This window comes from Myripristis murdjan, chromosome 1 (genome assembly GCF_902150065.1).
Source record: "Myripristis murdjan chromosome 1, fMyrMur1.1, whole genome shotgun sequence".
NCBI lineage: Eukaryota > Metazoa > Chordata > Actinopteri > Holocentriformes > Holocentridae > Myripristis > Myripristis murdjan.
Window position 1 is genome coordinate 30551359 of NC_043980.1, and position 139824 is coordinate 30691182.

Consider the following 139824-nt stretch of genomic DNA (forward strand, 5'->3'; position numbering starts at 1 on the left):
CATAATCATCTGCTGTGTGGACAACATATTCAGACTGCATTTCAGTTTCAAAGATCTGTTTGAATCAGCTCTAAATAATATATTCTTGAATGGGATGTACTGTGTGAGTAATGTTTTTTTTTATTTTAGTCTTTTTTTTTCTCTCTCTTTTTTTTTTTTTTTTAAATTGAAAACAGTTCTTAGTTGTGGACTCTTCATAATTTCTCGGACAACATGTAAACGATTTTCTAAATCAGTAATAAATGTTATTTTCTCTACCAGCCTACGCCATTGGGATTGGATGAAACTCTAAGTGTACGGACCAATCAGGTGATCCGATATTGCAGGGTCAGTGTCTTTTTCGTTTACTATGCACATGCGCAGTTCATTCCGAAAATGGCGGCCGTACAAGGTGGTCTGATTGATACGGAGGAAGAGAAAGACATCAAAACAGAACCAGCGAACGACGGCTGTGGAAATAATAATAATAATAATACCGCAAACGACGGAAGACTGCTCAATGCATCCCCGGGGAGTATTTCTTCAGGTGGAAGTAACAAACCTGCAACGGGAGCGCTAGAGGACCAGCAGACGCTTCTTGCAGTCTTGCAGTTCCTCAAGAAAAACAATCTATCCGAGTCCGTCGAGATTTTGCGCCGTGAAGCGGGCTTGTCGGAGGACACAGAAGACTCAAAGGGACTCGATTCTTCCGGAGCAGGCTCGGGTGGTGCTGCGGGAAATGTCGACTCGGAAAGCGGGGATGCAAACTCTCTTCTCAGCCGAGTGTCGGTCTCATCCTCCGCCGTTTCTGCAAGCGCGGTTCAGGCACCATCCAAAGGTCCCAACCGTCCTCGACTACAACTCTTTATTTTTACATCTTTACTAACAACTGACCCACTTTATCTCAGTGAAGCCATTTTAGCTCTCGTTGTTGATGTATGTTTTTTTCTAGCTACAAACTAGCTAACCAATAACAGGAGTAAGAGACTCAAGACTCTTTGGCGCTAGCTAGAACTCGTCTCTCATTCATGGATTTGATTTGAAGTTTGCCTTCATTCCTTGGCGAGACGTCAGGACCAAAGAGCTAACCGTAATTTAAAAGAACAAAATGTGGTTTTGGTGGCTTCTTGGTGTATTCCCTTTCTTACTAACGTCGCATGGGCTTTGTTTACTCGTCCAGCAGGAGCCGGAGAGGACCAGCCGGACGTCAACGTGGTGTTGTCGGCTTACAGCCAGCAGGGGGACCCGGCTCTGTACGACGTTTACTACAGCAGCCTCAAGAAGTTCATAGAGAGTGTCCTGGACTGCCACAGGGCTGAGCTGTCTCAGGTCTTCTACCCGCTGTTTGTCCACATGTACCTGGAGCTGGTCTACAACAACCACGAAAATGAGGCCAAGGCTTTCTTTGAAAAGTGAGGCTCACTGACATGATAACAACATCGCTTAAGTGTGTCAGAGTTTGTTGGGAGCTCTGCTGAAAGCACAGTTGTAATTAGCTGGGTGATATATTGATACTATATCAATACTATGATATGAGACTAGGTGTTGACTGAGATTGTGGATATTGTAATGTCATGGTATGACAGGTTGTCTTTTCATGGTTTAAAATGCTGCATTACAGGAAAGGGATGCAATTTTCTGAGCCTGTCAGACTTGTGGCTGCTCTGTTACTTGTCTCTACCTGCTGCTAATGTTTGTTTATCAAAACCCTCTTGGGCATAGCAATTCTATTGAAGCATAGTCATCCATGCAGCATTGTAACTATTGATACAGAGGTAGTTGTGAAATTTGATTAGGTCCATCTAGCTCAGCCCTACTTGTAACAGGGACTTTTAGGATTGGCAGAATTAAATCTGTCACTCTTCATGGCCCTACCTCTTTTCTATCTCCAACACAGATTCAGCGGGGACCAGGAGTGCTACTATGAGGATGACCTACGTGTCCTGTCAGGTATGACCAAGAAAGAGCACATGAGGGGCAACGAGACCTTGCTGGACTTCCGCACCAGCAAGTTTGTCCTGCGCATCTCCCGTGACTCTTACCAGCTGCTGAAGAGGCACCTACAGGAGCGCCAGAACAACCAAATCTGGAATATTATCCAGGAGCATCTTTACATTGACATCTTCGATGGCATGCCACGTAGCAAGAGCCAGATCGATGCCATGTCGGGCAGCTTGGCTGGTGAGGCCAAGCGAGAGGCCAACAAGGCCAAGGTAGGTTGTTGTTGCACACACAATGAGGTTCATGCCTACTTTGTCTCTCCATGCTTTTTCAAAAGCCTTGTGTAACCATGATTTTGACTTGACACTCTGCATCACGTGACTGATCAAAGTCTGTATGTGTCATTTAAATTTTAAGTAAGATAATTTCATTGTCATTCAACCTGTGTATCTGATGTAGGTTTTCTATGGGCTGCTGAAAGAACCGGAGATCGAGGTGCCTCTTGATGATGAAGACGAGGAGGCAGAGAATGAGGAGGGTAAACCTAAGAAGAAGAAACCCAAGAAGGACAGCATGGGCTCTAAGAGCAAGAAGCAGGATCCCAATGCACCTTCGCAGAACAGGTGAGTGTTTTTCACATAGAAGTATCTCTGCTTGCTTGGTGCAGGTCTTCTATATATTTAAACTGACTTTGCAAGGTTACAGCAATTTGTGCAATTAAAGTATGGTATTGTACATTTATTAAACCCAGTATAATGTCTTGTAACTTTTCTCCACTGGGTTGTCATTCATTTCGTATTGCAAGTAACTTACTTTCTGATGCAGACTTCTACATTTGGAATTCCAAATTTTACTGCATGAAAAAAATGCACTATTGCCTCAGATATTAACTTCATGCGTATGTTGTGAAATAAAACCTTTCATTCAAGAGCACCGAGGACTGTTACACATATTTGATGGTCAGTGAGAGTGAACTATTTAGGCATACAATCTTGTCAGAAGCCTCCTAATGGCATCATCCTCACCACTCAGATTTTTGTGCGTGCCAGAAGGATAAGCATCTACATGTGTTCATGTTGATAGGACACTGTATCAATTTCTGTTATTTGTTTTCAAGCTTGAAAGACAGCTTTAACAGCAACAGGCCTAGCAGGTAACAGATGGCATTATTGTGTCCTGTTGTTCAGAATACCTCTTCCAGAACTAAAGGACTCAGACAAGTTAGACAAGATCATGTACATGAAGGAGGCCACTAAGAGGATTCGCCTGGGACCAGACACTCTGCCCTCCATCTGCTTCTACTCCTTTCTTAATGCGTATCAGGTAAAACTGTGATCCAGCATCACTCACCCCATCTTTAACATGCTTACTCATATAAATTACATTGGAATTAAAGAAAGTGGCACTTTGTTTCAGTATGTATTTAGACATTATACCTGCATGAATTGTGCTTAAAACTGCCACCAACAGAACCTCTGAACGTTGGGATTAATTTAACTGTTTAAGAGGTCACCTTTTTAAAGTATGCTATTGCTATACTTCAGACATACAACTAGTGATTTTAAATACTCTAATTTAAAAGTACTGCTAACTTGTCTGCATGCTAGACTGTTGGTAAGAATGTCTTTTTTTTCTTTTCTTTTTTTTTTTTTTAATTTATTTATTTTACAAAATGGATACTTTGGGATTTTTGTTTCAAGCAAATATCAACCAGCAGCCATTTTCAGATATTTTCACCTCTGCCCTACAGGGTCTGACGGCTGTGGACGTCACAGACGACTCCAGCCTGATTGCAGGTGGTTTTGCCGACTCCACGGTACGGGTGTGGAGTGTCACACCGAAAAAGCTCCGCAAGGTTAAATCTGCAGCAGGTAAAGTAATACAACAGTGACTGCCGACTCACTTCATAGTTCACCTTAGTTTTGCAATGATGTCTTTGTTCATATTTGTAGAAAATGGTCATCCAGAGCCATACATTAAAGGTATTCTTTTTGTTTCTTCCTTTTGCCACCTTTCCCTCCTCTCAATAAAGACTTGAGTCTGATTGACAAAGAGTCTGACGATGTGCTTGAGAGAATCATGGATGAGAAGACAGCCAGTGAGTCTAAGATCCTCTATGGACACAGCGGCCCAGTGTACGGCATCAGCTTCAGCCCGGACAGGTAGAACAGCTTTGCTGCTCACCAAACAGTTGTTAAACAAATCACATGCTTGGTCTAGAATTTAATTGATTGTATAAAGCTCTGTTTACTGGCATTATTGTAATTTTTTGGTTGAGAATGTAGTTCTAGCCCAAGCACACTATTTTTCCCTGTACTTTTTGTATGTGACTAGGATCCAAAATGTCATCAGTTTAACAATGAATGAAGGTTTTCCTTTTTTGTTAGATCATATAAAGACAGTCACTGAAACAATCAGTAATGTATGAACATATGCATGAATTTGTAGTTTGTTTGTTTTTTTGACTAGCTGTCTTTTGTCTCGCAGAAACTACCTCTTATCAAGTTCTGAAGATGGTACAGTGAGGCTGTGGAGTCTTCAAACCTTTACATGTCTGGTGGGCTACAAAGGCCACAACTACCCAGTGTGGGACACCCAGTTCTCACCGTACGGATACTACTTTGTCTCTGGGGGACATGATCGAGTGGCTCGGTAAGAAACTGAAAGCCTTAGTTGAAATTTAGTGTGTAACACAGTATTTGTACTGTTGGGCTTGGGTATTATGTATACTTACAGTGTACTGCTTATCTGCAGGGAATATTTTAACATGCAACATTGTTTACATGTGACTTTCATTGGTGTCTTCTGCCCTTCCAACAGTCTGTGGGCAACTGATCACTATCAGCCTTTACGGATGTTTTCCGGTCACCTGGCTGACATCACGTGCACCCGCTTCCACCCCAACTCCAACTATGTGGCCACAGGCTCATCTGACCGCACCATCCGCCTCTGGGATGTCCTGAATGGGAACTGCGTTCGCATCTTCACTGGTCACAAGGTCAGACAGGTCACCTGAGCAGCTCCCCATTCTGAGGCATCCCGTTCAGTCTGTCCTGTGACTCTTTCGTCAACTCTGCAGTCGACCCATTTTGTTACTCCTCCCTGCAGCATGTTATTAGCTTCCTATAATGTGAGGCGTGAGGCGACTAGGTCTGGACTCTGTCACATGGTTCTCACAAAACTATTTTAATACTTGTTATTAATAGAACAAAGATTACAATTTATTAGAACCGATTAAATTGAGTACATTTCTTACATCACCGTTTGTTTTCTTGGTACAATATGGAGAAATTCTGGTCATTTGTAAGATATGCTACTTTATTGAATTTTTTTTTGTTGCAACATTAGCCTCACAGCGTATTGCCAGAGTTGACGTACAAGATTCATGCCCTCATACTGGAATACAGCTAGTGGCATCAAGCCTGTTGCAGGGAGACAACATCTGAGTCTGTGTTTGCACTCTTGTCTCCTAGGGTCCTATTCATGCCCTCGCTTTCTCTCCTAATGGAAAATTCCTGGCATCAGGAGCTACTGATGGCAGAGTTCTCCTGTGGGACATCGGTCATGGTCTGATGATTGGAGAGTTGAAAGGCCACACTGATACCATTTATTCCCTCAAGTTCAGCAGGGATGGAGAGATCCTTGCCTCTGGTAGGTGGACCACACTATATAACATTTTAGACTAGATAAAGTTGTTAAGACTGAATGTTGAAATTTGAAAAGCTAAATTGTTGATATCAGTGACTTATTTCCTTGTATTACAGTTAATGTGCAATGGAATTTCTGTGATTAAAGCTGTAGCAACTAATTCATGCTCCCATCTGTCAACCACTAATTATTTGAGCATTTTATTTTGTAGGTTCCATGGACAATACAGTTCGTCTCTGGGATGCAATGAAAGCTTTTGACGATTTGGAGACCGATGACTTCACTGCAGCTACAGGGCACATTCATCTACCAGAGAACTCCCAGGAGCTTCTACTAGGCACCTACATGTCCAAGTCCACACCTGTCGTACACCTTCACTTCACCCGTAGGAACCTACTGCTCGCTGCTGGGGCCTACAATCCATAGACACTCCTGAAATTTAGTATTCTACCAAGACTTGAAATGAAGAGATGTCTGGTCCTTGAGTGCCACAGGCCCCTTTTGAGAATTATGGAAAAACAGAATTGAAAATGAAACCTGCATCGTCAAACTCACGGTTTGCTGAGCATGTAGCTGTAAATGAAGGTTAATTTTAAGTAAGCAAACTTCTGACATGGCTTTGTTTAAAGGATGCAGCCCCTAAAGCAAAGTCACATTGCAGAAATCCCCCTGCCTAAGAGTGCCATTTCTAATGATAGACTCAGTTTTCAAGTCACTGCCATGAGCACAGCTTTGCTCACAAAATATGGCTGTTTCTGTATCATAGTATTTTATACTGGTGTATGCTGTAAATAAAACTCTGTTTTCTATGTTTTGGGAATAAATCTTTATTAACATGAGAACACCACAAATGGTCACATTTTACAAGCACAACTGTCTTGGTCACCCCCTGCTATATAATAAATGGTCATCAAAGGGAACACCTGTAAGGAGACAAAAAGGGACATGCAAATCTTCCAAAATTAAAATGCAAGCCTGAGGCACATCTGCCAAAGTGGAATGGGTTTTAAAAATGTTTAACGAGAAAAGGCTGAATACGTACTCAATCACTTTGCCGTGACAGCTGCTTGTTTCTTGGGTTTCAATTTAAAGAAGAGGGCAATGGCTAGTATGCTCGCATATGTGGCCAAAACACACTGTTGAAACAAAGAACACGATGAGAGCTTGATGCAGACAAGATGGTCATTATCACAGGAATTCAGAGATCCTAGGACAATAATTCAATTGTCCATTTAAGGAAAATGATGAATACAACTGGAAACAGCCAATGACCGAGACCACTGGGGGAGTGTACAGTGCTCACTTACATTTCTCCTTCCTGTGATTGTGTATGAATTGAAGTATCTGGCCATCCCAGTGAACTGGTGCTGAGACCCGGCATCGTGTCCTCCCATGATGGATTGGAAATGGTCCTGAAACCAGAAGAAGCTCATTCAGCCATTCATATTTCTGGAGCAGTTATATGACGGTGTATCGGGATAACTGCGGCAGAATCAAATAGCCAAAACTCTTGCACACTGGGACCACTGCACTGTGACAAACCCACCACACAACATTTAAGTATTTTGAAATTATAATTGCACTGTTACATAAACCACCTTGTAGCTTTAGTGGCTGGTGGCAGGCCACTTCTGCCCTAACTGTAGCGTGTCACTTCACGGTACTATACGGCATTATCACTGCAGTATTCATTCACTGACAAATTCACAGTGATACCTGTTCAGAGTCACCTCTATCTGTATAAAATTGAAGCTACGTCTAGGTATGCTCGCAGGGATCTGTGCAGCTTGCAAGGCGGCACTCTTCACTTGGCTAACATTAGCTTGCTAAGTTAGCATGCTAACCACGGATAGCTAGCTGTAATTTCGTGACCAAATTTCCGAGAACATTTTCAGAGAGTTTGTTTTGATGGCTTTTACGAAACATTGTCAAACCGCTAGTATAAGTTGGATAACTAATTTCTTTCTCAGTGTGGTATGTCTTACCTTTGACACACGACCCTTGTGTGGACAGAGTGAGACAAGTGCCCTTCAACAGAGGCCGCAGAACTAAAATTTAACAGGAAATCCCTCCTGCTACCGGGGAGCCAACACAAATCAACGTGTATAGACCGAAGTCATGTCACTCAAAGTCAGGGCCGGCCTTTGTGCAAACTCTGGTCGCTGATTGGCTTCAAATAACGTCAATCATTTAGAGTTCATTCTGATTGGACAACTACTAGACCGTCCCTGTGAGTGTGTCTTCCGGTCTGGAGATATGGCGTGCTGATGGTCAACATGTGAGTTTGGAAATCTAAATCCCGGCCATTAAGCTAGTATAAGAATGCTTTTGGTAGCAGTTTTGTACGCGGATTCAAGTAGTTACATAAAAGGAAGTTCGAATATATTTCTGTCAGAGTTTACCATTTATCTGCTTGGCTATTTGTGTGTGTTTGTGTAGCTTGGATGTTAGAGCACGTTAACGTTAGATGTCTGAGTGTTAAAGTAGATCCATGCTTGTTATTAGCTGCATCAGAAAGGGTATTTATGAGTTAGCTGTGTTGTTTGGGTTTCAAATGATGTATCCTCTGACAGTGTGAGTCGTTCGTCCAGAGACATCACCAAACATGACATCAACTGATGAAGACTTCCCTCGAGGAGGGACACTCAGTAAGCCTGCTGAGAGTACGCCAGCGGTGCAGCGGCCGGAGGTGGACAACCTGTTCCAGGTACAGCTGAGCTCTGTCTCTCTCTCCACCGCCAGATCTCCCCACTGTGTACAGGACATATCAATGCTTCACTGGAGGCTCATTGTTGTCTGAATTCAGCTGCTGTCCTGTGGAGTTCATCTGTTGTTGCTTGGCCTCATTCTGTTCAGCTCACTTCTCAGTGTTTTAAATTATATGATGCAGTCTGTTTCCTAATTGTTCTGTAGATCAACAATATAATTCTGAACTTTCTTTTTCAGTCAAATGAAGCAACGGAAACCAAGAAAAGAAAGGGAGCATCAAAAGATGACAGCAAGAAATTAAAGAAGCAAAAGACAGGCAAAGAAAAAGAGGATGGTCTGACACTCAATGCAGCAGCCAAATGTGTCGAAATTCTGCATATCAAGGTAATGTATTAGGTGTGACATCACAGCACAGGCAGTATGCCTCGGTGAACGTGATGGCGCTCACTTGCACTGACCCCCACTCATTTTTGCTGCCATTTATGATCTTCCGCCTTTCCCTCGCTTAGTTTTCGCCTTAAATGAACTCAACCTTGGCTGTTCAGAACAACTTTTGAATTTGTTTTTGTGTGTGGTTCTTCTCAGAATTTGAAGGAGGGCATGCTGATGCTGGGCTGTGTGAAGGAGATCACAGACTTTGAGGTGACAGTCAGCCTCCCTTGTGGTATGCAGGGCTTCCTCAGCATCAAGAACATCTCTGACTCCTACACCAAGCTGCTCAGTGAGCAACTGGATGCTGAGGACACAGAGGTAGGATCAGTTCTCTGGAGGGTGGAAAAATGGTTGCAGGCTTTATACTCATCTCAAATTTGAGTGCTTGTTACTACACTTGATTACATGGCTACATATTGCTTAAATAGTAATGTTTAGATACTTTGTAATATATCTTAGAGGTAAATCTTGCGCTTTCCACCACACAGGAGATCTGTTCGCTGCCACACCTGTTTTTCCCCGGCATGGTGTTCAGGTGTGTGGTGGCCAGGCTGGATATAGCCAGGGGAGGCTCTGTTAGCATCCAGCTGTCAGTCAATCCCAAGCTGGTCAACAAGGCTCTTACATCAGGCTCTGTGAAAGCGGGCATGGTGAGTGAATAAAGAGAGTCCTCAATTACTGAAACAGTCATTTTCAGCTATCCATGCATTCATGTACCTTTTTAAAGTCTTTGGTTTCACTGAAATATACAATTTCTGTGGTATTAAGTGATACCTGGGTGTTTGCTATGATTATGCCTCATCAGGGTTGATTATTATGCACCCCCTTTGTTGTGTTGATTTAGGTCTTGAGTGGCTGTGTGGAGAGTGTGGAGGACCACGGCTATATGGTTGACATTGGCATCAGTGGAAGCAAAGCCTTCCTGCCTAAGAAAGCAGTAAAAGACAAACACAACATTCCTGAAGGTATGACAAAGATATTTGATTGGCATTTCACATCACTTTTCATTTCCTTTTAATCATTTTAATAATCAAGAATCGATTGATACCAGATCCCCAAGTGATATGTGGATCTTTACCTAAGATGGACATATCTTTATAAACTCTGAAACGGTCCTCTTGGCATTTACCAGAAACAGCTGCATCATTTCATGTGTGCCATCTTCTTGGACGGCACACACGATTCCATGTTGCCAGTCAATATCAAACCAGTAGTTATGAATTGGATCAGAAGTTAAAGGTCACATTAAGGGTAATTGTGTCATTGTTGTTATGCTTCCAGAGCTGAAGGTGGGTCAGTATGTGACGTCTCAAGTGGAAGAGGTGAAGAATGATGGGCGGGTGGTCCGCCTCTCTGTCAACCCCTCGGCCCTTGCCCAGGCCTATGCCGAATCGCAGCAGGGCTGGAACCTCACCAACCTGCTGCCGGGGCTTCTGGTCAAAGCCAAGATCAAAAAGGTAGGGAGAATTTTTACTTTATGTTTTTTAGTTTACAGTAGTAACAATACATCTGCTCTGTGCGGTTATTCTGTTGAATGCTATCCAGCGGGCAAAGCTGAATTCTATTTTTTTTTTTTTTTTTTTTTTAAATGGTCAGCAGCTTACATGGTCTAACACTGTCCTTTTTGTTTGAGCTCAGCAGCAACTTCTATTTCAGTGCAGTTTGATTGTGATGAAGCTGTGGTGTGTTGCAGGTGACCAAACACGGTCTGATCCTGGACTTCCTGTCCTCCTTCAGCGGCCAGGTGGACTTCCTCCACATGGAGCCCGAGCAGGCTTCCAGCTACACCGAGGGAGACGAAGTATGTTATCAGCCCTCCTCTCACACAGTTTGTTATTTCTCATTTAGTATATAGCAGAGATGGGCGCATGCTTAAAGCTATGTCAAGGTGTAAAATCTTAGATGAAAGCGATAAATCATCTGCATTTCTCATACACCACTTAGTAATTACGGTGTGCCATGGAAACAGGTCCTGATCTTACAGAGTAAACTTGGCAGCCTAAGCCTCCTTGTCGTCATTCTGTCCAGGTGCGGGCCTGTGTGCTGTATGTGGACCCGTCCACCCGTCTGGTGGGCTTGTCCCTGCGCAGCTACCTCATTCAGCCCGGGACGAGGGTCGACACCGTCCCTGCTGGTGGTGACCGCATCGGCGAGGTGGTCCAGGGCTGCAAGGTGACAACTATGCACCACATGTCCGGAGCCATGCTGCAGCTGCCCGACAACTCGATGGCCTTCATACATGTGAGTCTGGGTTTTGTTGGTCTGGTGCTTCCTCCAGCACAAACTTGTCTTTACATGGCTTTGTATCTCCATAGGCACACTCTCTTGTCTTTGGGCAGTGATCAACAGGGTTGTTTTTACTGCAGTGTGAAAGAAACGTTCTCTAAATAGTCTGGATAGGAAATCTTACTGTAGGTCTAATGTCTCTGATTTCTCCTTCTCACAGAGGAACCACCTAAAGGAGCCTAATACGCCGTCCAATGATAACCAAGTGCTGGCCAAGCCCGAGCACACCTGCAGGGTCCTTGACTTTAGCCCCATGGACCAGATCCATTTTGTCAGCCTTCGCATGTATGTGGCACAGCATATATGTACAGTATATGTGTTACCCTGCATTAAGCGGTGAACCCTGTGTACATGGAGTCCATTTCATATAATTGTGTTTTTTTTTTTTTTTTTTTTTTTTTTGTCTCTTACAGGAGTATGATTGAGAAACTCTTCTATAGATATCATGATCTACATGCTGGCCAGATTGTGGAGGTAAGAGCCAAAAGATCTCCTCTGATCCCAAGTCCCTGTTTGCACACATTATTTAAAGTAATTTTTTTATTTGAAGGCTGATTTTTTTTTTTTTATTAATTTTTTTTTTAAAGAACTAGAAAACTTCTCCTTTGGGGTCTGTTTCATTTTTTTGAAAGTTTAAAGGACTTGATCCTTCAGGAAAGATGCTATGTGACGTCAAGACATTACTCACAAATTTGGCTTAAATTTCCTCCTCATAGTGGCTTTGTGGTGTTTTAGCTGGTGTGGATGAGATGGTTCTCCAGTGTTGTGGCCACAGTTTGGCTTTTAGACTGATAAGAGAGGTGTGCTTTCCCATAAAAATCACACTGGAACAAATAATGACAAAAATCACTTGCATTGAAAGGTTCCACTGTCAGTTTAATTTGATTTTCTTTCTATCTGACCTCACCTTGATGCATTCATCAGGAGATTTTTAGTAGAGCTTCATGTGCAAAGATATATTGTGTATTTTGGAATTGCACCTTCCAGATCACAGTTCTACATTTGCAGGGTTGCACAATTAATTGTACACAATTAATTGTGCAGTGGAATGTGAGTTTGCACAATTAATAATCACATAATGATGGCACATTGGCAATATTCAGACATTAGATTTCATTTCGAAAGCTTGCTACATTAATACTTAACCCTAAATGCAATCCAGCAAGCATGTTGGTTTAAATTGGTATAAAGGTGTGAAGAAAAATACTGACCCAGGACTCCTGCAGTCGCATGTGTAAATATATAAATTCCCTCTCACTGTGCTCCTCTCTTCTGTAACTTTCCCATTATACATGCCAAACATTTTTCTCTCACTCTGTCTGCCTCATGCTCTGTTTCTCACCTCCGCCTCTCCCCTCCCAGGGCACAGTGTCAGTCCTGCTGGATCACGGCATGATGGTGCATCTGTCTGACCACATTAAAGGCCTGGTGCCCAGGACCCACCTGTCCGACATCATCCTCAAGAACCCAGAGAAGAAGTACACAGAGGGCATGAAGGTCAAATGTCGGGTCAGTTCAGCTCTCAGCTCGTGTCTTATAGTCCCTCCACAGAGAAGACCACTGACAGTTCAGTGCTGAGAGACATCTGATCTGCAGTGTCTGCTCCACTGTGGTGCCTGTGAACTCTGCTCAAACAGATTTGTTCAGTATTATACATTCTTATATATGGCTGTTTTTCATTTTTACAGTACATGTGTGTTATTTCAGGTGCTGTCGGTCGATGTGGAGAGGAAGAGGCTAGCCCTGACCAGGAAGAAGGCCCTGGTGGAATCCACCCTGCCCTTGTTCCTCAGCTATGCCGATGCACGGCGTGGGCGCGTGTCCCACGGCTACATCGTCAGCATCAGGGAATTTGGCTGCTTTGTTCGTTTCTACAACGACGTCAGGGGCCTCGTACCTGTCAGCGAGCTCAGCTCCGAGCCCATCATCAACCCCAAGGAAGTCTTCTATGTCGGGCAGGTGAGGCGATAAAAGAGCACCAGGCTGAAGACAGATTTGTAAAGACCTGTTTTTGTTCTTCAGCTTGCCCTTGCTCATACTGAAAGAAGAAATTTGGGTCATTGTAAATAAGCTTTGTATTTACCAAGTTGCCAAGTGTCTGTTAACGAATAGTAATTGGTTTACATTTGGTGAGCTGGTTGTTGCTGTTGCTTGTGTAGGTGGTAAAGGCTAAAGTTCTCCAGTGTGACCCAGAGAAGGAGAAGATGACACTGTCTTTGAGGGCTGCAGTGGAGGGAGACCCTGAGGCACCACCCAAACCCCAGTTTGACTGCGTGGTGGGCCAGGTGAGAGGAGACCCATTTTTAGCCTTATGTTTATCTATTTTATGTCCTCTGTTCCCTCCTCCTCCTGTGTGTTACGCACACTGTTCTAGGTAAGAACCGCACAATACAGTGCGTCTCACCATACATGGGTCATGATGTGATTTGTATCAGGATGCACTGCAGTGTTTGACTTAACAGAATGCAGTTTTCATGATTCAGAAAACTGCATCTGTTTACTGTAATGCAGCCTTTACAACCAGGAAATAACATCACCTATGCCAGATCACAATATTATAACAATATTACACAATATTAAAATATCCAAAATCTTATATGACATCTACTATTATATAACAATATCAATAAAAGATCGATATATTGCCCAGCCTGGGAATTAATTGAACATGTATATGCAATGTAAAGTATAGAACTTAAAATACAACTTATTGCATAACAAAAACGTATAACATGATAATTTGGGTGACATACTGACTCCAAGTAATTCACTTCAATCTGTTAAAACAGAATTAGCACATTGTACCAAAATGAAGTGCGTACGTGATACAGTATCAACTCTCAAGAGGCTAGAGAATCAATACAGTCAGGTGAAAAATAATATTGTTTTTCTTAGCTGTATGTTTTTTTTTTTTTTCACAGTTCCAAACTGTACATATCAATATATTGATCTTTTGATCTCAACATTTTACTAATGATCAAATCACTGAGCATGCTGTGTTTGGGTGTGATCTAGAAGCTGGAAGTCAAGGTGGTGAAGAAGGCAGTCAGCATTCTGGAGGTGGCCATCCTGCCCGCCGACGCCCGCGCCGTACTACCCACCATGCACCTCTCCGACCACATGTCCAACTGCCCTCTGCTGTGGGAGAGCCTGCAGGAGGGAGACACCATCTCCAACCTCGTGTGCATCAGCAAGAACAAACAGATCATCGTATCCTTTTTAAAAAAAAATGTTTATAGATTTTGTGTGCGTACTGTAGAGTCCCACCTGAAAATTTAACCTCCTCAGACGCTGCAGTTGAAATGTTTTGAGGGTTTAGTTGACTTACATCTATATCTAGCTGCTATATCTAATAACCGTTCATTTTTAATTACATTGTTAAAACACAACTTTTTTTGGCTCACCTGCAAAGGGCAAACAAACTAAAAAAAATACTTGTCAAAATAGTTTTCATTGAAAATAATTTTATGCTTTGCCTTAAATGTTACTGTTATTGTATAGGTGTTGTTCACTTTCCTAGTAGTACTACTGTGTGTTTCCCTTAGCTGCATCTATTTTCAAAGACTCTGACCAAGAAGCCCACGGTGAAATGGTCGCTGGAGGAAGGAGTGGTTGCTAAGGACTTCTCTGACATCACAGTTGGCATGCAGCTGATTGGCTGGATCAAGAACATGATGTCCTACGGTGTCTTCGTAGAGTTTCCTTACGGCCTTGTTGGTCTCGCACCCAAATCGGTGAGCGCATGCCTCTTAGTGTTTTAGACAAAAAGTGTACGAAACAGTCTGTTTTATAATTGTTCTGTAGATCGATGGTATTATAAAGAATTTTCCTCTTGAGTCAAATGAAGCAGCAGAAACCAAGAAAAGAAAGCGGTCTTGGTGATGAAGTGGTTAAATGGTCTGACATTTTCAGTAGTTGCCTTCACTTTTTCACATGATGTAGCACACACACCTGTTAGCCATGATTTCTTACTTTTTCCTACTAAAATTCTTTATCCTCCTTGTCTGGCAGGCCATGACTGACAAGTTCCTCAGCGATGCCACGACTGCGTTCCAGCTGGGCCAGACAGTGATCGCTAAGGTCACCAACCTGGACGAGGAGAAGCAGCGTTTTCTCGTCACACTGAAAGTGTCGGAGGTCATGAACCCAGAGGGCGACGCCGAGACCAGACTCATCAGAGGGCTGCAGGAGAGGAGAGCTGTGGCTGAAATGTTGACTAGTAGAGGTACACAAACGTTTGTCTTAAATAGAATCTGACAAGCAAATGTAATAAAAGTGATTCAGTAATAGTTGAGGATGAAATGTGGCTCTGGTGTCTTAATGTCTCGCCGTCTGTGTCTCCGTGCTCAGATGGCTCTGATCTTCGGCAGCAGTTAGCCACACTGTCTGTCGGCCAGAAGCTGAAGCTGACCATGGATCAGATGAAGGACAGCAGTGCCATCTTCAGGTCTGATGACCTCGACGGAGCCACCATACTGGCCACCGAGCACCACGTCACGGGTAGATATTTAATCTGAAAATCAGTAAATGTCTGGAAAGTTAGATAACAACCTTCTCCATCTCACCCATGCAGGCACTCCCATAAGTGTATGCCGGTATCAGGTTTTCATGCTATAATTATGATAACAAAAACTGCTTACTTAGTGTTGAAGTAAAAGAAGTTACGCATGTTTTGCAATGAAAACACATGCTTATTTAAAATTAAATACTGTAGGTCTTTGCTTAAAATTACAGTCTTCACACAGTAGATTAATTATTAATACTCAATCTGAAAGAAGGATCAATGTGGTTGCAAGAATATACATATACACAAGTATTTTCTTGATTTTCTTAAAACCGGTCAGTGGCCCACCCTACACTAATGAAGACTGAAATTTACCATCTAGTAAAATCACTTTTCAGCAAGAGCAGCTACTTTATCTTGATCTTTGTCACAGACAGCATGTCAGACTCACATCACATCGTGTTGAGTTATTATAACGCGTCACCTTCATGTCTACAGGTGTCACCTTGACCCCAGGACAGAAAGTGAGCGCAGTCATCCTCCATGTTGACATCATGGCCTCTCAAGTCCACGTGTCCGTGCTCTCCAAGCTCATGGGGAAGAAGAAATCCGTAAGTGTGACTCACCACAGTGATGAGGAGCTTCAAAACTATGGCTCTTTTACCACAGAATTTGAATGGAGGTCCACATCTCTTCAAGAGGCTTTACAGAAAAAGCCAAAGCAGATCAAATGGTCTCAGTACTTTTATTAATTTCTGCTCTTAGAGTACAGCCAGTGTGACACACTGCCCTACTCGCTTGCTTTGTCACCATAGCAACTAACCATTATCACCATTTTATTCTGTGCCAGCCAAATTTCCCATTATTTACTGGTTGGGTTTTTTCTACAACACTTTTATTCACTCTGCAACAGTTGCAGTTTCCTTCTCTCTCATCGTTTAACAATCTGATCATCAGCATTCATGTAGTTATCGAGCTTTTAAATCCTCATGTTTTGGTGTGTGCGTTCACAGTTAAACGAAGAGTCCAAGTACACAGCGATGGTGCAGCACGTCGACAGAGAATTTGCCGTCGTCTCCCTGGAGGAAACGGCACAGCTGACTGTGATCCAAACCACCCGCCACCTCAACGACACGTGCATCTTCGAGTCAGACAAGCTGAAGCCAGGAGTGCGTCTGAGCGTCACGGTGCTGCGTCCCAGCTGTCAGGAGATGGAAGGGCTCCCCCTGGTGTCGTGGGAGCGCGCCGCACCGAGACGCCAGCACACGCTCTCGGAAAGTCACGCAGCGTCCAAGGGTCGCCGTTTTGGTGAAATCGTCACGGGTAAGGTGCGGACGGTGAAGCCCACGTGTGTGCTGGTGGCGCTCGAGGACGGAATCACAGGCAGCGTGCACGTGTCCGAGGTGGCAGAGAACGTGCGCCTGGGCTCCTTCCCTACGTCTCTGGTGAAAGTGGGCAGCGTGGTCACTGCCAGGGTCATTGGAGGACAAGAGTACACCAGTCACAGGTGAATACTGTTGCTTTTTAAACTTGAAAAGGTTTCTTCAGACCCAAATCCAACCTTTTGATTTGAGACAAAGTGTGACACCTGTTGCAGTTTTCAGTGTTTTCATGTCATCTTGACTGCATTCTTAATCATAAAACACCTGTTAGACTGTAAAATATAAATGATCATTTTGTGTGAAGGGTTGTTGAGTTGCTTGAACTTAACACAAATCTCAGTTGACTATTTTTATTTTTTTCAGATTCTTGCCCTTTTCCCATCCCAATTTCAAATACACAATCCCTGAGCTATCACTTCTACCCAGGTGAGTATTCTGACTGCATGGTGTTGTGCTTTTATTGCTTGTATTTTTCTGTTTTTTCCATAAGTCTCTGTCTCTTCTTACAGCAAGCTGGACAAGAGTGTGGAATTCAAACCAGACACGGAGAAAGAAAAATTGAAAAGCTACAAGGTTGGGGAAGAAATCACATGCTTTGTATCAAAGGTAAGTTTCAGCAAAGCAGTTGCTTGTGGGTTTTTGTCTTCTTTACCAGTTTTCCCTCAACTTCTTGAGGAAAAACTGAAAAACAAGATCATTTTAAAAGGAACAGAAAACAAAAGTTTTGGATTATTGGAATATTAACCCCCAATCTACACTCTAGTTGTTTACTGTGTGTTTATGCTTCTGTCCACAGTATAATCCAAACAGGAAGTCTTTGGAGGTCACCACTGATCCTTGTATATCAGGGACTGTTGACCTTCTGGCCATGATCACTGATCCTAAAGTAAGTTGGATGCTGCACATATGCGAAGTTGGCCTTGCTCTAATTCTGCGTAAATTTGCATGATGATTTAGTATTTATTGGAGGAGCACAGGCCAACATTTCTTCCAGTGTGGCTTGTTAGCACACTGGGCTGGTGCCATCTGGCAAAGACAGCTCATAACAATACGAGGCAAAGGTTGCTATAGCTCAAGAGAAAAAATTAAAGAACATAGTCGATGAAGCAACACTTTGACCGGCTGTCATTTGAAATGTGTTTGTTCTCAGGATGCCAGCCACCCTGAGAAGCTGTACAAGCTGGGCCAGGTGGTCAGTGCGAAAGTGGTCGAGGTGAACCTCAATCCTCAGCGCTTTGTTGTATCTCTCAACGGTAAGACTGGAACTTGGACTTAAGGGTTGGCATGTGGCCTGACAGTATTTTTAGTCAACATTATAATGCACAATATATATCTCTATATGTTGACATCTTCTCTAAAACACATCATATATGCTCCCATGTAATCCTTTGATGCATACAGTCACATCAATATGGTGACTCTAGTATGGCCAAAATCTAGTATGGCCAAAATCAAATGTCATGATATTTTTGAGCTAATATATTGATATTGTGACAATTTTGTGGGAATGACTAATGGTGCATTTTCAGAATATTTACACAATTAGATTATTGATAAATAATCAAAAGCAATTCCTATATGATAACTTATTGGGTAAAGGCAAATGTTAGAACAGCAGTAACAGTCAGGTAAGATCATATATTCACTTTCACTTTATGGTAATGAGGCTTTTAAAACCAGGAAAAGACAAAACCTATGTCGTATCACCATATTATGATATCCAAAATCCCAGACAATATCTGGTCTCACATCATGATATTGATATAATACTAATATATTGCCCAGGTCTACTTGGACTTTGTTAATTTCACTATGCCATCAGGAGACTTTAAACTAACCACTGTCCACTTCACTGACCTTGTAGCCTTTCGGCATGCTTTTTCTTGTTGTTGAATGTCTCACTCTCTGTCTTTCTCAGCATATTAACTACTTATTCTTCAACAGATGTAAAACAGAAAGTTATTGTTTTGTTGTTCCGCTTGTTATTCAGGCATCCACAAGCTGGAAAAGGGCGGTGTTACTTTGGGGATGGTGACTAATGTTCAGCCACACGTTGGCCTGGTGATGAAACTTCCCTTTGGGGCCACGGGAACTGTTGCTATCACGGATCTGGCTGATGCCTATCGGCCAAACCCCCTGGGGGCGTACAGCAAGGACCAGCTGGTCAGGTCAGTAGGTGCGGCTGCACGAAAGGCCAGGGCAAACCAAGCTTGGTTCATGGCTCAAGAAATTTCTCACCTTCAAAAAAGTTGTGGAAAGTGAGAATCCTTCAAAGTTGTAAATGTTGTACTGTGTGCAGTTTGAACTGGGTTCAGACCGATCTATCAGGCCTGATATTGGACTTTTATTGAAATCTGATATTTAGCCTGTTAGTGTAGTCCTCCTTCCATATAATGAAATTTTTTGATTACATATCATTGTGTAATTACTGGCTAATACACTGCATCTATGATAAGACAGTAACCTGAAGTGAATCTAATGTGACGTGTTGATCAGGCTCCTATGTAAGTACAAACATGTCCAGGATTTCAGTGGAGTTTCAGTTTGTCCTGTTCACATGGAGTATGTTTTAGAGTGGTTTACTCAAAATTTGGTGCATTTTTTTCCTTGGGCATCATTAATTTGGAAGGGCGAGAAATATAGTAACAAAATAAAAAACACCTGGACCCATCATAATGCAGGTCTCAACCCTCTTAAGATTTTTTTGTGCATTTTTGCTTTGCTGGACAATGCTAAGGACAGCAACTATAGTGCAGAGGGAGGGGATGTCATGCAGCAAAGGGCCTGGGCTGGAATCAAGCCCAGCCCCGTTGATGAGGACTAATGTTATCGGCATGTGGTGCATGCTCTACCAGCCGCCCCATCACAGCCTTTTTCTGAGTGAACTATGGAGTCGTCAGTAGATGTCAATGTTTGGAAAAGCCTAGCATAACCAAATGAACCAAAGGCTAACAGCAGTCTCAGTTGATGCTCACATTCAACAACTAATGTCTTAATTCAATGAACACCAAAGCAGGTGTATTATCTCAAAGAGCACAGGCGAGTCAGTCATACTCAGCTAAAGTTGCAGGGATGTGGATCAGATTTATTTTGATCCCTCATAACTGCTGACAAAAGCCTTGTGAGTCTGTATGACTTCTAAATACAAGCCCTGGCTCTTACGTACATAGGCAGTGTAAATCTAAATGAGTCAAATATTGAACGGTTTGTTGAAAGTTGCAACAAACAGTAGGTGTGATTTCACCTGAGTGTCATGGTTTTAAATGCTGTTTCAGATGATTTTTGCAGCCTACCAAGACTAAAATTCTGGGGGAATGTCAACACAGATTATCTGCATTCGGCAGCTTCAATCCAGAAAGATTGCTATCAGTAGCTGCTTTCAGAGTCCACTTGGTTATGTTGATTGAAAAGTGTCGATTATAACTTTGTTGGTTTCTACCTCCTCTATTTTTCTCCTAGGTGTTACCTTCTGGAGAGTGAAAACAACATGTGGAAATTGTCTCTTCGGCCATCGAGGTATGATTTTTTTTTTTTTTTAACCAATTCAGTATGTTTTATTAAATCCTGCATGACTGTATTTTGGTCCATTTAAATTCACCCTGTGGTTTCCGTGCTCTTCCAGGCTGAACCCAGAGAAGGCCAAGCCAGCGAAGGACCCAGAGGTGTTGTCCGTAACGGAGCTGAAGGCAGGCCAGATCATCAGAGGCTACATCAAGTCTGTGGGAGAGCATGGTGTTTTTATCAGGTAATACAACCAAACGAAGGTATAATGCAGAAGGCAAATACAAATGAAAGGGGAGTAACTTTCTTTTACATCAGCCTGGACCAAAAATATTATGTATGCCATGCTTGTATTCATATTTTAATACTTGAAGGGGTTTTCTGCCAGATGTAGTTGAAAACGTAGGGGTTTTTTTTTTTGGGTCAGGATGAGGAAGCTGGCACTCTCGCAGCTCACATGTGATGGATAATCCGGTGACCCGTGTTTATCTTGTTTTCTTCCAGCTTGTCTAAGAACATCACAGGGAGAGCCCAGCTCCAGCAGGCCACCAAGTATTTTGTGTCCAGCTACACTGTCCTCGCTCAGCACCTGCCTGCTGGCACCCTGCTCACCACCAAGATCCTCCGGTAAAAAAAAAAAAAAAAAAAAAAACAGTCAGCATTTCATACGGTTAAATTCTCCTCTTACTATTCAGCTCAAAGATCTTAATGTCTGACTGATACATGTAACATTTCTCAGATCACTCCATTATTTTTCTTATTTTGGGATTTTCTAACCTTTAGATGTTGTGATATGACTTAAGTGTTGTCTTGGTTTTAAAGGCTGCATTACAGTGAAGGGATGCAGTTTTCTCAACATAATAGGCTCTTCTAACTCTATTATCTGTTATTTGCCTCTACCTGCTTGGTCATCTATATCAGAAATCTTGTGGATGTTAATGTCTTATCAAAGCACCAGTAGTCATCCCCACAGTCGTGTCGCAGTATTGATATTGCAGTATTTGGTGCGAGGTATTGTAAGCGACTTTGCACTTTGCCAGCCCCAGATGGCTGTCTGCTTTTTTATTTCTCATCCAGAAATCACATATCATGTTGTCAGGAAACTGTACACTCCTCAGATATAAATCTTGTCTTCGTTATGGCTGGAAGAGGTACAAAGGGTTGGGCGAAAAAATAGTTTGGCAGCAGTTTCAGCCATCTGTGGCGAATGTAGCACACTGCTGGGTAGGAGCAGCTTTTATAGTTCACTCTTAAGTGTCAATGTATTGCCTGGTGGGCGCTAAGAAGGTTTCTCTCCAGAGAATTTCATTTGGCCATCTCAATTATGCTGATAATATGGGTGTATTTTGTCAGAAATCATCCCCAGTGCAGCTTTTAAATTATTTGTGGATGTGAAATTGTCATCTGGCCATTGTCTCTCCTTTCTTTTGGTCGTTCTTGCTCTGCAACTGTCTGTTTTTTCGTATTCCTCTCCTCAGTATTGACCAGGAAGAGAAGCTGGTTGACCTCTCCCTGCTCTCTGAGGCCACTGGGAAGCCCGATGTGCTCCCAGAATCCCTTGGTCTGAAGTTGCGACTGATTGGAAAGGAGAAGGAGAAACACGACCGTAAGAAGAAGAAGAAACGCAAGCTGTCCAAGCAGGTAACGCAACATCTGTCATGTTCTTTTGCCATGCCATATTCTTGGATCCATCTTTCTTCCATTCTGTGTTTTCTTAAAATTGCCTTCCTTCCTTCCCAACTCCCTTCCTTCCTTCCTTCCTTCCTTCGATCTCAGTTTGATCGGTCTCACTGATGTCTATCTTGTGCTTCATTTAATATTTATTGGTACTTCTTTTTACCAGGAAGAGGCAGACGAAGTCCCAAAGAAGAAAAAGAAAACCAAGAAGGCAAAGACTGAGGACAGTGACAGCGGGGTGGAGGTGTTCTTCAGGGAAGAGGCGGATGACGAAGACAAAGAAGATCCCAAAGCTAAGCCTGCAAAAGTAAGCATGCTCACTGTCTGTCACAAATTCCCCATCCATTCCTCTCTCCGATTTGACATGGCATTCACAAGGGAATCTGCGTACGGAGCAAAGAATTTCAAATCATATTCAGATTGTAACCTCAGCAATTCAATTTCCAGAAGGCAAAGCCCAGCGCTGCAGCTCCATCCAGGCTGCAGGTGTCCGCAGGTTTCTCCTGGGACGCTGGACTGAGCTCCCTGAAGCCGGCAGCTGCAGCCCAGGAGGCCGAGTCCAGTGACGGGGAAGACCAGGAGGACAGCAGCAAGGTGAGGAGACATACAAGTTTATTCTACTTGTAGTAATTTACTTAAGTACCAGACTTGCAGCTTAAAACTTCCCTCTGCTACTATTCAATTAATTTAGTCAGTTAATTCATTAGTAAACTGACAAAAACAGATTCTAATTTTCATAATTGATTGATAATTGTCAACAAATATTAAGTAAAAATCCAAAATATTAACTTGGCTAAGATTTACTTAGATTGTTCCTATCATTATAAATTGATGTTTTAGGGGGTTTGGCTGCTGATCAGACTAAGGAAGCAATTTGAAGATGTCACTTTGCTATCGCCTGCTTGCTTCCCATTAGCAATTGTCATTATTTTTGACATTTTATAGAATAAATGTTTAATCAATTAATTGAAAAATAATTGACAATGAAAATAGTTTAGTTTCCGTCTTTGTTCTTGCTAAGTCTGTCGTATATTCCTGACTTTTTTTTCCTCTTTCCTTCTCCTCTGTTTATCCTGACTTGACTTCTTTCCACCCTGTCCTCCTCTCGCGCCCACACACTCTCTCTCTCCTCACCCAGAGCCAAAAGAAGTCTCGCCATGAGCTGGAACTGGAGAAGAAGGCGGAGGAGAAAGCCCTGGTTCAGCGGGAGGCTGAGCTGATGGACCCGAACCTGCGGCCCCAGGACAGCGCCGCCTTCGAGCGCCTGCTGCTGGCCTCGCCCAACAGCTCGCTGCTTTGGCTGCAGTACATGGCCCACCACCTGCAGGCCACCCAGATCGAGCAGGCGCGCGCCGTGGCTGAGAGGGCCCTCAAAACCATCTCCTTCAGGTGACTGACTGAGAAAACCCTTTACAGATTGGTTTATTTAACCTGTGGTCATTTTAACAGGTCAGTTCCATGAAGATTTTCAGCCTGTCTTTTATAAAACATGCACAGTATCAGAATCATGATTCAATATTATAATAATATTTTGAGCAAAAGCTAAATGACAAAAAAAAAAAATAACCCACAATAGGCGAAATCCACAAAGTAGTCAGCTTTATTTTTTACAATTACTATAGATGTTTTAAGGCTGTAAAACCCCTCACTACACACTTTATACACTTTTCTCAGACAGGCATTAACATTTTCTCACTTTTCTCTCTTGTTTAAACACTCTCAAAGTTCAAATCTTCATAGAAAAATAAGTCCAGTATTATAGAATGAACGCGTTCTGTACTGTACAGGAGACACGGCACGGAGGATATTGATTGACAACAGTCTACAGTCCCTTAGCCAATCAGGACGCAGAACACAATGCGCTGTTAAAAAAAAAAAAAAAAAAAAAAGCATGCAAAATTGCCCAAAAAAAAAAAAAATCTGTGAAACTGCGAGGCCGCGAAAGGTGAACCGCGTTATAGCGAGGGACAACTGTATGGTCCTTTCAGTCCATCTTCTAATACCTGAAAAGCTTTATTTTGTTGAGGAAGGTTGTTTTGTGTATGTGTGTTGTGTTATGGTGATAGATGAACACCATTTGTGAAACTCCCTCCTGTGTTTTTTTTTGCCAGGGAGGAACAGGAGAAGCTGAACGTGTGGGTGGCCCTGCTGAACCTGGAGAACATGTACGGCACGGAGGAGAGCCTGAAGAAGGTGTTTGAGCGGGCGCTGCAGTTCTGTGAGCCCATGCCAGTCTACCAGCAGCTGGCAGACATGTACGCCAAGTCCAACAAGACCAAGGTACCCCCCCCTCTGTGTGTTTCATGCTGCAGTCGCCTGGACTTCCTTTGAGCCTGACCTGAGCTCTTTTGGTGAAGCTGTTAGGGATTACATGTCTTCTGACGGTTACAGTGGTTAACACTATATCCTGTAGCTTCTAATGTGTGTGTGTGTGTGTGTGTTCAGGAAGCAGAGGGCCTGTACAAGACGATGGTGAAACGCTTCCGCCAAAATAAGGCGGTGTGGCTGAGTTATGGGACCTTCCTGCTCCAGCAAGGCCAGAGCGATGCTGCCAGCGCTCTCCTGCAGAGGGCGCTCAAGAGCCTGCCCTCCAAAGAGAGTAAGGAGCCTCACCTCCACATAGCGTCCACAGACATCCACTACAGTCCAATATAACTCTAATAATACCTGTTGCATCATTTTTCGGCGTCCAACAGGTGTCACACTGTCAAAATAAAACCTCTCTACTATGTCAAGAGTCAGGCACATTCTTACTTAATGGAATAATCCGCCTCTAAAATACTTGTAAGACTGTTAAAAATAAGCTCTTTGCTGTTATTTCTTTTCCATTCTGGGGTTGATTTGTAGTTTAGTTGTATGTATTTTTATTCCTGTGCACATCTTGAGAAATGTAGATGATGTAATGCCACACCAAGATGTTCCTATCTCCATGTGACACTGAGAGAGAGTTGAACTCTGCAAGAGCAGTCAGTTTTGCAGCAATCTAAAACATCAGTGGAAGATATCAGGTTTAGTAAGAGCAGTGCAGTGCAGGTGCTAACGAGGGGTGCAGTCACATCCCAGTGTTCACAAACCAGTTTGCTAGCTATTTTTGTTTTGTTTTTCTTGCCTGTGTACTCCGCTTTGATTCAAAGCAACAAGCACACGCCCCCTCTCTGGGGCTTGTTAAAAGTCATCATGGGAAATGTGGAAAATCACCACCTGAAGCAGAGAGCAGAGGGAAAGTGGGTGCATCAGAAAAGTCAGTGACTAAACGTCATCACGAAACAACTCCTGGAATACACTGAGCATCACAAACTGATGTACAGTGGCTGTGGAAAATATTCAGATCCTGGTAGAGGTATAGCTAATAAGACTGAAAGCTGTAATTGCGGCTCTACAGTACTGAAGAAAGGCTCTGAATGTGTTATACAGAAGAGAAATTTCTTTTTCCCCCTTTTTAAATTTAAATTTCTACGGGTGTGGCTGTGTGCTGTAATCATGAGGTTGATGGGTGAATAAGAAAGAATCCATTTAAAATTAAGTCTATTGCACAGTGTGGGAAAAAAATGAAAGAGTCTGAATAATTTATGAATCCACTGTATCATGGTGTAGGAGTGTCCAAGAGTGGATTTTTTTTTTTTTTCTTTTGCAAGACCTTTGGAAGTGAATGACTTCATGACACCTGATTCTTATCACTGTGTTTCAGTTAACGAAAATTGTCAGCCTTAATTCTAAGACCTTATTAATATATGCATTTCATATCAGTTTTTAACGTCCGGCTGTGTTTATCCACGTTTTAACTTTATATGTGTGTTGTCCATCTTCGTTTCCCAGGTGTGGATGTGATCGCCAAGTTCGCTCAGCTGGAGTTCCGTTACGGCGATGCAGAGAAAGGCCGCTCCATGTTCGACAAAGTCCTGACGAGCTACCCAAAGCGCACAGACCTGTGGTCCGTCTTCATCGACCTCATGGTCAAACATGGATCACAGAAGGAAATCAGGTGAGCAAAAGCTGTGCTTCGCTGAAACCTTTCTCTCTCTCTCTCTCTCTCTATTCCATTTTCACGTCATGTTTTCACCGCTGTTCAGCTTTTGAAAACCCGCACCTCCTAATCTTTGCTGTAAACTGACGCCAGTGTTGACTTTTGCGAGCTGGCAAGTGTATATAGACTAATGCAGTGCCAATATTAGTGTTGTAATCGGTTATCCCCACACCCTTCGGTAACGTCCTGTTTCCTGCAGGGCTTTGTTTGACCGCGTGATCCACCTGAGCGTGGCAGCAAAGAAGATCAAGTTCTTCTTCAAACGTTACCTGGAGTATGAGAAGAGGCACGGCACACCGGAAAGCATCCAGGCGGTCAAGGACAAGGCTTTGGAGTTTGTGGAAGCTAAGGGGACTGAAGCAGCCTGCTAGAGACCAACATGTGTGTGTGTGTGAGTGAGTGTGTGTGTAGCTGGTTATCCGCGGATGCACCTAGCAGATCTGCTGTAAAACTATCAGCTGCTTTGTTGTGAATTAGCTGACGTTATCATTGTTAACCTTCTGACCCTGAACCTGGCTGCTGTAATATAATATTGTAACAGCAAACGTGTGTAAGGCCATTTAAAGTTGGTTGTAACCCTTTTGTAACGTTAAAACAATCAAAGATATGTGACATTTCCTCAGTTTAGATTTTAATGCATTTTTTATGAGAATAAAAACTGTAAGCTCTGAACAGAATAATGCATGTTGTCACCATTAGTTTCTATTTTTTTGTATGGCTGGGTAAAGGCTCCTTACAACACTGTGTGAGCATATTGTATGTACCATTTGGTTGTATTAAAATGGTAGCCATACCTTTTATTTTGACGGGCTCATGAATAGATCCACGACCATCACAATACATTACATGACATTTTATTTAAAAGCAACAAATACAAAATAACAATATATAGGGACACGTTTACATACAATACATACAGGCAAGACTAGCTTTCTATCAGTCTCTTTTTAAAAAGGGAAGGGCCTGGGACACAGTCGGTAACAATATGGTCTACTTCGATCAGAATTGCGTTTTCAATCCTGCTGGTCTTTGTTTCGGCCAAAGTCTCTGGCTACCTCTAACTGCTCTAGCGGCTCTCCTATATTGGCAGTATTGAAGATGTGTGTGTGGCACAAGGTTATAGGGTGACTGACATGGGTTGTGCTGGCTGTATTGGTAACACCCCTGAGATAATAGAGGTACCCACACTGATCCTGTTGTCTGATGTCCTTCCTCGGTTGTGTTATTTGTGATTGGCTGTCTCTGGCAGTGCTGTGCCAGTCGTCCAATGACAGTGGCAATGATACTCCAATACTCTAAAGTGGCTGCTTTTCCTATCATGTATTTTTTTCTGTGAATAGTGCAATATGGAAGTACTGTAGGAACATTTTTTTTTTGTTATGAAAAGGTCCTATCTATCCACCCTTTCCCTGACTGATCTAACCAAATCATTTTGGTGCTGTCAATATGTGTTTCCCCACCCGGGCATATTGCTCAGCGGTCAGCAGCAAGGTGGCAACTTTAGGTCACAATCAACCCTTTTTTTGTGAAATGTCTTTAAGATGACCGCTGTCCATCATCCCTATTGTATTTAATGTGTGTACTTTCTATAGGGGGAGCACTGTTTCCTCTCTTCCCCAGTTCCCTCACACCTCTTCGGGGTCCATGGGACCCTCGGCCCCCTGGGGATTGTCTGTCTGGAGCCGGAGGATGGGCTTGTTACACATGGGACACACACTGCGGATCTCCAGCCACTTGAGCAGGCACCTGAGAGGACACACACGAGACCTGTCAGCCCAGCAACAGTCTGGCTTGCCAGCAGCATCTCAACACACCTCTGTTTCTGTTTGCTTATAATGGGATGAGGATGGCCTTAGCAGTTAGGATGCAGTTAGCAAATCCCACAAAAAGACCACTTAATGTTACACTGGATTAACATTAAGTGGCTTCATAGAAAGTCATGCATCTCTAAATGTTTGAGCATGGAATTAAAAAAAAAAAATCCACACAGGTGTATTTCATTAGCCTTTTTTTGTGACAAAATGTGCTACAGAGCTTCCTCTGCCTGATAAATTTTCGGGGCAGAGCCGATACACATTAACTGTGTGCTTAAAATAAAAGGAGAAGGTGTGGACGTCATGAAAAATGCATGATCATTAACCAATGTGAAATATTTTACATTACGCTGGGTGGCTGCATGGCCTCGTACTCCTCAGTCACTCTTAATTAAAAGTGCCAGTGCAGATGTAGTAAATTGTTATAATTTGTCTGAATCAGATGTGCATATAATTTAGAATGTGTTTTTTTTTTTTACTCTGTTTTCTGAAGTGTTACTACTACGAAGGTACAGGAGGAACAACACAATACTCCTTTTGAACAGAAATTCAGACAACTTTTAAAACACAATTCCAGCCCGCGGTCACACATAAGTTGTGTTCGTTTTCCGTTTCAACACTCACTTCTTGTGAAATGCATGTGAGCATGGACAAACTCCTAGTTCATCTCTGGTCCTGAACTCTTCCAGGCACACGGCACAAGTTTGCTGCAGGAACACAAACACAATGAGGGTAGTTACACGGTTTACATGCATGCGGTTCACTTTGTTTTCCATATTTATTCAACAGCGGGGCCTCGTGACAGCCAAGCATATTGACACCACTTACAGGGGAAAATGGGATGTTAAATTAACAGTTTAATTTGGCCGAGACACAAAACAGACACTCACACTGTATAGCTAATGTTTAGAAATAGTGCTTTTATCCTAATTGGGTACCCCAGTCAAAGTTTGATCATCTGTTAGCTACAATCTGCACTACCACTAAATTGGAAGTCATGAAAACCATAATTCCCCCAAATACTGCTACAAGAAGACACATGAACAATGATATAGTTGCACCATCACATCATTAGCAACTGGTTAAAAAAAAAAAAAAAAAAAAAAAAACCTTGGAGTTAGATAAAAGATACATTTTCACTACCACCTATTTATTGTGGGACTTCACCATGTACTGGTAATGAGCGCAGTTCTTCCTGGATTTGTATAAATTCTCTCTAGACGTACACTGCCGAGCAAGCTCTCTTATAGGCATTTTTTTCAAGCTGCGTTTGAGTTTTTTCAGGATATCTCCAATATGCATGTGTGCATATGCATGCCTGATAATCACAACATGAGGGGGGAGAATGATTGAGTCATCCCCCCTCATGCTATGTTCAATAAATCATCTGAGCTGGCATGCAAACAGTGGGCGACATCAGAGGTGTTTGTCGCCATACCGTTGCCATGGTTTAACATGTGCAGTCAGCTCGGGCTGCATGTAAAAACATTTCCATAAAGAGAGACACTTACTCCCAGAAGGCTCAACTTCTTGCTTGCTCCCTTCAGCACCACCTATAGCGGGAGGAAGAAGGGGAGAGGAAGATGTTGGTGTGTGTGTGAGAGCATGTGGCAGCACTACTATATGTTGGCAGTGAAGCTGGATCTAACATGAGCTGGGTGCGATTTTCTTATATGAATGTGGCTTACGTCTGTTTGCAAGAGTGGCGACTATTTTGTGTCTTATGTTCTCGTTAAAAAAAAATAGGTCAGATTATGCATTCAGACAGGCATTGTGTTGACAGTAAGGAAAGTAGCAGCTGGAGAGCAGGCTCCCCTGGGGTGGAAAACATTTAGACAGTCAACTGTCACCACACCATGCTCACACCCTGGTACCTGCATGCTGTATCAAACCTGTTTTTTTTTTTATTATTATTATACACTGCAGTCTGATTATTAATGCACATGAAAAATCAGGCTGATAACAGAATCTGAGTGTAGGTAATGGCACATATAGATTAAGGGCCACCCTGGCAACAAGGTCATCTATAAAGAGTGGTGTTAAGTTTCACAGTTGACGACAACCGCGCGAAATGCTAGAGCAGTATTTTTACCCCTGTGTCAGGAGCTGGTGTTACATGTGCACCTATAGTGACAGATACTGCAGTGACATACCTCGTTGTAGCTGAACTGCTCCCTCGCTCCTTGCTGTTTCAACCTGATAGATAGATAGATAGATAGATAGATAGATAGATAGATAGATAGATAGGTAGATAGATAGGTAGATAGATAGATAGATACATAAATAGACAGATAGATACATAAATAGATACATAGATACAATCTGGGACTACAGTAAAAAATAGCAAAATTAGGTATAGATCAATAGAAAGAGCATATTTTGCCCAATATATATATAAGATAACACAGTCTGGTCAGCCTGGTGGTCACCTTAAAAGCAGGCATGTTGTTTTTGCTCTTCCTCCACCTAATCAGCCTCCCTGATTGGTGACAGTTGCCTCATGATTGGTGCTTCCCCCTTAAATTGCCTAAAAAAAACCCTGGTACATCACCTAATCCATCTTCTTCTACTTCCTACTTTTCCTGCATTTCACCCCTTTTCTTCACATACATTCACCTCTTCTCAATCCAAGTCTCCACAACAATCACCCAGTTCGGTCCCCACCCAGGTGTCCCCCCCTCCACCTACCTGAACAGGTAGCAACAGAAGATGAGGCTGAGCATGAAGACGAAGAGGCCAATGCCCAGCACGATCACGTACACATTGAGCGGGAGGTGATAGATGTCAGACGTCATGCTGCAGTACTGTTCAGAGCGCTGGAAACCCAAACCACACAGGCATCCTGTTGAAAAGCATTTGGAGATACAGAGGGCACAATTCTCAGTTGTTTACAGGGATGTGTATTTGAGAAAAGCAAGAGTTGTCACTTTTTTTTGTACATCATAGGAACAAAAGTACAAAAGACGAGTTTATAAGAATGTTAAACAAATCATCTTCGCTCTAAACATCTTTATGAGGTTGAATTTTTTTGAGCACAAAGTCCATATAAGGTCTCTCAGTAGAGTTTGACTGATGAACTGAACTCTATAGCCTCCCTCACAACTTCTCATAAGATGATTTTTTTTTCCAAAATAGAAAGCAGCTGCAAAAATTTGTTTGAGTTTTCCAACTTCATCAGTTATTGTTAACACTGTAATCACCTTTCTTGCAAGCAACTCTCAAGATCTATAGTTAGCGCTGGCAGTGCAGGTCTGCCTTGGCAGCGGACGCCTTGGGCTTTGCGTGCTAAATTGGAGAGAAATTACACTGTGCAGTTTATAGAGCAGCAGTTAAACTCTTGATTTCTGTGAAATCCTTTTTCCTTGTTCAAGGAAATTTGCAGGTAATAAAAGAAATAGCTATATCAAGCGTAAAAGTGAAGTGATTGAGGAATCATGGCAGAAAAGTATGAGTCAGTGCAGCATCAAGTGGACCTGGAACCTGCAGCCCCATCACAGGCCTGCCGAACCACCGGAGGAGCACAGAAGACCACTGAGTCACGGGGTGCCTCCAGATACAAAACAAAACATTTAAGTAGTAGTGGCAGGACGACGGGCCCACAAAGCTCCTACGGTGCATGACATTGGCTCATGCTCTGCACAATCGTGGAGCTTTGTTGACAGGCAAATATTTGGTGAGGAGGTTAGCTTAATGGCTGGCATTTGGCTGCAGGCCTGTCCAGAGAGCTGTGACTGAGGCTGCGTAGGACTGCGTGTTAATTGGCTGTGAACAAGACAAACATGGAGGACAGACAGCACTTCTGCCACACCACCATCTGTTTCCCAGGCCCTATAGAGGTGGGGGTACGGTGTGTGTGTGTGTGTGTGTGTGTGTGAGAGAGAGAGAGAGAGAGAGAGAGGGCATTGGGGGATGGAGGTGTAGGAGCCTCTAGTGTCTCTCTGCATGTCTTGACAGAAATTAATGTTTGTGTGTGTGTGTGTGTGTGCGTGCGCGTGCATGTGTGTGTGTGTGTGTGTGTGTGTGTGTGTGTGTGTGTGTTGGGGGTTGGGGTGCTCGTACAGTCTTCAGAAAGAGCTCTGGGGACCAAAGCACCATTTGGTGAGACAATGGCAGAGGAAGCCCCACTTCCAATAGGGCCACATGTGCTCTTATTAATTTGCACAGAGGATGCTCTTTGCCAGCCTCTAAATGTCCATGTGTCTCTCTTTAGAGTGAATGAATGGCTACAGCTTGCGCCCTGTGGGGGGTATGAGTTGGATAATTTGACGTGCCTGGGGAGGTCGGGGGGGTGGAGGTGGTGGTGGGGGGGATTGTAAAGGAGATTGGAGAGAAGACCTAGGACAGCATATTCTCTGCTGTGAGAAGAAATACAAAGAGGCAATTATGGATGCAGTGTGGGATCATTAGCAGCCACACAGAGTGATAATATAGCATAAAGTGAGGAATGAAATAGAAGGATCTTAAGTAAGTGTTGTAGTTCGAGCACACAATCAAACGTGACCGTGGATTTTCAGCTCCTTTTATTTTAGGCTCCGCTTCACCATCTTCAAAACATAAACTGAGGCCTCCTCTTTAGTGGTTTGCCATTTCCCAAGCAAATCCATTCCCCAGATCCTGTTAGCAAGCAGCTAGCTACTCACTAGCTGAATACAACAGTTAGTTATGAGATACACGCTATTAAATGTGTGTAGGCTACCACCCTTGTGCATTTGGCAGACAGTGGAGAAATCCACTTACCGTTACACCATTGGAATGGTTGCATGAAATTTGACTCCCAGAGCAGCAGCAGTAAATTCAGAGCCTGTCAAGAGAAGGCTGAGCCTGGAGCAGAGCCAAGCTCGTGGGCCGCGGCTCCGGAGACTGGATCTGCTGGAGCTCCAAGCTTTGAGTCAGTCACCACAGCTGGAACGCTCTTTTGTTGGGTGTGTGTAGCTCACAAGTTCCTTGAACAAACACCATTAAGATTTTCAGATTTGCTCAGATTCCACAAATCCTTGGGAGGTTTGCAAGTTTTGTTGGCTCAGCAGTCTGCGCTGCCCAGCATTCCCAAATCTGGATTAACCCTGCGAGTTAAGATTTGGAGATTTGGGACTGGGGTTTGGACCGGGATTGAAGACCTCATGTGCTCCTGGATCGCTGCAAAAATGATGTCATCAGAGTAGACACAGACAAGAGTGGAGGAGACACAAAGAAATCTTGTTCAGTGGGACTGATTGTTTTGTTTGTCAGCTGCCTCAGTCTATGTGTCAATGTCAGATGTCATTCAGGACCTGGGCTATTATCAAAAGCTGAATCGCAGTCACCACTTCATAAACAACACAGGCCTCTCAGTGACAAGAAATGATTACCTTCTCAGTGTGAAAGGCCTCCTTTGACTTCACTTTGCATCTGCAGTGTCTTCCCCACATCAGCGTCAGTGACATCCACAATCCAAAATGACAGTCCTTGTCCAATGAAGGTAATTTGCTGGCATTAGTCTATGCTTTGTCCTCCTCCCAAAGCTGCTTTTTAACAGAGGATTTTCTCAAGCCTCATCCCTCTTTCCTCTCCTCTGTAGTCCCCTCCTCCAATCCTCTGATCTTCTAGGGGGTATTCCTCCTCAGTGGAAGCCAAAGACGTGCTCCCCTCAAAACCAAAACAAAGTGAGCGCAGCTCCATGCAGTCAAATAGTCCTCTAGCTGGGTTTGGTATTTTGCTGGTGTGTGTGTGTTTGTTTGTGTGTGTGTGTGTGTATGTCAGTCAGTACATGTGTGTATGCAGGGGGGATCCTACTCTCCCTCTAACCATCTGCTCCTTCAATTGAGAAAAATCTGAGACAAAGGCAGTGTGTGTGTGTGTGTGTATGTGTGTGTGTGTGTGTGTGTGTACGAGTGCGTCGTATTCAGTCTCTCCCACCTCCAGCTGGCTTTGTCATGGCAGGCTTCCCTCTTCCTCTTTCAATCCATAATGGTGTCCAGAGTGCCTGCTTTGCCTATTGCTGTCTCTGTGCTGCCTGCCTGCCTCCCCTGCTCTGCTCTGGGTTTGTAAACAGATCTCTGCTCATGTGACCAGCCGTTTTGCCTCGCAACTCTCCTCTCCCTCAGCCCTCCCTCGCTGCCTCTGTCCTCCAATCTCTAGGCAGAAGGAAGGCAGAATGAGCCAGACACTGACGAATAGGGCGTCTGCAAGCATGCTGGTGCGTGTGTGTGTCTATATGCGCGTGCCTCTGTGCGTGTGTGTGAGAGGGAGACTGAAAGAGAGAGGGAGAGAGAGAGGGAGAGACTTGCAGCAAAGTCAAGGGTGGCCCAGGTCAGTAACATGTGCACGGCCCCTGTCCTGACAACCAAAACAAAGCCAGTTGCGTGAGGAGGAGGCCAGCAAAACAAGAGAGAGGATGACCTCCCACTCAACCCCCTCCCTCCCTCTCACACACACATTCTTAGCAAGAGCAAACCCTGATTATTTTTCAGATTTGCTTTGTTTGATCTGCATATAAATGTTGTGTCACTATTGTGTGGTGGAGGAGCAAGACAGAGCCAGCAGGGACAGAGGGGAGATCTCACCGCAGATAGAGACAGAGAGGAGACAGAAGGGGTAGCAAGCTATGGACACACACATGCACACACACAAATATATTAGCAAAGGAGTGAGGGCAGATCAACACAGTGAGAGAAAATCACAGCCTAGACAAAGACACTGCACATCCACCCCCACACCAGTGGCCCTGGCCGCCAATTCGCTCAGGGAGAGAACAGCTGCTGGGCTACTGGGCGAGCTGTGAGTTGGTCAAGGGGAGCGCTGCTCCGCTAATCCTCAAGGGAGGGGAGGGAGAGGCTTCCATGGGATCCATGCTGTTTTTTTTATTGACCCCCCCTCCCCTGCTTTAATAATGGCATTACTGCTGAATACTTAGGAACAGCTGGAGTGACTGCACAGATGTATAAGCAAAAATACACAGTGCACCGCACGCGTTGCTGGATGTTTACAGGACTGACAGTCCACGATGTGTCAATCGCGAGTGGCTCTGAGCTGTGCTGTCACAGCTGATATGTCAAGGATGGCTGTTTTGGTAAAAGTACGCCCTCCTGTGATATACTGTGAAAATACTACTACAGGAACAACTTCCTAAAAACACACATGTATACTCAGTAGTCGAGTTGTAAAAAAAAAAAAATCAGGGGGGATGGTCAATTTTTTTTCACTTGATGAGAAGTGAGGATGGCAGTTTTACAGGGGGGATGATTTTGACCGTTTTTATTTCAGAGGGGATGCCATCCCCCCTCATCCCCCCTCAGCTCGAGTACTGTGTGTACTGCATGTATGCATTTAGGCATTCATGGAAACTGGAAGACACAGAGGTTTGACTGAGGATGAAAGAATCTGTTGTGAGCCATATGAGGTGGAGAAGGAAATTAATTGTGTTCTATACTGTCCTTGATATTATGATTTACAACAAATATTGTTTAAATTTAGATTTAATAGGTGTTCAGAATGGAGCTTTAATTGAATAAGTCATACTCTTGCGTTTGCTGAATATCTTCTAAAGCATGGGATGGAAGGAGAAAAGCAAAATAGGATAGATAAATCTCTCAGACTCTGTTCTATTTGGACTGCTGACAATAGTTTCATGAACTGGATCAAATATACAGTGTCTGGCACCACTGGGTGCAGATGTGGATTTTGTTTTGCTTGGATTTGTGTATTCATGTGATTCGGGGGCTGGGTGTTTATGTTTATATTTGTACATTTGTTGTTTGTTGTTCCATTGTGGAATATCTCTTAAAACACTATCCATAGGAGGTGTATGTTTATGTTGATGTTTAGATGGTATTTATGTCCATGTCTGGATGATATTGGTTGGATATTGTATTGTGCTGTGAATTAACAGTGGGTCAAAACACCAGAATGTTACGTTTTTTCATTATTTAATGTGTCGGCATAATTCCATGAGGGATGGGTCATGTAAATGATCACACACGGAAATAAAATATTCATTCATCCATTCATTCGTTAGTATTCACCTGTAATGAATATTCTGTTAAAGAGGCCCAAAGTTGAATTTCACCTGTGAAACACTTTGAGAGTGGGAATTTAGCACAAGAGGTAGAGAGAGATGCAAATGTTGACCTTGTTTTCTCTGTGCCATGTAAATCGGTATGGTTGCGAATGCCTTTTCACAGTCCTGTTTGCATACGACATAGATATACCTGATGGAACATGCAGCCCAGTAACATTATGGGAATCAGTGCAACACAATACTGTCAGGACATGCACACAGACATACTCACAAAATATAATAAATTGATGTTATACAAAGGGGTGTCAATGGAAAATGACAATTTTGAACAGGTTGTTGGATAAGTACAGTATCACACTGATGGCATTGTTAACATGGAAAGGTGCAGATGCCAAGATTGTCTGTTTACAACAGGCAAAGGTCTTTTCTTAAGTCCATTTAATGTTTAACTAAGTAGGTTTTGTCTGAAATGTGGCAATAAAACAAGGACGTGTCAGCAGCCAATGGGGTAGTTTTTTGGTATTTTGCACATAACTATGACCCATATTATAAAGTTTTGTTTTGTGTCCTGGGACAAACTTCCACTTAAGAAACGCGTTAACATTTTTCACCATCATTTATCAGCTGGAAATCTCCAGAGTGTTGGGACTTATGTGCCAGTACCAGTGTGGTGGTTGTGTTGTCCCGACTTGAACCCACACACTGTTTTCATATGACTGCCTGTTTAGTCCTGGTGGTAGATATACTTTAATGAATGATTCAGGGCTTTCTACTCCTTTGGTGTTTAACAAAGTAGCACCAGTGTTGCAACAATAGTCAAGACAAAAGTTTTGTACCACACCCATCAAGAGCGATATGATTGATGTTTTGCATTTGATCCCCTTCCATGTACATCGTACTGTAGTACAGCCAGAAAAATCATTAGTACATGTTGATATAGCTGAGAAAACTTCTGGCATCAGTAGGAAATATCTTCAAGATTACGCAAAAAATCCGGTTGCTCTGACTTACTACTTGTAGAAAAAAACATGACTTTAATGACTGAAAACCATTGATATTTCATAGACACTTTTTTGGCTGTTGTATTGTTGGCTGCTAAGCAACCAGCTAAATGATACCATCAGTCGAGCTACAAATTGTGGTGTGTTCTGCTGTATATTAGTCACAAAAAAAAAAAAAAAAAAAATGCATCAAAGCGAAAATGACACTCAAGTTGGTTACATCATTGCATTTCTAATTAACTTTTATCTAATATTGACCTAAAATTCTTCAGCAAAAGAAACAATTTAACTTCCTAAAACTGTGATGGCCAATAGCCAACGGAAATCTTTCCTCCCCTTTTCCCTTTGAAATGTTCAAACCTTACTGTAATACACTGCCCACTCCTTCTTCTCCATGTCATGGGTGTGGCCCTTCACAAAGCCGTTTGGCCCTCCATTGACCTCTTTTTTCAGTCCATTATTGTCTTCACCATTTGATTGGTCCTTTCGCAGAGCCAGAGGAGGCTTACAGGTGTGCCAGTTCCACAAGACTTTATTCATATCATCCTGGGCTCTTATACCAAGCAGCTTGTCCTCGTCACTTCTCCTGTCCTCCTCATCATCGCTGTCATCTGCGGAGCGATGGCGGTGGAAGCTGCGCATCTCCCCACTGACGTTCTCAAAGTATTGGTGGATGCAAACCTTAGCAAAGCTCTTGGCGTGCTCCTTGCAGGTCTCATCAAACATCTTGCGCTCAATGTCGATGTAGTGTGACCAGTACTTGGTCTTGAGGAAGGCGGCCTGACTGAAGCACGGTCGAATAGCTCGAATCATGAATGCCGTGAAGGTCATCATGAGCAAGACCATCCATCCACATGCCTGCAAAATAGAAATAAGTATGAATAACTGGCTTGTCCTCACAATATTATAATGAAGTCAGTGAATGTGCAATAAAAATGGAGGGATGTTTTCTTCATGACCTTGATTTAAGGGTATAATTAAGATTTAATTTTCCTGTCTAATCTTGAGTCCTTTCAGCCTATCTAAAAAAGTGCACTAGTCTTCTGTTTTTTTTTTTGTTTTGTTTTGTTTTTGTTTGTTTTTTTGTTTTTTAAATACTGGAAAGGAAGAAACCTTGCACATTTTAGGTGAGCTACCTTGCTGACCCTCCACATTCAAATTAGTCATATTTGTGTATATCTAACTTGGTAAGGTATTTATCTAGCCTGACCTTTGATAATGTCATGGTAATCAGTAATTGAAAAAAAGAAGCCATATCACTTATTCATATTGTGACCACAAATCCTCTTTCTCCATTTAAGTTTGCCAGTTGCCCAACTTTACACTCCTAACAACTGTTTTGCTCTGTCCATTTTTTTTCTTTTTTTTCAATTTGCAAATATTGACAAGCCAGAATAATGAACATATAGTAACATTTGATGTTTTAACAGACAGCAAACCCCCCCATCTGTGCCCATTATTTCTGCTGACATGTCCACCTCCATGAAATGTTTGTATAAGTATAACTCCAACATGCCAACAGCCTATCCCTTCTCTGAAAAAAGCTTTGATCGACAAGTGTTGACCAGTTGCTCCATTGTTTCACTCATTCCACTTGAGCTCATAACTGATGACACCTCAGTGTAAAACCATTCACAACACAACAGAGGGGGGAAAAAAACACCTACCTGGGATATACACTTGATATATCGAGATGCTGCTACTCTTATTTCGAGGTGCTCAAACAGGTCTTTGCATGGGATTTTTGCCAGCAGTTTCATCTTTTCCATTTCTGACATACCCTTAATGAGACTGGAATTCCCAAATCGCTCAATGTCCAAATTGATGCTGAAAGCACACAGGAAGCTCTTCCCATCCATTAGAGTCACAGTTACCCACACCGCAGGTGCTATCAGGGACCGCTGTGTGATCGAACAAAACATGTAGCGAAGGATTGTTGGGTCCTTACTCCGCTTCCCTGTTGGTCTTCTCCACTCCTCAGCAAGCATTGACACATTATTGTTCAACACAAAACCTAACATGAAGAACCATATAGGTGGAATGATAAGTAGTCCAATCCCATAAGCATAGTTGTACTCTGGTATACAGGGGCAGCTGAACTCAAAGGCAGAGTACATTTGTGCACTAGCTAGGGCCATAATACCACAGATCCCATTCATGAAAGACTCCTGGTTGGACTGGAGGAACTGGAACATCATACGGAACTTATCCATCTTAAACGATAGAGCTTCTTGTTTCCAGAGGAATTAAATCCGTTAAGAGAATTGGGCAGCAAGTCAAGTTGCAGTGGTTTGAAACCAACCTGTGAGAATGACAGGAGAAAGGATCGGCAATAAATAGCCTGCTGGATCTTCTATCATTGTCATTGTTTTTTACATAAATCACTGAAAAGCAATATGTGATTAAAGCTTGAAATAGGTCGTGATGTGGTGAAAGTGTGGAAATGAAGACCTTGATTGTAACACAAAATGTCAGACGAATAGAGATATATACTGATTGGTATATACTGTACAAAACACACACACACACTTACCTGATATGCTCCTGTCACGAGTAGATAAACAAAAAGAAAAATCACCCAAAGACAATGTCCATGGTAAATACCATGCAGTTCTTGATAAACATTGTACCTCTAAACGACTGAGATATTCTCAGACTCTGTACAGGGATGTTTAAAACAGACCACATCACCTGTCATCATGCCCCTCCCATCACAGGCACCTGTGTTTCTGTGCTGTGATGTAACAAAAGATTCCCATTGACTTCCCTCTTTCCCAAAAGTAAACACAGGACATGCCTTGAAAAACACTAACATAGTTCCCAATCATTACACAATTGAAATGAATTTGTTTTTTTACTTGGACTTAGCTTCGAGTTCCTCGACCTTTTGACAGACCAGAGTGTTGAGCTGTTGTCATAGCTACGCACAAGATACCAGACATGCAAAACTGGACTCAAACCATTCAAATGACTGTGGCTTTGGGTTGGAAATTTGGTTATTATCCAAGAGGTGAAGGATGAATCTGTTTCCACTGGTTCAATCACTGCCATTTATAAAGGAACTATTACCTTGTCACATGCCAATAATAAAGTCAATTTTTTTTGTTCATTTCGCATGCCCCTTTTGGTTAACTTTACTACAATAAATGCCAGTTTTGTTGGCAATGCCCATTTCATACATATGTCATCTTTTATTTGGACGAAACTGCACCCATCAAACTGAAGCTGACCTAGACAAACCAGTTAGTACCCCACAGGAAGATAAAAGGCAAAGAGTTACAAGCCTATTCATGCACACAAACCATTTCCCACCCATCATCAGTTCTTGTTTGTGCAGTACTATCTCATCAAACACTTGGTCCTTGATCTTACAGGACAAATACAAAACATAGTCACATTATACCATCTATCAGATTAATCCAGTGACAGTACAATGTGAATGATTCACCGTAAAGTATGCTAAGAATATGTCTTTGAACTGAACAGGAAGTCTGTGCTATCCGTTTTCATCTGTTTAGTGCAGACGGAAATGTCACACCATAGCATCTGGGCAGGGTACTTCAGGAAATAAGTCACGAAAGACAACCTACAACTGCAGCTGAAATAGGAAGAGATAACCCTACTGCTGTGCAAGGTTAGTCTCTTGCTTCCTCGTTTGTACCCATCCAGACGATCAGAGGGGTTGTTGCTATTATCAGTTACATCTTCTGCTGGTGCGTATTATTGAAATTCTCCTTCATCATTATGTGCAGTAATAGATGTTCTTTTTTTCTCCACATAGTGTATGCACTGAAATGGGTTAAGAGGATGCTTTCAGGCCATTGAGGAAGTAGCTTCTTCCTCTCTTGCTTTGCATCGTTATACGCTATAGCTCTATTTGCCAATGTACACGTCACATTTTTACATTATGTTACAAATAGTTTTTCATTCAGTGTTTTGTTTTTAAACATTTCATGGAACACTTACACATTTTGCTACATCATGAAAATTAAAGCTTTTTTGGTTCAATTCAGTATAATCATACCTCGTGGGTCATCAGGAAAGCAAATGCAAAACTAAAGTGTGAGCATGAAACATTTCTTCTTGCTGTTTGATCTATTTACAGATAATATTGAAGATGCAAGATACCATCTTCCGAGTGTTCGTGGTGGCTCTGGGTCTGATTACATATCCAAGAGAGGACCCCATGGTTGAAGAATGGGATAATGTTATACCAGTGGACATACAGGAGCATGAAGACAAGTTGCTGTGGGAAAGGGAGAAACTGGAGCAGGATATGACCCCAGTCGATCAGGAAAATGCACATGGTGACACTGTAGGGGCTCAAGTGGATCCAAAAAACTCTGATGAAGGGCAAAATGAATTTACAGTTCTCAATGAGTCTGACCAACATGTTGCTCAAAATGATCATCTGCCTGTGGTAGAAGATACGTCTCTCTCCAACCACAACAAAGAGGATGAGCGTGAACTTGAAACTGACCATAAGGCTCAAGCTGTGTCTCACGTAAAGGGCTTTTTAAAGCTGCAAGAGACGAGTCCCTATAAGGCCAGTGAACAGAGAGAAGATGGAAAGACCAGTGGTTTGTTTAGAGATGAAAGCATATTACCAGGGCAACAAGAGCGGCTTGAGGTTGAGGATGTATTTAGCTCACAGCAAGAAGCGGCTCCATCAGACCTTCGCACTGAGACATCACAGGAGGACACTTTAGAGATGGCCAGCACTGACTGGGAGGACCATTACCTGTGGTACATATGGAATACATTCTCAATTATCTCCATGATCCGCTTCCTCAGGAAATATGTAAGGAGAAGTTCCCACAAGAAGTATGGAGATGATGACATTTCTGAAGACAGTCTTTTCTCAGTGAAAAGCATCTCTGGTGAAGTGCCACTGCCAGACAGTGACACTCTGCAGCGTTTTCATTCAAAATGTATCAAAAATGACAAAAGGTGGAGAGAGGATGAGTTTTTGGAGGGATTCGCAGATGACCTACTAGAAGCCATGAGGGCGGTGACTGATAGAAATGGCAGTATGGTCATTGAAGACTTTCAGATGGTGAAGGATGTGTGTGATATCATCATCCCCTTTACCCCGCCAGAGCCATACAGCTTTCAGTGTCACCTTTGGACCAACCAGACATGTGGCATGACACCAGATATGCAACTTTGTGGTAAAATAAAAATGGTAGAAAATGTAAAGATCCAAAATGGATGCCCCTGTACATCTTCCAATGCAGGAGATGATGTTGTGTGCCTGCTACATTGTGAGAATGACAATGTAAAATCAGAAATTACTGATGTTTACAACGGTCTTCTTTGCATGAAGGACACCCCCTTCCTATCAAAATCCCATGTAACCAAATGGTTTCAGGGGACTGTTCGAGATGCATGGGCACAGATATCCCATAAATACGAGTTTGAGCTGAACTTTCGCAACTCTGATGCTCCAGGTGCTCTGGTGGTTCGATTCAAATCGGGGAAGACAATCACATTCAATATGAATCCTGTGGTGAAACTCAACAGTGAAGCTTATTTCCTCATTACTGCTCACTCCTCGGACATGCTCTGGACGCTTAATGTAAGCATCTACGAGGACCGCCTCTTACACCATCTCTCCAAAAGCCTGCCTGAAAACTCATGTCACATTCAAATTCTTGAAATTGCATATTTCCTTCACAAGAGACAGACAGCACTGACAGGGGGAAGTGCTCTCAAAAACATTCATTTCAAAAACACACTAATGCATTTGCTTTTGACTAAGGCTGCAACACAGTGGCACCCTGACAACATGGCTTGTAGGCTTCGCGACCTACTGGTCTTAGTGGAGAAAAGCCTCCGGCAGAAGTTGCTCCATCACTTTCTAGTTGGAAATCCATCAACTCAAAAATACATTGAGCTTCCAGATGCATTGTCTCATGCTAAGCCTGTGAATCTCTTCCTCCCTCTTGTGGCACATGACTGTCTCTACACAAACGCTTTGGTGCATTTCCATGAGATGCTCAAAAACACTTGCATGCTAATAGAGGATTATGTGCCAAGCAAATATAGTTTAGATTAGAATCCCAACTGTTCTACTGACAAATGAGCTTCAATCTCTTGACTGGTTGTGCTTTCATCACATGGTATGGGTTAACTCTGTACTTACATTTCATGGCTTGAAATTGTGCAGTGGATAGGTTAAGTAGTATGCTATTTTAATAGTGATGGAATAATTGATTAAATAAAGAAACAAAGATGAAGGGTTCTCTTTTTTTAATTGAGTAAAATTACTTTCCTTAGGTCATTCCACTCCATAACACACGTTCAACTGTTGTCATTCGCTCAGTATGACTATTTTATTCATGCTCCCAGTACTTCATAAACTCTGCATGGTCCTCCAAGTTGTACCTCTCAGCATCAAAGTCGGTGAGGTCAGGCTCAACCTCCGCATATCCAGCCTTGTAGTCCACCTCCCAAGAATGACTTGAGACCAGGTTCCTTGAAGCTGTGAAATAATCCATATTATTTAAATACACTTGATACAGTTAGAAAACTCCCACACCAACTACTGCCACAGAAACTGAGCACATGGTTTAGTCATCTCCTTGTAATGTTGAAAAAATTGAATTGTTTTGAATACCACTGGATTTTAACTAGCAAAAGTTTTCCAAAATTAATAGCTACTTTGCAAGTGCTTTTCTGAGATGTGTTTTTGATGCTTCAGTAATTCAGTACAGGTCTAAGTATGTTCTCAGTTATTGTGTAGCATTTCTCTGCAATATTTTTAGTGGTGAACTTGAAACTCACCCTTTGGCTGTGCCGAGGGGCAGGTTGAGTCACAGCAGGTACACACCGCGTCATCACCATATAGCTCTTTCCACCTAAACCACAAAAGGACAACTTTTGTAGCAGATGTTGACTGATAGGAAAACTGAAGGGGTATAGGAGCCAACTCACTTTTTGGTAGCTGCAATGTAATTGCAGGACTTGGCACTTGCAGTTGGAGTCAGTGGCCCTATCATGAGTTCACAGTGAATGTAGAGTTGCTGGAACGTAAAGATGCCATGTTTCAGAACAAGAGTTTGTATATTCCATTTTAGTAACTCACTGAATGAGTCTGACAGTACCTTTAGTGAGGCTAGATCTGAAGCCATGTCCTTGAATACGAATGCCCCTATCCGGAACTTCACCTCCATCTTTGAAGTATGACTGACGAACGCCGACTGTGAAGTCACCTTGCCATCAATCATACAACTGCAATCAAAAAAAAAAAAAAAAAAAAAAAAGGCATGCTCAGTTTCTGAAGTCCTAGTGAACACAACTTATTCTTATTCTGGAGGCATTACATATGTTTTACCCCTGATTGTCAAGCACAGTATATTTTGGCGTCTTGCTGGGGTCTTGGGAGGCGGTCACAAAGCACTTGTTGACATACAGCCTTTGATTGCCTGCATCTTTTTCAGATTTCTTGACGACAAAGTACATTGGCTGTCCCAAAGTGTAGATTTTGGATTTAGTGATTTGTTGTCCTGATGCTGAAACAAAGGAAGTCATTTAGCACTTTCAATATGCATAGATCATTTTTATGTGCTAATACAAATTCAGTTTTTAATCTGACATCCAGTGGAAAAATTCCCTTACACAGAAGACATGTTAGAAGATGAGATTATTTGGCAATAGATACTTGCCTCTTGCGTGAATGAACAGAATTAGATCACATCAGTATGCATTTATCCTGGTCTTTGTCCATGTTTTAGCCATTTTCCACCTGCTTAAGCTCACATTTCCCCAGTATTGAACTTTCCCTTGACTCAGTGAATTTCTCAAGTTTAGTTAACATTTGGAGGGCATTCTCATACTGCTGCTGGAATACATTTTACCACTACAGTAGCTTTTGGCAAGCCAATTATCCATTTTGCCCGAATGCTTTTGGGACTTTAGATCATGCACTACACTGCCTTGTGTTGAAAATATCACAGCTTCCGAAGTGAATGAGAATGCTATTTCATGTGAGCAGGGCTTAATTTACATTTAAATGCAACATACCATCTTGAGGGATGATGGTTCCACCACTTAGTGATTTGAGGGGCCTGAAAACAGTGCCTCCTTGTGGCTTGGGGTGGAAACCAACTTTATAGGAGTGAAAGAACCTGCAGCAGACAAGTTATGCCAAGTTAAAACTGGGGTAGTAAATATTTAAACCAACTGCAAACACTTGAGTAGAATTACAGCGATGACCTCTGATATCTGCACTGCACAGGTATACTGAATGGAAGCTCCCTCACAACTGGACTGTCAGGATCTGGCTTGTAGTGGAGCACACTGGCAACGGCCACATGGTCTGGAAGGCTCTGGGAACAAAAATCTAAACATTAATCACAATGTAGTACTTTGAATCCCAGAGAGAGAGAGAAAAGAGGCAGGATAATGACAATTCACTAAAGACTAAGGAAGTTCACCAGAAGTTGGTATTTGAAATGTTTCACCCCCTAATTTGGTCTAATGTTTTGACGTGTTCACCAACCTGTGTTGTGAATCCACAGTTACTTTTCAGCATGTAGAGGAGGAAGTAGTACTCTGATGTAGCTGCATTAACAGGACACGAGCCTATTTTCAAAAACTTGTATGCTTTTTTATGGGTAAAGGCCTCTTTCTTAATCCTCACATACATTCTGTCCGTATGGCAGAGGAGCTGAATCATGGGTGGGCGGGTTGTGACACTGCCTCCAGGAGCAGCAGTCACAAGCAGTAGTTCCCTTACTGAATTAGGCATTGCTTCTCCGCCCTTCCCAGGCTTGAAAAGTTCTTTCTGGACTTTAGAGGCTGGGACACTAATGTACTCCGGCACCTTCTTGGCTTGAGGCTGAGAAGATCCACTACTCCTCAACAGTTTGGTCCTGGGTGCCCTGGGTGCCAAAGACTGGGTCTTTTCATCGTCTAGTATTTTCTCCATTGCTTCCCATTCCATTTCAGCATCAAATGGGCCATACCGAGATAAACGTTTGAATGACTGACTATAAACAGAGGAGCACACAAGCAAAAACAGCCCAGCAGGTAACAACCTCATTGTCCACAGCGCCACACACAAAACTACCTAGCACTAAGGCTTACACTTGCCCTGACAGGTTTAGTGTGGAGGTGGCGTCTCCGCATTATTTTATATTGGACAATTTCCCGGCAGTGGTCACAGCTGCTGCAAATGCTAATCAGTATCAACCAATGAGAAGCAACCAATTAGAATCACACTTCAAAACTATTGACTGAACTAACGCAACAGTTTTCTGTCTTATCATATCTTCTATCATATTCTGATCGGTTCTTGGATAGCCACAACGATAAAAAAAAAAAAAAAAAAAAAAAAGTAAACTATACACATCAGGGGTAAAAGAATATTTATTTATTTGTTTGTTTGTTTATTTTTGCATATGTAAAGGATTGTCATGACCTTTTTATATAATGAAGTCCTTTTATACAACGACCAAAGTGGATTTTCAGAAGTGTTTTTTTTCCTCGGAACATTTCATGGATTTTTTTTTTTTTTTTTTTTAATCACAACCGGATGTTGCATAGCTGATGACGTCAAAACTAGGAAGCGCCAACACAGTCAGTTTTGATCAGACGCTCTGTTCGGTGCAGTTGACCAGCTATCGCTACCATTTTTGTCTTTTTTGTGGAAAAAGAAAGCTGCGGAATCATACTTGGATTAGTGGAGTACCATTTTGTTTCGGACTACAACGAGCCGTTTGTTCTTCGTGGCCTTTCGGGTGGTAGAATGCATTACCATCGTTTACGTTAGCTGGCTAGCTAACAAGCCAGCTAACTTAGCGTTGTTTTGATTATTTATGTTAGCGTTGAATCGGTGCTCTCTGGGCTTCATTGTCCTTGGGAGGCGTCAGTGCTGTGAAAGAAATTGTTTGTTGTAGTCTATTCGGCTCGCTAAATAAGTTTGTTAGTGAGACGTTATAAAACAAAGGGCATACATGCTTTAAATCTCGGTACAGTGTGTATCAGCTAACAGCTAGCTAACGTTAAACGCAGTTGTCTGGCTACCACCGTCCTTTTCTTGGGACTGCCTGGTTTGTCCCTCCACCCGAACAGTCGACCTCTGACGGGCTCAAAGCTCCGTGTGAACCGGAACCAATGCGTGGGATGATGGGGAGCCAGGGGAGCCCTGTCAAGAGTTACGATTATCTCCTCAAATTCCTTTTGGTCGGAGACAGTGATGTCGGAAAGGGTGAGATCTTGGACAGCTTGCAAGACGGATCAGTAGAGGCTCCCTACGCCTATAGTAGTGGTGAGTAGATCTGTGTGTGGATCAGCTTGTTTACAAAGCAACAGCAAACAGAACAGCTGTTTACATGTTTATGATTAACTGACGCGGACTGTTTTAATTGTCAGGAATTGATTACAAGACCACCACAATCCTTCTGGATGGGAGGAGAGTGAAATTAGAGTTGTGGTAAGTGTAATGCTCAGGCTTGTGTCACGTCAATAATGGCTGTATTAATGAACGAGCTGTTTACCTATCTATGCATGTGTCCTCAACAGGGACACTTCGGGGCAAGGCCGATTCTGCACAATCTTTAGGTCTTACTCTCGTGGGGCACAGGTGAGGCACTTGTCGAATAATCACAGTGATTTTTTTTCTCCCATTATATCAAATCATTCAATTCAGTTCATTACTTGTTTTCATCTTTGTCCAAAAGGGCATCCTGCTTGTGTATGACATCACTAATGGCTGGTCATTTGATGGCATTGACCGATGGATCAGGGAAATAGATGAGGTAATCCACCTTTTCAGAGTAACTGACAAATATAGGCTGCTAATTTAACAATCAGCGCTGTGGGGAGGGGCCATGGTGGGCCCATCTCCTGTTTCTATATCCTTCCTGTCCTGAGAAAAGACCATGTCCGTTTCCTGCTCTGTGTGTGCGTGTGTGTGTGTGTGTGTGTGAGTGAGAGAGAGGGAGAGAGAGATAATGTGAAAGAAGGAGATCACATATAATGACCAAGAGCAACTTTTGGCACCCTATTATGTAGGTATTCTAAATTTTATATCACCAAACCTTGAAATACTCTGTGTCCTGTTTCCATCAGCATGCCCCAGGTGTGCCCAGGATCCTAGTGGGTAACCGGCTTCACCTCGCCTTCAAACGACAGGTTCCGACAGAGCAGGCAAGGGCTTATGCGGAGAAGAATAGCATGACTTTCTTTGAAGTCAGTCCGCTGTGCAACTTCAACGTCATCGAATCCTTCACAGAACTGTCCCGCATTGTGCTGATGAGGCACGGGATGGAGAAATTCTGGAGGCCCAACAGAGGTAAGGAAGCTAGTGTTTGCTTGCCAGCCCCTCTCAGGAGTGCTTGTTTCATTCAGTTGTATTCAAATTTATATGTGAGGCCCCACGGTCACAGTTTCAGTTCCAAGGAACTTAACATTGTTAACTTTATGAAATGGTACATAAGAAAGCACAAACCTTTGCCAACAGACTGTACATTCATCCCTACAGGAAGCAGAGTCAGGCTGTTTGTAATTTCCGAATCTCTAAAAATATAATTCCTAAAATAACAGTTAACATAAAAAGGCCTGGAAAACAAAAGGTCTTGTAATTTATATGACAGCTTATTCGCCGTTGAATATCACATCTTGTTTCATTGTAAAAACACAAGCATTTTAGAGAACAGAGACAAGTATACCTAAGTATTTTGCCAATCATCCGTCAGGGTTTAAACTTTCATCACTACAGCCGTCAGGAAAGGATATCCTGCAGACTAGGTGTTTTTTTTATTATTTTTTTTATATGTTTTCCCTGTCTTTAAATGACTAAGTTCATGTTAAAACTCATCCCTGTCGTTTACCAGTGTACTATTGTTTTACCTTACGTGTGTACTCTATAATACGGCATGTGGTCTAGGGTAAACAAAAATGTGAAGTTGCTGTCTGCACAGCATATTTCTCTGAGCATTTGTCTCCTCGATTGGAATCTCCAAGAAAATATATCATCTGAATTCAGTGCTTTTAAGTAGCCAACCTGGAAGTCCCTAACACCTGGCCTTCCATAGACATAACTATAAAGTTACAATTATAAAGTTGGACATTACTATAAGTTAAGCTAAAAATTTTTCACTGTCGAAAGGTGGAAATATCAAATCTATATCTCCAAAACGTCATTCACCATTGGGCCGGGGCGATTGGGCATGCAGAGGGTCCAGCCTGTGTGAAAACATATGAGATATGATACCAGGATGGAACATAAACAGAATTTACAGAATAAACACTAACAGTGAACGACTAGATGTTGCACATCTCGGCATTAACATGGAATTGGTCACCAGGTTTTATTCCCGTAATGTCCAAATGGTATATAGACATGATGAGAAAAAGGTATTGCTGGTGTTCCATACCCTGTTTTCAGTTTCACAGTGTATTTGAAATCACATCCAGCCATGAATCAATTAAATATCCCTGTTTGTTCTTCTCTTCTGCTCTCCAGTCTTTAGCCTCCAAGACCTGTGCTGCCGTTCTATTGTCTCCTGCACACCGGTGCACCTCATTGACAAACTGCCCCTCCCCGTGGCCATCAAGTCCCATCTCAAGTCTTTCTCCATGGCCAACGGCATGAATGCAGTCATGATGCATGGACGCTCCTACTCAGTGGCCAACAGTGCGGCCGCAGGTGGTGCCAGCGGCAGCAGCAGCAAGGGCAATAGCCTCAAGCGCTCAAAGTCCTTCAGGCCTCCACAGAGCCCCCCAAAGAACTCATCCTCCTCCTCCAAAGGGAACTGTAAGATATCATAGTGACACAAGTGAACAGTGGGTTGCCCTTATGAGGCCAGAATTAATTTTATTGTTGCTGCCAGAGGTCACCAGGCCAGAAAAGAGCATGGAGAGCTACCCGCAGTCCTCATCAGAAACGGATACAGCTGTGTTTACACTGACCTCTGGGAAACAGACTTGGATAGTTGAATTGGGTTCTGCTCTCTTAGAGCTTGATGGTGCCGTCTTGTGGAAGCTGGTTTGCCTGTACCACCACACCCACAGCTGCTCACTGTGATCAAGGAAAACAAGACATCCTTGGGACGAACAAATACAATTCAAGGTTTATCACTCACCGTCAACACTACAAACGAGTGGAGCAGAGGGGACATTAGTTAGCTTTTTGTGGAAAGGATTGTTTATTGATATTTAAAGTTGGACTTGCAATTGTACATATATGCTTGTTGTTATGGCCTCTATTCAGTGATTGTTCTTCAAGGAGCTCTATGTGCTTGTTTTGTCTTAAATGTTTTGGGAGACTTGATTTGTTTTGGATTGTATCTGTGTCTCTTGTACCCTTTATTCTTCAAAATTCTTGAGGTTATTTGTTTTCAAAATCTTCTTTGCAACCTCGTGGGTGCTGGGCTATTTTAACTTATTATTTAAAGCTCAGTGTATGCTAGTTTTAAATAAAACTCAGATTGGATGTGACAAACATGATGACTCCTGCCAAGTTGGCTTGTATTGATGACGTGCTGTGATACAAGATTTCAGCCCAAAGGTTTTTATTTTGCTGTTGATCTCCATCTGTCATTGGTTCACACAGTAAATTGACTTGCTTGTTGTAGAGTTTGGACCAAGTTTTATTTACATCAGACCAGAGGCTGGTAGGCTGTCTATCCCTCTAATTTTCCAAGTGGCATAATTGCTTCAGTAGATTTCATCTAATCTGTTTTTCAGATCTGTTAAATGAGGCTCAGAGCAGTTTAGAGGCACTGGCTGCTGATGGGGGAAATTGTGAAAATTCAAGCTTTTGTCTCAGAAAAGTTGTGTCTCGGTTCTTATGAGGGATTTATAGCATGGTATGATGTGCATCCTGAACACTGGTAAACTTCCAAGCAACCTAGGGCTCAGTGAAAGGTGGTGGAGGGAACAGTTACTTTGATTTATGTTAGAAACATCTTTATGTATAGGCTACCTGTTTGCTTATGAATGTAAAACAATATTAATCGGTTCCTTTTTTTGTGGTCATGTGTTACTTTATTGTTACTTTATTAGAATCAGAGGTGGAAAGTAATTGGCTGTATTGAGTGGATTTCATAATAATACTTGTGGGTGTTTGTGAGTCTGCACAAGGCACATAGGAATAAGCTCAATGAACATTTACCTGAGAAAAGTATTTTGGACTGACCACAACTGATATTATGGTGAAATGAGCTAAGCAGGAACCATCCTCAAAAATTGGGCTGACAATAATAAAATATTTTGCAACATGCCAAAACAGATAAACTGTTACTTGTAAGTGGAAGATTTCAAAGAAAGGACACAAACTTTAATTTGTCCACTTTTTTTGAGTCATTCTTTCCACGGTGGAATGATTTAAATCCTCACTCTTCTTTCCACCTCTGATTAAAACGCACCGCATTTCCACTTAAAACATTCCCAAAATGTTGCGGCAGTGTGTGTGAACAGATACAGGGTGGAGTAAAAAAAAAAATAGATGCATGTTTCCTGTTGGCGTGCCAGCTCATGTGGTGTTTTGAAGCAACAAAGTGCAACAAATGAACAAATCTCGCCGAGGTAACATTTTAAGTGCTCTGTATACGTTTGACTCAGATCATGGTTGACTGTCACCAGAGCCGTGTATCTAAGTATTTCTATACGAGACTGATTGTAAGCTTGTCTCCATAGGTGGCACTGAGAACGTCATCCACCAGAATAAAGGGTAAAAGCACAAGATCGCGTTGTGTTTTCATCAAATTGTTCACTCAGGCATGTATCATGGGAATTGTGGGATTTCTCCCCCCTCCTTTTGTCCATTCCCGGCGTTGTCGGTATCATGCTCAAGTGCAATAAAACCGTGGGGGTGCAGAATAGATTAGCTCCTCTGGTGTTGTTGGCCTGTCGTGGATAACCGGTCCGGCACATCACCGCGGCGCTTGAATGCCGCGCGGTCAAAAGTCACCGAAAGGTTGAGGGGTCACTTTGAATGAAAAGCAGAGGGGAGTTGCTTCTCATAGCCCCGGAGTCGCGCTGGGACAAAGATGACTCGCACACTAATGAAAATGTGGCGCTTTACGTCTTCCCACCTGACCGTGGCATCTCTGAGCTTTGTGTGAATGAGGGATGGTGGTAAAGTGACCGACGTCTAGACAAGGAGAACGTAAACAACACGTTTTGCGATTGATTCTCACACATGATGCGCCACACCCAGTGTTTAGTCGTCACCTATCCAGTTTTACGCACCAGAGGATTTTTTTTTTTTTTTTTTTGCTCTATATTTCACGATTCATTAAAACTAGTAAGCTCCGTGGCCTCGCGTAAAACACTTGGGAAAGCAGTGCGTCGCAGCTGATCCAGACAGACTAGAAGCTCTTACAACAAGCACAGCTCTAGGAGAGAATACCGATTATAGCCTTATTTATGGATGACACCTCTATAAATTCTGTCTGGACACATGAAACATTGGATTTCTCACCGGAATGTTTGGCTCTGTGCGCACGGTTGTTGGGACAGCTTGCCAACATGGCCCCACTTTTTTTCTTTGATGTTTTTACAATGTTTGTCCAGTTGCTTTGCGCATGGTGCTCCTTCATAAAAGTTTCAGACACTGGACGACCATGGGGGCGGTCAGAGGGGCTGCCCTTTCCACCTCCATTCACACTCTGAAAGGCTGATGTTGCGTCTTTCACTCTCATTGTGCAGTTTCGCTCGCTCATTTTTTGGTGTTGTGGGGACATCGTCTTAAATAAGGTCTTTCCCATTGTTTCGGTGAAGTTTTGTATTGGTGTTTTGAAAAAACAAGGCAGACAATTCATGTATTTCTTCACTCATGGTTGGGATATTTTGTTCAGTTAACGTCCAGCGCGTAAGAATTCGTCTTGATCGTTGGGAATGTTTTGTTAATTTTGCTCTCTGCGCGAAACACTTTGGCTCTGGTGTCCAAGATGTTTACGCACAAAATGGATGACCGGCTGTGAACACCGAGAATGTTTCCTACCTTGTAGACCTGAAGGAGTTATGGAACTGGTCGGGGACTGACTTTCGTAAAAGAGCAACAATGTTTAAAATTGTATTGCAACAATGGGAGGAAGGATGTAACAACGACACACATTGGCAAAATGCACTTAACTCAAATAAACTATTTTTAGGATGGATTCATGTGCTCTTGTTTGTGCTCTTGGTCTGCGCACTACCAGAAGTTTCCTTGAGTGCAAGTGTGGCAGGATCCAAAGTTGAACATGAAGGAGTTTGTCCAAACAAGCTGAATTCCAATCTTTGGGTTGATGCACAAAGCACCTGTGAGAGAGAATGCAACGTCGATGAGGTGAATATATATTAATAATATGCGAATATATACTAATATTCCAAACCTGTTTTAGAAAATAACACTAATTATTATAAAAGCAGGAAGCAACAAATAGGAGTCAAATCATTTTTTTTTTTTTTTTTTTTTTTTTTTGTGCTTGTGCTTTGTTCTGTGCATTGTTTACTTTTCCCATTCTCATATTTTGATTTAGCCAACATATGTTCAACAAAACCCTGTTTTCTACATTCTGTGCAGGACTGTGCTGACTTTGAGAAATGCTGCACTAATGTGTGTGGCCTCAACAGCTGTGTGGCTGCAAGGTTTTCTGATGGCCCCCCTGGCCAGCTGGATGGACAGGGTGGAGGTAAGGGAGAGGGGGCCCCCAGCTCCACAGCTACCTGTCAAGGCTTTATCTGCAGCCAGCAGGGCGCGACCTGCGACATCTGGGAGGGCCAGCCCATCTGCAAGTGCCAGGACCGTTGTGAGAAAGAGCCCAACTTCACCTGCGCCTCTGATGGCCTCACCTACTTCAACCGCTGCTACATGGATGCAGAGGCGTGCATCCGGGGGGTGACTCTGACTGTGGTTACCTGTCGTTTCTACCTTGCTGGACCCCATACCAGTCCCCTGCCTCAGGATACTACAGCTAACCCTACCCCCACATCCTCCCATGAGGACCCCATGCCCCCTGCACTGTACTCCAACCCCAGCCACCAGTCCATTTATGTCGGAGGCACGGTCAGCTTCCACTGCAATGTGATCGGAGTCCCTAGGCCTGATGTGACATGGGAGAAACAAAGCGAGCGGAGTGAACGGCTAGTCATGAGGCCTGACCAGATGTATGGCAATGTGGTCATCACCAACATCGGACAGCTTGTCATTTACAACGCCCAAGTGTGGGATACAGGCATCTACACCTGCATCGCACGTAATGCTGCAGGGGTGCTTCGTGCTGACTACCCACTGTCTGTCATTCGCCGGGCAGAGGATGACTTCTCTGAAGATCCTGAGATGCCCATGGGGCGGCCCTTCTCGCCAGCAGACTGCCTGGCCGAAGTAGACCAGAGGGAGTGCACTGGAGAGCGTCATGTGGACTGGTATTATGACAGCAAGCTGGGCACCTGCCTGGCTTTCAGCAACGGAGGATGTGAGGACAGCCGCAACCGTTTTGAGACCTATGAGGAGTGCCGGGCCTCCTGCCAGCACGAGGGGAGGGGCATCTGCTCCCTGCCTGCAGTTCAGGGTCCCTGCAAAGTTTGGGAGGCCCGCTGGGCTTGGAATTCCATGATGAAGCAGTGCCAAGCCTTTGCCTACGGTGGCTGCCACGGGAATCCCAACAGCTTCCTCACCAAAAAGGAGTGCGAGGCAAACTGCCCAGAGCCAAAAAGTAAGCCATGTAGGACCTGCAGGGTGAAGGGGAAAATGGTGCCCAGCTTGTGCCGGAGTGACTTTGCCATTGTGGGGCGGGTGACCGAGCTGATTGAGGACCTGGACTCCGGGATAGCTCGCTTCAGCCTGGAGGAGGTCCTCCGAGATGAAAAGATGGGCTTGAGTTTCTTTGATACCAAACACCTGGAGGTGACGCTTGCCAAGATAGACTGGAGCTGTCCCTGTCCCAACATCACCGTGGAGGAGAGCCCTTTGCTGGTGATGGGTGTGGTTCAGGACGGCATGGCCATCATCCAACCAGAGAGTTATGTCAGGCCCATCAATGAACGCCGACTCAAGAAGATTCGTGAAGTTCTCAACAAAAAAACCTGTGAGACACTGTAGTGCTTCCTGGGTCTAGTGCTGCTTGCCCGCAGAGGTGTATAGTAATAAATGGGCCTGTGGCTGCCAGTAGTTTCAGCTCTCAAGACAAATGTGTGAACTGCAGCAAGCAACACTGGCAGTATTTAATAGTGGAACATTTTTTAAATCAAATGTCAAAGATTATTAAGTAATGAGAGACCATTTATGTATGAAGTGTATAACTGCATACCACATATTGCAGCACATTCCAATTAGTTGGGCAATGCCTCTTATACTAATGCTGTAAAGCTCTTCCTGATTGTTGTAAATATAAGTATTTCTCCTTTTGTTGTCTGTACTTTATCTTAGTGAGAAACAGTAGCCAGAATATAAACCACACACTGGTCAACATGCAAAATGGCTCTCCTTATGAGCCCAAGGGAATAGATGCCTTTATCTCTTGTATGCTTTATGCTTTTCTATATTAATGTATCATTTGTATTGACTTTTTTATTCAACACCTAATATGCATAGGGCTGTTATTGGTTCCCTTTTGTAAAGTATGTTTTTCTGATCTAGTGTAGTTTGTTGTCTCACATTTCTCCCTCTGCAAAGCGTTCTCTTAAATTAGTTTTATTGATATTCTGCACAAATTGGAAACATAAAAAGTAGGTGGCTGTACTGGGACAAATATAACACAAAAGCAATATGAAGCTGAGAGTCATGTTCATTTTACTGAGGTGCACATTACCTAGAGCAATTACACTGTAAATTATAGCATGTGAGATCAAACTCTAGTAATGGCAGTATGTATTAGAACACAGGGATATATAACACATTTACAATTATGAGAAATTTGGCAATTCTTGTGAGCTCAAGGTATCAGATGTGGTGCTTTGACAATCCTGATCCTGGTAATGAGATAACATGTGAGCACTGCTGGAACAGGTTCCTCTGTCAGCATCCAGAAGAGGAATAACAGGATACCTCACACCAAACTCTCCTTCCTGAACAGAAGGCACTTGTTGTTAGCTGGCATGTCCACCTGGAAAGAGACGTTTCAATATGTGTTATAGTAAACCAGTGATCACATGATTGCATTGCTTTAAATCTGATCTTTTTTTTTTACTCATCAAATGTATTGGATGATTTATTGGGCTAGGTTACTTACTATTTTCTCCAAGAACAAACCACTCTTTTGTGCTATAGAGCTGAGATGGGAGATATCCCTGAGGCCCCACTCTGGATTCCTGTAAGACAAGAAATACATCTTAAAAACAGCTTACACTCTCTCAACTATCTTTCATGGGAATCCCCTTTATCTGAACAAGCTGTTAACCTTGTAATTTCATACTCTGCACCATGAAGAACACAAATGTGTGTACAATAATGCTCTCTCAAACAGAAGCAACATTTGCCATTTCTGGGTGATTTGATGAGGAACGAGAAAGTTGTGAGCAAAATACAAAGTGTATGCTCGCCTGTGCATTTGAGTACAAACAGCTCTGACTACTCTGTTCCTTTCAAATCAGATAATTACTGATGTCTGAGAAGAAAAAGCCTTAATTGGGCTCCATAAAACCATCCAAGATTCATACAACACAGTCCGCTGTACCTCTGCCTTAGGCTGTAGTCAAAGTCAATGTTGCTTTGTGGTGTGATCTGACCATTCATGGCATAGGGCTGCAGGTAATAACAAAAACAGACATTATAGCATGTTGTATACATTGTCATTACAATAAGCAACACATTAAACATTCTCACAAAACATAATTTTGCTTGTTGCACACAGTATTCATGTTTGGGTTTGGTAACATCATTACCGTATTAGGATTGAAACTACAACATGCATATAACATGGAAATCATAGTTTCTCACTCACCCCGTATGTCAGCAGAACTCCTTGCGGCTTCAGGATAACCCCAGCCCCTTTGAATAAACCCTAAAAAAAAAAAAGGATGTTTTTGGCTCCTGGAATGCACAGGGTGGGGATGAGAAATGCGACTTCAGGTTGAAAAACGTAGAAATTCTGGGGGAAGCTAAGGGGGGGTATACAACTAATCTAAGAGAATTTGTAATAAGATAAGATATTCCTTTATTAGTCCCACGGTGGGGAAATTTCACGCATTACGTGAAATTAATACAGTATTTCAAGTATTGCCACACCAGCAGTCTCCAGTCAGAGTGCTGAATACATTTGTCATATCTAATTTTGACACAATAAACTGAACTTTTGTTTTGAATACAGGCCATATTTTTAAACACCATGCCAAACTGTCACTTAAGTGGTTCTCTAATTGCACAGTGCAGTTTCACCTTGAAGTCTTATGAGTTGTACCTTGATTTGCAGTGACTGGATGATGCAATTTCAACCACTGGATAGCCTATCGACACAATCCTCTGAGAGGTGATATAATCCAGAAATATGTCTATTCAATGAGAGCTTCAAAGTGTGTAAACATGCAGTTGTATCATCCTTATTATATACTATATTCCTAAAATTTCTGTGCAGGCTGGTCTTTGGGTCTGACCTGAAGACCTCTTATTTGTGTTTACAGTAAATGTCATTTTTCTTTAGTCCTACCTCTGTGCAAGCCATTGGAGAGATGTGAATCATGTTGATGTTGAGTACCAGGTCGAGGCTCTCTGGCTGGATCCCTCCCCAGTGATCACAGGGCATGGAGGCATCCAGGTAGATGGCAGGCCTGACATTAGCCAGGCGGTAGTGAGCTCTGTACGCTTCTATACTGAGAATGGGAACAAACGAGATGATTCTCAATGCAGGCACTGTCCAACAAAACACAAGCGGGTTTTTTTTTTTTTTTTTAAACCAACTCACTGCGCCTGCTGTGCGTCATGTGTAGGTGTGATACTTTGGATGGCTTAATTTATTCCTCTTGCGCACTTGAAATAAAAAAAAGCACTTAGGTGACCAGTGTTTGGGCTAAAATCGCCATCATATTTTTTCTGTTTGTTTACATACTTCGTCCCTAATGCCTCAAGCTGTACAAGAACTTCACGGATACGAGCTGGATGCTCATCAGCACAGTGACATCTTTATTTCTAACCTGCGCAGGTAGTCAGTACAGACCAAGCCCCCTCTGTTTACCTGGCCAAAGACTTGCGGTCATATTCTGACGGCTGCCAACATATATTCCGCAAGGTCTGGGCGAAGTGTGTGACATGCTGGCCGGTACCAGAGGAGATTTCCAAAGCCTGCAGCGGTCTGTCCGTGCTCACGCAGTCACGCAGCACCGCTAAAATTGGCCCCTTGTTCCTCTCTGCGGCGGCAGCATTCAGCATCTTGCCGAAGAGTTGTATAGTCGAGTTTGCCGGCCCGTAATGCGGTGGAAATTATGGAGGCAAGTGAGTTACAGCAAATAAAAGCAGCGTACTACTCCTCTGCCCACTCACAGAGCGTTATAATGGTCCACTTCCGCATAAAATCACATGGCAGACCCCAATAGCCAATCAGAATGCGGAATAACCGTAACAACTACTCGTGCGCTGCACTCTTAAAAATTAAACTGTAACGACGAAGTAACAACACCGCAGACACACATTTGATAAAGGGCGTCTTTATTCACGGGAAAATAACATTCAGGTACGCATTCTGTCTTACAAGATGTACACATTTGCCAACATAAGACGACCATTCTTTGTCCCCCAAGCCTACATTAAAATTTAAAGAGACAACGCAAAGCCTAGGACTACACATCTAGGAAAACGCGGAATTCACAATATAAGTTAAGAGAAACAAATATTGTTCCGGCGTCAACACATAAATAGAAAACAGAAAGCGTACACAATGCTAAAAAAGGTTTTGGCAAACACAAGTATAACCAACAATGGATTGTCTATGTGCTTTAGGCAAACATGCTAACTTGGGTCACAAAAATCCATTTATTGTGTGGCAAAGATTTATTAAAAAAGTTTTCTATCCATAGGTCATTAAGTTACAGTATGCAGAACTTGTGCAAAAATCGAAAAAAGAAAGATGATACGGTGAATAACTTAATTATTTTTCAGTCTTACTGATAATCTGAAAGAGCTATGTTATAATAACAGGTGCTGTTGGAGCAGTGAGGGAAAAAATAGAGTCATTTAAACATCTGTTTTGTTTTGTTTTCAAAAGCACCTTTGAAGTACTGTTGTATAATTAGGATGTCCATTGCAAAATACACAGATAATAAGTGTTGAGTGACTTAAATGAAGTTGTATGCTTCTGTTGGTGTGACAAAACAGCTGGCCTTGCACCTAACTGTACTATTTACATTACACAACAATACTGCAATGTGACTGCACTCATGCAATTGCAAACTGCTTGTCCTCCTCCTCCAGTCCAGTTGCTTCCCTGTCAGCTTCGCAGCAATGTCCTCCATTCTGGCTCTGCTCACTTTCCATGTTGAGCAATGTTTGTGCTGTGCCGTAAGTGGGCTCGTGCTTCAGAGGTGGACAGCTGATGTTTTGCACCAGAGACGGATTCAAGCACAGGAAAGTCTTGTCGCCCTCTTCCAGGCTGGTTGTGGTGGTGACCACAGAATCGCTAAAGATTGTGTTGGAGAACACAGAGTTGAAAGTAAATGAAGAGCCAAAAAGTGTTTCCTCAACAGTGGATTTGGTGTGGTCTGTGGTAGCAGCCACTGCTGGGTCTCTGGGAGGTTTGACTGGAGGAATAGGATCAGGCTCACTATTATTGATCTCTGGGTCTTGTTGCTCATTCTGATTGGCTGTTTCCTCCTGATTGCTACTCTGTTCTGAGACCTGGTCAGGTGGCTCACTCTTGGCTGCCACCCTGCAGTCACTGTTGACACTGGAACGCCGGGAGGAGCCCTCTGCTGTGGAAATGACACTGCTGGCTCGGGGGAGAGATTTGGGGGACCTTGGCCCCCTCAGTCGCCCCTCTTTCCCCAGAGGGGTAGAGAAGCAGTTGAGGCAGCCGGACACTGAGGAGGACTTACCCTGAACGTACAGCACTGTGATTGGGGAACAAGCTGAGGATCGGGTGGGTTCAGCTTTGCTAGAGCCTGCTTCTGAATTCACCCCATTGAGCCCCTGGGGCAGTTTGAGAGCACCCCCAGAATCTGATGAGCGACGGGCAGTTTTGTTGTTGGAACCCCTCCTAATGCTTTTTGTGCCTCTAATGGGCCAGAGGTCCTGTGTGAGCCCTGCATCTTTCTGTTTTGGTGTGGATCGTAGATTTAAAGTCTGTGCGTTTGCGATGGGGATGGTGGAGGCCTTGGTGGAGACTGTGTCCTTTGTGGTGTGCGTAGTGGTGGAATGCTGCTGCTGCTGTGTGTGTCGTGGGGTGGAGGTGTCACTGGGAGGCTGGTAAGAGGAGGAGCAGCGGCGTGATGGGGGCTGCTGGACCGGGCTACTGCCGTTTGACCAGGGCTCATTATCCAGGCTGAGGCTGAACTCACCGCTGCTCTCACTCTGGGCGCGACTTGGGACGCCATTCAACCCTGGAGAACCACCCAGGAAATAAAAGATTTGACAAAATGAAATAAGATCAACCACAGTTTGCATAAAAACAGTGAACAGTGGGAAACAAGTTATATTACTTCATTCCAAAATAGTACATTACAAACCATATACTGCGTACATGTAATGCATTGTACTGCATACCATACATACATGCATGATGCATAATACATAATGCATACATGCCTGTTTAATGTCTCTCTAGAACTGATACCTGTTGGATTTACTGTTTAGAAGCCTGACATAATCTGATATCCTTTTAAGATGTGGATCAGCCATTTTGAGAGCTTGCTGTAGAGTGAATGATTGTCATCCTTAAAAAAATAACAGAAAATATAAGATATTTGGCATGTGATGCTTGACACAGCACACCCACATTAAAAAATTCAGTTAAATTCATCATTATAATCTCTTTTCTCATAATTTTGCTGCACCTTCTGAAATATGATAGGACTTTTATCTTATCAACTGATCCTCAATGATCAACAGGGGGCAGCAGAGTCAAGCTCTTCTGATAGTTGATGGCCTCTGTTGTCGGAATAGAGATTAATCTGAATCAAGGCCATGATTGCAATTTGATGGATTTACTCATAATTCCTGTGCTAGTAATACATCTGCATGCATGCTGAATCCCCTAAATGAGTATTCAGAGGACTTTACCGTGATGCTGCAGCTCGTCGTTGTCCTCTAAACCAGATGGCACAGCGCTATCATTGGAATCCTTATCTGTGGGGCAAAACATGTCAATGGACAGATGATGAGAAATCACTGAATGGGTATCAGTGATTGATAGTCTTGCCATTCATGCCATGTCATTCTTTTCAGTACTAACAAAGCAAGAAAAGCACATGCGAGTGTTGTCTTTGCTCTGCTCTTCTCTACATTGTGTGTGGCTAATGGAGATGACATCAAACAAAACAATGGCGTATGAATACTTCTACCTGTCACCCATAGCTCAGAAATGTCTGGAACAGTGTCGGTGGTGTCAGTGGTTGCGGTGGTGTGGAGATGGCCGGATGACGGAGAGGTGTGATGATGGTGGAGGATGGTCAAGATGGAGGAGGTAAGAAGGGATGACACAAGTGTGTCCTTCCTGTCCTCATCCACATCAAACTCTGACACTTCCAGCTGCTCTGAGCTGCCTGGCCACTGCCGCTTCTTGGACGGGGCTGAGGGGTATGCCAAGTCGCCCAGGGCTGGATGAGCGGACCAAGGAGTGGAAGAAGTGGGAAGTGGATGAGGGAGGGAGTGGAAAGGTGAATTGGTCATAGATATAATGAGGTATTATATCTGTGGAATTGACGACATGGAGAAAGGGTGGGGTGTTTCTTCAGCAGGCTATACGATGGTGGAGACCAACTAATTATCTTATAAATCTGTGGTTTCCTCTTTGACTATAGTTGTCTCCTGGTAAGGCAGAGCTCATGCGGCACCAGTGTCCTCCTGCAATGCAGTATTTCTTTGACCTCTATTGTTCTAATAAGGAAGACTGACTTTGAATGCTGCCACTTTACTAGGAAGTGACTTTGTGTTGCAAATGATACTGTATTCATTTACATATTTTGCTATTTTAGGTCTGATCTGGTGAAATGAGGTAGGTATGAGCACTTTGCTAAAAATTTGTTGATTTACATGTGCAGGGAAGCATCCTTGCTGTCAATGAGTCTACTCCAGACTAGGGTTACTTTTGTGTTATGACAGTGGTAATCAATGAAACTGAAAAAAGAAATGCATAGGTATTGATGGTATTAAAACAAGTTAGGAGGAAATAAAGGCAGGTGGCTACAGCCAAGATGAAGTCAGACACTGGACCACAGTCTTTCTTACACATGGAACGATGGAAGAGGGACTTGACTTTGTCTCTGTCCTTCAGCCTGTTCCTCATGCGGGGAAAGATTTTCAGTGCAGCTATTTAACAGCAAATGTGACCACATGAGAGGCAGAGAGGCGAGGGAGGGAAGGAGGGGACGGTGCAAGGACAGAAAGGGAAGGCAGGATGGAAAGGAGAAAGGGGAAGAAGGAAGGAAGGGTGGGTGGGGCCGGGAAAGGAACAGGGAAGGAGCAGGGAAGAAGGGAGGCAAGAGAGATGGAAGGAGTGAAAAGGACACGTTAACACACACAAGAATGACACAGGGAAGACATATTCAGGACTGTTGTGGGAAGTGTTCACACACATCATGCATCAGGGACACTGACACTTTTAGACATGATGCATAAAGCATATGCCTGCTTTTCAAAGTGCTGTATGCAATGCAATACCTGCATATTTTCGGATACACCCTGGACTCGTGTTTACTGGAGACACATATGCATACCTCCACTTTTTGTTTACATTTTATAAAGTGACACACATACGTTTGCTGCATTCCCTGTCCAGAAAAGGCTGTGTACAATAGATAGCACCACATGAAGAAGCCCACATTCACACAGTGCTAAAACAAGTTTACCTTTAAAGACTTTTATTTAACCTCAGTGGTACCCTTGGACAATGACAAGGTAGGGAACTTTTTTATCCAGTTAAAAGGGGAAAATTGAGAGATCAATTTCGTTCCTTGCCCAGTGGCTACAGGCTGAGGGGCAGCCCGGCACGAGCACGCTCCTCCAAGATCTCTCTGACCTGCCTCTGACTGTGGTCTTGGTGGGAGGAAGGGCCAAGCTGTTACTTCCATGTTTACAGCCTCTACGGCAATGGAGTGCCTTTGGTGAATTAGAAAGTCCCTTCCTGCCAGGCCAGTGTGAGATGGACTGCAGAGGCCATGAAGGTCATACTCACTGCTGTGACGGCGGGGAGAGAGGGTATCAGCTGCTGAGGCGGCGGCTGAGCCTCCAGAGCCATCTGAACTGATGAAAGAGCTGTTGTCCTGGCCCTGTATTGGCCCTCCGATGCCATCACAGGAGCCCGAGTGTGTAGGTGTTGGGGACTGCAGGGAGCGTTCGAGTCCCTGCTCGCGGCTACTGGATTTCATCAACTTCTTCAGTTTCAGAGTGATCCAGTTCCCACGCCTTGGGAAGGACAGATACAAAAGAGGAAAGAGAAGTCACAACAGAATGGGAGGCAAATTACAAAACAGGCTAGTAGCTGTGGACGAGCTGAACACAGAGAGACACAGAGAAGAATGGAGATGAGATGTGCCACAGCTGTAGTAGTAAAAGTAATATTCATCACTATTATAGGCACTGACTTGCGAGGAGGTGAGGGGTCGTAGAACTTGTACTGGTCCATGATCTTTTCCTCTAGCTTTTCTTTCTGCCTCCTCAGCTCATTCAGCTTGTCACTGAGCAGAAAAAGACATGGTGAAAAAGATAGAGAGAAAGAGAAGGAGAGAGTGACAGAGGAAGGGAGGTTTGAGGTTAGTTTTATTAATCAATAATTAAATTAAATAACTTGTGCTTGAATAAAAATATTTTTATGTCCTCAGATAATACATATGTAGAGAGACTAAACTGCCTTATTTCAGACTAAGCACAGCGGTTGGTCAGGAAAGAGCTACAACTTGCTAAATTTTTCTCATCACAGAAATTGAATGGGTTCTACCCATTCAATTTAATGGTACCCAATCTTATTAATTTATTAGTGATCTAATCAATTAATACCCAAACTAACCAACTGAACTTCTATGATTCTCACACACACTGCAGATTGTGGGAGGTTTACTCAATGCAGGCCGGTCCTGACACTGGCACAGACACACACAGCCTAGGAATTTTAGGTCAGTAAAGTTTTTTTTTTTTTTTTTTTTTTTTAAATCTGGCTGAGCAGTAATGTCAGACAACATCAATAATCCATGGCCAGCCTGATCCCACAGCTGTTTTGGGCATGCCTGGTGAACACTGTGGTATTTTGAGTGCCCTAAATAGTCATGTTGTGACGATTTGTGCTTTGGTGCAATGACGCTTTGCACACATCACGGCATTGTCCACTTTTATAGCTATGTTTTAACTCAATAATAAAATTTGAATTGACACTACCTTACATTATCATAATTTTTTGTCATGTTTTTGTATTTTTCTACTGTCTGCTACCAGACTAAAATGATGGGAATTAATTCCATGGTACTTTTAGATCTAAAAGGATTGTTCGTGCCTCTATCAGCTATACAGCCCTAGATAGCCCCTCTATATCAATACTAGCCTTTCACCACAGCTTAGCAACAGATTACTGTATGTTTGTTGATGTTTGTTTACATGTACTGTCTCTGCTCAACGTGAAACAGATCCTTGCTCTCCATCGTCTGCTCCAGCAGGGTTCGGTTCTGCAGCATCAGGGTCTGAATCTGGCTGAGCAGGTGGCGGTTCTCCTCCTCCAGGTTGCCCTTTAACTGGCCCAGCAGCTGAGTGTCACACAGACATGGCAGCACACATCAACAAACACATATATGCACACAGCCGCAAAGACACAGTGATAATAAAGTGCAATTTCTGAAGCACAAACTTGGTAAATTGTGTCTATGCAGAGAAGCCCGAGTCAGAGATAACAGCCATTTGTGTTGGAGTCCTAATGGGTTTCATGTTGCTGGCACTTGTGAAGAAGACAGATTCAACAGTGCCCTCCATAACAGTGAGATTCACACTCCTGACACATAAAACATTGACTTTATAACTCAGAACTGATGAGTTATTCTATTTTTTTCTTTTTTGCAGCTGTGACTTATATATATCAGATATATCAGATTTCTGACTTTGTACTTAAAATATATAAATACTGTATTATTGTGAAAATTTAACTTTAATCCTAATTCTTCAAAAACTTTTTTTCCACAGAGTTTGCATATCCTATGAGCTAGGTTTGATAACAGTTTAGTTATGAATGTTAACTTCAGCAGCAAGGCAAGTAGCTGAGTGTACAGTATCATTAATAATTTTGGGTTTTTTTGCCATTGCTCTGATATTTGAAAAAAAAAAAAAAAAGAATAGTGTAGCTAAAATGCTCCTTAACATGGCAATTCCACACTGACGTCCATACCTCACACTGGTTTGTGAGCTTTGTGGAGGTGATATCCAGCTGCTGATACTCCTTCTTCAGCTTGGAGAAGTCGGCCTCCAGCCAGGTGTGCTCCAGCTTGGCCTCGTTCAACTGGCTCTTGAGCTGCTTGTGATCAGCCGACAGCTCCTCGTTGTCCTTCAGAAGCTGGCGGTACGTCTGGTTTAGCCTTGACAAATGACAGTTTGAGAAAGTGTATACATGTGCATTTTTGTGCAAGAGTGTGAGACAGCATGTATGCCTCCACATGCGTGCGTTACTCTGTGTGTGTGTGTGTGTGTGTGTGTATGTGTGTGAGTGTGCATGCATGTCTACTCGTTCTTCCTCACCAGTCCTTCTCATCTCGGAGCCGGTGGCACTCAGCGGTGGTTTTCCTGTGCTGCTCTTTCTCCAGAGCCATCTTCTCCTGCTCCTCCTTCAGGGCTTTCTCCAGGTCTTCCAGCTTGGTCCGCTGCTGCAGCAGAGTGTTGTACCTAAAAGCACCCACACACACACACATGCAAACACACACATAAACATGTATAGATGTGCACATGCATATTTAAAGTACATGGGTTGATAGTCTATGGATAATGACCAGATTTTGTTCATTTTAAGAACAGTTTTTACAGCATTATGCAATTATCATTCCTATTAAAATGGTAAATCATATCCCTATTACAATATCTGTCAAATTAATCACAACATGATTTTTTTTACCATATCATTCAGCCCTATCTGTCCTTCCCCCCACCTGTCCTGCAGGGTGCGGTGCTCCAGCTCCAGTGTGCGGTGGGCGTTCTTCAAACAGCCATGCTTGCCCATCAGCGCTTCATACTCCATGGCCTGCCGCTCATGCAGTGCCGCCAGGCGCTCATGGTCGCGCAGCAGCTGCTCATGGACAGAACGCAGCTCCTCACGATCCTGTACAGCGCTGTCCCGCTCGCTCTCTGTCCCGGACTGCTGGCGCTGCAGCTGAGCATTCTGGGCCAGGAGAGAAGCACTCTGGGAGTTCAGAGTGGATTTCTCCACCTGAAGAAAGGGGTTCAGTTGATTGGGTGTTAGTGTCACACAAGACATCTAGAGCAGTTAATCATGTTGCAAAGTGATGCGCTGTGAAAATGATTTCAGGATGGTCTGTCTTAATGCATATCTCAATGCAAGGCTTGACAGAAATCTTAAAGGAATATATGAGAGCCCAGCAGCTGTTTAGTTAAGTGTACTCAAGTGTGTAGTGAGTACATGTGTTATCATAGTACCTGTAGGTTAGCATTGTGTGTCTGCAGGGTGGTGTTGTTCTCCTGTAGTGATGCAGTCTGTCTCTGCAGGGCAAGGATCTGAGCCTGCTGGCTGTCAGACTGGCTCTCCAGCTGCTTCAGCTGGACCTGCAGAGCCTGCCGCTCGGCCTCGAGCGTGGCATTCTGCACAGGAGAGGGAAAGAAAGGTGCAAGATAAGTAATATAAGATAAAATCTAAAATGTTCAGCTGTGTCAATATTTTTTCAAACAGTGAGTTAACTATTCTGATTACTGTAGAAAGTATTTGCAAGAAGAACGAGAACATGAAGAAAAGGAAGTAGATCATGGGATAGGACACTCTGTGGTCTATTAAAATTTAGTCTGCATCTGAAAGGACAGTCGTCATGTTAAAGACAGACCATGCAATTTCCAGTGGGAGGGCACACCACTTTGTTTACTAATGTTAAGGATAAAGCTAAGGAAGGATAATACCCCTCCGCTTTATGCCAAGACTAATACTCCATAGAATTGACAGGACACTTTTAAATACCTGTCTTGAATAGCCTGTCTTGAATTATTTGTTGGGTTATGATGGTGTTAAAGAGTTGTCCTGAACTCCTGAGGCATTTCAAAGTTCTATTCTTTTGACAACCGAGTGGCATTCATCATTCTTCCAACGTATTGCACATTCAATAGAGGCCATCCACTTACATTCCTCTCCACTTCAATGAGGCGGTCCTTGACCTTCAGCAGCTCCTTGGTGGCCTGCTGGCTCTCACGCAGCCATTCGCTCACTGCCTTGCCTGTCTCTCTAGGAGGGGTGGGGCTTGATGCTACCCGCTCCTCCTCCTCTCTCTGCTGCAAAGCCTCATAGTTCAGCTTTACCTGTGTGAGAGGTCCAAGGTCCAAGGTCAAATATTAGCTTTGCTCATTCCAAAAACATTCCTCTCAAATACAGCAGATTCACGTCATAGTAGTTTTCCCTTATAACTGAATCTAAAGAGCCTGCAACGCTGAAATTAATGATAGGACTTACAGTCTTGAGCTCCTGACGCAGCTGCTGGTTCAGGGCAGACGACTCCTGCAGACGAGCCTCTAGGGCGGCCATCTTGTCCTCTTTGATCTGGAGCGACCTCTTCAGAGACATCTCCAACTCTGACTCCAGCATCCTGAACCTGCTGCATGGAGGAACGAGGGTTTTATTATATAGCTTGTATATGTGATCTTTTCATGACACATTTACCTTGGCAGCTACCTGATGGAAACACCAGAATATGGCATTAAAGTTAAATTATACTGTCCGTTGTGTTAAGTTGAAGCTGTATGAAAGCACCTGTTGTCCGCTGCGTCCTGGTCAGCCTGCTTTGCGCTGTCCTGGTTTAAGACCCTCATCTCCTGCTCATGGGCCAGCCTCTCAAGTTCATTGTCTCTCTGCTGGCTCCGCAGCTTCTCATTCACCAGCTCCTACAGATGGACAGTATACTTAGATTATGCTGCATCCGTTGTCTAGCGATAGCTGTTGGTGATTCTTTTTTGAAATGGTAAACAAACAGAACCTGCTTACCTGCTTACTAATTGTTTTGGTGATCGTATGAACTCAAATGGAGTTTTTACTGACACCGGTAATTTCAGATTGAAGGTTCCTTCAAGGTCAGGAAATGATTTCAAAAGCATGGGCTCTGATGATGATCAGTTGCTTTATTTGTAACTTTCATATTTAGGTGAAAGGTTGAAAACCCACATATCTAGTACTTCCCCTGAATAGAGGCAGGGGAAGTGTATTGAGCTTTGCAAGCATGGGCTACTCCGTTCACAGAAGTTTGTTTGAAACTTTTACCAAGCCACATCAATTTGTAACCCAAAATGTAACAATTCGTATAACCTACATTTAACTGACAATTGTTCTTTATTTTATTTTATTATTATTATTTTTTTTTAATATGAGGACATGAAACTGAATGACACTATCCACTATCATTTACAACAGATACAACAAATAACTATGCTCTGGTTTGATTATTATCACTTACCAGGGTGATGCAAAACAACATATTTATTATTTTCAGAACTTTAAATGTTCAAACTTCCTGAGTGCAATCTGAGTTGCAGATGGAAAAAGTCCCACCCCCACTCCCCTGCCAAGGATCTTATTTACTCTTTGTATTCTATTTGATTAGTTTGAAGTAATCAGTTTGTTTAAAGTACATTTTTGGTATTTACTTTGCAGTCAGTTCTTTAAGTTGGTAAGTAATGGTCTCAGCATATATGTGTGTTTTTATGAGTTTTATGATTTATTCAGTAATAGTGAGCTACATGGAGTCATTGCCTTCTTCCCCTCACCTCTCTCAGGGTGGACAGGGTCCTCTGGTCAATGGCACCTTGCTTGGTCAGTTCCCTGTTTTCTCTCTCCAGGACTTTGACCCTCTCGGCTGTCTCCCTCAACCCCTCCACCTCCTTTCCTAAAAAGCGAATCTCCCTTTCCAGGGTGGCAGTATGGACATTGCTGCTGTCCAAGGTGGCCTCCTGGATTTCAGCCTGAGACACAGGAGAGCAGAACAGTCGTCACAGAAAAGCAGTCAGAAGATAAGCACCTCCCATCAGCCATCACCACGAGCCTACCTGCTGGCGAAGTCGTCGATTCTCTTTCTCTAGCTGCCTCTTGTCCCTTTCCAGAGTTGAGCTCTCCTGCTCAAGGCTCTGCTTCTCTACTTCCAGCTGCTCCAAGCGTCGTGATGAGATGCGAAGTTCCTCCAGGCTGGCCTGAAGACTCTGGTTCTCAGCCTCCAGCTCCTGAACCTCTGCCTCGAGGCGCTGGAGCTTTCGATCTACAGAGGTGGAGAAGGAGGAAAAAGTGAGGATTTGGGGAGCCAGTAATAATCTGGATACATTTGTCGGTGCATAATGAAACGACAGACGCTACCTGTATTATCAAGGGAAGCCTGTAGGCGTTGATTCTCTGTGTCCAAGGCCCTGCATTTGGCCTCCAGTCGCTCCGTGTGCTTGCTGGCGTAGGAGGAGCGGGTTGGCAGACCTGTGATGATGCTGTCACGGTAGGGGCTGCTGCTCTTCGAGCCAGGGGAGTGATCACGAGATCCGACAACGCAACGCAGCCTATTATGACTGTTCTGTAATACTTCCAGATCGGACATCAGTTCTTTCAAATGCTCCACACTCCCATCCTCTAGCTGTCCCTTCTCCTGATCATGAAGGTCTGAGACAGTCTCACACTCGACTCCTTCCAACTCCTCTACATGGGATCCCTGATAGCATTTTGAATCTCCACTGATAATTTCCTGCGTTACTGTATTGGACAGCAAAGCATTGGCGCTGTTCTCTAAATCGGAGTGGGAGTTTTGGACACCCCCGGGTTGTTCCGCTGATGAGGTACAGCTATTGGGGCCACAGATCCCCTGGCAGACGTGGTTGTGTTCTTGGTGGTGGTTATGGATGTGCTGTGGGCTGTTGTTAACAGAGGCGGCTCTGAGCTCCTCAATTATCCTCAGCAGGCTTTGATTCTCCTTCTCCAGCTTGAGCATCCGGCTGCGAGTCCTCTCACTCACCTCCTCACTCAGGGTCTGCTGGCCTATACACAAACATGATGACAATATGCTTTCCATTAGGGATGTCGATTCAGTTACAGATTGTGATTATTGTTTGTGGTAGTAGTAGTAGTATTGTTTTTTTTGTTTGTTTTGTTTTTTTGGAAGATTTTTATATTGCCATGCTGGCCTTGAATTGATATTTTGTCTTCATATGGCATATTAAGGCACACTTTTATATTACTCAGCATGTAAAAAATATCACACCTTAGAATCCAACAGATGGCTGTGGGGCCTGTTCAGAGAAGAATGTACTTCCAGGTCCGCACTTTAATATGCTTTCCCATTTGTTTGAGATTACACAAGAAAAAACACCACGCATTTTTTTTTTGTTTGTTTGTTTTGTTTTTCTGGTCACTTCCTATGTTGAAGCCTGCAATGAAAATTCAAAGCTCAAAGTGAATTTAACAACTTGCTTAAGATATACATTGTGTTTCAAAATATGATTAATCTGTTTTCCATAGTTCAGTGTTTACATTTTTTCTCCCAAATCATAATTTCGAATCAAAATACTTAGAATATAGAATTTCAGTCAGAATTACAGAATTACAATACATATTGGATTTGCACCCAAAGTATTCGGAACTGTATCGTATCAAGGTCCCATGGCTACTTTCCATCCAAACCAGGTGAAAACTTGAGGTGGACAGACTGAGACACTGAATGAGCACGTTCAGTCAAACACAAACAGGCTGTAGTTCCGGCAGATAACCCATTTTTGAATGTTGAATGACAGATGACTCAGACAGTCTTTTAAGTGGGTGAGCCCAGCTAACAGCTGCAAGAAGTCTATCCACCCACCACCAGATCTTACCCTGAGAGTTCTCTGTGGTCTTGGAGAGCTGCTCTAACTCCCAGCCCAGGTGTTGGGACTCCTCCATGCTCCTCCTCTGGGCCAGACACAGGACCAGATTCTCCTCTTGCAGCTCCTCTATGCGCCTCCGATCTGCCTCCTTCTCCTGAAGGGGAGACACGGATGCATGAGAGAGGAGGAGTCAACAATGTATTAATGGAGACTACTACTAACACATATGAGCACTTCACTGCAAGCCTTTCTCTGTCCCTTAAGACACTTAATCATAATTGACTTCTGCATACTTCAATACTATAATTATATTCTATCCTTGATTCTGTGCACATGTATGACCTGCTCCATTTCATGGACCCGGGCTTTAAGCAGCAGGCTCTGCTTCTCTAGCTGGTGGATTTTATCAGAGCGCGCCCTCCAGCCTGCCACCTGATCCTCCAGCACCTCCTTGGTCTCCTGTAGCACCCGATTATCCTCCTTTAGCTCCTAAGATGCACAAAAACACATTTAGGATTTATATAGACCTACATATTTTCCTTCCCACGCTGCTGTCACCATGGTGATGTGAACATCAAGAGACTAATGCAGCTCCAGGGTGAGAGACTTCACTCCCTTATAACAGTCAAGTGCCGCATCAAACTTCATCAAAGTCTGCGGCACTCCAGAGAATGATTTTCCAAAAATCATTTTTGTTGTTTATTGAGAAATAAATGGAAAAGCTCCAGTATCGTGAAAATTCAACTTTCACAATAAATGTTCACACCTCAGCTGCAACTTTTTACACAAATCTCACAATTCTTTTCTCTGGTTGATAAAGAACTATTCAGCCTGCTCATATGAAACTTCTCTTTTGAATTTCCATACTTTTTGAATGTGATCTACTAGAAATGAATATTTTGACTATGAAAAGGTAGACCTTTCTTGTCACACATTGGATTATTATAAAGTAATCTCAGTTTTTTCCCTTCCTTTGTTACTTTGATATTGGATGTACAGTGCATGTGTACAATGCATGAGGTCTCTCACTTTGAGTGACATGAATTTAAAGTGTAATTATTGTTCATTGTTCAAATCAGCAACAATGAAACACCATAAACTCATGAGGACAAAGAGCTGTAAAATCTCAATTTTGTTTTAATTCTAGTGATGGATTTTTATTATCCAGGAGGATAAGTAAATGCTCCAATAAATAATTAAGAAATTCATTAACATCTAGTTGTTGCATCAAAGCGTGTACTGATTTCACAAGTTTCAAGATTACATAATCAGCATCCTAGTCTCAGAATTTATGGGTGAAACTGAATGCTTTTACCTCCACTTTGGCTTTAAAAAACTCCATCTTGTGCAGTTTCTCCCTGTAGCGTCCCACTTCACTCTCCAGCTTGTCTGCCTTGATGGCTCTCTCTCTCAGGGCGTCCAGCTCGTCGCGGTAGGTGCGGGCAGCACGGGCGTCCACCAGCAGCTGGGAGTTCTGATGCAGGTGCAGAGACGATGTTAAGAGCAGAAGTCAAAGTTCAAATCAAAGCACAAGTAGCAGTGTGGGAAAAGGTGAGCTGGTCTTGATCTAGAGTCTCTAAATATTACAATGATTGAATGCTGATGCAGGCAGGTGTATTCAACCAGTGCTGAACCTGTCTTTTGTTCATTTAAGAGACTATGTGATGTCTTAACAAGCTATTTAAATTAACTGTGTTACTGTAACACACCTTGCTGACACTTGCACAAGTGGAAAGGGCGTATGTGCACACCAGTGTATCTACTTTTTATTCCAGGTTTAAAGCGTGTGTGCATCCCAGTGTTTGCCACTCAATAAATAGACAATGCTTGGTGTTTGTTTGTGACATCTAACTATGCTAACTGATGCAGCTGATCCAAGTCACAAGACTTAAACACAGAATACAGTGTGAGATCTGCTGTCCATGGGAGCTTTAGCTGTATCTCAGAGCCAAGGTCAGAGTACAGGGGTTTAAATTCGCTATTGCTAAGCCTTGCTCTGCAGTAAAGTATAGTGTGCATTAATCTGTATAATCTCCAATGCAGAGCGGTTGGGAGGTTACTGTGTGTCAATGCTGGAGTGAGGCAGACGTTATTTTGATATTCTTTTTTACACTCAGTTCGAACCTCCTGCTGGATCCTTTTCAGCTCTGACTCCATGTTCTCCAGCTCATGTCTGCAGTCCAGTATCTGCTCACTCTTCTCCTCTCTGGCGGAAGTCGGGTGGATACAGAGAGAGGAAAGCGGGTAGGTTAGTACACACTGTGCAGCACTTGTACATATTTATGCCCAATTACACACCTGCCCTTCCCATTCCATCATAAATACAACAAAACACAAACACTAAATGGCAAATGCAAGAGGGCAGGTGGGCTCATGTTGCTACCGTTACTACAAACACACTCCCACACAGACACACTTGATTGCAGCAGGAACCCTCATTCAGAAGTACAGACTCCTCAGCCTCCTATCCTGTTTTCGACAAACCCATGCATGACCTCATCTTTCAGTCCCCAGAGGGTAAAAACCCTCTTTTTATCCATGTTGTTTCTCCCTATTGTAAATTCATCACTTCAAAAATGCAGTGCCTTTGGCGGGAGGCATCAGCTTTAGACATGCATAAAGGCAGTGTTTGATGCCATTCAAAAATGCAAAGTCATGCCATAGTTGATTGCTTTATATGATATTGTGTTTGCTCAAAGGCAGGAGGCAGTAAATCTGAACATCCGAACGAGAGTGAACTGTACAACAGACTAGTTGGGGATGGAGAGCAGAGATGGCAATCAAGGTCTTGATCAGATAAGGGTTAGTGTGTGTGTGTGTGTGTGTGTGTGTGTGTGTGTGTGTGTGTGTGTGTGTGTGAATGTGCATGTATTTAAGTGCATGTGTGAGAGAATGCGCATGCAGTATGCGTAGAAATGCAAAGCCAATGTGGGTCATTGGCAGTGAAGGACCATGGGACTTGCCAAGGCAGGCAATAATGTGGGCCAAACCCCCTCTGGGCATCTCTTATCCTGTAGTATCAGGCTTCATCTCTTTATCTCTCTCTCCCTCTCTCTCTCTCTCACACACACTCTTTTCCTCTCTTGTTCTCTCTCTCTCTCTCTCTCTCCTCTTCTCTCTTCTGGCAATTCCCCAGAGCTGCTATCCCAGCTTCCTCCCCATCACCTCCCTGCAGTGAAATTTATTCCATACTAACAGACGATGTTGAACCCAACAAACATTTACACTGGGAATGTCTATATTCAAGTAGTTAACTGGGATCTTCAGAAAGTTCAATCCCAGTGTGGGTATTTGAAGTATTTTGAGCTTGAGGCGATGTTGTATTATCATTCAACACTCTCCAAGTGCTATCAGAAGTGGAGCATTAATTCTAATTCAAAACCAAGCTCGCAAGTATTTAAAACCCAACTTAGCGTTATATGAGGCTTTTAATGACAGGTACTTGAAAAAGCCTGTATTCTTGTCGGTGACACAACAAGCACGGAGGCTCCAAGCTCTCCTCTGGTCTGAACTGTCCGGTCAGTACTCACAGCTCTTGTCTGAGGCGTCTGATCTTAGCCTTGGAGTCAGCTAGCTCCACTGCCAGGTGCTGTTGGGCCCCCGCCTGCTGCTGCTGCATGCTGGGACAGTAGCTGGCGGAGTGGGGGCTGGATGGGCTGCTGAGTGGGCTAACTACACCCTCTCTTTCCTGCATTAGCTCTGTTATAGTCTGCAGAAAGGAAGAGATAAAGGTGTACAGCAGGTTACAGGTGACCCTTAATCCATCAGTTTGCCCTCAATATGTATGCATTCATAGAAGAACCATGATGAAACATGCTGAAGAACAATGAGCTGCCTGAGGGGCACTGCAACTCTGTCCCCACTCTGTGCAGTACTTGTACATATTTATGCCAAAATGAGGGGCATAAATAGCACGGTCCAGGGATGACCAACGGTCCTGAGGAGGCTTTACGGGGGTCCTCAGCAGAATAAGGTTTAGCAAAATTAAGGATAAGAACGTTTCTTTTGTTCTCCACTTTCACATTTCCTATTTTTACCTCCCTCACCACAGTAGCAATTAGGCCTATTCAGCTAGCAGCCTCTTTTGATTTTTTTTATGGCCTGCAAGAGGCTGTGAGTATATTAGGCTGGCATCAGTGATAGCCTAGGATGAATAAATTAACGGAGGCTACAGACCTACTTAGGCTACTGTTAGTCTAATGGATATTGTTTTGCTATATTTAACCTGTTTTCTATCTTTATAGATGTGGGCCTGTCTGAAAAAACACCACATCTCCTTGGGTGCTAGATGTAATCTTTGCACTTTTGGATCAAGCTTTGTAGCCCTATCTGCACAGCTGCTGTCTCTAACTGATTATTATGATAGCATTAAAATAGAGGGAGAAATGCACATGACTGTTTTATTTCATTCAGTAATAGATCTATTAATATCATACTGTGAGAGTCACCTGTAGCCATTCATGGACAAATTATTCTGTGTTGCCCATGAACCCCAAGTGAAATTCAGCCCACTAGCTGCTTAAATTGCACAGCCCTGGTATAGATGTGTAATTAACCCCCTAACTCAAATACATAGTCATATCTGACAACAGAAGTATTCTCAGTTGGGGACGATGTCTTATAAAATCTGTCAGATTTGCTAAATTTTTGGGGGTCTGTGAGTGTCATGTGCACTAGAAGAAAAAAAGGCTTGGCTCGTATCAAAAATTACCAAGGCATATTTTTATGCAAAGTAAATTAAAAAGGTATGATTGCTTGTATGACTGATTCTTTCCATTCTTCACCTGTAAAAATATCTGAATCTCTGAAACTATAAGACCCACAGCGACCAACCTTTGTAGCTCGATTGGAAATCTCACCCACAACTCAGGCAGCATACCACACCATTCACTCAGAAATGACTTACATTTACATTAGATTTACATGCTAGTTTTGAGAAAAACAGCTCTAACTCATTATAACTCAATATTTTTTTCCTATGTGCAGTCTTTGCACATGTCTAAAAGTGCTTCTACTTCCAACCATAGGTGGCGCTATGACAGTAAAGTCTGTATTTCAGAATCAGCTGAAGGAATTTGCGCAAAACATTTCCCACGTTCTTGAGTCATGTCTGATTCAGCGCATAAAAGTGCGTCACTCGCAAAAAGGGGCATTGTTTACAAATGTAAACACACATGTTTGTCAAATTTGCAGTCCAAACTTTCAGAAAACATAAAAATTACAATGACAATAAAATTTCATCAACATATTAATTGTTGTGAATAGCTGAATCTTTAATGGCTGAGCTGTTGGAGTCTCATTCACTTCCATTGTATCAATAACATGACCATCACATGCTATATATACTCTGAACTGGAAGGTTCATGGTTCACATCTCACCTTGTCTTGTTTTCAAAATGCAGTAGACCTGAGTTCCTAACTTGATCGACCTCCTCTGACCTCATTATTAGACTGCAATGTTGTTCATCTAACTCTCTTACTATAGACAGTGGTCTTACAATTTAAAAACAGGTATTTATTTATTTGGTATGTGATGTCTGCTTGTCTTTCTATCCCAAAAATGAGATAAGATTTCAGATTCTTCTCCTTTAACTCATTGTCAGCTGAATAGCTCTAATGGTGGATGGATCCCTCCAACAGCTGCTTGTGCCCTTCTACAGAGGTGCCCTTGAGCAAGGCACTTGACCCCTAGCTACTGATCAGTGGGCAGCAGGAGACAACTGCAGCTGCACAGGGTGGATCAAAGGTGTACACTTAAAAAATAGGGTTAAAAAACAAGAAAACACAATCAGGCAAATAGACATGGGTACCTCCAGCTGAGTGTCCCTCTGGTCCAGGAGGCGTCTGAGGTGCAGGGCCATGTTCCTGGCCATGACCTCCAGTTCATCTGGATGCAGCTCACTGGCCTCTAACCACTGCAGGTCCAGCATGTTGTCCTGACTATGGGTCAACTGGTGCACAGAGGGAGTTTCAGTCAGGACAGAGGAGTACAGTGAAGCACAAAGTAGGGCAAGGAACATCAAGTATTTTGCTACTTTTAATTCCTAATAAATCTTTGATGCCACATCACTGGTGCCAGTGAAGCAGTATCAGAGTTGCTTGTGGATATCAGTAAACTGTTTATATCTTACATAGATATGAAGAAAGTGATGTGTGGGATGTGATTACAGTGACCTGTAGTCACTTCTTCAAAGCTATATGCTCTCGAATTTACAGTCTACATTTCTCCTGACAAACTTAGCTCACAAGACATTTGATGCTCGAATCTACATGCATTCTCCATACTGCCATGCATGAGGCTATTCACCATGATAACCTTTTACAACACTTTTCACTGTTTACTGTGGTTGCTGCTAAATCACAGATTTAACAAGCATAACTTAACATGATACCTCCTGAATATGTACAGCTATGGCTGCCTTTGTATCGAAGTCAAGCGTCTGGATCCTCTCGATGTACTCCTCTTTTTTTTCACACTGAAAATGAAGATGTAAAACGATCAAGATCTCCAGTGAATTTGTTAGTACAGCCTGTGTTCTGGGGTGAAAAAAAGGGATCATTTTACATAGAAACATCACACAGTAATGTCCTACCACCTATTCCCTACACATAGTATCCTATAAATAACAAATTAAAAATGTTGGATTTGAATGTTAGTTGCTCAGTGAATACCTGGACAGCACATCCCAACAGCATCAGCAAAAGCTTCCTCATTTCCTCCAGGCTTTGTTCTGTAGGGAGAAAATAAACAAGTTCATGAGAAATGAAACTGTTATGAAACTTACTAAATAGGTTCATTTTGCCTACAAATTTAACTTAGGTTTATTTTTTCTTCTAAACAGGCTTAACATTTTGGTGTCATACCTTGACAGTTTTGACTGCTGTCTCTGCAGCATCCTCATCATCAGATGTGACCACGTAACCATTCTGATGATGACTGCAGAGAGAGCAGTCGAAACTGTCAAGGTATGACACAAAAAAATTAAGCCTGTTTAGAAGAAAAAATAAACCTATGATATGAAACTTAGCGAATAAACTCCTGAGAACTGCTTGGATGGATTTAGGTTGAATAGGGAGCTAGTGGGCGAATTTGGGTCACAGCTTGTCAAAGCCTTACCATCAAAAGCCACTGTGCTCATCAAACTGACGGTGTGCAGTTGAGGAAAAACTACATAACACACAGCCGCGATGGGCTGCGAGGAAATATTTGAGCGGTGTCATTCTAAAGCACTGCATATCCAGTTTAGGTGGTGGGGTGGAATCACTTGTTCTGTACTGTGGCAATTACAAAATGATAATGATAATGGCAATATTCAATAATTTGATATAGTTTCATGCAATCAATAATTTTTCAAATGGCACATATCTCATTTTAGAATCAAACTCTTCATTTTCTTTTGACCTGTTTCTAAATCTTGACTGCTACACCAAGTCCCAGTTACATATATCCCAACCTTAGCCTTTTTAGGTTACCTATGGAAACAGTGCTACAAATAGGGCTGGCCGATAAATCGACTAAATTGATTCATTTAGATTTAAGGTTTAAATTGGCTGAATTGTAAAATCAAGATTTTGACTACATATGTTGTAGCGTTACAAAGGCAGCTGAGCACACTGTCAAACAAGCCAATCATCTACATAGAACCTACACGCCCAGAAAAGCATAGGTGAATCACTGGTCACATGATCATGCCTGCTAAGATTCCCATCAGCTAGTAGTTGCAGTTAGTGAAAAGCAAGAAAAATCTAAATTAAATTGTGAAAAGTTTGAAAAAAGAGAGAGATTTTAAAAATGAGCATTTTGCCTTTTACCAGACTTTCGACCAAATACTGACATAGCACTTCTTCTAACAGCAGAGTACACGGATCATTTAGAGGAGAGGGAAAGAATACTGTCTGGTTTTCCTTTTAAAAAGCATACCACAGTAAGGAGTCTTGCCAAGCAGCAACACGTTGGGCAGGGGAATCATGATCAACTGCCTCAGATTATCCTGCAAAGAAGGAACAAAGAGGCGAATGAGAGACGGGTCGAGAAAAAGGCAGATAAGCACATTTCAACCAACCGAGACGAGGACAGAATAAAAACACTTCTTGGGGAGAAGCCAGGGGAATTTGAAAGGAGAGGGTATGTGTGTATGTATAGCACATTGAAGCCACTTAAATAAATGTGGAAACACAGCCAACTAATGGTGAGTGACCTGAATGGCTAAGTGGCAGAGGCAGTTTCCCCTGTGCAGTGGTGAAATCCCCCAGAACCCTGGACACGCACTCTTCTTTCAGACTGTATGTGGCCTGTGTGTGTGTGTGTGTGTGTGTGTGTGTGTGTGTGCATGTCTGAAGGAAAATAATGATTCTTAATAGTTCCTCATGAGAAATAGAGACCCTCTCATGTTCAGGAAACTATTACTAGTTCCCAAGTGAGAAGAAAGCTGCATTTGAGTAGGGTCATTCAGCTTTTAGATGCAATGAAGCCAGACTGCACCAGCAGTCACATTTTCCATTGACTGCCACCCCGTTCCCATTAGGGAATGTTCAGCTGACCAGACCGACTCCTACAGCTTCCTCTCCTTTCCCAGCTTACGTCTGATTCTCGAGTGCAGCACTGAGAGCACGACTCTCGACTGTCAAGGTGCTCGATAAGGAAACTTGTTTTGCAAATAGAGCAGGGTGCAAAATAAGATACAAGCATTTCATTCCCAAAGCTGACCAAATGGAAATAGGTTTCAAAAACAAGCCTCTCACACAAACAAGTTGGTTGTCAAATGAAAACCTCATATGTCCAAAATGTCAGCTTTTCCAAAAATAATATTAGTGAATGTTTTTATCAGCTTGACCGCCATGCTTCTTGAGCTAATCCACTTTCAGAAGGGTGCCACAGTTTTTTAAGTCCCTGCAGGAGCATGTAATCATTCAGCGACATGGAAATCACCGATATTGCAGTTAAAAGATTTTCAAGTGCCAACAGCAATTTCCATGATACAAGAGCCTCCCTACATCGGCCACTTTTTCTGCAAGAGTTCTGCCAAAGAATCCAATTGATATCGACAATGGCAGTCTATTCAAGAAAGAGCTACATTGGATTGTGAAATGAATTAACAAAGAGATTTTTCTCAAGTTTCTTTATTCATTTTTGCAGAGAAAGGCTTTGGCATAATTGAATGCGGTCTCTTTTCCCTCCTATCAATTTCTTGGGTTTGCAGTCCACTTAAATGAGATTAGAGTGAACTGTCTGTAGCCAGGCTAAAGAACTGTTCTGTGATTGTGCTTCATTGAAGCTTTGTGTACCCTAATTGTGACTGGTTTACAACGAGCATGGAAACTAAAGCAGAAGCTAAAGATTAATACAAATCACCATCATGTAAAGATAAGCTGTTTATCTGTGTTAATGGAAATGTTGGGAAGTCATCACTCCATCAATGTGCTACTCTGAAGACACAGATTCTTCAATTCGTATTCAAATTGCTTCCTTCAAGATTGTAATACAAGTAGCGGCTGCAGGAGGACAGCTTAGCTCAAACTGTACTCAATTAGCTCTGCACAGAAAGAAAATCCCAAGTTCAGTAGAGAAATTATGTGCTTCCAACTGGGTCATTGTAAAGATCTGGCTGTGGGTCTGACTGCAGCTGTACTGTGGCAAGCTGCTGGTGGCTAACCTCGCTCCTGCGCTGATTACACAGATGTTTACATGGCTGATATTTAGGGCATGCATGTTAAGAAAAGCCAGATGATCTGCATGCAAGTCGGTGCCACTGTGTCAGGACAGATGTGCTACCAACTACGCTGCATGTGCCTGTGTGTGTGTGTCCATTCATGTTCCAGTGTCAAGGCTCAATTTTAAAGCCCAAGTCAAATATTGTGGTATCATAACCTGATGAATCCAGAGTAACAGCACATACCTTGGATAAAATATTCTATGGTGGGGAAACTCAGGGAGGGAACATCTGGTAACTCACCAGGTAATATGTCTTGATTTGACGGACAAGGAGGCTCAGGTTGTGGATCCTCTGACTTGGATCGCTTTTCACCTTGTTGACACCCTGAGGTGTAGCAGAGGGATTTCTGAGGATAGAGAATGCCATGAAAGAATTTCATTCTACGTTTTGGCCGTTCTCAAACACATCAATTTGTCAGGAATGGAGTGGAAGGAGGAGTTACAGAATCACAACCCATTTTGAAGTCTTGGCTTACGGATCCCGATGAAAACATCTGTCAGGCTTCTATTCATTTCTAACTTTAGCCGGTGTGACGTCATTCTTGGCCTGCGTGCTGTCAGCCAAATGGGGCCGTATCAGACTTTCCACGCAAATACCCAGGGAAATCTCAGCTGAACTGACGGGCTGTTTGTTACACTCTGCTGTAGAGCTATATGCTAGATTATGCTGGTTTGTTGTTGGCACATAGCAGAAATTTTTATGTTAATCATCAATCATCAGTGCTTTAATGTAGGCTACTTTCCTGTCTTTAATGAGTGTAAAAACCAGAGAGAGAGCAACAGAGAGAGAGAGAGAGAGAGAGAGAGATCCTGTCCTGTGTATCAGGCTGTTAGTCAGTCAGCCTCTCTCTTCTCTCCATCTCTGTCCCTCTGTTTGTCCTCTTTCTCCCACCATCTGTCCCACTGCCACTAAACACCAGCAGCGAGGCCCTAATCCCAGAGGGTCTCCCAATCCAGGAGATTATCCCCTCTTCCCCTCCCCTCAGCACAGCATTGTTTTTCGTTCGGAGCTGGTTATTGTGACCCTGGGGATATGGGGGGGATGAATAGATCTGGGGTGGCCAGACAGCATTATCCTCAAAAGCATTGGATCATCCTCTCTCTCTCTCTCTCTCTCTCTCTCTCCCACACACACACACACACACACACGCACAACTCATAGTCAACACAGTTATGACAATACCTCCAGAGTCTGGATTGTCACCTAACTATATAATTACATTTTAACATCAGCAGCCTCTTCCTGGATGTCAAAGCCATCCTAATGTGCAGCCTGAGTCACTTTCTAGCCTTGCAATGTGACAAAGGCTCCCAGCAGCTTTGTCACACTGCAAACTGCCAGAGGACTATCAGAGTGATTGTTAGGGGTGATGATAATTCCCTTGGAACATAAGGCAGACAAATCATAATCTCTTAAGTAGTGTCTTGAAGATAACTATGATGTCTGTCATGACTGGGCACTTCCAGACAGAATTACTATCCCACTTCCTTATTTATCTGCACCCAAGCTGATGTCTGCCAAAGTGGTATTATTAGCTGAAAAGGGGTCTGTGCAGCATGCATTCATGCTAATTCTGACCTTTTATGGGAAACTCTAACCTGGAACTCATGAGGAAGTAGCATTTAAAGACAACGGCAGACTACAAGGATCCTTTATGTAAGTGCAGAGTGACAAAGCTGGCATTGTTGCTGCTGGACACTGAGCGGATAGGAATCTCAGAAAAGGCTAGATACTGTATCAGCAACAATTGCAATGGGCATGTAAGGTGAAAAGGAACAGTTCTAAAAAAAAAAAAAAGCAGTACCCAATGTGACCCAACAGAGTTCACAAAAAAAAGCAGTGCCACTGAAATTTGAGCACTGGCAGAAATTTAAAGTTACTAAATCAGCCAAGATGTGATAATAACAATCAGCACTGTAACACATCATGTAGGTGGTTGGCTACTGGGCACCTTGGTGACCTCAGTGATCTTAATGACAGCTCCTGTGGGACTGGCCTACAATCATGAAGGTGGGTCAGGACATGGGCCGCTAAACTGAACATCCATCAGTACACTGGAAATAGCACAGCTCACCCAAGTCATTAAAAACAAGCCAAAACTCACATTTGGGTCATAATGTCATTCAAAAAGACTCCATCCAGTAATTCCGAAAAGTCCAACTGCATGCCCGCATCATTTGCCACAAATGTCTTCACCTAAATGACAAAGAGATTAGGCTTTTAACACGATGAGAGGGTAAAAACAGCCAAATTAAGGGCAAACAGCCACTAAAGGCAATCTAGCACAATCAGTGGCAGATCAATCCCGCTGCATCCCTTACCCAAGTGACGAGCGGGCTCAGCATAAACTGCTCCAGATAGGGCAGAAAAACTCCACTTTCCATCGTTATCAGCGATGTGATTGATTATCCTCAGCAAAACGTCCCAGCTCTCTCAACCACAAAAAGCACTGACTGTGATGAGCCCATTGCGTTCCTTCTCTCGGGTAAACCCGTCCTGCAGGAGAGGTGCAGCATTGGGGCTCGACAGGGATCCTCTCCCATCCATCCCATTTAAAACTAGTTAAAGATTTCCTACGGCAACTGCAGCGGCACTGCGTTAAAGATGGACAAGTCGGCGTCTTCAGCGCAAACTTCACTCTCCGCTCCACAGGAATTGAAACGGGACAGTTTACATGTTGCTAAGTCGCTGATGAAAAACAATTCCATCCGCATTTCAGCCGCAATAGGACGCGCACATCCTTCGTGCTCTGCTGCAAAGGCATCTGTCGCCAAACCCCCTCCACCGCGCACCCTGCCCGTGACACACACACACACACACACACACACACACACACACACACACACACACACACACACACACACACACTACAAATATAGATCAAAAGACAGTGGTTGAGCAAAAAACATTACTTTCATGCAAAGTCGCGATTTCCATACCATACATTTAACAATTAAACACATAAATTTTTCTCTGCTTTATTTCGGGCAGCAGTCCCGAGACGCTGCACCAGCACCAGCAGCAAAAAAAAAAAAAAAAAAAAAAGTACTAATAGAGCGGTCTGAAATATCTTTGCCTTAAATCTGTTACCATGACAACGGCACCCCCCCTTCTAGTCGGCAGCAGTGTCTCTTTCTCACCTCGACACAAGCAACACTGGTGTTACACACCCACGTCACTACCCTGAGAGATTACTTTAATTAAGTCAATGAAAAACTTATTGATTTGTATAAAAAACATGAAATAATTTGACCGGTATAACTGCGGACACAGACGTTTTTTTTGTAAACTAAGAAAGAAAGGCTATGCTTGCATTTAATGATGTGAATTGTAATGATGTAATTTCCAAGTGTTGTTTTCACAAGTCAAACTTCAGTGGGCTAAAAATAAAATCAGTTGTCATGTATGTTCAGAAAACTTTTTATTGTTGTTGTCGTGTTTCCCTCTCCTCATGCAACTTTAATTATTAGTTTCTGCAGGCAGTGCACAGCCCTCCACTTCATAATGTGAAGGCTGCTATGAGTTTAAATATTTATTTGAGAAACAGCCCCAAAAACACGAGGCTGTTAAGTAGATTTTTTTTTTTTTTTTTTTTTTTTATAGCTGGGTAAACGGAATAAGCTGGTTTATCCTACATCACTTCCCTGACAGACTGTTGGACAAACTCATCTCAGACTTAACCAACAATAATACTCTGCATGTGCAGTGCTGCAGTACCACCCTGTGTTGACAATGAGAAGTGCCCCGCTATATTCACTTCATCTGTAACACTGGCTATCGCTTAAGTGATTCGCTTCAGAAAGAAAGAAAGAAAGAAAGAAAGAAAGAAATAAAGAAAGAAAATGACTTGAAAATTGCAAAAGAGAGGGAGAGAAAGAGAGGGAGGCAGAAAATTATTAGCAAGTCATTAAAATGTACAGAAAACTATATTTATAGTTAATTATATATTTAAAACATTTTTTTGGCAAATTTTCAGATCATTTGTTCAGGACTTTTTGTTGCTTAATTTCAGATCATTTCGGGTTTTTTTTTTGTTTTTTTGTTTTTTTGTTTGTTTGTTTGTTTGTTTGTTTGTATTTTACTTCTTTTGATGCCAAATTTCAGGTCATTTTCTCAAACCATTTTTTTCTTCTTTTGATGCCAAATTTCAGGTCATTTTCTCAAACTTTAACCTGTGGATATGCTCCAAGCTTTAATGCCTTCTCCCTTTTATTTTCTGTCATTGCTCACTCACTAATTAACCACTCCATATTCATTCAATTCAGTTCAGTCAACAATTAGCAAGTCTGCATCCCCCCAGAAATGTCACCACAAGGGGAACCATGCTTAATTAATTCAATTAATTTTGTCATCTGATAATTATTTCATCCTCATTGACTACATCTGAAAAAGTAATGTCATCATCAGCTACTTGAGGATGACTATGTCTACCGCTCCTTTTGCTTTTCTTTGTGATGAAAATGCTGATGACTAGGAGGAGGAAGAGGAGTGTTAGAAGACTTCACAGCTGCAATTGACCACTGCATTAAACCCAGGTGCAAACCCAGTGTAACCAATGCTTCGGCTTCGGAAGAACTACAACTATGGCTGCTAATTTGACTCAGACATATGTTTCTCTCCAGGTTGAGACCTTTCCAATGATTTATTTGGTGTAGTTCTATGACAAATTTTAAATTTTGACATGTCATTGCTGAGCCTTAGCCGAGGGTTAGTTTCACTGAGGATTTGATGTTTCAATGCATGAAATGAAAAGTCCTCTCTTTTTTTTTTTCTTTTTTTTGGGGTGTAAATATTGAAAGAAATACTATAATTGAATAATTTTGGATGAATTTACAACAAAACTAGTAAGTTTGGCACATTTTAAACATTCTTTTTCTGATAAATCTAAAGATCTTTCTGCTCAGACCTAACCCTAACCACTAAACTTTATGCATGTAGTGATAACCTGTATGATCAGCAGGTTTGCAGTTAGGCTAATATGAAAGTTTACTCATTTAGTCAATATGTCCACAAGCAAAACAAACAAACAAAGAGAAAATATCTTTTATTTAAAACATTTAAAACATAGCCATCGGCTGAGATACAGTATGACCATGAAATGTAAAATGAAATCTACAGAATATTATCTACAGTATATATAAAAATTTTACTGCAGTCAAAACCTAAATTACTCTGCATTTAGGTTGGTTAAGTGGAAAAAATAAACATTTTGATTGATTTGCTAAAATATTCGAGCCTACATGATTATCTAAGACAGGGGTCTTAAACTGATCGAGTGGTGGAGCAGGGACCCTCTTCAGTATATATTGTATAAAATTGTGTTTTATATTAAACTGGCCCTAATGACAGGTATAAATGTACCTTGTTATTGTGCATTCAATACTAAGCTATTCAAATAATACACAGGTTTATTTATTGAAGTTTTTATTTTAAATGTGCAAGGTAAAGTGGCAGCAAAAGGTAAAGTGATGGCCTATTAGTGCCACTGCCATGAATAAAAATATCTGTAACATTGCAAACAATTCTGAACTATTAAAATAATTAAGAGATTCATGTTTTTATTTGAAACATACATGTAGTAGGGGCATATTGAAAATTGTCTAATCAGCTGAAAATATCACGACCCCCCTGCAGTACCTACGCGGCCCCCCTAGAGGTCACCGAGGTAAATAAAAGGCAAATACTGAATAGCAGGAACTATGTAGAAATTGAACAGCGGGGAAAACACAGCAGTAGAGCCACATTATCATATGCTGCAGCACAAGAAGCTCATGATCTTGAGTGTATGTGCGAGTGCTGGGAACTGTATGCTGCCCTGCATCACAGGGCTGAAATAAACACAACAACAATAGGCAAACAACCAGGTAGACTTTTATTAAGAGAATACTGTATATGAAACTTTTACAATGAAATAAATAGTCAGGATGTTTCTAAATGCTTAAACTCAGGGATAGAGCTGTTACTTTACAGTCTATCATACTTTAATGCCAGGTTGAACAGGCTGACTATGGAGAGTGATGGGCATCTCTTCAAGATATTTTGGCACTCTGGCAACTTTACTGTGATGAGGCTTCTTTCCTGTAGAGGGTGATACACTAAGGCAGAAGCCTCTCTATCTCTCTCTCTGAGAAAAGTACTTGGCAGTCACTGAACAGTTGCAGGTAATATGCAAAAGAGAGAAGAAAGAAAGAGTCATCAGTGCTGTGAAAATGCAGAGGTGTGACTGCAAATGTGCTAACTAACTGCAAACATAGGGTGAGTTTCTCTATGTATCTAAGTAAGATTTACATATTTAAAGCAAGTTGAATCTGTAAATGTCACATTGTGCAAATGTCACATTGTTTGTGCTACCACCTAGTTTGATTATGAATATTCTTGTCAGTTTTCATGCAGCACATGCTCATATAACAATCAACAAAACCTGTTTTTATCAAACAGTTATATGAACTGTTACGGAATTGGATTATTACTTCGACATTGTCGACCGTATGTTTGCTGCAATTTGGACTATTGAGAAATGCCATCACAAAATCAGTCTAACCAAAACTAAATTTCTCTTAGCAGGTATACATTTCTATATTACATACAAGTTTCTTTAAAATTCAAAATAGCCAGGCTTATGAGGTTGCATGATATACAGTGGGAAGACATTTTATGCTTCCTCCATCGGTTTCCTTCCTAGGTATCCATTTGACTTTTGAGCTCGGCTCATTTTTATCCTTTATTTACCCTGGTAGTACGTTGAGCATGTGTGCTCTTTTTCAGAAACTCCCTGCAACGCATGCACACAGTTCCACAATCACCGTCTGCACTGATAGCCACTGAGAAGCTGTTTGGGGGTTAAGTGCCTTGCTCAAGGGCACATCAGCTGTGGGTATTGAAGGAGGGAAGAGCGCCGTTCATTCGCTCCCCCAACCACATTTTTCCTGCCAGTGCTGGGTTCAAACCAGCCACAAGCCCGCCTCTCCATCCTTTAGGCCGCGGCTGCCTTGTGTTGCAGGTGTCTGTGTTTGCTCTCTTGGTCCTTGCTTCCTTGCAGGCTCTTGGCATAATGTGATCTCCAGTCTCTCTCAAAAGCAGCCTTGATGTGCTCCAGTATCGTCACTCCCCTGTCCTTAAGACTAGATTTCATTTTGAGCACCAGCCCAACTCCTGCATTAACGGCAAAGTCACTCCCCACCCAGTCATGGTTCCCTGTGGACAAACAGTAAACATCAGAGATGGTAGAGAAGGAAACAAACCAGTGATGTCCCAAGTAAAATGCTTGTAAACATGTAGCACATACCTCACCATATTCTTAGCAAATACTCAGCTTGAACTGGCCCAACAGCTTGTGCTGTACTGTTACTGTTTGTGTGTGTAATAATACAGGCGTGTGTATGAGAGCAAAACATGTATTCTTTTTAAATATATAGTTAACCTATACAATATCAAAATGCTGAAATTGCATGTAAATGCACAATACATTGCCTACCAATGTAGGCAGCGTTGTCGGTCACCATGTACTTGTTGTGGTTGAGTCCGTGTTGAATGTCATCCCTCCGCTCCTTATGACTGAAAAACTTCTGCAAAAATAAAATTGTACTCAGTCAATATGAAAAGGAAGTTTGTATCATGGTGAAAACTGATATTTCTTATAATGCTTGTGGTGTGACTAAGAAAGAGATGTCAGAGATACATTTACAGTTTGTTTCATCTGGCCCCTAAAATGTTTTGAAGGGAAAGGAGGGGAAAAAAAACAAATAAACATATTTCTAAATCAAAATATTATTTTTTAAAATTGAAATATTTGCCTCTAATTATTATCAGCTGTGTGTAAAAAATAAGAGGTTTCTATGATAAGTTGCTAAATTATGGACGTGACACTACAAACTACCCATTGGCCAGAAGTAAAGGAAAAATCCCCAGGCTAGTTGCTGCACTGTCCGTCACTATGTAATTCTACATTACGCGTTATTTTGATGTGCCAACATGCATTTTCAAACTGACTGATTTAAAATAATAAATCAGAAAGTAGCCTAAAATATCCATGTGTCGACTCGAGTCATATTGACGCTACCAAAAAATACTACGCCCACGTTTGAACAAATTGCAGCCCACTACCTAACATGAATCTGACATCCCTGGACGAAGAGATGAAGCCCTATACACTCTTTTTGAGAATACTGTGTTCATTCACTCACCACCTCCAGTGAACAGTTGTGCAGATGCAGGCACAGCGATTTGAGGGAGGTCACAAAGTTAAAGGTGAGGGGGTTGGTCTGTCTCCAAAAGCTTATCAGGAGGCGCACCCGGACTCCTCTCAGCACCACGGCTTCCCTGATCACCTCATCAATGAGGGACCAGTATCTGTGCATGGAGCTCATGTTACTAGACATCACATATTGCAGCATAAAGGCACCAGCAACACATATGAATCTCAAATGCAAGCGGGGGAGGATAATTTTCACTTGATAGCAATGTTTTTCATTTGCCTTGTCATTTCCAGAAAAATCTTTGCTTGACTTTTGGTGGTGTAAGATTTTGAAAGCAGAGATAAAACACAAGTAGGCACATTTACACATCCATGTATAAGCTGGGGGTGACATGAGTCAGATATATTACAATTTGAAGGAACATATTTATCCAAGCATGCGCATGTGACAAGAGTCAACCTGGGAAATAATGTCACAAGAAACGATGCCTGAATGTCAAAAGCGCTTAAACATGCAGTGGGTTTTAATGCTGAATGCTTTACCTTGTGACTGAGGTCCCTCTGAACCTCCTGCTCACTAGAGGGAGGTAGTCCGTCACGGATATGAAGATAAATGTCTTTGCGCTCTGGATGACGTGATGGATGGCGTCTACATCTCTGGTTCGATCTTTAGGGCAAAAGAGCTCAGGGGAGGTCTGCGGAAAGGATACATCACGTAGACAAGTTTGCACACTGCATGATATGTAACGACTGTGGAGGCTGACTATAACACATCGGACAACAGAGCTTTTCATTTTCGTGACTTTTCACTATTGTTTTTCTCCGAGCTGACAACATTTCCCAATTTATGCCTGCCTGAAATTTTTTCCACTAATAGAAATAAAGTGACTGTGCCTTCCCATGTTCAAAACGATTCAGTTTCTGCTGCGGTGTAATGAGATTTTGAAAGAGAGAGAGAGTGTGTGTGGCAAGAAAAACAAGAAGGCATATCTCCAGATGCATGTATCATTATCAGAGCTCAGGCAGGTTGGGGTTGCCAGCAGCCTATCACAGTATGGCTCCATTACTTCCTATAGGATGATAAATGTTCCCTGTGCAACTGATAAGCATCTTGTCACTTGGAGGGTAGCAAGATTCATTACTGTCAAATTAGACCGAGGTATTGAGATATTCTGATTCAAGGCTTCTTTCAACGTGATATTATCATGATTAATCACCTCATATGTGTGTCTTTTATTAATGGATGATGAAGATAACTTTTGGGAAGACGTTCACCATCTAGTCAGGAGTCAGGAAATTGGGGCCTTAAAGGAATACTCCAACGATTTGGGCAACATTTTTCCGACTTACCCAGGCTAACACAAGATGTTCAATACCATTTTCCCCTCTGTACTTCCAGTGGTTTGATTCCTGTGGGTAGCACTTTGTGTTAGCTTAGCATAAAGACTTCCACTGGAATTACAAAGGTGAAAATGGTATGAAACATCTTTTCTCAGTCTGGGTAAATCAGAAAAAGGGGTATTTTGCCCAAAATGTTGGAGTATTCCTGTAAGAAGTATACAAGTATAAAGACTAATCTTGGGCTCCAGTAATGAGGTGAACTTGGAGTATATATCACCACCAGACACAGATAAGTGTAAGAATTTATTGCAACCCACATTGCATTGCATCATAGTGTGTTTTGTATTGCACTGAATTCTTGCCTTTGACTGTGTACAGAGTTCAATAATGTGATAACATGACACTGTAACATAACAAAGGCGTTTCTCACAGACACGTAAGCGGCGGCCTGGGTGTCATTGAGCTGCAGCTCCAGGGCGTTGTCCTTGCCGTAGAGGGCAGTGACTCTCTTTGACCAGATGGAGGGGATGTAGTCTCTGTCCTGGAGCTGCCAGTAGAAGGAGAAGACTCGGTGGAGGTCCAGAGCCAGACAGCTGCAGTTAAACACCATCACCCCCAGCTCTTTCCTCTGTGGGGTGAAGGAGAGGAGCGCAGGGGAAAGGGTGAAGCAGCAAGAACAGATGTCAGGTGAATGAGGGTACACTAGTTGGATGCGTGTGCTTCGGACGTGTCAGAGGATGCAGAAAGGGCATAGAAGTAGATAACAGGTCAGTGTTAAGGTGGCGTTTCCAAGTAGTGACTTTCAGAGAATAATAACACTGTGTTGAGGGATTTATACCTAATGCTTGTTTGATGACTATTTTACAGCATAACTGTAATGACAGAACAGGATCAGGTTGTCTCCTTGACTGAGATAACTTCTAACAAGCAAAAAACAGACAGTGAGCAAGAGATAATAATTCTAAATATACTCTTGCTCGGTCATTGACTGCAAAGCAGAAAATTGTTTGGTGTTTATTCTATTTTGGTGTGTGACCCAGAAAGATGCACCCAAATGATTTAATGTTTTCTGTGAAATGTCTGACAGATTCCTTCCTTTCTGCCTGTCTGTCTTCCTCCTTGTCTCGCTGTCTGTCTCTTATCCTGCTGTGCGAGTGGGTGAGCGCACCCAAGCATGCATGCGTGCCCGTGTGCACGCTCGTTCACGCACACACACTCATTCGAACACATGCCTTCCTCCAGGCTCCTTAGTTAATTACACTCAACAGTAGTTCCTCCTCCAGCCGGTGCTGAAGCATGAAAAGTGCCAGGTAATCACTTCAAACTACAGTATGCTAATGCTCTGTGCTACCTTGTACAGCACTCCCCATTGTGAATCCCATGCTAAATGCGAAGTGAAATGGTACATGTCTTTCTGCCCTGCCTGAGACAGCAATCTTAAATCATCCCAGATGATCATTAAGAACTGCTGCTGTAATTGCATTAAAAGACAGGTGAACATTAGTACTACAGCGTGTTAACTTCTGCTATTTGCAAAGTCCCTGTGGTACGCAAAGGTCATCATTTAATTCAACTTAATATCTGAGAGAATGAGAGCTCATACTGCCTGCTATTTATCAGCCATTTGGAATATTCCACTGAGAGCGTTTCATTTAATGGCAGTAAAATGCTGGATCTTAATTGCAAGAACAAATGATACCTGAGTACAGACACTCGATTATCCACTGATACTTGTTTTTCTACCTTCATACTGCACAGGATATGAAGGTGATGCCACACAGCTTTTGCTTATTGTCTGTGTTTGCAGTCAGTACCTTGGAGAGTGACCTCCAGTCCATATCGCCGCTCCCAATGTAAATGTGCTTCCGATCCACAATCCAAAATGAGGAATGCAGCCCCCCTCTAGTCAGAACTGTCATATTAACAAAGCGAACCTCTGCGTCTAGAGACGGAGAGACAGAGACGGATTGGTATTAGAGCATATGCAAGCAAAGAGACAGAAAAAGGGAAAGTTCAAGGAAAAGGAAAAGTGCCAGTTGGCCTTGGACTGTCGAACAGACATGAGGGCAAAGCAGGCAGATGAGCACAGAGGCAAAGGCTTTGGCAGGAAACTAGTCAGAGACATTTGCACATTCATGATTTTTGACCTTGGTGGTGAAATTTGGTGGAGACAAAGGTTGTCTAACTTGTCCTGTGGAGCTGCTGAGTGGTGAATGGTGTAAATGAGCTTGCATCGTTTTGCCTTGAGACAAATCAGAAGTGCTGTATGCAGTACGTAATCAAATATACACAATGTGATGCAGACCCACAACAGGCTAACTGAAAAACACTAAACACGTCATAGGATAGGACGACAGGAATCTGTGTTTTGTTAAGATTTAGTTTATACACCACAATTTAGGTTCATCTTAGCGACTGATGACAGCTCCATGGTCTGAGGTGTTTTAAATCTTGACAGCGGTTTCGGTGCGAATGATAAAGTGACATAACAAATGTCTTTCATCAAATACAAATGTGACAGTCACTCACCGCGGTCTGCCAAGGTCCTCAGCTCAGCAGAGTTAGTCAGGCTGCTGGCAATCTTTAGTTTAACCCCACGAGATTTCAGGCTGAGCAGTCGCTGGAACAAAAGCTGACCCTGAGGACGACAGTGATGTGTTATTGTTGTTGAACATTTGTGCAGGATGTCCTCCACCCCAACTATTTCCAGATCTCTGACTCTTTTTTTAAAAAATCTCAACAGGCCTAACCCGATTAAAGATTACCTACAAGAAAATGACTTGCATTATCTCTCACATAGGACAGTTGGACTCTCTGCTGTGATTTTCTACCTGTTTGGCCATGTTTGGCCATGTTTCCATATCCCAGGAGTTTAAATCCCAGACAGGTGACACGACTTCAACTGAGTGCTTTGCCTGGTCCAACAGGGTGTGGAAGCCCACAGAGAGAGGGAGGTGCAATCTACCGTTCATGGGGAGGAGGAGGTCATCTGGAATGTTCTCCACGAGCACAATGCTGAAAGTAACAAGGGCTTTTAATAATACTGCATAGAAATATTATTCAATATACCGCCGCAAACCCTTAGCAACTGGTGGCATATCTGACCTATATTGCATTAGTGAGGTGAAGGTACCTGAATTGGATACAATATTTTCTTTGAGGAGAGACTATTTTCGCCTTGTCTTGTTATATTATCATCACACTCGCAGTGCCCCTTACCGGCAGTTTCTGCTGCAGTTCTCCTCGGTGATGCCGTCCTCATCGTCCCCCCACACGTTCACTGATGAGAAGATCAGTGCCACCAACACAGCAAAGCAACAGAGCAGGGCAAAGATGGCGATGCACTTCTGCTGGGACTGTGAAATGAGTGAAACACATGCACACAGACAGAAAATGCACATCATGCACATACATATCTTAAATTTTCCCTTATTAAGCTACAGGGTTCTGTTTGTGACAAAATTACGTTTCATATGGTACTGTGCTCATATGGTGTTGTTACTATTTATCTGCCATGTACATTGTTCTTTTTAGTTGTCTGTGTTTTTTGTCCTTGTGTTGTCTTGGGTGGTTGTTAGATATTACCTTTTGTCAAAAATTTCCATCATTCTTACCCATGCACTGTTTATCGCTTTGCATCCATGGATCTGGTTTTGTGTATCATTAATGTTTATCAGTTTAAGTTGTCCTTTTTTTCTGGTTAGCTATAGGCTGCAAAATTCAAGGCAGTTGTTCATCTCGTTGAAATGTGGTAAAGTGCTTAATGCAGTAACTTATTTTTATTGTCATAATATCTTACATTATTGCACTATGATAATAGCCTCTCATTAAATCCCTTATAGCTCATGCTGTAGAGCCACGTCTCAATATCTGAAAACGATGACATAGCCTTTAGTAAAAATGCATTTTACAACTGAACAATACCATATGCCACAGCAATATGCAATATTGTGCAATTTATGCACAAATGGAAACCCATATTTTGGTGGCCATAAAAAAATTGCTGGCGTAATTGCGTAAAAGGCACAGGTGTTAAGATTATAGAATAGCAGTATATATCGACTGCAGCTGTCTTATTGATCACAGGTCGGCTGTCTTCCCCCTGTTACACAGGAGGTTGTCTTTAACAATAACAGGTCCTTTAAAGAGACAAAAGCCAGGCATATAGACATTGACGTGCCAATTAGTTTTGGGCGGTGTACAAAAGTAAAAAGGAATTACTGGCAATTAAATTTTGATGGCCTTAATTGATAGAATTGATTAAAGGTCAAGATTCCAAATCAATACAACAAGAGCTATACATCTCCTTTTAACAGTGGATCCCTGGGGTGCAAAGGAATTCAATACTGTGAAGCAAAGCCCCCACCGAGCCCCCAAAAAAAAATTTATTTCACAAATCCCACTTTATGCCATGGAGCAGAGGACAAGCGAAGTGGAACGCTCTTCAACTGAAGGCGAATTGATTCACAGTAAAGCTCCAGTATAAGGAACAGGGAAGGCCTCTGGTACATGTGTCAGGACGGATCGGGCCCACACTGTTTTTCATAAGCAAGAACAAATGCTGCTTTTGTGTGTGTGTGCGTGTGTGTGTATGCATGAGTATGCCGTGTATGTGTGTTTTCAACCTATGTGAGGTTACAATGAGGCGTGTGTGTGTGTGTGTATGTGTGTGCATGTTGGGGGGGGTCAATGTGATTAATGGTTAATGCAGAAGCCCCCCTCCCCTGATCCATTCTGAGGAGCCTTGATTTGCTTGTTGTAAAGATGCAGTTAGGCACCTCTGTTTTGCTTACAACCGCAGATTTTCACCATCTCCTTCCCCCCCACCTTGTTTGTCTTTGGGTTGCACTTTGTTGAGCTGTCAACATCACATTACATATTCCCTTTCATGATGTTACGCAGATCAATCAAATAAATAATAGGCCTGCACCGCTGATTACATTTGGAAGTGTATGCAGCAGCTGTGTCCTTCTTTGGTAGTTTTTCCTCAAATCGCTCGGTGAAAGATGACGCCACGCTGCGACTTTTTCCCCAAATTTTTGACAGTGAGACAAAGAAAAACATTATTCAGCACTATGCTATGGAGAAGACGTGGGGCAGTCTCTGTGGGAAACACTTTTGACCCCTTGTCCTGCTCGCCTCTCCGCTGTCTGTCTCAGGCAACGAAGCTGAAAGAGAAGAGCCGGCCAGATACACTTTGCACTGTTCTGCTGCCCGCTGGGACGACTGATTCTTCATTACGTTTAGCAGAGTCAAGGACCATGCTTTTTAAGTGTTTATGTCTGCTGGGGAACAAAGCCTCATGATACACAGCAAGTCTGACAGGACCAGAGACAGATGAACAGGTCTTGACACAGATTAAAACATATTGAACCACTTGGCTTGCCTTTGGGGAAAAAAAAAAAAAAAAAAAAAAAACATCTTGGACATGTGATGACAAACATTTATTCTCAACAGGCTATTAAACCGTTACCTGCACGCAGCTATCACAATTTATTGTACACATCTGCCTTTTCATTGGATGACTGGAGAAGCCATTAAAATCTCATTCAGAGAAATGAACTGAAGACTTTATCAAGCATCAAAGTACCGCAAGCCAGTGAAACAGAGCTAAACATGCAAATTGCAGAGACCCTCCAATTAAAAGTGTCCCGTCACATATCGTGCAACATTAAAAGCATTGAGACAGAAGAAGAGAAATAGCTGAGGACTGTTCAACCTCACCTTCAAGGGCTCCTGTGTGGTTGACCCTGCCATGTCTTCTTTAAACCACTCGGCTCAGTTACATTTCTCTGTCCATCTGTCTTTTTGTTTTTCTAACCCCCCCCCCCACCTGCCCAGAAACTCTGCCCCCCTCTAAGGCGCTTACACTCTACCACTGTCCTCACATTGCCGCTGCTGCCTCAGTGTCCTGGATGCTGTGCTTGCTGTTAGGTGGGTGCCCCGCTGTTCTGGGTCCGTCCCGTGTCCAGACATGGTCCTTCCAGCCACAGACGGTGTGTGTGTGTGTGTGTGACAAGGAAAGAGAGAGAGAGATGATGTGTGTGAGCCTCTCTGTGTGTGCTGCTCACCCTCCACTTCTCCACACTAATACAGTAGAGGCAGTGAGAGTTATAGAGAGGAAGACTGGCCCCTCCTGCTCAAACGTCCAATACAAAGCTGTAGCTCCGAGCCCCGGGCCACCCCCCTTCCTCTCCTCCTCCCTGCTCTTCCTCTTCCCTGTGCCCTCCTCTTTTATCTGCCTTGTGAACAAAACTCATCTGGCAGAAGGCGGTTGGGCTTGGCACACAGGGAGGGATGCAGAAACATGCCACCGGCTGATCCATGCAGTGACAGCTGCGGCTGTGCAACTCCCAAAATGTTCTGAACTCATTAGGTCCGACCTGCCTCCTTTGTACATCTACACACACACACACACACACACACACACACACATATGCACCCATAATTTGCTCTGTTCAGACAACAACAGGCTGAACAATCAATCTCCAACTAAAAAAAAATGCTTTAAAATCCCAATTAATAGCTTCACTTGATGACATAGCTGTACATGAGCAATACTGTGTGCTTTATTGTGTTTTAATCACTTGAATTAAAATGTTATTCATAACGCACCAGGCTCCAGTACAATCAGTCACATTTTATTTCCACATATCTAAAGATATATACCTGCCTATGCCTACTGCACACAAGTATATAGAAGGCCTTATTGGGGGAAAATAAAACAAGAAACCGCTTTTACCTTCATTTTTATCTGCCCCATTTTTCTCAGAGGTAAATGCAGCATTGCTTTAATGCTTCAAAATGGCCTAAAGGGGAAAGAGAGAGAAATGAAAGGAAGAGGGAGAGAGAGGGGGGAAAGAGAGAATGTCTCTATATGTTCAGGTGTGTCTTTCATTGTTTCTGGTGAGAAAGAGGAAGTGGAGAAGTTCTCCTTTCTTGTAACTTATAGCAGTTTTATGACCGACAAACCTCCAGAGTCAAAACGCCATCTGCTACAGTGATGCAAAAACCTTACCTTACTTTATATTGTTCACTATGTTACATCACGTAATAAAAAAAAAAAGCAAGCGTGAAGCAATATTTTAATATACTTCCTCCAAAATCTCATAAATACGTTTCAGCGAGACAGCCAATGTCTGGATATTGCTCCCAGGGATTGTACAGGTTGAGTGTGAGATTTTATTATGAACGCCGTGTGAGGTGCCAGAGAAGGTGAAGCATATTGGGAGCGGTGGGACAAAGTCACACTGGCAGGCCTCCTGTGCACCGTGTCTGTCAGGGGCAGGTGCCCTCTGCACGTCACCCTGTCTAAGAAAGAAAAAGGGAGACACATAGTAACAGAGAGGGAGAGACAGAGAGAGAGAGAGACAGAGAGAGAGAGAGAGAGAGAGAGAGAGAGAGAAAGAGAGAGAGAGAGAGAGAGAGAGAGGAGGGTTTGAGGCACGTCCTGGTAGTGGTGATTGTTGGTTAAGCTGCACACATGCGGCCAAACACACACACACAGATTTACACACACAGTTTTTTACAGGGTGAGCTCAAATTGACAAATAGGATAAGCTGATCGCTGTATGGTTATGAGTATGAGAACATTTTGAGAACACAGTACTCAGCAGTCATTTCATTGATATTATTGCAATTTTAATCCTTTTATGTATAAAATTTAGCCTCCTTTCCATTGTACAGATTTGACTTTCCCCTCTCTAGTCTGTAGACTTTGCTAACAACACCACTTACAGGAGGCCAGCTCAGAGGTTACACACACTTTTTTCGGTCTTTCTTCCTCCTGCCTATAAGGGGACATCATTATCTCTAAGGGTGGCTGCAGTGACAGATCTGACACACAAACAGGATCAGATATGATACAGTAGGCAACCGGTAATGACACTGTGTGTGAGTGTGTTTGAGTGTGTTTGTGAGGTGAAGGAAAACACTGTGATGGAACCTTGGAATCTTTTTTTTTTTTTTTTTTTTTTTTTACTATAATAAGTGAGAACTAGCTCCTGTTTTTCCATGTCCATGTCCTCCACTATGTCTTTGCCATATTTTTTATGACTATTCAACATTGCATGCTGTCATCATGCGTGGTCCCGCCCCCACACACCTCTGTACGGGCCTGTGAAGGACATCTCTGTGTCGTGGGTCGGGCGTGTACCAGGTGTTTCACCTTCACACCACTAACTCAGCAGCAGGTTCCCAGTTGTACACAGGATGTGGTGTGTTTTTTCCACATTGCCATGTCGTCATAGTCAGGGTTAGACATGTGATATGTGCTGAGTAAAGGCCGACTGGGCTCGACGCCACAGGAGACAGCCGGGCACCGTGCCAGCTGTGAGAGGGCAAAGAAAAAGCGGGTGGGGAGTAGATGGGGAGCCAGCAGTGAAAAATGATCCAGTTAGGCTGCCTGGTTCACAAAGCCCCATCAATGAGCCTCTGTCTTATAAGCAGGGAGCTGCAGACAAGGTAATGGAGGCTACAAGCTCAAACAATGTTAATTTGCTGGATGGAATGAGGACACGACAAACACAAGGGGAATCCATCTGTTGGACTGAAGAAACTATTTAGTTAAATAGTCTCATTGCTAAAATCCATACAAAGGCTGTGGAAGAGTTAATGGCTATATGGTACAATATAAGGCATATTTAAGATATGCTCTTCCTCAGGCTGCTCTTCTATTTTTAGCTTGATCAGATGCACTGTTTGCATAAGAAGTGGTCCCATCCACTTACAGTATTTTTTTTTTTTTTTAGTATTACGTCTTCTTGAAAGTACATCCACTTTCTTCACAAAATAATCACGATCTAGTCATCCTTAGTGTGCTCTCTGCAACAGGCCGAAACCTGCCAGGTCTATGGTATAAATGTATATTTCAACTTGTATATCATAGATGGATAGAGCATGGAGCCAGAGTCTTCTGAGGCATTACACCTTCTGATGGAAAATGTTTATCCACAAATTTTCTCATGCTTTATTTGAACTTTCCAGTGTTAATATTCATCTTAGTATCAACTTTTCTATCAGCTGAGTTTCACACCTGAGCCAATGTTAACTTCATATCAACCTGTCCAATACTAAGTAACTTTTTATTGGTTGTGTTTGGGTGAGATACTAAGTTGAAGGTTATGATATTGTTGATACTAAGTTTAAATACTAGTAAGTTAGAGACTGTTATACTGGCAAAAAAAAAAAAAAAAAAAAAAATTGAGGAGTGCAAAGTGTTGACAGGCAAATTTTAAACCAAAGCTCAGAAATATTAAAAGTACTGAAATATTTATAAGAATGGGGAGGAAATGGGGTAATAACCTCAAGTTGGTGGTGTGTATGTATGTATGTATGTGTGTGTGTGTGTGTGTGTGTGTGTGTGTGTACACATGCATGTGTATGCAGCAGTTGGGGGCAGCAGTTAAGAAAGTGGTAATCAATTCTCATTGGAAGCAAGCACCCGAGCACAATTGCACACATCCCCAGCTGCAATTCTCCAGTGGCGAGGCTGGCGCACCGCAGGCATACGAAATGAATCGGTCTCCAATGGATGAAACTGATGCCTTTGCTGAGCCCACAGTGGAGTCATATGCCAAATTGCATATTGGAAATTGCGGGTGGTGAATGGTCTTCCCGGATACGCCTTTCAAAACTCAGAGTATTTAATGCCAGCTCTTTAGCCAGTGGCCTACTGAGGTATGCTGTCACAAATGCCTCAGACAAATGATATTGGCTCAGGCCTGTCATAAACTGTTTCCTGACAGAACTGTTGACATAACAAATTCTGCATGATGGATGTAAAATTGCAGATTAAGATTCTCAGTCAGCTGCTAAAACTTCTGCTCTCCACTTCCCTAAAGGTATAAACATACACACAATAAAATTGTGTCTAGACATTTTATCATAATCTTTGAGAGATTCTTGGATGTTGGTTCCTGTTTTGTGAATGGTAAAATCTTTTAATTTGAGTTTTCCTCAGGCAAAAAAAAGTTTCATTGCGTCTATGAGCCCTAAAACTCGAGTTCCTTGTCTATGGTACCCCTTCAGTACCCTCACCAGCAGCCAGATGAGTGTGTGTGTGTGTGTGTGTGTGTGTGTGTGTGTGTGTGTGTGTGTGCGCGCGCGCGATGGGGTCTGCCAGGCTGGATGGGAGGGAAGACAGTGGTTGGGACTGGGTGGGCCTCTGGAGGGGTGTAGGTGGAACATGAAGTGCTACAGAGGAGACAAACGACAGAAAGTGTAAAAGACAAAGTGCGGAAACAAAGTGTGGAAATACAATGAGCCAACAATCAGATATGAAGACAGATGCATCCTCATCCAACTGCAGATGCAACTTCACACATGTATGAAATCTAATTTCACTTGCACTGCAGAATACTGATACGCAGACTCAGATTGTCCTGATGTAGCCTCACCTTAAGGCACCTCTCCTGCGGAGGGTCTGAAAGACACTGTATAGTTTGTGAATGCAGCACACGCACACACACACTCAAAATGACAAGGGTTTATTACAACCTGCCTAATTTATGTTATGGATCCGAAAAGTTGCTGGTGTGCAAAGAATTGATTTTTCACTGATCCAGTTTAGATTATTATCCTGCGGTTTTTCTGTCAGTGCAACAGAACAAAGTTGCGTTTTGCTTCCTAGATCTATTCTTAGCAGCAGGCATTTCAATATAAGACTGTCATCGCTGTCATTATTTTTAGGATTGCCTTATTTTGCATACCACTTTGATCCTCCTTGCAGATTTTCAGCAGAAAATACTGGGGTCAATAAGCCATTACTTCTGCTGGAGTGCACCTGCTAAACAATTGTTTTTGAACAGTAAACTAATTCCCTCCCACCCCACAGTGAGTTTGAATTCTCAACGTGCTGACAAGGCATATTTTTTCCTCTCCCCCTGTTCTCCTGATACCTCCCTAATGCCCATAAGCAATGATTGTCCATCAGTGAGGGAGTATAGAATATGTAAATGGCCTCTCTGCCCTGCATGCACACAGTTTGGCACCATACATCTTACTCACTGTGAGGCCACATAGGTGCTAAATCATCACTGGCAGCTCAGATTATATGGAAAAGTGCATGGGACTCATGCAGTGCAGCACATGGCAAAAATGTTGTACTCTTTCATTTTTAGTATATCTGCTAGAGCAAATAAGTACATTCTTTGCAGAAAAAAACAGAATTATTTTCATTTTTAACTCTCACATTTACAGTTAAAGAAGTCCAGACTTACACCTCAGAACCAAATGAAAATTACAATGATATGATCATTAATTCTTGTACAATAAATGCAGTTATTTTTAGTGCAGCAAAAAGCCTACACGGGACTTGAACTCAATTCAAGTAAGCAGGAACAATTTAGTCAAGCTGTTCCCACTTAAGTGAGTACCTGCAGCAAGGCTGCCGTGTATCAGCTGCCCCGGTGAATGTTGCTCACAGGGGAGCAAAACCCTGACACAGCTTTAAGGATTAAGGAAGTGGAGCAGAATATCTGGAAACACACAATTAGTAGTACAGTGTCTCTGGCATGCAGCCTCTAAAACCCAATTTGTCCTGTGTGCTCGCCTCTGCAATGAGTGAACGAGGCCAGACGGTGGAGGAGGCTGGGCCGGAGCGTGGTGGAAGAATCTAGACGTGACGACAGAGGGTGCCGGTCGCTGGGGGGAGTTTCTGCTGAGGCAATGTAATATTAAGAGAAGTGGAAAGTTTGCTGGAACTGGAAGTCTTTCAGGACACAATTCAATCAGGAGAGGCTAATTTGAATGAACAAAATGAGGCTTTGGTGACTAAAATGAAACATTTTTATTGGATATGAGGAGATTTTGGGGGAAAAGGCTCCCACGGATGGGTGATGCCATTCAAATAGGGGGAGAGGATGACTCCCTGGAGAATGGCATTTATAGGAGTTCCCCCATGTAAGCTGCTGGAGCCTTTACAGAGGTGGTGGGAGGAGGTGAAGGGGTGCACGGACTGGAGCCGCAATGACAAGAAAAACAAAAAAGAAAGATGACTAGGTGAGGAGGAAGCAGTTCTCTGGATAATAGACACTTACAGGCAGATGAGCTGATAGGTAACCTAGAGGGGAGAGCCTCAAGAGTAGAAAAAAAGATGAACCTATGGGAATGAAGCTGTACCCTGGCAGGATACAAGGAACCCTTGGAAAATGGGGCAGCTTCTGATTGGCTAGTGCTGAAGGAGGAAAAATGATGAGTGAGCCCTTGAAGCCCTTATGTTAAACTTTGTTTTAGGCTTGACTTCATATTTATCTGGTATTGCCATTCCACTTTTGTTTCCTTAATGTACAATCAAAGTCCTTTCAGATGCATGTTTACTAAGTCTGTGTTTGCAACTGTGGGATTTATGCAAATAAATAAGCAAAATATCTTATGATTATCATGCATTTTATTGGAAATGAGACATACAATACATCGGTATCTCCAAAATCAACATTTAACTTATCATTACAAAGAAAAATGTCATACAAAACATTGAAACCAAATGTTTTTCCAAATGCTAAAACAGAATTAAAGACAAAGTACAGTAGGTGCTGAGCACAAAAATGCTTATTATTAATCTTTATTAAAGTCGTTTTGGCTGAAATACTTCAACAGTTCTGATCAGGTTACATTCATGTGTAAACATTGGTATGAGGCAAGACATTGGCAGGTTGGAAAAAACTACAGTCATTACACTGTCATCCTTTCATTGCTTCAGTTACAATAAAACGCAGTGTCAGGGCGTGGAGGCAGCCCCTGTCTATGCTGGTTCGAGCGCATTTTGTTTGCAATCATAAAGTAATTTGACAAACCAATCCTCTACAGACAACTTGCTTTGAACCCTGCTTTCTTTTTGGTTGAGGACGTCAACATGTTGATGGTAAATAAGCTCAAAGCCGGTATTCATAGGGCCACACAATATCCTGGTCCCTCAATGATGAATAATAACATGAATCAGCTTGGAAATGCAAAATAATAATAATAAAATAAAAAATCCTTCCCTTCCAACACCTGCGATATACACTATAGCTTCTCTGATCTCCAACTGTGATGATAGTTTGATTCAGGGCACTTGTGACAAAATACACTTGGAGGAGGAAAATCTTTCTGGGAGCTACATTTCTGTTAGTTTCTATTACCACACATGGTCTATCTTTGATACACTAGTTTCAATTGACGTACCACCACAAGAAGAAGGCATGGATGGGAGATTTCTATGTAACTATCATAAACATCATGTAGATACATACTGTACATACCCTATTCATTTTCCAGCAAATAAATAAGCAATGTCGTCCTTTTGAATGTAAAAATCAACGGGAAGTGCAATTGCAACAGGCCAACAAGGTATATATTTATTTAATTTATTATTATCATTATTTGTTTATTTATTTATTACAAATGATGCTTTCCCGGGCGTATTCTGAAAAGCACTTTTTCATATACACCTCTGCTCTTTTTTTTTTTTTTTTTTTGACACCGTGACCACCCTTCTGGTTGTTTCCTGTGCTGACCTTCAGTGTAGAGGTTAGGTAGCTGGCTGACAAGCTTTTCAGTCTGACAAAGACTTCATGGCTTGCAATACAATGGCAAAGACTGAGTTTCAAAAAAATAAAATCAGCAATGCTCTGAATTAGGAAAAAAATACAAAAATAAAACGAAAGACTCAAAACATTGATTTGGTAAAAATCATCCTCAGCATCAAGACTTGTGTGATATGATCATTTCTCATAAGCATATTCTTAACATTTTTGAAATGTTTTCAAGAATGATGGATAATGATAATGCACAAAACACAGACTGGTTACTGTATAATATTGTCATAGCTGCTTCATAAGCCAACCAAACAATACTTCATTGGTTCCATATGAGTGGCATCCCATTTTTCTGACAATGACCATCTGATAGCATTGGAATAATATTTAAGTATTGATCTTCTCTTACCAAGTCCCAATATGATTCAGTTTGATTGACAGGGAGAGCAGTCGCGCTCTCTCTTGCAATATGCATCACTTTTACTCCTACTCCTCCTTTACAAAAACAACGCCCAAAAGCCTCACAACTGAACACCTCGGTCTGCTCCCAAGGGCTTTCACTGATCCCCAGGGTGGAGTTGTGATCTAAGCCTTGGGTCTGTCAGTTGTGGGATCCAGAGCTCTGTTCCCCACTGCGGGGCAGGTTGTAGTTCGCAGGGGACCCTGGGTCTCGCTCCGCCACCTCTGTACGGGCGTCAGAGGAGGCTCCATCGGGAGCTGACGGGGTGCAGGAGGGAGCTCCTGCTGCAGCCCCCTGCTGAGCCCCAGGACTGATCTTCTGCTCCGTCACAAGTGGACTGGTCAGGCCCAGGTTGGACAGGGCGTCCAGAGTGCCGTCTGGGTCCACCATCACATCAATGACTATCAAATATGAACAGAATCACAGTCAGTATAAATACCACTGTAAAAGGAATTTTTCACAACAATACAGAGATGTGCTTGACATTTCATGCATGTTGGTTAGATCTGATCATAACTGCACGCTAATGGGTGAAGACTTTCTTACATAAAAAGTTTTTGTTATGAAGACAAACCGGGAATCATTATAGTCATACCAAGCAGTTGTCTTTCCACCCTCTTCAGGTCTTGAAGGATGGTGGAAATCTCCTGTTAGGGAACATTAATGAATAAAAATAAATAAATTCAAGAGGTGTTTGGTTGAAGGCAGGAGGTGTACTTAATTAACAACTGATCAAGAGACACTTGTAACTCTCTTCATTCAAACATTGAGCAAGTTTGCAGCAGAGCTGTGTAATGCTTTATGAGCCCTGGGACTGCGCCGTGAATGGACTCAGGGGTTGCTTGAGGCCAGACTTGGCGTTAAAGGCGGAATTTATGACCTAGTCCCTGACAAAGGCAGTATTTTTTTTACTTAATCTTTTTGCACCTGCACCCATGGCTCGTAAGTCTTGTTGGCCCAACAAATCAAAACTATCTGGTGTGCTCTCGTCTCCTGAACGGGACTTGGCACAGAGGTTTCTAAATGCCACAGGATAGACTGTGCAAGACTAAAGGTTCTCTGTTTCAATCCCCCAGAGACTCATAACAGTCTAATGTCAGCACTCACTATGATTGCTTCAATAAATAATCAGATATACTCTGGTCTGTAGTCAGACTAGAGAGAGAGAGAGAGAGAGAGAGCGAGAGAGAGAGAGAGAGAGAGAGAGAGAGAGAGAGAGAGAGAGAGAGCGAGAGAGAGAAGGGAACAGTGATTGTATGGCATTAAGCCTATGCTTGACAAGATAATGTATTACTTAGGCGATCAAATTCAAAGGCAAAATTTTCATTACTGTAGCCACAGAAATTGGCTTTCAGGAGTGGAGGGTGTCTGTCTTTGTAATTATGCTAAGGTAATGCCAAAAAAAAAGGAAAAACAAACACAAAGCTCATTAAAATGTCCCTAAAATTGCTATGTCTGATGACTGTATTGAAATGCACCTCCTAGAAAAACAGTGGCTGCCAATATCAGCCCTGGAAAGAGCTTGAGCCAGCTTCTGTCATCGCTCAGTCTATTTTCCAAAAAACTAAAAGTAAAAATAAAAGTAAAACTTAAGATCACACCCTCTCCCTATATCACTGCACACAAGCACACACACATGCACACACACACACACACACACACACACACACACCTTCTCTTTCCTCCTGTAACCCTCTCCTGCAACATCATCTCCACATCATCATTCAGACAGCAGCTTTAATTTTTTTTTTTAATCACCCTAATATTTTCAGCCCCACCCCAAATGTATTTCTCCCTTGTCTATTCCAACCACCCTCAGCAGATGAGGATGTCAGTGTGCGATGTAGGTGTGTGTGACAGGCTCAGGAGCCGGCTGCTTCATCACCTTGTTGGAGCTCTTGAGGAGCAAGGAGTCGTGCTCCGCCTGCAGCTTATTCTCAATCTCATCCCATTTTCGCTCTTTATCCTTGAAGAGGATTCTGAAGGCCAAATTGTGAAAAAGAGATAAAAATAAAACACATGAAAGCATATCGGATCGTTCTTGATACAAGTGTGAGGTGACAGTGGAAGCGATTACACTTGTGTGTTGTGAGCGGAGTGCAGGGGTGAAAAGAGCCTCTGAGATGTCATCAGATGTGTGAAAAAATGAGGATGATATGTAGCAGGTTGTCTGTGCAGCCCGTGTGATGTGCCACTCAGGCGTGCTAATTGCCCCAGCTTGACATGAAATACAGACAAGAATTTGCATTGCTATTTTGGCAATTCTACTCTGTATTTGCTGTTTTCTGAGTGCAGTGTGTCTGAGAGTTACACACAGTGCATGAAACAAGCACATCATTTCACTGATTACCTTCCATTGATATGACAGTGATGTGGCACGATGCTCACCTGATTTTGCCTGCTGTTTTGTCAACAGACTGGCGGATCTTAGCTGAGAGTTGAGTCACAGATGCGAGCAGTAAGCTGTCTAGCACCGCCTGAGGGGGAGCATAAATACAACACAACACGGTAATTTTTGATTAGCAATTACAACATGAAGGTGGTGTAAACTTGGTTGTTCTATTTGAAGTAAAAAAAAAACAAACTAAGACTAATAATTTAATAAACCTTGATGGTACTACTTGACTACACCCTGTTTTTCAGTCTAACATTCTGCATGTGTGTGTAAAAGAGCACAAACATGCAATGACCTCTCACCTCAAGGCATAAAACATGAAGACCGCTGAATAGAGCTAAAAAGCCAAGCTTTCTTTAGAGCTATAAGCACTAAATTGGACAGTTTGGAAATTAACAACTTTGTCGGTGGTTTCTTCTAAAAAAAAAAGTGACCTGGAATTTCCCTAACTCCCACAGATGAACTAATGAACTCACACATGCGTGCACAATTTCTAATAACATTGTGACATTCATATAAAGCCTCATTATGTTACAACCATGAATTATTTTTGAATTTCTCAGTAAAGAATAACCAGTTTAGAGCCAGTTTAAGGTATCCTCCCTATCCTCTCTGTCTCTCTCACACCAGATACCTTAACACAGTCATAGTTAAGTTAACGTGTATTCCAAATTAATCTCTAAAATAATCAGAAATGCATCCTAAAATGTGTAAAAATACATATCTTGACATGCATAACCATTATTAGCTTATTATGTTTCTTTAGTTGTGCTGAAATCTGTATCCTCCTCAAAATGTATTGTTTTACACAGTGCCACATTGCTACTTATTTACTGTTTTCAGTAACAACTCTGACTTACTGATATACTGACATGCTATTATTGTTGATTGATTTTCTTTATATTCATCACCAAGTGCATTATCTGGTACTGATTTGACTGCTAGTATCTTGCAGAGTTTAAGGTATTCGTCTGCAGTGTAATTCTTAGCCGCAGCTTGGAGAATTAAGTTTTTATACTGTATACTGTATACTGTTTTGTACTGTATTTTTCTTTGTGTGTGTGATCAATATTATGCAATTTTTAAGTGTTTGCCCACAAATTTTCATGATATTCCAACATTGATGACAGAAATTAGTATCAAATAAATGTGTATAGCCCTCAAATAGCCTAATTCAATGGCAATAAAATAACAATGAAACTGTTTTCCTCATTTGAAGGCAAGATCCTTTTTCCTCTTCACATAAAGAAACTAATGAGTGAACATGATGTTCCTCCAAAAGAGAGGCAAGTGTATCCTCTTGTCCAACACCCGCCTGCAAAACTATAAAAGGTTTTACAACTCTTTGTTGTCGGCGTTTGCGCTCCTTGTCCAGGGCTTTCTTGTTCCTTGCTGTTTTCATTGCTCAGGGGCTTTAAAACTTTTCATTTTCTGATGCTTGATTTGTCTTGGCTCCTTACCAAGCATCCTCTCGCCCGTTTAATGCATTTGGGTGTTACATTTCAACTTTGCTGAAGAGCTGAAAGCTCAGCACAAAAGAAACACCAGCCAAAACATCAGCTTAGCCATCACACGCCAATTTGTCACTTATTATTTCTGTAATCTTCTATTTTTGATCTTTTGCTTTTTTGTGTATTGAAAATTACTTTGCACTTTAGCCGCTGTAAACACACATGTGCCAGCTGTATGTGTTGCTTCTGTGTGGCCTCAGCTAGTCTGGGCCCATCCAATGCTGGATCCACTCTCCAAGTTGAACATTTGAACCAACATCTTAAAAGCAGTTCTCCTCTGGCTGTCACCATGGCAACCTAAAGTCCACCATGCCTGCCTCAACACACTCTGCTCTGGAAAGCCTGCTCCATCACAGCAGAAACAGCAGGAACACAAACTGTAGGATCCTCCATGTGTTCTGCAGAGCAGCTGAGGTGAAGAACTATCTAAACTGTTGCCTTTTACAAACTGGCTTTAGTTGCCCCTCATTGCCTTTAGATTCATTTCTGATTTCACGGACCTTCGAAATTCACTCACTCATTCTGTTGGCAATACCTTGTTGGCTTAATGCCCATTCACTCATTCATTCCGTCATTTATTTTCCCATTCATTTATGCATCATTTCTTTCAATAACTATTCTGATTATATGTAAATCTTAAAAAGGAAGATGTATATGTGTGTTTGGTTTATCATATGTTACTTCCATTAAAGGTGATTCCCCAATTTTAAAAGAATGTTTAAGGTTAGTGGTGATCATGCTACCTGTTATACACTTGCACATTTCACAAAAGTATTCAGTGTTATTTGCTCGTCCAGTATCTTTGGTCACTTTGAGAAGTGCAGGTTGTCTGTTCAGCGGTGAAGCTGATTTGACTTGGCATATAGGGAGCACCCTCTAGTGGTACACAGCAGCACAGACTGACATGCTGGGATATAATAGGGTCACATCTTAACATCAGTCTTTCTTTGCTGTACAATTGTATAACGAGTTACGCTCAAACACTAGGAAACTAATGTCAGCCTGCATTACTGTCTGAGCTCACTTTGAGAACATTAAGAGTCAAACAAAGATGCAAAATGGCCTTTGGCCCCGATTTGTCATTGCTGAGTCCACTGCCTCTATCCAAAAAGAGAGGAGCTATTGGAAAACTGAACTATATCAGGAAGTTGACTTGGATAATACCCAGAATGTGTTTCTTATACATTACATGGCCTGAAAATTGCACAGTCCAGACTAATGCTGTATGATTCCATTATTTTAATAACATATTCATTTTGAACCTGTGTAAAGACTGGGTAAAGTTTGATACTAAAACAGGAACTCACATCGTCTCTGTTCCAGGTCTGCCTGCGGATGGAGCGGGACGCCTGCCCATTAGAGCCGCGGGGTCGCAGCTCCACAGGCCGCCCGTTGGTTCCCAGAATGCTGCTGTGCTCTGTGGAGGAGCCACACAGCTCCAAGCTATCATCAAAGACACGTTCCTCCAACTACAGCAGAATTAACAATGCAAACAATAATGATTTTACTTCAACATATCTGTACTTGAGAGAGTCGCTGTATCAAGGATTATCTGTGTAAAAACAGAAAAATGCAAAGAGTGATATTTTGTTGTTTTCTATATAACAGAGGTGACCAGGTAATTGGTGGTGATGTATTACTCTGGTTGTCATGGTGTTGTGTAATGTGTTAACATACAAGAGCGCCCGGGTCTGTGGCTGCAGGGCTGACTGAGTCGATCTCTCCCGCTACATCATGAATCTCTCTGGCGAGCATGGCTAGATCTTTGGCTAGGTCTTGGCTAATCCTGACACACAAACACAAATATGATATAAGCAAATTTGTTATGTTTATTATAATGTTATGATGGTAATAAATCTTCTTTGCTGGCAAAAACGTAACAACCACATTCTTCAAGGAAACTGTGGCATGTCTGCATACCAATGAAAAACATATGCAGAGGAAATCCCAATGTGTAATGAGAGAAGTGAAGCAGAAGTGAACAGAATATGTCTGAATACTGTTGTATCATGACTCATCACTGTGTCCTCTGCAGTGTGTCTGCTACCAACCTTGCTATTTCCTCGCTGTGTGCGGTCCAGTCTCTCATGTACTCGTCCTGCTCCCTGGAGTGCTGCCTCAGGGCAGCCAGGCCCCCAGGACTCGGGGTTGCTGGGGCTGAACCTCCTAGCTGGGCTACTCGAGTGGACGGGAAGGGCCGCGTGTGGCTCTGCTTGGACGTGTGGCGGTTTGAGCCGTACTCATCCTCTGAGGTGGAGGCATACTCCACAGGCACGCGGCGCCACCGAGTGCTGGCTACGGTTAGGACAGAATGATAGATTAAAATGGAGGGTACTTAATGTTCATGGTGAACTCTTTGCACTGAAGTGAATGTTTTAGAGGAACGAGCAGCCAGCTAGGCAGAATGTTATGCCATTTCTTGCATGTTGTAGCCTTATTTATACTGAAAAACGAGAACATCATCTGAAGACATAAAACATGACAGGAATGCATGACACATGCTGGCATCATTATACCCGATGTTCAACATCAGAGTAAATTCTGTGATATAGGGAAAAAACTACTTACATGCAGGTGTGATGTGACCATAGGAGGAAGTGCCTTTACCCTTGTCCGGCAGCTTGGAGGCGCTGTTAGCCCTGGCTCTGGGAGCAGCCATGGAGGTCACACCGGCCCCTCTCAGTCCTTGTCTGATGATATAGTCTCCTGCCACACTGCGGGCTCCCAGGCCCCTGCTCCTGGTCACAGTGGCCTCTGAGTCACTCTGGGCGGAGGGAGAGCCCACCCTGGGCTTCCTAGGCTGTGCCAGAGCTTCTATCCTGGACATTCCTCTCCGGGCCATTCCTGTCCTGGATGTGGAGCTTGCTGTGGAGGCCTCGGAGGCTACAGACATCCGGTCCAGGTCGGCAGGTTCTGTGTCTGAGGAGTCACCCAGACGGGCTCGCCTCAGCAGGGAGGCCCTGGTGGGCCTGGGCTTGGGGGCGGCAGAGGGTTTACTGGAATTAGTGGTGGCTGCGGTGGAGGCTGGGGGCTGGGTGATCTTAGCCCGGCTAGACTTGGTGCTGGCCCCTACTGTTGTGCCCCCTGTCTGGGCTTTGGTATGTGAGCTTCTGGATTCCTTTGTGGAAGTGGGCTGGGAGTCAGAAAGGAGAGAGTTGGAGTTTACGTCATCGTCAGTGAGATCCAGGGACGTCCAGGGTCGGCTGGGCTGCTGTGGGGCAGATGTTCTGGTCTTGACCCTCCTGTCCTGGATCTCTCGGCCTCCAGCAGAGCCTTTGGCAGATGAGCAAACCACCGTTCTCTCCTTCTGCTGTCCTGCAAGGGTCCGCCGTTTCTGCACTACTTTCCTCCCCCCGTCAGCCTGACTTACGGTGCTGGTCGTGTCTACATCTGACTCTGGTGACATAGAGCCCTCGATGGACTGACTCGGTGGATCACCTTGGTCTGACACTGTGGTCTCTAAAAAGGCAGCCACTGCCTCAGAGTCTTTCTGCAGTGTGGCGCTGTCGACGCCAGTTTGAACTCTGTTGCTCGTGTGTCCGTCGATGCGTGGTATGAGCTCAATAGGCACGTTGGAGCTCGGTCTCTCCACAGTAAAACTCTCCTGCCTCAGCAAAGGCTTTCCAGTGTTCTCCCTGGCCTTCTCCTCTTCCTTTTTCCTCCTGCGTGCCTCATCCGCTCTCTTCTCCCCGCTGCTCAGTGGACGTGGGGGGAGCTTTGCCATCACACCTGGCTGGCCTGCTCTCCCCCCACCACTGTCCTGTGACTTGGCTGGTGAGGAGCGGCTGGGGCTCCCCCCCTGACTGCTCACACCTCCGACGCCATGGCCAGACCGATGCTTCCCTCTGGTCGTCTTTTCTTCACGATTCTCTTTCTCCTGCAGCTCTGTGTCCTGTTTCTCCCCCATGTCTGTGCGTAGCCCTGAGCCTGGGGCTCTGCGTCCCAGGGCGACTTCCTCACCGGGCAGCTGGGGCAAAGTTCTCCTCTTTCTTTCCGTGTAGCCAGAAGAGGCAAAGGATGCTGAGTGGCTGGATTCACTGATTTCAGCTGTAAGTAAAGAAAACATCTATTATAATAGCAGTGGGTGGTATGCCAGCAGAAACAATCTAGAAACCTGTGGAAGTTTAGAATCACCCGCTTCTACAGGACAGGCAGGAAAAGCTGGATTTTTGGTTGAACGTTACTTTCAAGGGACCTAATGTCAAGCAGTTTGCCATTAATTATAAAACTGCTGAAAACATGTGAGCAAGGCTGCTTAATGAGTGGCAACCATGTGTATTTCTTTATACAAGCAGACACATGAAGCTCGAGGGAAATGAAAGTGTACAAGTTCTGCTCCTAATATAAGACCAAACAGAAAAATGATGAAAAGATGAGCAAGAGATAATATCAGAAGAGGCATGTCCTTGTGAGGACATGGCTTGATAATTAAAACATCTGTCACCTGCAAACTTTGTCATGTGACTGTAATTGCAAATGCTATTAATAGTGCTAACATTACTGTATGATGGTATGAGTACCAATATTGTGATTCTTTTTCAGTTTATGAAAAAATGTCAGTAATCTACATACAAAATATTAATTAATCGTGAACCTGCTGTTAAGGTAACATAATGGAAAAGGTTCTCATGTTTAATATTTTTCAAATGGAATTACCTGAAAAGCAATTATCCAATCCCATATGACATTATCATGTAAAATTTGAAAAAACAAACAAACAAACAAACAAACAAACAAACAAAAAAAACTCATATAATATTCAAGCCAGATCATCCACCCCATTTCATATCAGCAACTTGTAATAGTGGAAGAATTCATCTGTTGAACGTTTAGAGACCGGGACATCACATAAACAAATCCATAATCTGAGAACATGTTTCTTCAGACCAGAGCCAACATCAGTACCTCTGTCTTCAGTGACCAAGACTTGAGTCTCTCCCCCTGATCCTTCAGGGTCTGTCCTAATGTGACTGGCAGCTAGAGTAGCCCACTGGGACACCCAGCGTGGACCCCCGACCACCAGCTCCTCAGACAGGATCTGGACAAGGCAGCACAGGGGACATTAAAGATACGTACGGTATTCAAAGACCTTAGACACATCCAAATCTGAAGTTCTAGGGTCTAGAAACATTTCTTAGAATAGGAGTGATATCTGGGACAGTTAGGCTAATAGCAATACATTTTAGATGTCCATGTTAATTCTTAGAAGCTGTCTACAAGCAGCACCAGAAAGTTATTTGACCAGAACTAAAAACATCCAAAGACCACTTCAGTCTTCCATCACTTTACTTAGTAAAAGACATACCTCTGTCTCCATGCGTCCAGGTTTGCCCCTGTCCCCTGTGCCAGACCTGTGGGAGGCAAGCCTGTCCCTCTGGTGGTCAGCACCCCCTAGCCTGGACACACACAGAGACTGCTGCTCGTCCACACCAAACACCTGGAACATACACAGGCACAAGCGCGCACACTCATTTCATTTGTGACATGCTTGTTGGCCTAGAGGATATAATGAAGCTTAAGAAGTGAAAATTTTCTAATAAACTTTAAAGCTGTAAATGCCACTTCAGACAATAGAAATGCAATAAGTTAATGTGTTCAACATTATTAGAATGTAATCCTGTGTACACAGGCTTAAATCCCCCATCTGCCTGAAAGTGGCTCCTCGATGACATTTGCAACATTGTGGCGCACATATTGTGCCATTCTCTGTGGGCGTGGCCAGCAGTGAGATGGGCTGTACCTATCAAGGTGAAGCTATTGGCCACAACACAACGCAGTCCAACAGTAAATGTGGAAAGCAGTAAGAGATGAAAGAAGATTGAAGCTAAGGGTATTTCAAAAAGACGGCTGAATTTAAGCATTGCTTTTTTATTGCAGATTGTCTGTGTTTGCCACCTGCCTCCTAGAGAACTCATCAAAATGAGAGGCACGTGTTGAGATGTGAACTTGCCCGAGGAGGACTAACATTACACTTTGCTGACTCAAGCAGGAAAGTTCCATACTGCCACCTAAAGTGCAGTTCACAATAGACTATAATTATGCACAGAATGTGAAATGTTCTGAATGAATGTGAAACATGTGTGTGAAATCCAGAAGCATAGATGATGAAATCATATAAGATACTTCCCCACCTTGTCAATCATTCTCCTAGCCTCTTCCTCCTCGTGATCTCCATTCTCCATCTCAATTGTGTAGGTCCCTCTGTCGCTGTGGTCGTCTCCATGGTGATAGCACTCGTCGCGGCCCGTCTGCTGATGCGGCGCTGAGCCTCGCCGCCTCTCCCCGAATCCGCCTCCAAGTGCTGCCATCTTGGAAGTGGAGGATTTGCGACGGCGTGCAGGGCTGTCCTCCTCTGCAAAAAGCCCCTCTGGGACGTTCGCTCGACCCTCTCTGACCTTCATGCCTGAGCCGCCCCACAGCCCCCGCGAGTGCTCCTCCAGCGCAGCGGCCCTGCGCTGCTCTCCAAGGGCATTTTCTGAGTCACTCTGGGTGCCGTCCTCATGTTTACTGCCTGGCAAGGGAAGGGCAGATGGGTCAGGAGTGGGTCAGAAGGTACAGAGAGACAAATAAGCAAAGCGGAGAGGAAGTTACAGAGTGGTACAGGTAGGTTGAGAAAGCCAGAGAGGCAGAGAGTGCTGAGAGTTGTTTGTTGATGGTGTGACCCCTCTGTACAAGGAGTGTGTGATTAGACTGTACTGTATGTTTTTTATATACATCAAAAGTTATTGCTTAAAGGGTTTCTGGCAATCCACTGATGGCCTACACGGTCTCAGTGTGAATAAATGGTTACTGGCTATTGCTCATTGTACTTTGAAGACATTAGAGTTGAAGACGTTGAAGTGTTTTCATACTCCCTGCATGTTTTTTAATTTCACCCACACAGACTGGTGTTGTATCGCTTGCTTTTTTTTTTTTTTTTTTTTTTTTTAACTTTTTAAAGTATATTTTATCAGTAACTATCTAGTAAACCAACACATACAACTTCAAATGAAGTAGCTACGACAGGTAAAATAAAAAAAATACCTTCATACACACACATGCACAGACACGCACGCACCTTTAAGACTCCTCAACTGGACAGGCACGTCACTCTTCACACTTTCCCCGTCATCCTCAGCGACAGTCTCTTTAAGGGCCAGTGGCAGCTCGTTCTGGGCCAGCCAATCAGCAACTTTCACCTCCGCTGCCACCATGGCTGTCTGAAGGGGACTTAGCTCCTCCCCCACACCCCTCTTGGGGCGGGGCCTCGTCTCTGGCGCTGCCTTTGCCACACGATCTTTTACAGTCACTTTACCTGAGGCACCAGGGTCAAACTCAATAGTGAAGGAGGCATGACCGTGGGCCGGCTCCGGAGCAGAGGCGGCGCCAGCCTCGGCTTCTCGGGATGGGGCCTCCCCACTGGCTTTCCCCGAGTGTGTGTCCTTGGTTGGGATCTCAAAGTAGCTTGGCTCCTGACTGGAGGCCCCTTGCAGGGTACTCCTTGGGCTCTCCACACTCTTCTTAGGGTCTTTCCCATCTGTTGGTATTATTACAAGAATACATATTTCATGTCATACAGTTGAGGGGTGGGGTGGAGGGATGTGGGTCAATTCGTTGAAAGGCCAACACTGAGAAATTGAGTTGGGCAGCCCTAATAGATTTTGTCAATATTATGCTAAATGCAAAATTCACTGGTATGGTCCTTTAAAACAACTAACAGCAAAGTGGTGTTAGTTAAAATAGTAAAATACTTCAAAAGTTTATTTTAATGCTTTACCACTTCAGCTACTCGTGACCAAATAACCAGTGAAAACAAAATTCTGAAATTCAGCTATCAAAAGATCATAATGTTTTTCGTGCACAAACAGCATTGCATATACCTGCGTCAGCTTTTTCTTGCTTCCTTCCATCCTGCTTCTCTGCATGTTGGACATCAGAGTCTCCATCTCCCCACCAGGCAGGCTGGCCATACAGGGGGGTGCCTCTGTGCAACACTGCTGTGTCTCCTGGCAAAAATGAGTCATCAGTTCATCTTATATGGGGGTGGCACGGCTGCATTTAGCACAAAAAATGTTGGAAGCAGCATAGGAAATAAACACCAGCAACCAGCTAAATGCTGGAAAATTGTGGCTACGTGCATGGTCTGCAGCAGCAGAAATCACTGATTTGCTAACGTGCCACTGTAACCTGCATCCTCTCTGCTGTGTCTTGGATATTCTCACCTGTCATCTTATCCTCCCCCCTGCTGGCCTCAGGGGGCTTGGCAGCAGCCCCCTCACACACTGGTGCTGCTGCTGCCTCAGCTGGTTTGACCTCTGATCGAGAGGATTCCCCGTCTAAGGGCTTTTTGTGGCTCAGCTGGAGCTGGCTGCTGAACTTCTCATGCTGAAAGACAAATGCAGTTAGCAGCACTGAGGATGGTTAAGAGGGACGGTGGCTGAACAGGATAGTCAAGCACTGCTGAATAAATAGATATGAAGCCTGCAGTTATTTATTGAATCTTTTGGAATAAATTTCTAGCTCTCAGTATAATTACAGTGCATGGTTCAAGGACATACCTCAATAATTGGGTATGACTCAAGAAACATGCTGAATAAAACTGCAAAACCTGATGACAGATTTTTAAAGCCACCATAGCAGCTTGCTCTGAACAAAGAGCAGCATCATCAATCTTGAAAAGTTGTATTTTGCCCGGTTCAGCAGAAAGCACTTTGGTCTTTTTGACTTTACTCATCTCACTTGGGTATTTTTTTTTTTTTTTTTTTTTTTTTTTTTTAGTCACTGATGCAAATAAAGATTACAAGGTTTTTGGCTGTGCTCTTTTTGGCAGAAATTTGCTCTGTCTGTCAGTATGTGAACACTGGCTACATGCGTTTTGACTACATGTGCAGCAGGTTGGCTGACCTTGAGTGCCTCCTCAGGAACATGCAGCTCTCCGCGCACGACGGTGAACAGGTTAGTATGTGAGCCAGGTTAAGGAAAGACACGCTCTTGCAGGCACAGGAGACACACACTGATAGCCGTATCAATTATGCAACAGCCAGGATACGGTGAGGTTTCAAAGCTATTATCAACAGGTAAAGTTACAGCGCTGCTTCCACACACTTGCCCTGTGATGATGTGATGTCACTGGATTTGACAGATAATTGTTTAGTGCAAAGGATATCATATCCAAACCTCAATTTGTCATCCATTTTCAGCGTGACATACATTTGCTCCTGAATTCTGACATCATTGACAAACGTCTGCAGGCAAAAGCAGAACATGGTTATGGACAACATAAGAAATTTTATACATACTCTTTGAAAAGAAAACATACTTCACATTTTCAGAGTGACTGACAGGACAAAAATACAAAATATTATGATATTTTTAACAGATAGTATGTAATTTAAGGGTATGTTAATGATAGCATTGATGACACTATCTATAGTGTAATGAGTCCTGAACTTAAGCTTAATATTTAGCTTTATATCCTATTTAAGTTTAAAAATGCATAATGACATAATGACACATTAATAAATGCATGATGAATTCATCATGTATCTAGGTTATGATGTAATCCTTATATCATTTGAACCTCACACACTAAAATATTGAGGTTAGGGCTGGGCACTATATATCTGACCGAATTCCCTTTATCAGTATTGTACTGATATTGTAGGGATGACTATTGGTGCTTTGAAAAGATATTTACACACGAGAGATTTTTCATCAACAATCATTACTAGTATAGATATGATAATCATGCAAATAATAAAACAGCTTGAACACTCTAAGAAGTTCAGAAAGATGCATCCCTTTACTCTAATGCAGCCTTTAAAATAAGGAAAAGACAACACTTATGCCATGTTACATTATGATAAATGTCATAAATAAATATCCTAAATCCCAGACAATATCTAGTCTCATATCAAGATGTAGATACAATATAGATCAATTTCCCAGCCCCAGTGAAAGTGATTTTAGCAATACACAGATGAAGCAAACATATAATCATTATTTTTCAATAACTAGGCATATTACACTCTTACCCCATTCAAGCTACCCAGGTCCTTCACTTTGTGCTCATCTGTAGTCGGCTCATAGTTGATAACAGCATGTTGTTTGTCCACACTGCGGGACTAAATCACACAAAAATCCAGTCAATCACTGTAATCCATGCTAATCTCCACGGTGCTTCAGATAATAATCCGGCTGGATGAAGAGGCAGAGGTTAGAGCCGGTGTCCGGTGGAGTTACTGTACCTGCAGCATGAGCTCGCAGTCGTCCCGTCCCACAAAGATCATCTCCCTGGGGAGACGATGGCGCGTCCCCCCGCAACTCACCAGGAACCAGGACGTCAGACTCATCTCTGCCTCACTAGCTCACACAGGACCCTTAACACATCCTGTTGAAGACAATGGCAAAGTGTAAGTTAGATTTCTGCAGCTTAACTATCTGTCTATCTGTACATTATGATCCCTAGATCATTCTTTCATTAGTAAGAGCTAAATGACCTACTTTCTAACAAACACCATTAGACATGGAATAAAAACCTAAGGAAAAATTCCTTCTACTACTAGTAATTCCAGCCTCTTTATAGATTTGCAGAGAGCAAAGAAGCTCCCTCTCTCTCAGTAGGCGCATGTGTGTGTTTCATGTGTAACCAGCTATTCTATTCCAGGTATCACCCCAAGCACACAGACACGCTTGTCTCTATCCCGTAGTGCTGCTAGCCACCTGATAATAAAACTCCCTTCATTCCACTCCACACAGAAATTGAGTAATGACTTACGGAATTCCGGGCATCCTCCTAAACTTCCAAATTGAATTACTCAGCAGTGTCGCCGGGTCTCCAAATCAAATGCCACGGCACTGAAAGGAGAGGGGGAGTCAGATACATAGCTTAGAGGAGCAAGTGACCATGATGATATGGAGTGAATGATGAGGCGGCCGTCCAGAAAGACAGAAAAAAGTGCCATACATATTCATCAGCTCTTCTAATGTAATTGGAAGAGGCACACAAAGTCAGACAGGATCAGCAGACACAGAGACAGACAAGGCCCTTACACACACACCAGAGCCTTGAGAGCCAGGGAAAGGCAGGGGGAAAGAGGGAGAGAATGTTGAAAAGCCACTTCCCCAGTCCCCGTGATGCCCTCATGCTTTCCCCTCAGTTGTCAGGACTCCCATAACAGCATCAAGGCAGAAAAAACAGCTGTTTCCACTGAGGCAGCCGTCCCTCTTTCTGCAGGGGCATCAGCTAGCAGGCCTTGCTGACTCACGCTCTGAAGGAGCTATCGGCGAATTAGCGGGATTTAATTACGCATACTTTGTCATATGTGGGACCCTTGTGCGTGCATGAGCTCCCCACAGCCCGAACGAGACTTGACAGCCCCTCTTTCCCCGTCGTGGGCTGGGCTCATTAACCCTTCAGCGGCCTGGCTTTTTTTTTTTCCTCCACTGGGCCACAGCTCATGCTTAGACGCTTGGCCACACACTGTTTCCTCCACTCTCACTTCAGAGACCCCCATCGCAAATGACAGCACATCAGTTCTCCCTATATGGGGCAGTAGTCGATGTAGCCTGCCAGACTTTATCTATCATGACATAGCCTGCTTAAGAAATGATTAGCCTGCTTAGGCCATATTATAGCCTTAGGTTAATAATGTACCAATTTGAGGGTGGCATCTCTTCCCCTTACGAGAATATATGTGCAGGATTCACCTTGTCTGCAACCTATCGTTTTATAGAGATCGTGGTCATTATTAACGCCTTAATGTATAGGCTATAGACGAGTGTGTCTTGTCTGTCGTGGACCTACTTGCCATCTATAGGCAGCGCATTCATCCTTCATCCCTCCCGTTGAAGGCATCCCCCGCCACTTGCGCGCGTTGCTTAATCCAAATACAGGCTAATTTCGGATGGCTTTTCAATAATAACCATCACGTGTTTGCTGTCGACTGTATCAGACTACGGAGGCGTATGATGTGCAGCCAAGGCTCTGCCATTATGGACGACATATAGGTCTGCCAGACAAACACAGCGATGCTCATTTCGCCGTCTCCATCCCCAGCGTCTCGGCCTGAGCAGCACACACCAGGTGCGCCGTGTTGCAGGAACAGAAAGATAAACGCACATCTCACTCACCAGGTGCTCTGCATGGACGATCAGCATCCGATATGAAGAGGATTTATGAACGGCTCTGCTGCTGCTGCTGCTGCAACCCCGCCGCCCAGCCCAGCTCCCTTCACACTACCGCCTCTTGGCCACGGGGTGGCGCTGTGTGCCCATGCAGTGTGCTAAGAGAGCCCTAGCGCTCCTGTAATGTTACGCAATAATGACAGCAAGAGCAAACCGTGGGCAGCCTTTAGAAATATCACTATAATAAATTCTGTAGATCCACTAGCAATGTTGTAGGAGTATTATGATACTGTTGAATAGGCAACTATACAAATATAACAGCAGAAGAATAACTGCACATAGGGCTGAAGTAAAAAAATATTAATATAATTAATAATATTTAAATTACATAGAAATTACGCATAGTGAAATTAATGCCAATGAAATGTAACAGTGACATCACAGATAACATCAGTAAAAATACCATGATGGATTTTCCCTGGTGATGCATATTCAGCATCACTGATAGAAAAACTATGGAGAATTTCATTAGATCGGATTATGCAGATGCTGCTTGGCGCCAGTATGATCCAATATTATTTTATAAAGGTATCATATGACAACTCGCTGTTGCCTCATCTCTGTTCCCCATCCTCACACAAATCACTATGATGCTCGTAGTATTGGTGCCTACCCTGTTTCAGTCAGATGCTCCTCCTCTTGCTGCCCCCACTCGGTGGAGGGTAGCAGCACATGCCAGCAAGCCTCCACCAGCAGCTTGCCGGCATGTGCAGCATTTTCTGCCAGACTGGTTTCTAGCAGAACTAACTCTGAGCTCCTCAGGCTCTCCTTTGTACCCGCAGGCATCACACTACACGATTTGAAATGCAGTTACCATGTCTAATCTCTATCTCTATCTCTATCTCCATCTCTATCTCTCTGACAGGTGCAAGATCAACAGGTGGATATCTCATCAACCATGGTGGCATCACAGGGAATAAAATCATAGGACTGAAGTCTTTGCCATGTATTACCATCTGCTCAGCGATTACATTTCCTTCCAAACCAAAATCTGTGCTGCCTCATGGTCGCACCATCTCTGTAAGACCTGTTCAGTGGAGTGACAGTAAGTATGTGCCTGCAAATTACATTTATTAGCTGTTTTACACATAGTCATCCCAGCTAGGCTGACATCAAAATGGAAACCCAAGAAATGGACATTATTTAAAAAATACTGATTGAAAATATGATTTAAAATAAACTTAGCACAAAAAGTAAGGAAATTTGTGTTTGGTAGATTATGTCCTTGTTGTAACAATGCTTCTTGGCAATGAATCTTATACCGCTGGAAAGCCTGTTTATTTCCCTTTTAAATGGTGCCACATTTGTAAGGAACATGCATTTGTGGGATGTGGGATGTATGTGGGTTGCGCCCATGAAAAATTTGCCGAATTTTCTCTGTCAATGCCTAACAGCTTATTTTGCTGTTGCTATTGACTCTAGTCCTGCGTTCCAATAGTCATACTACCATACTACCAAAAAAAGAATTAGCATGTCCCAATACATAGTATGTCAGATGCAGTGTGCCAAGAGTACGTTCTACTACATCCGGTCAGATTTCACAGTATGCATTTCAGCATGCTTCCCTGGTCATTCAGACCCACAATCCTTTGCACAGCGGAAGTTACATTGCACTGACTGAGCTGCGTGTACAAGCCACACCCACATACGGACGACAACAAAACACGTTGCACTCACCTTGGTCAGTGACAGCAGCAGAGACAGAAAGACAGAAGATAAGAAATATGACAGATGACAGAGCAGTATGAAACAGCACCGGCATTTTGACAACAAAATTCAAATGCGGCGCTACAGACGGCGGCGGAAGTGAGCAAGAGGGTCAGATTTCAGGAATGATGTATGTCGTGTGTCCCAATAGTATACATACGCATGCATACTGCATACTACACTACATACTTTGTAACGGCAGCTGTAGTACATACTGAAAGTAAAAAGTAGAAGTATGCGATTTGGAACACAGGGTTGTTTTGGGCTTCTGGTACCCCCCGGTGCCTACAAAATTCCTGTGAGCATGGGCTCTGCTACAGTGGTCAGTACCGGTCTGTCTTAATCGAAGGGCTAGATGACTACTACGTCGCAGCCTACGGTCCCTACGTAGGAGGCGTCCTACGTAGGTGCCAATATCAGGTTTACCGGAACTAAAAGTTTAGTGAATTATTATCAAGGCTTCCCGAAGCGCATTCGAGTGATGCAGCATAAAATGCCGAAGTAGGTTTCGGAGGTGTGTCAGTGAACACCTGTGCATGAAACAAAACGATAAGCAGCTTCAACGCTCTCAAGATGGACAACATTCAGACTATCCCAGTTAAAGTAATTGTACACATGGCTACATTGTAACGTACCTGATGCGCTGATGGTTGCTATGGAAACATCATGTAAAATTACAATCTAACTCATCTAACTAAACTTGCATTTACAGGCGTTGTTCGGATACAGTTAACAGCTAAACCGAATCTATGGTGGTAATTATAGGCATGAAAACTTATCAAAACGTCATGATATAAACATTAAGACGGTCTAAAACATGCTTCATAATTACAGCAATGGTGGCTGATCCAGAAATTCAACTGGACCGAAAGGTACCCTGAGAAGTAGGCTGTAATGTCAGCCACGAAGCATCATGGAGGTGTATCCTGCAAATTAGTACACGGTAAAATTGAATTGGGACAGCACTTGTCGCGCCGCCGTGATGTAAACAGCCTGCAAATATGACCTAGGTAGCGTACAGCCTTTGAATTGAGACAGACCCTACCTGTCTGCTCCAAGAATCGGCTTGCCACGTTTGACTGATCTGGATAGGGCCCGTGCAATAGGGTGTTCCGCAAAATCCGGAACAGACTGCACGCAGCCAATCTCCAGTCTCATAGGGCTGCCAGGAGGCCTGCCATGACTGGCCTTCACCGTCAGGCCTGTTTGCACTGGTGTCGGCAACATGTGCACTGGAACCTGAATATGTGGATGAATGTTATGTTCAGCGATGAGTCCAGAATCTGCCTACAGCATTTGGATCGTAGGGTCAAAGTGTGGAGAAGATGCAGAGAACGCCATGCTGATTGCTACACCGATAGAGTAACATCTTTGGGTGGAGGCAGTGTGATTGTGGATGTACAGACTGTGACTTCAGGTCCTTGTGGGGCAGCGTCTCCCTTACTGGAAAAAAACGAGGCTTGTCATCAGTGGAGGCAATTTCAGTGCAGAGAGATATTGAGATGAGATTCTACAACCAGTGGCAATCCCAGATCTCCGCAGTCTGAGACCGAACTCTATGCTCCAAGATGACAACGCTCGCCCCCCACAGAGCGGGGTTTATCAGAGACTAACTCCAGAATTTGGGAGTGGAGAGGATGAAATGGCCTGCCAGTAGTCCTGACCTCAACCCCACTGAACACTTGTGGGGTCAGCTTGGGCGTGCTGTTCGTGCCAGAGTGACCAACACAACCACGTTGGCTGACCTGCGACAAATGCTGGTTGAAGAATGGGATGCCGTCCCACAGCAGTGTGTGACCAGGCTGGTGACCAGCATGAGGAGGAGGTGCCAGGCTGTTGTGGCTGTGTATGGTTCTTCCACACGCTACTGAGGCTCCTGTTTGTTGAATGAATAAATTGTTAAATTGCCAATATGTCTTGTTTCTTCAAACTTCAATCATCCAATCCACCAAACACCAAACAAGAGTCAGTGGCAGAATAAGCTGTTTGTCAGTGGCAGAGAAGATTTGGCAAATTTTTCATAGGCGCAACCCACATACTCAGCTCTGTTGCTCATCCCACAAATGCATGTTCCTAACAAATGTGGCACCATTTAAAAGGAAAATAAACAGGCTTTTCAGTGGTATAAGATTTATTGCCAAGAAGCATTGTTACAACAAGGAAATAATCTACCAAACACAAATTTCTTCCTTTTTGTGCTATGTTTATATGTTATGTCATCAGTTTCAGTTAAAGAATATTGGTATTGATTTCTTAACACACATTGATTAAACCCCATCCAAAATTCTGTTTTAGCATCACAAAAAGTCATTTTTTAAAGGTCAGACAGTCAAAAGAATGTTTAAATAATGTATTACAGAAAAAATAGAGATATGTGATTGTGGATGTGCAGACTGTGACTTCGGGTCCTTGCCCTCAGGCACTGGGCTGCAGAACGACGCTGCAGTTCTGGATCATGCTGAGTGTCACCCAGGATCATGCTGGTGCTGCTCAGCACCCAGGGGGCTCTGCTGTGTTTGTGCAGGTGGCCTCAGCTGCCTCACAAGGGGAGTCCATGGGATGGTCCTCTGGTCTCGCCTTTCCCACAGGTGATGGCAGAGAGAAGCTTGCTTCATATGATGCCAGGATGGCATCTGTGGATGGAAGGGTCCACTGACCTTGCTGTTCTGTACAGTAGTATACTTCAAAAATTTAAGATACTTTGCATGTGTGGAAATAGGTGAAAGCAAATACTATACTATGGTTTGGGGCCTAATCCTAAATAATTAAATAAATATAAATAGTTGTTTTTACACCCTGTATCATATAGTTTTTCAAACTGAGTTCAGACATTCAGCTGGCTAATGCTTGGGCCAGATGCCTTAAATTAGCATGAAGTTGACAGGAGCCTGCTTTCAGCACCACCCTCTCACCTCTAAACTTGGAATTTCTCCACAATCACCATCCCATAATCCGTCACTATACTTGTATGCCCGCTGCAATCTAAATGTATAAGGAGCTGACGCCACACCTGCAAACTTCACCATTCAGCTGACTGTCACCATTATGGAGATGAGTTCAAACTTTCAAACTTTACAACTTCACAATGCCACCATGTAGCGACCACGGACGCCTGTGGATCTCAAAGCCATTTTCTTTCACTCTTCTCCTCTCTCTCCACAACATTAACCAGAGGCCCAACAGACACTTTCAGGACCAAACCCCATCTAAAACCTCATCTAAAAGTAACATCCCTCAGAGACTTTGGTGCCCTGAGGCGTCATAAATCCCAGCACTATCAGGAGATGCTATTCAACTTTAACACAAAGACTCAGAAAAGACAGAACCAATGAGAATTACATTATGATATGTTTAGTTTACTCTGAGCTGTGTTTGAATTAAATCAATTATGCATTGGCCTATTATGAATATTATAGAGATGATTGTAAGTGTGATATCATCTGACAGCATAAATGACCCCTAGTAAAAACAGGTTCCCCCACAAACTGGCACCATATTGAAAGGACCTGCTTCCTGGAATGTTCAGTTCTAAGAGGATCTTGTCCAGGACACCTTTGTCTTGCTCTCCATCTCCTAATAACACACTCCAAAATCTCAAACACACAATTGAAATCTCAGTGGTGCCAAAACCATATGCACTACAGATATGTGGAAAGAAGTGATGATCAGGTGAGTCATCCTTCACCATATTCTGGACAAATGGGTGAGTTCACATGTGGAGTGAACCAAGAGAATACTATAAGCCTATAGTTTGTAGTCTTGCTCTGATATTTCCATTGAAGCCTGCCTTTTAGACTGTAGTGTAGGATTAGCGCAGCAGCATTAATAACGTGAGAGTGTGGAAGGTATAACAGCACCTTTTCTCTCATCACCCAGCTGCAGGTCCAGTGTAGGCACTACAGGTCGCAGCTTCTTGAATTGTCTCAACCTGTTAACTTTTAGGTAAAATTTGAAATACTGGTGCCTTGATTCATTTATGCACAAGTTTGACTCAAACTCAAATATTCCACTGTGTCGTTGCTTTTTATAGCTCTTCGACCTAGATTTCCATCTGCATTATTTTGTCTGTATTTTAAAGGGGCCACGGGCTAACATTGTGGCCACTTCACAATTATTAAGACGTCCGCTGTACTCGCATGAAACCACTAGATGGCGCCAAAGTACTGACCTTTGACAAAGACGAGGGTTGCCAGACTGATCGATTATGAGGCCTGCATCGCATGAAGGCAATCAGTTCCACTGAAAAATGACTTAAATGAGCAAAATAAACGAAATCAGTCAGATTGCGCAGAAGGCAAAGAAAAGAGTTCAAGGCAGGTAGTGAAAGCGATTTGTCTCACCAAAAAGCCAAATGAAATGTGACTTTAAAGTAAAATGTCTTACAATTAGTGACACGTGTAATGTAGGCTATCTGTTTAACACTAGATACATTACATAAACATGAATAACATTATGTTTGTTATTCATGTTTAAACCTATATAAAATGCTTCTTGATATGTAACTTGATAGTCACTTATTTAGAAAGACTCCACATGAAGAGCTTACAGTCCTAACCTAACTTTACCCCATAAAGGAACGATATGAAACCGAATATATGCAGCAAAAGGAAAGATCTGTTATGTAATTCTGTTGGTTATTTCGATTATTTCCTTAATCTCTGACAGAAGCTGATTGTGCAGATATTACGTCTATTGTTACAAAACCTGCTCTTAGAGGTGTAGTCTATGTGGGATATTTGAAGGCTGCACACATTCCGGTCCTTTAAGGCTGAAACTTTAATAATAGCTATGCTTGTTGTTTTATCGTGTAACCACACTTAAATAATTAACACTGATCCTCAACGGTGTTTGTTGTGGCCTTGTACATCGGAAACGGCTCTCAGATGCTCTGATGGGATAACCTTTATTGGTGCGTGATGCTTTTAGGGCAAATAAATAAATAAATAGACAAACAAACAAAGAAATTAATAAATAAATGAATAAATAAACAAAAAACGATGTCTATCAGATTTTTACAAATCATTACGCTGTTTGTCCTTGTCAGTTGTGTACTCTGTGCTGTCTATTAGGGCCTAATTTAATCGTGTATTGTTTATAAATCTTTAATATCAAATTATGTTTTGCTTGCGACCGATTTAGATCATGAGGACTTATTTTAGCGTCTTATCTTTTTGCAGTGGCATCTCGCTGCTTCCTCACGATAAACACAAGAATGTGGTAAGATACTACAGTACAAATTTGCAAACTGACGAGGGCTGACACACTAAATCACAGGAATATATAGTAATACCACACAGATTTTTAAAAAAGTAAGATAAGGTCATTATAAACGGTCTGCTAAGAGAAAAACTAGGCTAAATCCTTAGATAGAAATATATAGTCTGTCATAACATAGCCTGCATAATTTCAATGTATAAACTCACTGTGCTGCAATATATATATATAATAGGAATTTCGTTACGCCTCCTTATTCTTATTGGCTATGACATGGCCTGTTATATTAATTGAGTTTACATTCAACCGAGTTGTGTTCGGTTTAATGCTCATCGGACTCTTCTTGATATTAAAACCTTCATTTTAATTCTATCATCGATTCCCCGTTATTATAGGCAGGCCTGCTGTAACATAACCACATATATTTAGTCTGTATTCAGTATGCCATATTGGTTTTCTAGTGTATTACACCAACATTTATTTTGTCTCCGTAGTGCAGTTTATTCCCCTATCTTGTATCAGTCCGTGAGGTGTAACAGTCGGTGTGAAAAGGGTTATAGGCCTGCGCACGTCCACAAGTCCGTCTTTTTCTCTATCGGCCTACAGAAGCTGGTCAAATCCACATCCACAACAGATCCACTGTGTCTAACTGGAAACTATGCGATTTTAATGGTCTTAGTCGATACCTACCAGTGATGTAGCGGTAGCCTAAATAAATAAATTAAAAAAAAAAAAAAAAAAAAGTGTATATAACTTCCAGTCGCCATAAGACGAACAACCAACAATACATAAAAAAAAAAGAATGACACTGTCAGAAAAGCATTAATTTATCCTCCTATAGCTCCCATATCGTAATAAATCTTACATCAGTCTGGTACTGTCTACACTGGTTTAATAAAGATTCATGTCAGCCTGAAATTGCGCGTAAACTCTCATAAATATAAATAAAAGCGGTGAGGTAAAACGTGAAGTTGGGCTGTACATCCCCGCTACTTTTGGTTCAAGCGTTCTCCTCCACTGTTACGTCCTGAGACAACTCAAGTCCAAGTCCTCTCTCTCTCTCTCTCTCTCTCTCTCTCTCTCTCTCTCTCTCCCTGTCGCTCTCTCTTTTTTTAGCCCAGCCCCCCTGATCCCCTCTGTCCATTGGCGTCTTCGGGGTCTCTCTCTCTCTCTCTTTCCATAGGTAGCCCATAATGAGTGTCCATTGGTTTTTATTATGGCTTGTCCCCCTCCCACTGGCCGGCTTCGCCCTGCCCATGTTTTGTATGTCTGAGTCCATCCATCTCCTGACGTTCAAGTTCGCAGGAACGTCACGTCCGCACTTGAACTTGCAGCTCAGGGGGGCTCTGCCGTACCCCCATCCCTCTCTCTTTGCAAAAAAGTCATGAAGAGCTCCGCACAGCCCGTACCGTGCGCGTCACCTTCTGTATGATCTGCAATTCTTTTTCCCCCCTCTCCTTTTTTTCCTTTTGGATGTCAGTCGCATCAATGAAGATATTTCCTTTGGAGTCTACCTTGTAGGAACGGATTTCCCAATGTGAACTCAGCTGAAAAGCCACCGCTAAACCAACATGTCTCGCCGCAAGCAAGGCAAACCCCAGCACTTGAGCAAACGGGAGTTTTCGCGTAAGTGGAGATCAATTGCATCTTTAGTTAATTTGCTGATTTTACCCCCCACTCAGAGCCGCCTGGGCTTTTTTTCTCGTATAGGGCAACTTCCTTGGGGAATGTGAATGGATACGGCCACGGACCCAGCGCTGTCCAAAGTGAAATAACAGAATGCAAACAGATACAGGGCTACAGGTTATTTAAATGATTGTGGGATCTCCTGGTCAAAGTTTTGAAAGGACGCGATGAAAGCCTAAACTTGTATTGATTAGCGTATTGGTGGGATTGTATAACACAGCCTTCAAGGTTTCTTTCGCCATTAAAGGGCATGCATGGGCGTTATGGCCAGAGACCTTTGCCTATAGGTAGCCTGCCCTGCTGCTGCCAGTCGGTGATAAGTTTCCTATCCAGAATAATTTAAGATGTACCAGGAGGACTTATTCCACTACAGCCACCCCCTGCATTCCCCCTTTTTGCTCTGATCATTTATTTAGGGGGCTTCGGGCTGCTTTGGACACGGAAAAGTGGTGTTTACCTACCCACTTGTCCACAGCGCGTAGACCTCGTGTACGGAACCTCAATGAATATAGTTTTCGTGCCATAAATTCCCCCTGCAGCTACTGTTAAAACATCAAAATGTAATATGTTACACTGTGTTACTGACTGACAGCATTCGCATTGAACATTTGCATTGTTTTTACGCGATATTCTGTTAGGGTCCGTTCATAAGAGAGACGTGGGGGAAGTCGAATTACGCGTGTGTGTGATAAAATTACACAGCACCGAGAGAGATCATCAATTGATGATTGGGGTAGCCTATTTGCGCATTAGAAATGCATTTCTGTCTGCAAGTCAATGGTAGTTTTCTCCGTAATGATCAGATAATACACTCTTACGCGCGTCCAAGAATATAGAAACTCCAAATGCCATAGACTGTTGTAGGAAAATAGGCTTGAAATGGGAGATTAGGAACACGTGTGAGCTGTTTTCCTCTGTTCTTTAATGTTTTAGTCGCGTACCTACGTCTCTTTGCTGTTCAGATCTCGGTTGAAACCAATTATGCTCTCGTAACATATGCCTTCATTTGTCGTATGATTGCCCGAATCTTTGCCAGTAGGGGGTGCAATATGATTGTGGTCCTCTACTTGTGAACTTGAACTTGATCTACTTCATCACTGTGCTGAATGACCAAAGCGCAGTGGATCGTTTTATTAGAAATAGGCGATCGTATATTTTATGTGCCTTGTAATATTCTTTTAATAGATTCTCAATATTTTTCCAAGGGAGATAAATCAAAACATTACATGACAAAGACAGAGGGGCAGAAATAAAGCGGGGTTTTGGAAGGCACTCAGCCTCCCTGTTTAAATGGGTAACATTCCACTAAAACTAGAGATCATTTTCCCATTAGTGTGAGATTAAAATGCAGAAAAACTCCCTGTAATTCCAAATTATTGGAGTATTAGAGTGACTTAGAGCCTTAATGTTGTAAAATCAGTGAGCTATTACACGTGGGTAGACGCTGTAAACCTTGGTCATGGATTCACATTAATGATTAAAGCTAGAGAAATAGGCTACTTAATAACCACGATTTGAATAAACTTGTTAATGGGCCAGAGAACATGTATGATCATGTTGCAAAAGGGCACATGGTCGCTCAAATACAATCAGTTATGTGCAAACAGAATCGAAATAAACCCATGATTAATGAGTGGACTAATTTCATTAATTCTTTTACTCGATTTGAAAATGTATATGATCATCTCAGCCGTGCGCATTTTAGAGCACACTGTGGTGAATAAAATGATCGACCCGCTGTACAATATGTGATAATAGGGCAAGCCAATAGGCCTGTGTAATTATTTCATAATAGGCTACTGAAACAGACCTACCATTACAGCCCAATGGGAAACACTGGCCCTAACTCTGCTTTAAATTCTGGCGCAGTCAGATGTTTGAAAAAGGGGATTATATTTTAGTTTTCAAAGTTATTCACTTCCCTCTTGCCTGGCATCAAAATGAGATTATTTGGTTCGAAGAAAAGCTTTCCACCTAACCCAGCCTCACACACCTCGCCTATGTCCGTGGCATAAGCTGGTTAAGATAAGCTCCGGTAAAATAGGGGAGAATTCCCTCATCTTTAATGCAGTTGAACATACAGGTAGTAGGGCCTATCTTGCATAGTCCCTCACCACCTTCTCGTCTGACCCGACACGGAATTAAAGGTTGAACCGGCGGCAAGAATTCATCACATCTTATCTCAACATCCCAGTCGGGGCGCCCAATGTCGTTTACCGCGTGGCTAGATTACTTCTTTTAAAATGCTCTCTCTCTCTCTCTCTCTCTCTCTCTCTCTCTCTCTCTCTCTCTCTCTCTCTCTCTCTCTCTCTCTCTCTCTCTCTCTCTCTCGGTACTTCAGGGACCTACTCCACATCCAACCCCTCAATGTCTAACCTCGGTTCACGAGATCCCAGCACTTTTAACGAAATGGGGTCCAATCATCTTGAACTCAAATTAGAATCTATTTTTTGATTCTCAGAGGTGTTAGGTTCATTAAAAAAGCGAGATTGGCAGCACAATAAAGAGGGTCAAGCAACTTAATCGTTCGGCTGCTGCCTGCAAGCTGAACGATGTCAGTCCTTATCGAAGCAGCCTGTGTTCCTTTTCTTTCTTTCTTTCTTTCTTTCTTTCTTTCTTTCTTTCTTTCTTTCTTTCTTTCTTTCTTTCTTTCTTTCTTTCATGGCAATAGGGGATTGTGGAAATAGTGTCATTACACATGCTTCACAATAAGGTGACAATGTGACTATTCCCAGTGTTTTTCTTGCTTCATTTATTGTAGCAGGGTGAGAAATTGCAACAGAACGGAAAATAATAAGAGCGCTCACCAGATTCCATCAAATAATAGATTACAGTGCTCAGATGTATGTTGTGTCTGCATCCCCTCTTCTCTTCCTCAATTCCTTGTGTGTACCTTCTCTCTACTCTGCCATATGGATCTACACATATCCTATATCACTCAAACACATTCGGAATAATGTGCCCTCCCATTTCTACAGCTTCAACAGCAGTCCTGTACAGCAGATTGATTTGTTTACACATGCTAAAGAAATGCTGCCTTCTGTACATGGAGCTCATTTTCTCCTTCATCTCTGCCCATACAGCTGAGCCACTGTCGGGCATTTTACCAGAAGAAGACTCTCAGGACTCTCCCAGGCTGGGAGTGGCCCAGGGTGAGCCCCTGAAAGGGGACCAAGACCTGCTGACCTGCGGCCAGTGCCACTCCCGCTTCCCCCTGGCTGACATCCTGCTGTTCATTGAACACAAGCGGAGGCAGTGCCATGGGAGCCTCTGTACGGACAAGCCTCTAGATAGGCCCCCCTCGTCCCCACTTGCTTCGCCCCTCTCCACCTCCTCTTCCTCACACTCGCGGACCCACCATCAGCACCCACGGAGGGCCTGTCACCCTGTGGAAGTGGCCGTTCAGGTGTCGCCACACGACGAGGATTGTTTATCTGGCCCCTTGCAAGGAATAATCCCCAAGCAGGAGAATATCACAGGTAAACACACTTGGAGCTCGAAATGGCCGGCATGCAGAGTGAGCAAATACGCTGCAAAAGAAGCAAGAAGCAGGGTCTGGTGATTTTGCTGCTTTATTTTGTGAGTTTAGGTGTAAAAGTGTGGAGACCACTCTTTCTGAGGTTCATGGGCAGTCCATTTCAAAGGCGGATGTTTGCTTCGTCACTTTGCCATGGGTTTAGTGCTGGTAGTGGGCATGTATCCAGTCTGCATAACTAGAGTGTGAAATGTCAGCTGCTGCATTTAGGATCTGTGAATCTCACTCTGCTGAGCCATGAACCCACGTGAAGACCAGCAGTCGTGAAGAAGCTGGTGAGAAAGAGGAACATTTGCAGGCAGGGAGAGGGAGAGTGAGTGAGAGAGAGAGAGACAAAGGAAGAGAGAGAGAGCGAGAATGACAGGCAGAAAGTAAGAGAGATTGAGTTCTTTGGTTCTGCATCACAGATGTGCACGCATCCTCTGGCCTCCTCTGTTCTCTCTCATGTGGTGGTGACAGATGTATCTCTATCCCTCCCTGGCTTTTCACACTGCCATATCTCTTTGCCCTCAAATACGTGACTGCGAAGTCTCACTTTGACGCTAAAATTAAAAAGCGATAGGAAGGAATGTAATTATGCTAAACTGTCAAGGAAGAAGCGCTTATTTGAGGAACCCTGCAGCCACTAATTGTCAGTGTGTTTTCTTGATTTGCGTAATTAAGGACTTCTTAAGGTGGTTGGTCGGCTGGTTGGTTTGTTGGTTGTCCACCACGGCTAAATGAGGCTGTAGTGAGAACACGGCTCGCTGTGCAAACAATTGTGTCTCTTATGACCGGCTCCACAGAGTAGGGTTTGATTTCACCATTATTGCCTATGAATGTTAATGCATTTCCTTTGACAGACTGGGCTTTTGGTCTGGGCAGTTTTAAATTCATTTCAAGGCAATTCGATCTAATGCCGGGAGAGTAGCATTCAACGTTGTGTTTGCCTGCGTGTGTGTAGTCGGTGCTGTGGCTTTGCACATGGCATTTGAAGGGACTACTGTTATCTGTTGTTGTAAACTAGTTAGCCCTGTGTCATATGGAATGACCACTGCGTGTTCATTAGCATGCACTTTGTTTAACATCTGCCCTATCTGAACGCACACACGCACACACACACACACACACACACACACACACACACAAACACAAACACTCAAACACATACACATCTGACATGCCTCTTGGCCTTGTCAGCTGTTCGACCATGCTTTTCTCCGCTCATTTAGATCATCATGCAGCAGAGTTCACATGATATCATAGGGTCAATAGCATTGAGCAAAGGTTTATTCATAGGCCTTATGGCTTTGGACATTGTGTAAGAGTCAGAGGCTTTGCTGGGCATGGTAATGAGTGGATGACATAGGTGTATGTCTAGTGAGTGGGCATATGCTTGTGGCTGTTTCATAGCAGCTCACAGTGTGACAGTGATTTACTTTAGGTGTATTTGATTTCATGTGTGTGCTCTTCAGATCCAAAGCCTCTGTATCTAAAGTGGGGAAAAGAAATGTGTGAGGTCAAGCTGATAGGAGAGGGAAAAGATAAATTGAGTGAGAGAGGCTAGCAAAAGACAAAGCGAGAGATACCCTGCACATCAGTCACATATACAAAAAAGCCAGCCTCCCCCCTCCTCTGTTCCCTGTATCCCAGATTGATGGATCCAGACTGGCAGTGCCAGCGCGCCACCCTGTACCCCATATGCTAGCTGCCATGTTCCCTCACCCTGCTCTGTTAGAGCCTGACACTGAGACGGGGTGTCCAAATACATACTGTTCCCTCCCCAGCGTTTCTCTCACACAGCCTCATATATCCAGTGTGCTCCAGCGCTGTTGGGACACTGTGACATCCTTAAAGATTTACAGTAACCTCCTGTCCTGCCAAGGCCTGGGCTAAGTGTGGGTCAGGGCTGGCTGCTGAGACTCGGGACGGACCGATGTGGTCAGTGGGGGCTGGGTCTAAGCCGTCCGGAGCTGGAGATGAGTCTGAAGCGGCGTCTTGGTCTGAAGGACAGCTGAGGCTGGGGCAGTGTGGGGGTCTCGGCGCTGCAGCTGGGGCTGGGGTCTGGAGTCTGGAGCCTTGGGCCGTTAGCAGAGGGCAGAGCAGCCTGCGTGCCATCATTTGCATGATAAACAATTTAAGATATGCATAGGGACACCGTTGCTTGTGTCCAGATTATGGATGGCCCAGAAAAAGAGCAGATGACGGTTTCTCACACAAACTACATGTCTGGGGTGTAGCGTAAAACTGCATATATTAATAAACAGCATAACTCTCTTAGACATGCACAGTAATGCTAAATAAAACAGGTTTCATTGTTTTAATTTAGAGGAGCGTCGTCACAATCATTATTTCATGACCTAGTTGTGATTGTCATCAATGATACATGCCAGTTTGGTTTTGTAAGGTTTCGTAAATTAGGTGCACCAAAACACCGCTGTATGTAGGCTATAGCATATCCGTTACACAATAAATAGATTTTTGTTTCCCCCCCCTAGATCGTATGAATGCACTATTCCACTCCACGCGCCCATATCGCCACAATATTGTGCTCTTGTTAATAGTCATCCCAGTCTCAGCACCACTTGTCTTCTCACCAGTGTAGCCATGTGTGTTAATAAGGCCATTGTAGCTGCTTAAATCGACCACCATCTCACACTTCTGTCTCTTTCCAGCGCTCTGCCTCCATTGTAACTTGGCCTCCAAATCAATACTGAGTTAATTATGGCAGCCACCTTTCCCCCCTTTTCGCCAAGGAGAGGAAAACACTCTAACAACGGGAGTCGTATTTTTCATAACGCCTCTCCGTCCGGAGAGCTGTGGCGTGTCTTCCTGCAGCAGCTTGCCTGTCCCGTTTGTCCCTGTGTGTTGTGGAGACAAAGGTATTTAGCAGGCTCTTTGTTGGCACCATGCCACCTTTCTCCAAACCACCAGCCCCCTCCTCATATACACACTGGGTATCTGTCAGGCAGAACTGGGGGGCTGGGCAATGGCTGGGGAGTGTGTGTGTGTGTGTGTGTGCGTGTGTGTGTGTGGTGGTGGGGGGTGAGAGGCTTCTTGGTAGAGATATCTTTTTCCTGTGGCCCGTGTGTGTGTGCGGTTGCATGCGTGCATGTGTGCGCGAGTGCATGTGGGTCGTTAGGCAAGTTTAAATGCGGGCGTGGGTCTTTGTTCGGGTGATCACTTTAATTGATATTGAACAGGCACAGATGCACGCCGCTCTAATTATTGAATACAGGCTAATATTTTCAAAATAAGCGCCCCATTGTCTGTTAAAATTGACTCTAATCTGATCCTACAGTTGCTCTGGGCTCTGATAAAATTGGTCCTATTTTTGGCTTGTGGGTTCCACTAAGTTTTAATGAAGGTGAACAGAAATAGTTTTTCAGATGAATTTTTCATAGAGAGGATTTTTGTATTCCAAAGCCTCAGCTCTAAACACCCACAAACGTTGGGCGTTTAGAACTTCTTCGGTCTTTGTTGTGGGATTGAGCGTTAGTGGTTTTGACTGTGCTCGAGTTTTTATCTTGCCTACCTTGAATGTGCACAGGATCGTAAATTCATGCACATATGCGCTTGTGCGTGCTTGTGTCGGTTTGACCATTTACGCCACAGTTTTCTGGGTGTGGGTTGGTGTGTGTGAGTGTACGCATGGGTGTGTTTGAGTGTGTCAGGCTGTTTGTTAAAGCTTTACTACACTGGGCGTGCAGGCTGAACATGAAAGGGTCTTTGACTTGGCAAGCCTTGCTCGAGGACACCCCTCTGTGGACCATGCCAGGCCAGACTTGGCACGGAGTGCTGGGCCTGAGGAATGGGTTGGGCCTCTGTGTGTGTGTGTGTGTGTGTGTGTTAGCGAATGAGGGAAAGCATGAGGTGGAGGAGGTGTATCTGTGTGTTGGAGCAAAGTTATGTTGGTGAGAGGGGGGCAGAAGCAGAACTTATGGTGAGGTGTGGGGTGTGTGTGACAGTGGGAGGGTGTGTGTGTGCAGTTAAGAGTAAGTATGGAGTAGGGCCTACGCTTTTGTGTGTGTGTGTGTGTGTGTGTGTGCTGTCCTCAGGGCTCCTGGCTTGGGCTTCCTGTGTCTCTGTTTGTCTTCTAACAACCCCAGCACCGCAGCTCCAGGCCATTCAGGTGGAGGCTAGTTTGCTAGTTTGAAGTATGCACACACACACACACACACACACACACACTCATGCAAACACATGCATACACAAACATACACACAGATATATGCACACAAAGAGGCATGCACAAATACTTGCTGCACAACCACCCACTCCCCCTGTTTTATGCACACACCTGTTTTATGCACACAATAATGACACACACACACACACACACACACACACACACACACGGTGTAAACCCCCTCCTGTGAACCTGTGTTTTGTCTGTAATAAATGTGTTGTGGCACAGGCCCCATTATGTGTAGTGAGCTGATGAGATCTGTCAGAAACATATGATCCTTATTTTAATGCCCCATCTCGAGCCAAACTCTCTCCCTCTCTTTCTCTCTCTCCCTCCCTCTCTCTCTCTCTCTCTCTCTCTCTCTCTGTCCACCCTCCTTCTCTCTCAGTCTTCTCCTCTCCTGGAGGTTCTAGGTTTTGGCTACATTACCATGTCTGCACCTCTTAAAAGTGTCCTACATCCACTCCAGACTTCTTTCCCACTCTCTCAGATTTGGCTACTGAGCAAGCCAGAAGACACACACAGACACACACACACACACACACACACACACACGCCTCCTCATCCTACGCTGTATCCCCTCCACCTACTGTCAAACGAACATATAGGACAGAAACAGCCTTGTTTGTCCAGAGCCACGTCACGCAGGATGAAAAATCCTCCCCAGAAATAAACACGTTCTGCCGCTGTCCTGTCAATAGCGTGGCAGGCAGTCACATCACTGGGTCAAGGGTCATCTGACAACGTCAGGGCCTGTCACGCCAGCCGCCGGCTTCACCACCTGCAGGTTAATGACTTTATTTTTAGACGAACAGAAACAGAGAAGAAAAAGTGTCTTTGGTACAGCTGTAGCTCAGGAAGTGGAAGATGAGGTTCGAAGAGGCGAGAAGTGGTACTGGAATGTGGGCTGGTTATGTTGTGATAGTGTGCACGCGGAGATTTCACATGGTAATTTTAGACTTTTGTAACCGTGTTTTTCACACGTGTTTTCACAACCAAGTTTTAATTACCACAGTGCTGTGGTTCTGTGCTATCGGAAGTAAAACATTTTTAGGTTGGAGGACTGTCTCAGGTAGGACACATAGTAAGGTAGCCTACCTTCATTTGGCCAATTTTGAAGGGATCGTAAAGTGTTTCCTTTGGTAGAATAGGAAATCCCACAATGCCTCAAAAAAAAAAAAAAAAAAAAAAAAAAAAAAAAAAGAAAAGAAAAGGCAGAATGAAACATCTTGAACAGCTGCTTAATGAATGGCAGATGGAAATCCCCATTTAGAGAAAAAAAGTTTTCCCAGATATGAAGATAGCATTGTGAAAAATGACACACATGACACTTTCAGTACATTTTCTGTGTGACAATTGTGAATACATAATCAAATCAGTTTAGTTTGGTCTATTTGCTTACTGTTAGTGAACATTAGTTAGTTATGTTGTGCTACAAAAGGCTTAATTACCATAGAGACAAGCAAAAGTGTGGAATGCTGCACTTCTCCTATGATATTTGGACAAGGGGGTCGAGGGAAAAGGAAGCTCCCGTGCAAATGAGACAGCCTGTAAGTCATCAGTTTGTTCATTTTTTGAAACTGATTAAGTTTTTTTTCAGGGACTTAGGGTCAACACAGGTTTGTATTGCATCCTGTCTTATTTTATAGCGTGTCAGCTCAACCTCTCATGTCCCTCTTGTGACTGCAGTGGCTGTAGTTGTGGTGCCTCATCAGGATTGCTGTGTCTGTCTTACACCCCGGGCGATAAAGCCGAGGCCGCGGGAGACGGGTGGTACGTCTGTCAGAGTCTCTTTAGTGCTTCTAACTTCAATATCTGTCCCAGGGCAGGTCCCAGCACTGGGCTCGGCCACTCACAATGTGTATGTGTGTGTATATAATACTGAAGGGTGTGTGTGTGTGCAGTTGTACCTATAGAGTGTGGGTGGGTGGTCGTCTGCAGCTGTGTCTGGCTGGCCTTATCTCTACTGGAGAGATATGGAGTGGAGAGGGCCCCCTGTGTCTGACATTGCATTTGTGTGAAAACTCACAGCCTTGCGTGTTCATGAATGTGTGTGTGTGTGTGTGTGTGCAGAGCATGTCTGCTGCTGCACAGTTTAAGGCCATGAGCGTATAGTAAGTGCTCGCTGTTTTTCTCACGGGCATTCGCATTTGAAAGCTCATCGCCTCCTAATAGCTCAACTTAACCATACATTTGATCTCGGATTCACATCCCACGTCTCTTAAAATGACGATCTGAAGACGGAGATTTCATTCATTCTGAGGAGAATTTGGGTGATTAGAAGCGCTCGAAGCCATGCAGCGCCATTTGGTGTGTTTGGGTTTCCGATTAGAGGCAGGCAGTGGTCGCTGCGGCGCTCGCACAAAGGCACGCAGGCACAGGCTGGCACACCATCGAGATTAACATATACTCACTCACACACACACTTATGCACACATGCATGCACGTATACCGCCCTCCCCACCACCACCACCACCACCAAACTCGCCTCCAACCCTCATACAGACTCACACACTGACACACTGACACACACACATATGCACAAACACATACACACGCACACACGGAGGCGTACGTGCACTCCTAGACGCACACTCCTGTCCCAGCCACCCTTTACTTTTTGCAGGCTGAATCTCACTGATAACATGCCGGGGCCCTCATTTAAATTTGAAGCGCTTCTTTAATCTTCAAAGGCCTGATTGCTTTATGAATATGCATGGACTGAGCCGACTCTCAGTTCATTACCTTGTTGTAAATTCTAATGACCATTAGGGCCCCGCGCGGTAATTGCCAATTGTTTTGCATTTTTGATTAGCCCATTACCGGAGCGCATTCTGAACATGTCTGCCCTGCCTGCCTGCCAGGCCACGGCGAGAAGCGGAGGGAGGGAGGGATGAGGGGAGAGAAAGAGAGAGAGAGAAAGAGAGGGAGAGGGAAGGAGAGAGAGGGAAGTGTGACGGGTAGTGAAACATGGTTTAGGCAGTGTAAATTATGATGGTCGCCTCAAAATGTTAGTTTTGTTTTGGGCAGGGTGGCAGCGGCGTGGCGTGCTGGGGAGGGGCGAGAGGAGGGGGGGACAGCACAGGACAAGAAATTTGGAACCGGGTGTTCCCTAAACAAGGCCCGTCCGGCTTGTTTCTGCAGAGCTTGAGTGCAAGAGCGTGTACCTGGCCGCGCTCCCTGTCGACGCGCATGTTTGTTGTTAACTGTGTGTGTGTGCGCGGCTGTCCGCCCGACTATGTG

General features: G+C 43.1%; 14 protein-coding genes across 18 annotated transcripts in view; 6 read left to right on the forward strand and 8 right to left on the reverse strand.

Moving 5' to 3' along the window:
• Positions 1–374: 374 nt before the first annotated feature.
• Positions 375–6377, forward strand: taf5 (TAF5 RNA polymerase II, TATA box binding protein (TBP)-associated factor). Of its 2 annotated transcripts, none has more exons than XM_030068891.1 (11): positions 375–817; positions 1160–1391; positions 1877–2192; positions 2380–2543; positions 3108–3243; positions 3671–3791; positions 3953–4082; positions 4408–4572; positions 4741–4918; positions 5394–5571; positions 5780–6377. In XM_030068891.1, the coding sequence occupies exons 1-11, from the start codon at positions 376–378 to the stop codon at positions 5992–5994; spliced, it is 2277 nt and encodes a 758-aa protein (XP_029924751.1). In that variant the 5' UTR covers position 375; the 3' UTR covers positions 5995–6377. The 2 variants fall into 2 exon arrangements, with proteins under 2 accessions (XP_029924751.1, XP_029924828.1); XM_030068968.1 differs by having other exon boundaries at positions 1163–1391.
• Positions 6376–7688, reverse strand: atp5md (ATP synthase membrane subunit k). Its single transcript, XM_030069354.1, has 4 exons — positions 7554–7688; positions 6876–6980; positions 6611–6704; positions 6376–6491 (listed from the first exon to the last, which is right to left on the reverse strand). The coding sequence occupies exons 2-3, from the start codon at positions 6960–6962 to the stop codon at positions 6615–6617; spliced, it is 177 nt and encodes a 58-aa protein (XP_029925214.1). The 5' UTR covers positions 6963–6980; positions 7554–7688; the 3' UTR covers positions 6376–6491; positions 6611–6614.
• A 97-nt stretch (positions 7689–7785) lies between these two features.
• pdcd11 (programmed cell death 11) lies at positions 7786–26876 on the forward strand. 2 transcript variants are annotated; one of them, XM_030068682.1, is made up of 36 exons: positions 7786–7846; positions 8142–8275; positions 8515–8661; positions 8863–9027; positions 9198–9359; positions 9554–9674; positions 9991–10166; positions 10403–10510; positions 10738–10950; positions 11156–11280; positions 11409–11469; positions 12358–12504; positions 12703–12954; positions 13155–13280; positions 14011–14205; positions 14559–14729; positions 15007–15220; positions 15346–15495; positions 15998–16110; positions 16513–17006; positions 17245–17307; positions 17391–17487; positions 17678–17767; positions 18032–18134; positions 18872–19049; positions 20341–20397; positions 20504–20626; positions 20887–21009; positions 21861–22023; positions 22226–22366; positions 22507–22653; positions 23198–23448; positions 24171–24339; positions 24505–24658; positions 25876–26041; positions 26283–26876. In XM_030068682.1, exons 2-36 carry the CDS (start codon positions 8174–8176, stop codon positions 26452–26454), a joined length of 5439 nt encoding a protein of 1812 aa, XP_029924542.1. In that variant the 5' UTR covers positions 7786–7846; positions 8142–8173; the 3' UTR covers positions 26455–26876. The 2 variants fall into 2 exon arrangements, with proteins under 2 accessions (XP_029924542.1, XP_029924626.1); XM_030068766.1 differs by lacking the exon at positions 7786–7846 and adding an exon at positions 7866–7884.
• Positions 26877–26921: 45 nt separating this feature from the next.
• On the reverse strand, positions 26922–33914 carry LOC115371586 (RING finger protein 122). Of its 3 annotated transcripts, none has more exons than XM_030069074.1 (7): positions 33246–33906; positions 32635–33025; positions 30586–30739; positions 30051–30093; positions 29409–29450; positions 28522–28604; positions 26922–27829 (listed from the first exon to the last, which is right to left on the reverse strand). In XM_030069074.1, exons 2-7 carry the CDS (start codon positions 32657–32659, stop codon positions 27709–27711), a joined length of 468 nt encoding a protein of 155 aa, XP_029924934.1. In that variant the 5' UTR covers positions 32660–33025; positions 33246–33906; the 3' UTR covers positions 26922–27708. The 3 variants fall into 3 exon arrangements, with proteins under 3 accessions (XP_029924934.1, XP_029925011.1, XP_029925085.1); XM_030069151.1 differs by having other exon boundaries at positions 32635–33033; XM_030069225.1 differs by lacking the exon at positions 32635–33025 and having other exon boundaries at positions 33793–33914.
• A 1897-nt stretch (positions 33915–35811) lies between these two features.
• Positions 35812–39190, reverse strand: calhm1b (calcium homeostasis modulator 1b). Its single transcript, XM_030058538.1, has 2 exons — positions 38562–39190; positions 35812–37752 (listed from the first exon to the last, which is right to left on the reverse strand). The coding sequence occupies exons 1-2, from the start codon at positions 39105–39107 to the stop codon at positions 37249–37251; spliced, it is 1050 nt and encodes a 349-aa protein (XP_029914398.1). The 5' UTR covers positions 39108–39190; the 3' UTR covers positions 35812–37248.
• Positions 39191–40504: 1314 nt separating this feature from the next.
• LOC115362371 (inositol 1,4,5-trisphosphate receptor-interacting protein) lies at positions 40505–43057 on the forward strand. The gene is made up of 2 exons (XM_030056274.1): positions 40505–40607; positions 41000–43057. Exon 2 carries the CDS (start codon positions 41012–41014, stop codon positions 42950–42952), a length of 1941 nt encoding a protein of 646 aa, XP_029912134.1. The 5' UTR covers positions 40505–40607; positions 41000–41011; the 3' UTR covers positions 42953–43057.
• Positions 43058–43129: 72 nt separating this feature from the next.
• Positions 43130–46016, reverse strand: zp3c (zona pellucida glycoprotein 3c). The gene is made up of 8 exons (XM_030054307.1): positions 45398–46016; positions 45112–45224; positions 44920–45023; positions 44231–44408; positions 44001–44127; positions 43831–43919; positions 43681–43754; positions 43130–43378 (listed from the first exon to the last, which is right to left on the reverse strand). Exons 1-8 carry the CDS (start codon positions 45938–45940, stop codon positions 43230–43232), a joined length of 1377 nt encoding a protein of 458 aa, XP_029910167.1. The 5' UTR covers positions 45941–46016; the 3' UTR covers positions 43130–43229.
• Positions 46017–46447: 431 nt separating this feature from the next.
• Positions 46448–51424, forward strand: LOC115360048 (ras-related protein Rab-40C-like). Its single transcript, XM_030052703.1, has 6 exons — positions 46448–47167; positions 47272–47332; positions 47422–47482; positions 47580–47657; positions 47971–48193; positions 49367–51424. The coding sequence occupies exons 1-6, from the start codon at positions 47014–47016 to the stop codon at positions 49669–49671; spliced, it is 882 nt and encodes a 293-aa protein (XP_029908563.1). The 5' UTR covers positions 46448–47013; the 3' UTR covers positions 49672–51424.
• Positions 51425–51701: 277 nt separating this feature from the next.
• Positions 51702–55602, forward strand: wfikkn1 (WAP, follistatin/kazal, immunoglobulin, kunitz and netrin domain containing 1). The gene is made up of 2 exons (XM_030052702.1): positions 51702–53176; positions 53414–55602. The coding sequence occupies exons 1-2, from the start codon at positions 52910–52912 to the stop codon at positions 54929–54931; spliced, it is 1785 nt and encodes a 594-aa protein (XP_029908562.1). The 5' UTR covers positions 51702–52909; the 3' UTR covers positions 54932–55602.
• Positions 55507–58333, reverse strand: mettl26 (methyltransferase like 26). The gene is made up of 6 exons (XM_030052704.1): positions 57999–58333; positions 57474–57636; positions 56772–56831; positions 56505–56572; positions 56061–56139; positions 55507–55934 (listed from the first exon to the last, which is right to left on the reverse strand). The coding sequence occupies exons 1-6, from the start codon at positions 58190–58192 to the stop codon at positions 55878–55880; spliced, it is 621 nt and encodes a 206-aa protein (XP_029908564.1). The 5' UTR covers positions 58193–58333; the 3' UTR covers positions 55507–55877.
• A 118-nt stretch (positions 58334–58451) lies between these two features.
• Positions 58452–83524, reverse strand: LOC115365740 (girdin-like). The gene is made up of 28 exons (XM_030060881.1): positions 83010–83524; positions 82793–82884; positions 80929–81034; positions 78897–78966; positions 77648–77706; positions 77368–77451; positions 76786–76926; positions 74506–74684; positions 73100–73181; positions 72291–72449; positions 71318–71464; positions 70985–71129; positions 69492–70154; positions 69191–69396; positions 68912–69106; positions 67905–68035; positions 67608–67749; positions 67283–67456; positions 66593–66754; positions 66088–66365; positions 65684–65827; positions 65337–65523; positions 64559–64704; positions 63556–63648; positions 63147–63376; positions 61315–61569; positions 61034–61099; positions 58452–60354 (listed from the first exon to the last, which is right to left on the reverse strand). The coding sequence occupies exons 1-28, from the start codon at positions 83070–83072 to the stop codon at positions 59195–59197; spliced, it is 5559 nt and encodes a 1852-aa protein (XP_029916741.1). The 5' UTR covers positions 83073–83524; the 3' UTR covers positions 58452–59194.
• A 3780-nt stretch (positions 83525–87304) lies between these two features.
• On the reverse strand, positions 87305–96225 carry LOC115363645 (inactive phospholipase D5-like). The gene is made up of 10 exons (XM_030057919.1): positions 95948–96225; positions 93443–93579; positions 93055–93238; positions 92753–92861; positions 92038–92165; positions 90654–90851; positions 89426–89577; positions 88872–89037; positions 88163–88253; positions 87305–87882 (listed from the first exon to the last, which is right to left on the reverse strand). Exons 1-10 carry the CDS (start codon positions 95978–95980, stop codon positions 87662–87664), a joined length of 1419 nt encoding a protein of 472 aa, XP_029913779.1. The 5' UTR covers positions 95981–96225; the 3' UTR covers positions 87305–87661.
• An 8116-nt stretch (positions 96226–104341) lies between these two features.
• cep170ab (centrosomal protein 170Ab) lies at positions 104342–120288 on the reverse strand. The gene is made up of 20 exons (XM_030056287.1): positions 120218–120288; positions 118863–118942; positions 118333–118475; positions 118120–118209; positions 117252–117330; positions 116990–117048; positions 116308–116470; positions 115966–116091; positions 115164–115622; positions 114238–114617; positions 113412–113543; positions 113012–113144; positions 110675–112153; positions 110158–110401; positions 109784–109892; positions 109414–109575; positions 106589–106677; positions 106086–106179; positions 104796–104847; positions 104342–104601 (listed from the first exon to the last, which is right to left on the reverse strand). Exons 3-20 carry the CDS (start codon positions 118435–118437, stop codon positions 104342–104344), a joined length of 4215 nt encoding a protein of 1404 aa, XP_029912147.1. The 5' UTR covers positions 118438–118475; positions 118863–118942; positions 120218–120288.
• An 8231-nt stretch (positions 120289–128519) lies between these two features.
• The window catches only part of LOC115366381 (B-cell lymphoma/leukemia 11A-like), a 39556-nt gene continuing 28251 nt past the window's right edge, over positions 128520–139824 (forward strand). Inside the window, exons 1-2 of the mRNA XM_030061799.1 lie at positions 128520–128818; positions 131962–132357. Of these exons, the coding sequence (XP_029917659.1) occupies positions 128764–128818; positions 131962–132357 (451 nt within the window). The 5' untranslated portion in view covers positions 128520–128763. The remainder of the gene's footprint in view (positions 128819–131961; positions 132358–139824) is intronic.

Coding starts and splice junctions, on each gene's coding strand:
- taf5 (XM_030068891.1), top strand. CDS start 376: ATGGCGGCCGTACAAGGTGGTCTGATTGATACGGAGGAAGAGAAAGAC. Junction 1,392..1,876: donor GCCAAGGCTTTCTTTGAAAA/GTGAGGCTCACT, acceptor TCTCCAACACAG/ATTCAGCGGGGACCAGGAGT. Junction 4,919..5,393: donor GCATCTTCACTGGTCACAAG/GTCAGACAGGTC, acceptor CTTGTCTCCTAG/GGTCCTATTCATGCCCTCGC.
- atp5md (XM_030069354.1), bottom strand. CDS start 6,962: ATGGGAGGACACGATGCCGGGTCTCAGCACCAGTTCACTGGGATGGCC. Junction 6,705..6,875: donor CAATCACAGGAAGGAGAAAT/GTAAGTGAGCAC, acceptor TTGTTTCAACAG/TGTGTTTTGGCCACATATGC.
- pdcd11 (XM_030068682.1), top strand. CDS start 8,174: ATGACATCAACTGATGAAGACTTCCCTCGAGGAGGGACACTCAGTAAG. Junction 8,662..8,862: donor TCGAAATTCTGCATATCAAG/GTAATGTATTAG, acceptor GGTTCTTCTCAG/AATTTGAAGGAGGGCATGCT. Junction 11,470..12,357: donor ATGCTGGCCAGATTGTGGAG/GTAAGAGCCAAA, acceptor CTCCCCTCCCAG/GGCACAGTGTCAGTCCTGCT.
- LOC115371586 (XM_030069074.1), bottom strand. CDS start 32,659: ATGCAACCATTCCAATGGTGTAACG. Junction 30,094..30,585: donor TTCTGTTGCTACCTGTTCAG/GTAGGTGGAGGG, acceptor TCTATCTATCAG/GTTGAAACAGCAAGGAGCGA. Junction 29,451..30,050: donor AGCAGTTCAGCTACAACGAG/GTATGTCACTGC, acceptor CTCCCGCTATAG/GTGGTGCTGAAGGGAGCAAG.
- calhm1b (XM_030058538.1), bottom strand. CDS start 39,107: ATGGATAAGTTCCGTATGATGTTCCAGTTCCTCCAGTCCAACCAGGAG. Junction 37,753..38,561: donor ATATCAAGTGTATATCCCAG/GTAGGTGTTTTT, acceptor TCTATTTTGCAG/GCATGTGGATGGATGGTCTT.
- LOC115362371 (XM_030056274.1), top strand. CDS start 41,012: ATGCAAGATACCATCTTCCGAGTGTTCGTGGTGGCTCTGGGTCTGATT.
- zp3c (XM_030054307.1), bottom strand. CDS start 45,940: ATGAGGTTGTTACCTGCTGGGCTGTTTTTGCTTGTGTGCTCCTCTGTT. Junction 44,409..44,919: donor AACCATCATCCCTCAAGATG/GTATGTTGCATT, acceptor CCTTTGTTTCAG/CATCAGGACAACAAATCACT. Junction 44,128..44,230: donor ACTGTGCTTGACAATCAGGG/GTAAAACATATG, acceptor TTTTGATTGCAG/TTGTATGATTGATGGCAAGG.
- LOC115360048 (XM_030052703.1), top strand. CDS start 47,014: ATGCGTGGGATGATGGGGAGCCAGGGGAGCCCTGTCAAGAGTTACGAT. Junction 47,168..47,271: donor TCCCTACGCCTATAGTAGTG/GTGAGTAGATCT, acceptor TTTAATTGTCAG/GAATTGATTACAAGACCACC. Junction 47,483..47,579: donor CTTACTCTCGTGGGGCACAG/GTGAGGCACTTG, acceptor TTTGTCCAAAAG/GGCATCCTGCTTGTGTATGA.
- wfikkn1 (XM_030052702.1), top strand. CDS start 52,910: ATGTTTAAAATTGTATTGCAACAATGGGAGGAAGGATGTAACAACGAC. Junction 53,177..53,413: donor GAGAATGCAACGTCGATGAG/GTGAATATATAT, acceptor CATTCTGTGCAG/GACTGTGCTGACTTTGAGAA.
- mettl26 (XM_030052704.1), bottom strand. CDS start 58,192: ATGCTGAATGCTGCCGCCGCAGAGAGGAACAAGGGGCCAATTTTAGCG. Junction 56,832..57,473: donor CTCCAATGGCTTGCACAGAG/GTAGGACTAAAG, acceptor TTTTTTTTTTAG/GGTTTATTCAAAGGGGCTGG. Junction 56,573..56,771: donor GAGTTCTGCTGACATACGGG/GTGAGTGAGAAA, acceptor TATTACCTGCAG/CCCTATGCCATGAATGGTCA.
- LOC115365740 (XM_030060881.1), bottom strand. CDS start 83,072: ATGGAAAGTGGAGTTTTTCTGCCCTATCTGGAGCAGTTTATGCTGAGC. Junction 81,035..82,792: donor AATGACATTATGACCCAAAT/GTGAGTTTTGGC, acceptor CTCTATCCTCAG/AAATCCCTCTGCTACACCTC. Junction 60,355..61,033: donor CGACGAGCTGCAGCATCACG/GTAAAGTCCTCT, acceptor GTGGTTCTCCAG/GGTTGAATGGCGTCCCAAGT.
- LOC115363645 (XM_030057919.1), bottom strand. CDS start 95,980: ATGGCAGGGTCAACCACACAGGAGCCCTTGAAG. Junction 88,254..88,871: donor ACAACTGTTCACTGGAGGTG/GTGAGTGAATGA, acceptor TTATTTTTGCAG/AAGTTTTTCAGTCATAAGGA. Junction 87,883..88,162: donor CGACAACGCTGCCTACATTG/GTAGGCAATGTA, acceptor GTTTGTCCACAG/GGAACCATGACTGGGTGGGG.
- cep170ab (XM_030056287.1), bottom strand. CDS start 118,437: ATGAGTCTGACGTCCTGGTTCCTGGTGAGTTGCGGGGGGACGCGCCAT. Junction 116,092..116,307: donor GGGGGAGGATAAGATGACAG/GTGAGAATATCC, acceptor CATTTTTGCCAG/GAGACACAGCAGTGTTGCAC. Junction 114,618..115,163: donor CCAGTTGAGGAGTCTTAAAG/GTGCGTGCGTGT, acceptor TTCCCTTGCCAG/GCAGTAAACATGAGGACGGC.